The sequence below is a fragment of the Acomys minous genome (assembly GCF_964271855.1).
Source record: "Acomys minous genome assembly, chromosome: 2".
Taxonomy (NCBI): domain Eukaryota; kingdom Metazoa; phylum Chordata; class Mammalia; order Rodentia; family Muridae; genus Acomys; species Acomys minous.
This window is the reverse complement of record NC_140484.1, coordinates 87,511,756-87,650,494: the sequence shown is the minus strand read 5'-3', so window position 1 is coordinate 87,650,494 and position 138,739 is coordinate 87,511,756. Positions and strand designations below refer to the sequence as shown.

General features: G+C 49.9%; 2 protein-coding genes and 2 long non-coding RNA genes across 7 annotated transcripts; 2 read left to right on the top strand and 2 right to left on the bottom strand.

The window, feature by feature from the left end:
• Window positions 1–17,795: 17,795 nt before the first annotated feature.
• Window positions 17,796–76,136, top strand: PTPN5 (protein tyrosine phosphatase non-receptor type 5). Of its 3 annotated transcripts, none has more exons than XM_084801148.1 (14): window positions 17,796–18,161; window positions 39,145–39,222; window positions 61,833–62,026; window positions 62,590–62,694; window positions 62,931–63,014; window positions 63,401–63,642; window positions 64,908–65,097; window positions 67,436–67,520; window positions 70,488–70,567; window positions 70,745–70,882; window positions 71,641–71,751; window positions 74,315–74,475; window positions 74,573–74,686; window positions 75,005–76,136. In XM_084801148.1, exons 1-14 carry the CDS (start codon window positions 18,137–18,139, stop codon window positions 75,096–75,098), a joined length of 1,701 nt encoding a protein of 566 aa, XP_084657274.1. In that variant the 5' UTR covers window positions 17,796–18,136; the 3' UTR covers window positions 75,099–76,136. The 3 variants fall into 3 exon arrangements, with proteins under 3 accessions (XP_084657274.1, XP_084657276.1, XP_084657275.1); XM_084801150.1 differs by lacking the exon at window positions 17,796–18,161 and adding an exon at window positions 18,899–19,176; XM_084801149.1 differs by lacking the exon at window positions 17,796–18,161 and adding an exon at window positions 33,837–33,930.
• On the bottom strand, window positions 50,824–61,505 carry LOC311608610. Its single transcript, XR_014783050.1, has 3 exons — window positions 61,375–61,505; window positions 60,523–60,793; window positions 50,824–51,399 (listed from the first exon to the last, which is right to left on the bottom strand). It is a non-coding gene; the product is annotated as an uncharacterized lncRNA (long non-coding RNA).
• Window positions 76,137–100,114: 23,978 nt separating the features above from the next.
• On the bottom strand, window positions 100,115–104,797 carry TMEM86A (transmembrane protein 86A). The gene is made up of 3 exons (XM_084762232.1): window positions 104,558–104,797; window positions 102,281–102,545; window positions 100,115–101,469 (listed from the first exon to the last, which is right to left on the bottom strand). The coding sequence occupies exons 1-3, from the start codon at window positions 104,576–104,578 to the stop codon at window positions 101,033–101,035; spliced, it is 723 nt and encodes a 240-aa protein (XP_084618358.1). The 5' UTR covers window positions 104,579–104,797; the 3' UTR covers window positions 100,115–101,032.
• Window positions 104,798–105,546: 749 nt separating this feature from the next.
• LOC311586242 lies at window positions 105,547–108,157 on the top strand. Of its 2 annotated transcripts, none has more exons than XR_014775491.1 (3): window positions 105,547–105,639; window positions 105,905–106,066; window positions 107,685–108,157. It is a non-coding gene; the product is annotated as an uncharacterized lncRNA (long non-coding RNA). The 2 variants fall into 2 exon arrangements; XR_014775492.1 differs by lacking the exon at window positions 105,547–105,639 and adding an exon at window positions 105,667–105,783.
• Window positions 108,158–138,739: the final 30,582 nt, after the last annotated feature.

Sequence of the window (138,739 nt, the reverse complement as noted above, 5' to 3'; positions counted from 1 at the left end):
TAAAGTTAGCAGTCTCCACGGCACGTTGTTGTGTTGATGCAAAGCTAACTAATCATCACACAACCTGTAAACAGTAAAGACCAGCATTGAGGTCCCCATCCCTCAAGGTACCATCCCTCAAGGATGGTACCCCGGATACAGGAAATGGCCTCAATTCATCCTGAACAAAACTGACATACACTCTATTTGTTGTAGCTGTTTTTGGTTTGTTTGTTGTTTGTTTGTTTTGTTCTTGTTTTTTGTTTGGTTTGTTTTTTGTTTGTTTTTGTTTTTGTTTTGTTTTGATTTTTGATTTTTCAAGACAGGGCTTCTCACGTAGCCGTGGCTGTCCTGGACTCGCTTTGTAGACACACACTCTTGATAGAATGCTTGTTGCTCCTACCAAGAGTGCCTGCACTAGCATCATCAGCCGCGGGTTCAAAGTCAGGGCCCAAACTAAGATTAGACAAGGTACGCAGGACGTAAATATTAAGTTTAACTTTAAAATTATATCCAAGGTACCATCCTCTCCAGCCCCACCCCTCCAGGAAACATCTGACTCGTCTCCATGAAACCACATGCAGCACCATGTTGGCCCAAGGAGCCTTTGAGCAACTAAAGAAGAAAACACCAGGCACAGTGGGATCCACTAATCAAATCACGTGCCACGCCGTATAGGACGAAGAGCAGCAGTGAGGTCACCTATGTAAGCTGAGGATCCAGGTGCCCTAGAGCCAAGGACCACGGGGACAGAAAGTCCTCCATGAGTAAATCACTTGGCCGGTCGAGAATTAAAAGATGGAATCAGGCACAGCCTTACTCAGCATTATTCTCAGAGGCCCCTTGGCTCCCCACACCTGCACCACTAGACTGCAGGTATCACACTAAAACAGGATGATGCTTACCCAAGAGTTTTCCTGGCCCTGGACAAGATAGTTGCTCCCTGGTACCCTGCTCTCCATCCCAACCATCAAATAAAAGATTCACCGTGTTGCCTGGAGCAACAGACACTCACCATGTGAAGGGATGGTTTTTGCGACAGAGTTGGGACAATGGTGGGAGTGAGTTTATAACTGGATGTCTGGTACTTTCATCCCAACTTTAACGGTAAATGGATAAAATACAGCCAAGACTCTCGGGAATCAGGGTTTCAGCACACTGCCAGACCAGCCAAGACACTGGCTAAAGTGGGAAGCGGCCACAATGGGAGCCAATGACCTCAGGGCCAGCCGCACATGTGGGAGCTGCCGGCCCACCGGGGCCATGGAAAAGCCCGGCAATCCTGTGACAAGATGGAGCGAACCCATCTCAGACATCTCCAGGCTGCTGTGTCAAGTGGGCAATCAAAACTAATGAGGACAATTTACAGCCCAAACTGCAGAGCGCAACCTGGGAGCCTGGTCTAAAGGTTCCCCGGGTGTGTCTGATAATATTAAGCCTGGAAACCGCTGGCTTAGACCACTCTCCTGTACTGAGTGGTTCAGACACGTGACTGTGTGAACTGTGCGAGCACAAAATGAAATTTCGAGATCACTCCCAATGACACAAGTCTAACATCCAGCTAATTACAAACTAATAGCCATTTATTTAATTTTTTTTTTAAAGCTTGCCTATAAATTAATCATAGAATGACTAATCATTACCAGAGGAATTTAATGTGGCCGCTTCTGAAAGTACCACATTTTCTGAATAGGATACGTGCTTTATTGACTATGCTTCATGAGATGCTGATGGCTCTTTCTTTTGTATGTGTGTGTGTGTGTGTGTGTGTGTGTGTGTGTGTGTGTTACTGCATTGATCAGAATAGATAAGGTCATGCGGTGGCAACAAGCACATAAGTCTGTGATTCAATACAGCAAGGTCAGCTACAAAGTCATCTCCCTAAGAGCTGTCATCCAACCCAGCACTGAGCAGGGCAGAAGTTTCCTCCTGAGACCCCCCCCCCACCACACACACACACACACACACACACACACACACACACACACATCTCAACACTAGGCCTAGAGTTCCCCACCGCAGGATCCTCTCTAGAACAATTGTATTATCCCACAGAAGAAGAAGGAGCCACTGAAGACCAAGCCTGCAGTATGCTCAGAATGAGTCCTTAACTGCATATTAGGGAGAACATCAGTGGCTACAATAGCTAAATAAAACGTATAGGATATGTGAAAATAGAAAAGAAAATATATAAACAGACACATGTGCATATATTTGTATACATTGGGCTTTGCTTGTTTCTTTAAATCATTGAGGATGGGAGTTATTTTTGATAATTTAAATTTTTGTTTTACATTTAGTTTGCATCCCTGTGGTAGCTTAGTGCATCATTTTATACCAAGAAAAATGTAAAAATTCTCAATCTCACGCCTTAAAGGTAACTATGTGTATTTTCAATCCAGGTAGGATTCATTGTTTGTGCTTACTTCCTGTGTTTCTTCTGCCCATCAATGTGTTTCTTTGTTCTCTAATGCTTTGGTTCTAATTTCAGGCCAGACATTTCTCTCTGGGTCTCAGTTAGTCCATCTCTAAAATAAAGGCATTAGGAGGAGTTGCCTCTACCATGCCTCTCAGCTAAGGGTGTGCAAGCGCGCAACCCCTGCCGTCGGTGCTCTCTTTCTCCTCTCCCTCCACAACTGCATCCGGGACCATTAGCCTCCCAAAGTCTGCTTCCAGGGCCCAGAGCAGCTCACAGTGCTCAGGCACTCCGATGCTGCCATTCGGAGGCTACAGTTGCTTCCACTGGGATGGATAAGCATCATTACAGCCCTGTGACCCTGGCCAAAAGCATGGAATTCTTGGAATTCTACCTTTGGTTCTAACACAACACTGGAAGTCACTTCCCCTGGTATATTCCAAAAGTTTTAATTTATCATCATCATCATTCAATTTATGTGTTTTCTTGTATGTGTGTATGTATGTGCAAAATGTAAGTGTGTGTGTGTGCGCGCGCGCGCGTGCGTGTATGCACGCTTGCTGCCCACGGAGGCCAGAAGAGGGAATCAGATGCTCTAGAGACTGGAGTTACAGATGACTGTAGACCTCCATGTGGGTACTAGGACTTAAACCTGAGTCCTCTGCAAGAGCAGCAACTACTCTTAACCACTGCACCATCTCCTCAGGCCCAGGATTTTGTTACTTAGGATGGCTTCCGGAATATAGTGATAGACTCAATATTTGCCATTTCGGTAAGTAACCTCACCTCTACTGGCATTTTTTTGGCATGCTTAGGGACTCACCATCTGCCTCTCCAGAAGCAGGGAAGCTATTACCCAATGAGATACTCCCAGACATTGTTTCACCCAGACAGGCATACCTGGAGGACCACGGTGTTAAACTCAATTCAAACTGTTAACACAGCAACTGAGGGGCAGAGAGATGGACAGTCAAGAAAGTAAACAGCTCTGGGAAGAAGAAGTAAGATCCAATGACAACGACAGTCTAAAGTGTAAACTATGCTTTGCTTGACAGAATATTTATGTCCATTTTTAAATTTTAATTAATTTATTCAGATTACATCTCAATTGTCGTCCCCTCACTTGTATCCTGCCATTTCTCCCACCCTCCCTCTTTCACCCTATTCCCCTCCCCTAGGTCTGTGACAGAAGGGGACCTCCTCCCCCACCATATTGTCACAGCCTATCAAGTCTCATCCTGGTAGCCTGCTTCCCCTTCCTCTGAGTGCCACCAGGCCTCCCCACGAAGGGAAAGTGGTCAAATATGGGGCACCAGAGTTCATGTCAGGGTCAGTCCCCGCTCTCCACACAACTGTTGAGAATGTCCTGTCCATTGGCTAGATCTGAGTAGGGGTTCAATGTTTACTGCATGTATTTTCCTTGGTTGGTTCAGTAGTTTGAGCAGAGCCCCGCCCCCCACCCACCCACCCACCCTGGGTCCAGATGCACCACAGCTTAGGCAAAGACAAGATTTTCTGAATTCAGTGACTTCAATGGCTTAGGTTTTCTACACAGAAGCCAGCAGGGGGCGTACTTGCTCCTTAACTCAGAGCGAGCGGCAGAAACTGAGACTGACTGCGCTTGAATAAACATTGAGACAGACATCCTAAGGCACTGTCACTGCCCTTTTTGACAGCACAGAGACTGTTCTAAAAGGTATAGCCCCAAGCAGAAGAGGAACTTGGCAGTAAACTGCACGAAGTGAGAACAGTGTGTACACATCCCTCCTTTGCCGCTGTTAAACTGAAGAGACCCAGAGGCAAGCCTAAGACCGACAAAATAGGAATTACCACGGCAAGCCAGAAGGGCCTTGCTCACCATGAATCAGAGTCCTTCAAAAGCTACCCACTGGCAATACCTTCCTGTCTGTCTTAGTTGGCATTGCTGTTGCTGTGATGAAACATCATGACCAAAGAAATTTGGGGGAGGAAAAGGTTTATTTGGCTTACACTTCCACGGCGCTGTTCATCGCTGAAGGAAGTCAAGACAGAAATTCAAGCAGGGTGTGGTTCGCCTCCTCCTGTAGGGGCTATTGACCACCAGCCCACCAAGGCAAGAGGAGCAAGAAGGCGAGGCATGGGGCTTGGAAGGCACCGAGCGTGACGGACATGGAACATTCCAGGAACTGCTTCAGGGAGCTAGTTCAGCTAGGTCAAGGAGAACAAAGGCGACAGAGTCCAGGGGTGGGGGTGGGGGCTTCTGGGATAGGTGTACATAACTGGTTGAAACCAGGCACTTTACGGATGCTTGTTCTGCATCTGGCAGCACGCTCCTATCATATGGACAGGAACACAGTACCTAATTATCCTACAGCTTCAGGGAGGGGAGAGCTAGCAGGGAGCTGGGTCAAAGGCCACATATCAAACATGGTTGGGGCATCCGTGTCTAAAGACGCTCTCCCGATGGAGTCAACACAGAGAGATGGAGGCCCTGCTGGGGAGAGGGAGTCCTGCCCCATAATGCTGAGCTCAGAGTGGCTGTCCAGACTGGGAGGACTGCAACCTCGAAGAGCAGGGTGAGATCCTGGAGACAGGAGCTGATGCAGAAGCCACGGAGCAGCGCTGCTTTCTGGCTTTCTTGTTGTGGTTTACTCAGCCTTCAGGACAGCACTACACAGTGGGCTGGGCCCTCCCCCTCCCCAAGTCAACCACTAATTTTAAAAATGCCCTACAGTTGTAACTTATACAGGATTTCCCCAACTGAATTTCCCCTCCTTTTTTAAATAACTCTAGGCTGTGTCAAGTTGACATGAAACTATCCAGCACACTCTCTAAGCTCTGGCTTTGTTCTTGTAAATGGTGAGACTAGAAGAAATTGCAAGAATATCAGGCAACACGCATCTATTGCCTCGGAAATTAAAAGTCCCTCCTGGACTGAAATTAAAAGTCCCTCCTGGACTGAAATTAAAAGTCCCTCCTGGACGGGGGAGGCTCCTAAGATTCAGGAAGCTACCTGCAGAGCTCAGGAAATTCATGAAACTTACAAGCCTCAGGAATCAGAGACAGTTGTGTGACGCCCACGGACTCTCCTAAGATTATATAAGCAGTAAACAATGCTGGGCAAAGACTTTCTGTGGAGCTGTCTGCAGGAAGGTATTTGTATCACCTGTGCTCAGCTAAGTAAGCTTTCACTCACATCTCTAAAAATAAACCTCATTGGTCTACCAAGTTAGACATGGGTAAACTGCATCTTTGGCCTATCCTTGGTTCCTTATCCAAGGTGAAAAGAAGTGTATTCACCTCTGCTCAGGAAAAGTCACACAAGGCCTGCGCTTCTGCCCTCTTTGCTTTTGTTGAGGCCCAGAGAAAAACAAGTTGTTTACCCTCAATTAAATGGCACCGTGGTGAAGATCTTTTCCCAGTCTGTAGGCTGTCGCTCTGTTCTGTTGACAGTGTCTCCTGCCTTACAGAAGCTTCTCAGCCTCATGAGGTCCCATTTATGAATTGTTGACCTTAAGGCCTGGGCTGTTGGTGTTCTGTTCAGGAAGTTGTCTCCTGTGCCAATGTGTTCCAGGCTCTTCCTCACTTTTTCTTGACCATGTCCCCTGGAGGGGGGGCTTAGTGGCACTCAGAGGAAGGATAGCAGGTTACCAAGAAGAGACTTGATACCCTATGAGCATATACAGGGGGAGGAGGTCCCCCTCAGTCACAGTCATAGGGGAGGGGAGTAAGGGGAAAATGGGAGGGAGGGAAGAATGGGAGGATACAAGGGATGGGATAACCACTGAGATGTAACAAGAATAAAAAAAAAAGAGTTGCTACTCAAACAATAGAAAAAAATAAATAAAAATGAAAAATAAGTGGCTACAGCACGATGGTTTGGATGGGATGCGAGGTCCCACATAGTATCGGGAGTTTGAGTACTTGATGCTTTTTAAGGAGGCTTATGAGGCGTGGCTTTGTTAGAGAAAGTACGGCACTAGGAGCGGGCCTTGAGAAATTTTGAACTCACGCCATTTCTAGTCCACTCTGTCTGCTTCCTGCTTGTAGTTCAGGGTGTGAGCCGTCAGCTCCTGCTCCAGCCAACATGCCCGGCTGTCTGCTGCCTCCACTCCACCATCGCGGACTCCACCCATTTGGAACCTTACGTGCAAATAAGCTCTTTCCTCTGTATGCTGCCTTGGCCGTGGTATTTTATCACAGCAATGGAAAAGTGACTCATTTGCCATGTCTGGCTATAAATGCAGGAGGTTCTTTCGTTGAGCCTTTGACTGAGTGTGGCATGTGGCCTTTAAAAAAACAACTCACTGGGTCAAGACACAGCTTCAAAGCCCAGCTCTCACAAGCTGAAAGCAGGAAGATCAGAAGTTCAAATCCACGCCCTTTTTCTTAAGATGACGATGACAACGATGACGATGAGGATGATGATGATGACGATGATGATGACGACGATGATGATGATGACGATGATGATTGTCTTAGTACAATCTAAGCTCTTGGTGTCTAAAACTCGGCTTCATAGAAAGGGTTGTTCATTGTCATACCTTTGCTCAAAAAAATGAGAGAAGGGGAGGAGAAAAGGATGGAGGCAGAGGTGAAGGAAGGAGGAAGGAGGGAGGGAGGGGTGGAGTAATAAAGAGACAGAGGGGGTATTGAGGGTATGAATGAAGATTCCCCAGGCCTGGTCCCCAGGCAGCCTCTGCGGCTGCTCTACCTCCCTAGCAACTGAAGCTACACTGCATTGTGTGAAGTGCTCATTTTGTACCAAATCAAAGATGAGGGATGAACTCCCAGGACAAAAGGCATTTTCCTCCCAGGGCTCAGATAAATCAGAATCAAGGACAGGAGAGTCAAGGGTGAGCAATCCCTCAAAACCCATCTGCAGAACAATTAAGCATTGTCAATAGCTCCACTCACTTCTGAAGGGCGGGCTTGGAAAACCTCTGAGCCAGGCAGCCAGGCAGCCAGGCAGGCCCTTGAAAGCTACACGTTCGAGCATTTCACTTTCCCCAGGAAGATTTAGTCCTAAGAGGAAATACAGGAGTCGCAAGTTGAAGGCTTACAGATGCCAGGGAAATGGAGCAAGCTGAGGTAGGTAAGACACGGGTTAAATAGGTCACAGCAGACCAGAACTTTCCCTCTTAAGAACAGCAACAGAGGAAGCATTGATAGGTGATAAACAACATCTGTCCTTAATCATGAGGATACCAATTAGGGCTTTGGCAAACTAGACACGCCCTGCCTCTAAACACCATTTTGCTACCCAGTTTTATTTGGCCACTGTCATAGATGGATGGGAGCATGGCTGTTGCCAAATTTCCTGGGTTTTTTAGTATGAGATGGGGACTGGGGATGTGTCTCAGTTGGTAGAGTGTTTGTTTACCGTACCCAGACATAAGATTGATCCTCATAAACACGCAAGGAGGCGCATGCCTATAATCCCAGAACTAGGCATAGAGGCAGGAAGACCAGAAGCTCAAAGACATCGTTGGCTATCTAGTAAGCTCAACGCCAACCTGGAATACACAAGACACTGTTGCCATATAGAGAGATAAATGCATACATAAGGCGCACACATACACACAGAGAGGGAAGCGGGGAGACTGGGTGGAGGAAGAGAAAGTGGAGAGAGTTAAAATACTCAGATTTTTTTTCTGAGGACAGGGTTTCTCTGTGTAGCCTTGGCTGCCCTGGACTCACTCTGTAGACCAGGCTGGCCTCGAACTCACAGCAATCCTCCTGCCTCTGCCTCCTGAGTGCTAGAATTAAAGGCGTGCGCCACCACACCCAGCTATTTTTAAAATGATGGCAACTAGTTAAGAACAAAACCCTTCTGGGGTCAGGATCCAGCCCCTGGTTTCCCATTTTGCCCTCTGTCCTGGGGCACCATGCGTGGTAAAGAAGGGGGTCTCCCGAAAAGTCCTGAGCTCCGTTTTTCATCTAGATGTCCCTCTACTTTATGACCTCTTTGCTTTGTTTCTCATATAAAATGTGAGGGGGGGAGGAGTGAGAGGAGGAGGAACCTACCAGATTTCATTAGATGGTCTCTGGGTTTCAGAGTCTATACAGAAGGAAATTAGCAAGGCATCATGGGACAATCATGATCCTCTAGAGACCAAGTGTCCAGCTGATGCCTTTCCTAGACACACTCCTATCCCACTGGAATTCTAAACTTGTCCATAAAGAGCACAGATGTCTACTCTTCCTGCCAGCCTTCTCCCCAGCAGATGGTACCACCTCTACCCCAAACTGCACCCTCACCCAACCACAAACCCTGTCAACTCTATTTCCTTTTTGTTATTGTTTTGTTTTGTTTTCTCAAGACAGGGTTTCTCTGTGTGGGCTTGGCTGTCTTGGACTCACTCTGTAGACTAGGCTGGCCTCGAAACTCCCAGCTATCCACCTGCCTCTGCCTCCCTACATGCTGGGATTACAGGCGTGCACCACCGTACCTGGCTATCCAATTCCCTTTTGTCTCTTAGCTCTCTCTATTCACTTCTTTCCATCCAAAGCACTATCCTCTCTCTCTCTCTCTCCTCCCCCTCTCTTTGTTTTCAGCTCTCTCCAGTCCGTTCTTCATAGCATAGCCAGAGTCTCCTTCATAAAACACAGGTGCCTAGCTTAAAACCATGTGGTTATTGGAGGCCTGACCTACAGGAAGGAACTCGTGTCTGTGCTGTAAACCTGCCCAAAAGCTATGACTAGGGAGGTCTTGGGCCTATGGGAGAATCCGCTAGTGATGCTACAGACATTTTGATAATGAATTCATAGCTAACCTGCCTCTGGCTGTTTGTGTTCATTCCCACAGACTGGTGTTACTCTTGGTCTGGTTCGGAGGAGCCTCTTTCAGCCATGGGCATAGGCCAAAACAGAGACTCCTAACTCACCAGAGAGCTGAAAATAAGGGATTGCTGAGTTCTCCACTGCAGAGGAGACATCTACATCACCTACTCCAAAGCCCAGGAATATTTCAGAAGAGGAGTGGAAGATCTGTATGAGCTGGGACTTGGAGAGGAGGGTTATAAAGTGCTGCTGCCATCTGAGCAGGGCAAGTGCTGCCATCTGAACAGGGCAAGGCTGATGCTATTATGAACACTCGGAAGCTATGACACCAGCAAAAGACACGCACGAGAAAAGGAGATGTGAAAGTAGGCAGTTGGCTAAGAAGAAATTAGTTATCAGAGTGGAAGGAGGACAGAGTGATCATAATGGAGCGAACACAATCACTGTAGAAGGTATACCTATAGAAAATGTCAAAATCGTCAGCCTGTGTCTGCCCTCATGGTAAAATCCAAACTCTTTATATGATTTGCTTTGGTGTCTCTGTGGCAGTGCCTGACACAACAAATTAACTAAAGGGGGGGTATTTATTTGGGCTCACAGCTTCAGAGGACTCTTGTCTATCACAATGGACTGTGTGTTCATAGTGCTGGGCGTGCCTCACTCCATGGTGAATCGGGAAGCTGTGAGAGCAACATAGAACCAGGAGCAGGGCTATGCCCTTCAAAGGCCTGCCTCGAGCCACCTACTTCAGGTCCTAAAGAGAAGTAAGTATTTAATCCATAAAGCTGAGGGGTGGGAAGCATACAAACCATTAACACTCTTCTCTTTTTAGATTTTATTTATTTGTTTATGTATACAATGTTCTGCCTGCAGGCCTGAAGAGGGCACCAGATTCCAGTATAGATGGTTGTGAGCCACCATCTGGTTACTGGGGAATTGAACTCAGGACCTTTAGAAGAACAGCCGGCTGAGCCATCTCTCCAGCCCCCCCGCCCCCCGCAACACTCTTTAACCCAAGACCCAGCATGCATGGGCCCTTAACCACTGACCTTTCTTTCTGCCACTCAGGACTCAACATCCCAGGAGAGTAAGTGCTCAGCTGATTGAAATCGGGTTGTGGGCTTACCTGCCCTGGCTTGTGACGGGGCTGGCTTGGGTCCACTTTAAACTCCCATCAGGACTTTACACAAGACCTCTTCCGAAACAGCAGTCTCAGGGGCCTTTGTCCGTTCACCTTTCCGTTCTGATTTGGCATCATCATAGACTGACCTGAAGAACAGAAACTCTAGCTTGTTCACTGATGAGTCTCCAGCACCTTGCATTGCCTGGTCCCCAACAGCCAGTGCACTCAGTGATGAATAAGTCAGTAAATGGACGGACGGATGCTGGAGTCATCCATCACAGACTCTGTCCACAGTGAACCTGCTCTCGCTTTCTGCACCTGTCCTTACAGGTTCTTGTGAGGGGGAAGTGAAGCAAGAGCTGTAAATGTGTTTTCGGACCTATAAAACCTGAGTCTAGAGACATCAGCTGCCTCACTCCTCTGTGCTTCCATCTCCTGGCCTGGTTCCTGCTGCATGGCCTTAAAGGATGAGCTAAGTGAGTTAGCGTATGCAGTGTGCTTCAAACGGCACCTCACACACTGCAGGTATCATCAGATGAGGGTAATGATGACTGAGCTCTACGGCCCACTGGGGTGCAGGGGGTGGCAAGCATTTGCTCATTTTGCATGGAGGAGTTCTCGTGTACAGTTCTGGTAGGACTGTCAGTTGGGGTGGGCCCTTCCCTACACCCAGAGTTCAGTCAACAGGGCACTTACTCTCCTGGAACTGAAAAACAGGGGGGTGGGGGAGTAGACTACTAAGTTCTAATGCATCCTAGCGGATTTTATTAACCCTACAAACCTCTGGAGCTGCCCCCCCTTTCCAGCTTTCCGAGCTAGGTTCTTCAGCCTTCTTCCACCTGTGAACTTCCTCACGACCTTCCGGGGCACTGGCCAGGGACCCAGCACTGCTTCAGACACAGAAACTAGTCACTGCAAGATGTCACACAAAGTATCTCTCTTCCCTGTGCCTCAGTCTTCCCCTTCAAAGTGGAGGAGCCTGGGTAGGGTGCTTGTCCTCAGCCCTGGGTAATTAGCAGAGCCTCTAGGGGCCTTCTTTCTCCATCAAGCCTCACCTCATTCTCACTAGAGTAGCTGTGGGGGCAGAGCCTCTCACTAGAGTAGCTGGGGGAGAGGAGCCTCTCACTAGAGTAGCTGTGGGGGGAGGAGCCTCACTAGAGTAGCTGTGGGGGGGAGGAGCCTCTCACTAGAGTAGCTGTGGGAGAGGAGCCTCTCACTAGAGTAGTTGGGGTGGGGGAGCCTCTCACTAGAGTAGCTGTGGGGAGGAGAAGCCTCTCACTAGAGTAGCTGGGGTGGGGGAACCTCTCACTAGAGTAGCTGTGGGGGAGGAGCCTCTCACTAGAGTAGCTGTGGGGGGAGGAGCCTCTCGCTAGAGTAGCTGTGGGGAGAGGAGCCTCTTACTAGAGTAGCTGTGGGGGGAGGAACCTCTCACTAGAGTAGCTAAGGGGGAGCCTCTCACTAGAGTAGCTGTGGGGGGAGGAGCCTCTCACTCGAGTAGCTGTCTGGGGAGGGTGCCTCAGACTATCTATATGTTTCACAGTTGCCCCAGAAGACTTGAAAACACAGCCATTGAAGAAGCTCTGACCTGGATGGCCGCTGGGGACCCTTTCAAAACTAAGAAGGCTATTTACAGACGCAGTATTTCTATGATGCTACTGCCCTATAGAATCCCACGGTCTGGGTTCATGTCTCATTATTCTCCACATCTAGGAGGGGAAAAAAACTCCCATGTATTAATTATTTTCCTGTTACTGTGATAAAACACAACGGCCAAGGCAACTTACAGATAAAAGTTATTCTGGTTTACAGCTCCAAAGAGAGAGAGGAGGTACACCATGGTGCGAAGGAAGATCAAAGGTCGCCTCGCAACCACAAGCACCAAGCAGAGAACGCAAACCGAAAACCTCAAAGCCTGCCCACAGTGACATACTTCTTCCGGCAAAGCCATACCTCCAAAACCTCCCCCAAACAGGGCTTCCAACTGGGGGCCAAGCACTCAAATACCTGTACCTATGGGGGAGTTTGTTTTTCTATTCTACCCACTACCCTCCAGTAGTTTCCACACAGTAGGATAAAATTCGGATTTTTTTCCCTCACATCCCCATGCACCCTTCTGTCTGCTCCCTTACTGCTCACTCATTCATGGTAGAAAGAGGTCCGCCCTTCACACTCTGAAAGGCTGCTTCCTCTTGCAGCTCAGATGAGAGCTCCTCTTGCTCCGAGCCTCTCCTCTGGATGCCCTAGGAGAGCTGTGCCTCCCCACCTCCAGTCTCCGTCAGCTTGCCTCTTTTCTTTCTTGCCATAGCACATGCCGCAGTGGAATTATCTTGCTATTCGTTGTTTTAACTCGATGCATTGCCAGGGTGTTCCTCCATTGCAAGGTAAGCGCTATGAAAGCAGGGAACCTGGCTGTTCTTTAATGCACACCAGGCCTGAGCAGCAGTAAGGCACTCAGAGTAGCCTTACAATAAAGCCTCTAGTAATTACTACAGTTTTCAAGAAACCCCAAACAATAAACTTGAGACCGGGCTTCAATTCTCACTCACCTGAGCAAGTTTTGATTTTTTTTGTTTTGTTTTGTTTTGTTTTATTGAGTTGGGTCAGGTTTTTTGTATGTTTGATTGATTGTTTCATTTTGTTTTACTTTCTTTTCTGCTTTAGACAGGGTCTCACATAGCCCATATAGCCTAGAACCTGCTATGTAGCCAAGGCTGACCTTGAATATCTGATGCCCCTGCCTCTACTGCTCTACAGGGTGCCTGGCGCTGAGTAAGTATTTCTGATACTACATTCCAAGAATAAGAGTCAAGTAACCTTAGCCTTCCCTGTGAGCTGACAGACTGGTGCCGGCCATTCCCAAAGGCATGACCTAATCTGTAGGGAAGAGGGGCAGGGGGATCACACTACACACGTTTCAACCGTGTACACCACAGCGATCTATCCTCAGCTAAGATTCCCCTCTGAGAGAGCTTGCTAATGGCCTTGGCCATCTTTTTGCCCTTCAGGCTTGCAGCCAGGAAATGTAACTCCAGGAGTGATCGCCTGTCTCTGGCAATCAATTGATTCACACAAAAGCTGTGCTTTTTATTTTTCTGTCTCCACTAACACAATGCCGGACCTAACCCCAAATTCTTAATGTTATAAGACACTATGTTTAGTCTCCTAATAGGAACAATTTTGTTGGTTTTGATATTCAGATTAACACCTAACTTTTATTGTGAGAGCCCATCAAAATCAAGTTCACAAAGTTCGTTCACCTATTTGCCTTGAACAGTGACCTACAATGATAATGATGCTATGGTCATGAGCTACACAAACCCTCAAGGGTCTGTCTGCAGAAAGCACCTGAAGACCTGGTCTCAGGCCTAAGAGCTGGGCCGACCTCTGCTTCAAGCAAAGAAAGGGAAATGGAAAGAAAGCACAAGCTACAAAAGCCTACGTTGTCAATCGGGTATATTGGTCTATTTCTTTCCCAGTGCCACACACTCTACAAAAATTCACTGAGTACCTCATGGATGTTGGACAGCCAAACACCTAGAATACACAAACAGATAGAGATGCTCGCCCACGTGGCTCTTATATTTCAGTGAGAGAAGACAGGCATTAAATAGTGACTTTATTGGGGGCTGGAGAGAGAGCCCGATGGCTAAGGGCATATGCTGCTCTCACAGAGAACCTGAGCTCAGTTCTCAGCACCCCTCTCAGGCAACTCACAAGAGACTCTAACTCAGGCCCTGAGGCATCCAAGAAGGGGATCTGGCCTCTTCAGGTACCAGCACACCCGTGTGCATCCCCACACACAGACAAATGTACATCATGATAAATAATAAAAGTTACAAAATGTGACATTGGCTCTGTCTTAGTTAGGGTTGTAGTGCTGAGAAGAGACACCATGAGCACTGAAACACTTACAAAGGAGAACCCTTCACTGGGGGCTGGCTTGCAGTTTCAGAGGTTTAGTCCATTATCATCATGGTGGAAAGCATAGCAGCCACCAGGCAGACATGGTACTGGAGAAAGAGCTGAGGGTTCTACATCTTGATCCACAGACAACAGAAGGAGACAACTGTGGGACACACTGGATGTAGCTTGAACATATGAGACTTCAAAGCCCGCCCCACGGTGACACAGCTCTTCCAACGAGGCCACGCCTCCTAATGGTGTCACTCCACATGTGCTAAGCATTCAAACACATGAGTCTATTTGGGGAGGGGGCATTCCTATTCAATCCAGAACAGACCCTATAAAAGAAATTACATAGTATATTGTTCATTAATTTATGCACATAGACCATATTATAGAATCTCATAAGAAACGCATACGCCATATGGACTATTACAATATAGTTTATAAACAAGTTTTGCAGTATGTTAGAAGGTAAAATAAACCAAAGTAAAAGAAAAAAAATACAAGTAGACGAGAACATCAGAACAGCCAAAGGGAGCAAGGAGGGTTCAGCAGAGAAAGCAGTTGTGGAAGGTGTGCCTCGCTGAGAGTGTGGTACTTCGGCAAAACCCAAAGAAGCTGCAGCTACACAGTGGCTGTTCTCCTCTCTCTTTAGCTTCCAAGATGAGCAGACCCCAGTCTGAGCCTCACTGCAGCACCTTGGAGGTCCCTGAGGACTGTGCACTCAAGGTCCTTTGTTCCTAGGAGAAGTGCGTTGGCTAAGGGCAAGGCTCCCAGTGCCAAACTATATTCAAACACTGGCTCTCCCCACTTTCAAGGTACTTGGCTTTGTGTGTGGTGTTCTGTTCCTCTGAGCCTCAGTTCCCTGCTTCAAACTGGAGCTATTAATAGTACCTACGTCACGAGGCCCTTTTCAGGATTTGGTGAGATAACACAGGTGAATTCCTCTGCACACAGGAAGAACTCAATAAAAAAAAAACCCAGCTGTAATTACTGAGCCTCGCTCTGGTCTCTCAACATTTACTTACATTTTCCTTGGTCCTGGTTCTCTATCTTTATTGATATTTTAACATTGTTTATGGTTTCTGCTTCTGTGGTAAGCCACCTCGGAGCCTTTGTGGATTAGGGTAGGTTATAAATAAGTAAGTAAATAAATAAAAATCTGGACAGCAGAACATTTACACAGAAGCAAAACATTTCATTACCAACAGACTGAATTGCAACTGAAGCCAAAAGCAAGAAATATTGATTCTGATTCCTAAGACACGATATCCTCTACATTTTCTTCAGCCATCTTTGCCGGCCCTCCCTCCCCACCTCCTTCCTCGCCCCTCTCTTCCTCCTTCCCAACCCTTTTTTCTTCCCTCAGGAAAGTGAATGAGTCACACAATATGACTCAGTAGCCCCCTAAACCCTCCCAGCCTTCTAACAGCTTCAGAACCATGGACCTCATAGAACTGCCCTCCCTCCCCATCAGAAAAGAGATGGGAAACAGATGAGGTCACTTTCCATGTTGACAAAGTTGCAGGAGAGGATGCTGGCTCTGTGAGCTATCAAACATAGGCTAGACTCTCTCTTGTCAACAAGGGACTTGTCAACAAGCTCTGTGGTGACATGAAAGTCCCTGAACCACTCAGTGACACTAATTCTTAATTGGCAGCAACAGTAATGCCCTCAACGTGCTTGTGTCGGTGAAAAGATAGAATTCAGGACAGTGCCGCTTTATTTTCGAAGTCTTCCATGAATGTTGACTGTACCAAAGTAGCCCTCAGAGGGCCACAGAAATCCCAAATCCTATGAAGCTAAAAAGTGGATATGGCAGATACAAGGTGAGATAGAGCCGTACTTGACAGAGACCCAGCAAAAAAAAAAAAAAAAGAGAGAAAATTCACTTGAGGGCTGACTACTTTTTTTTGTACTTTTAACTGTGTGTGTGTGTGTGTGTGTGTGTGTGTGTGTGTCATGGGAGTGCGGGAGTGCAGGTACCTGTGAAAGCTGGAAGACAATGCTGGACCTCTTAAAGCTGGACTAACAGGTGATTGTGAGCACCTCTAGGAACTGGGAACTGAACTCAGATCCTTGCCAAGAGCATTGTGTGCGCTTAACCACAGAGCATCTCTGGGGGGGGGGGGGCTCCTACTACTTTCTAAGGAGTTTCCATTGGTCTTCTTTGCTTCTCTCTTGGAGATGGGCATCACTAGCCACAATGACAGCCAGGAGTGGGCCCTGCACACAGCAAGGGATGCTCAGGAGGCAGCCCTAGCCTCCTCAGGCAGCCCTCAGGAAAGAAAAGAACTAGTCCCCCATCACAGTAACCATGGGTCCAGCTGTGGGATCCCTACGTCCTCTTTCTCTTTCACCACCCCAGTTGGAGCCTTTGCTCTCTATTCTATGAGCTCGGACTCTGTAACTGTCTAGAGCTTCACTTGAAGACCACACCTCTTAACGTGACATTAATTAGGTTATTTGTTCTTTCTGGTTCCCCCCAGATTAGTGGCATATCAAAAATGTCCACCACTCATCAAAGCGGACACAAAGATTAAACAAAGCTGTGCAGCCGCTGGACCGCCGTACAAAGGGCCACCCCATACAGAGTAGCACTCGGTGGGTGCCTGCTAGTCACATCGCTGACACCTGGGGAAGCTCAGCCTGCCAGTCCACCCCAGCGCTGATACACTGGGGGGGGGGGGGGGCGGGGAACAGTAGGTCCTCAAGCACGCCATCCACACTCCCAGTCCGCTAAGAGCTATGTCCTGGTTGCCTGACACTGAGTCCTTCCTCCCCAACCCCATCCTCCCGCCCCACGCCCCACCCCCACCCCCGCCTGGAAAGGAAATTCCTAGAGGTTAAGCAGGAAGTCTAGCTTGTCTCTGTGTGGCCCCTAGCCCCCTGAACAAAAGAAAAAATCTCCATCGCGGCCCAGCTTAGGGCTTTCTGATCAACGCTCCCAACTTTCGGACAGGTTCTGTTGGGCCATCCCGTGCTGGGACGCAGAAAGAACAAAGTTGCTCTCTGAAAGTCTAGCGCGCATGGAGGGGGGAAGACAAGGAAACTCCTTCACCACACACGGAAAGGAATGGGGACTGGACGGCGTGGCTGTGGAAACCCCACTTCAGCTGTCTGTTGGGTGAAACCGAGAGCCGCTGTAGGTAGCCGGATAAAGAAGCAATATTTCACTCTGAAGGTGGCCGGGGAGGCTCCAAGGAGGAGGTGGCACTTGATGTTGAAAACTGGGCAAAACCTGCGGGGAGGGGGTGGCATTCCAGGCTAAAGCACAGTGTGGTCAGTAGCCTAGAGATGGGAAACCGGCACTTTGATGACAGTGGAGAACTCAGGGCAGCAGAGAAGAAACAGCTGGCATAAGAAACCGGAGCACCTCTGGGTACACAAAACGGAGGTTTAACTACCATAGGAAAATGTGGGTAGCAGGCTCTCTATCCTAACTAGGATAATCACCAAATACCTCATGGAAGTAGCACATTAAAGGGGTAAAAAGGTAATTAAAATAAATAAATAAATAAATTTTTAAAAACCACACGGTTGTTCGGAGCAGAGACGATTCAAAGGTCCTGAGGCCTGCGTGGCTGCCATCTTGGTTATAGGCACAGATCGGGAAGGATTGAAAGGCAGGAAGTGAAGTTAGAGTCCTGCTCAGGAAGACCCTCCCAGGCTGTAACCGGCGGCTCTGCTTTCCCTTAGATGCAATGAGCAGCCGCTGTGGGAGTTCTGACAACGGTTAGATGCAGCCTAGTGCTCTGAGAGCTCTGCAAAGAACCAGCTGCAGGTGGCCAAGGACAGAAGACTAGTAAAGAGGCTATGCGGAAATTCAGGCTACAGAGAACAGCGGCTGGAACCGTTCTCTTTAGTAGCCGCGTGCTGCTTCTCATTTTCGCCATGTAAAACGCCTGCGTGTACAGTCCACTGCCTCACGGAGCCTCCAGTGGGGTGAGATGTCAGGAACCAGCCCCGGAGAAGGTAAGATTGAGAATATGCTGTACCTGGTGCTCACATGAAAGCAAAACAGATAGATGGGTGCCTGCCCCGCTGCACAAGTCAGGAGAGCTAACCTCCGTGGAGGGAGAGAGGGAGACAGAAATGTCCACCCGCTCTTGCTCTACGGAGACAGAAAAGGAAGGAGTGGGAAGTCAGGCGCCTCCTCCGAGTCCTGGAACAGGTCCTGAGCACCCAGGCTGGGGGGTGGGGGGGGGGGGCGGGGAGGGGCGCGCTCCGCGGGTGCAGGTGCTAGCATCTGCAGGAAGCGCTACAGCATCCCCTCTGTGCACGAACACCCCCACCCCAGCCCTGACCCCTTTGTCTACCTTGCCTCTATTCTTATCTATCTGTCTGTCCGCCCTGCTCCAGACTCAGTGTGCACGGCCCTAATGGGGTCCCTCTGGCGGTTGCCGTAGTCGCGCAACCCCGACCCGGGGCTCCCGGGAGAAGAAAATCATGAATGAAATGGTTGCGGCGCTCCCACTCCCCCGCCCTCTCAGTCCAGGCAACCTTGGCATGGGGGCGGCGCCTGTGGGGACTCCGCTCAGAGTTGCTGAGGGTGAGGGGGCGCCGGAGATTGCGATCCGTGTTAAGGGTCTGTGGTCCGCCTCCTAGAGCCTTAGGCGATACTGGAGCTCCCCACCCCCAACCCTCCAAGCCCGAGAGCCCTGCGCAATTCCCGGGGAGCGGCGCAAGCCCGTCCGGGGGCGGGGCGGAGCCGGGGCTGGGGGTGCAAAGGAGCCCCTGCAGCTGCTCCCGCGACTCCGCAGCCTAGGCGCATTTGGTGGGGCAATTGGGCAGGGAGTGCGCAAGGGGCGCGGGACTGAGGGCTCCGCGGACAGACCGACAGACGGACGCCCCCGCACACGCAGACGCACAGAGCTCGGCACGGCCCCTGTCACACACAGACAGGGACACACGCAGACACGCACACTCGCGCGCTCTCATCCTCCCGCCAGCCTGCCTGTCCGCCGGCGCCTGGAGCCTGCTCTGGCCGGTAAGTGAGGCGCCTTGGTGGGCGCCTTTGTGTAAAAAGCCGGGAGGCACTAGTACAGGGTCCCCTCAGGGGCGGCAGCGAAACTGACACCTCCTCCAACCCTCCGGATCCAGGAGCCCGCCCCCGCCACGCCCCCCGTAGGGCGCCCCGAGGGCTGGAAGTGGGGGTCCCCAAGCAGGTGTGGGGGCATGGCGCTGGGGGCCACAGAGGAAGCGGCCACCACTCCTCATGCTTTTGCGTGGGTCCAGGGAGGGATCCGGATAGAGAGGTCCTGGTCCGAGCTTCTGTGGCCCAGGCTGGTGTGCAGCTGTCAGCTGCAGCGCCTCTTCGCAGTCTGAACCCCAGAAATGGGAGATGAAGATGGTAACTAGCCAGCTAGTCTCCAAATTGTGCCTTCCCTCGACCCTTTAGCCATCCGCCACCGGGTTCCAAAATAGAATCCCGGCGCATTCCCCTCCTCCGACATACTGCTTTTTTTCCTGGAGGAGGCCCAGGCTCCTGCAAAGCCCAGGTCAGAATCCTCATCAAGGATCAATTTAGAGAGAGAGATAGGATCTTAGGGCCAGAAGAACTCATTTGATCGCTTCATTTTACAGACAGGGAAACTGAGGTCCAATGAGGTGGCATGGCCAAGGTCACCAGGTAGTCAGTGGCAAAGCGTGCATCACACTCTGGAGTGCTTGGTTTTTACATTCATTTTCCTCCCCTACACAATCAAACCCCATCCCCCATGAAGCCCCAGAACCCAGAAATTCACGTGAGTGTGCCAGGTGAATCCTGGCAGTGCTGGCCCTTCCCCCAAACTGAAGCTAAAGATGCCGTTCATTTCCTGCCATCCTTCCCGTTTAAAAAAAAAAAAATGGGAGTGGGTGCTTTAATTTGCCTCATTCAAGCACTCCATGGCTCCGAAGGTGATTTGGAGATTGAAACAGAAAGTAGATTCCTGGGTGTTAATCCAGCTCTTCCAGAAGTTGCTCCCCAGTTGGACCCAGTGATGTGACATTCCAGGCTTCGTCTTCCCACGAAACTTTGGGCTGACCGCATGCCCTCCCAATCAGCCCTTCTGCCCTCCTCCTGAAGCACCCGTCTTTCCTCATCCAACCAGGCCTTTGTAGAGATCTAATCATCATTCCTCTCTGGAGGCCCCCAGATTCCCCGCTGATGCTTCTTCTTGCTGCTGTTTGTTAAGGATGGCCTCTTGGTATTGCTAAGAAGCTGCTGGGAAAGCCTGAGTTACAGCTGCGCTAGGCTCCTTCAAGGGCAGCTGGGTGTCCCCATGCAGAGTGGGTTGTCTGGTGGCCCAAGAGGTGGGCCTCCAGAGCATAGTCACACTTGATGGGCAAAGGATGAAGACAGTCACCTTGGAGAGTTTGGATGGGATAGAGTTCAAGTTCGAGACCAAGTTCAGTCTCTAGGGACGTGAGGTTGTCTCAGCAGCTTCCTTCTTGAGTGAGGTAAGCAGACTAGCATGGAGCAGGGCACAGGTGGCCTCGGAACAGCTCCAGGAGCCACCACTGACATTATAGCCTATGGAGATGCCATCCTCCTCCTAAGAGGCACCGTTTATAGTGGCCTCCTAAGGAACTGTGGCCCTTAGATTTGGGATGTGTCAAAGCTCCCACTCTAAGAGTGGGAGACCTTCGCCCCCAGGTCTCGCTCCTCCTCCTCTTCCTCCTCCTCCTCTTCCTCCTCACTACTGTGCAGTTCAAAAGCTCCATGTAACCTCTGCAGGGCACTTTCTTCTTGAGGAAGGAACATTCTCTGATGGCCAGGGTTTCTGGTCTGCACTATTTGTTGGGGATAGCTGGTGGGAGTGGGTGGGGCGGGATTTATTTATATAACTACACTGGGCCTGGTTTCCTCTCCTTTCACTGAGTGAGAGAATGCTTCCTAACTTAAAGAGATAATGCACATAGGCTACTGAACGCAGTTCCCAGGACAGAGGGAGAACTCAGATGAGCACTGGTGCCTTCTCTTTGAAGATACACACGCTGCTTTCCTACCATCTTCGGATCACTTGAGGATGTGGGATTTTAGATCCTCACCGTTCTCCTCCCTAGAGCCAGTCCTCTTCCCGCTGACCTATGCCTCGACTCAGTGCTCAGCCCATCTGAGGCACCCATGACAAGATCGTGGTGGAACAGCGAGGCTGCTTAGTTAGTTTGCAGGTCTTGTTTTTGGTTTGGGTTTTGGTCTTTAACTTGAGGGATTTAGCAATTAATCTTTACTTGGTTTTACAAGCTTTTCTTATCCTTGGCCACCTGTATTTACTCCGCACAGCACAGCAGTGACCCTGGTAGTGTCATGAACCCCAGTAAGCAGGTGAGGAAGTTAAGACTGAAGGATACAAACATGCAAGACGGCTAAGCCACTGACAGAGTCTGGAAGATGTTGTTAAAATGACGACTACTACTACTTCTTCTTCTTCTTCTTCTTCCTCCTCCTCCTCCTCCTCCTCCTCCTCCTCCTCCTCCTCATCCTTCGTCTTCTTCTTCTCCTTCTCCTTCTCCTTCTCCTTCTCCTTCTTCTTCTTCTTCAGAATCAGGGTGGTACCTTGAAGCTAGGTGGCACCTGAGCTAGATCTGCACAGATGACTTCTGTATTAGAAGACGGGGTGGGGCAGGGACTTTTCCAAGGGGTGGAGAGAGCCAGAGCAGAGGACAGACAGACTCAGGGACTTGGAGCATGGTCAGAAACTAAAAGGCAATCCATCTCCACTGAAGCAAAGAGTTAAAACCAATCCACACGTGACAAGGCTTGGTGGAGGCAGGTGCTGGGGCACAGAGCGCCAAGCCAAAGCGCTGGGCTGTCATTGCTGAGGGAAGGAGAGATGTAATCGATCTTGCTACGTGGACAACAGCCTGGATGAGGACAGCCTGCTGACAGGGAGCTCGAGTAGGAAGAGATGACAGTGGCCTATGGAGAGATACCGAGGGTCTGGACTTGGGGGTGGCTGCAAGAACGGATGGAAAAGGGATCTGGCATCAGCAAGAGGCGTCACTGTTACCAAAGCCTGCAGGTGGCTGCATGTGGGCACCTCAGGGAAGAAGGGGTGAGCGATGCCAGGGCTTTGTGGTTTGAATGGCTGATGTGGCCATTCACAGAAAGAGCCCAGCAGCAGCAGCGGGAAGGAGACTTGAGAGGAGCAGGAGTGACCGACAGGAGCCATGATGACTCCTGACGCAAAAGCTTTGCTTGCCAAGCACCTGATATTGTCAAGAGCCAGTTCATCCATTCATCCTCCGGTGCATAGAAGCATCCGCGTGATGGGCTGGCTTGTTACAGGTTCCAGGGATGCGGTGCCGAGAAAGACAGACTTCCTACGTCAGGAGAGACAGAAAATAAGACCTAAGCAAAGATAAAGTGCTTGAGGTGCGCCTCTGGAGCAGAGTAAAGCAGGAGGAGGAGCAAGGGGGAGGGGGTGAAGGTGGAGGAAGGGATTCTCCTTAAGCAAAAACCGCGGAGCTGATATCCAAACTAAGCCCTGAAGGAAGTGAGAAGGAGACTCCGAGAAAGCAGTACTCTCTAGAAGAGGTTACAAGCGCAAGAGCCCTGGGGTAAGAATAGATGGGTATTCCTAAGCAGCCACATGATGCTGTACGAGATAGGCAAAGGAGAAGTGTGACAAGGAAAAGGGCATAAAGAGGGCAGGGCGCGTGATGCGGCTGCTTATAGGTCTGAGGAATGAGACATGTAATACGCTGGTGTGAATGAGTCCAAGAGGACCCGAGTCCTATTTGTGTAGTCTTGGTGCCTGGCGCAGCAGCCCTAGTGCTGTACAGCGGCTCACTAAACATGGTCATTGAAGGGATGACAGTTGGAGCCGGCCGTTCATACACCAGAATTCACATCTTAGACTTGCATGAGTCAATAAATACATTGTGTCGTAGTAAAGACATAGGGAACTTTGTAGTGTGGGTCCCCATTCACAAAACGTAGAGGACTCGAATGCCTGCGCTGTAAATTGAGTCAAGTATGTGTGTCTTGGGCAGCAAGGTGGCTCAACAGATAAGGCACCTGCCATGCAAGCCCTAACGCCCTTGGTTTGATGCCTGGAATCCGTGTAGAGACGGAAAGAAGGCAATGACTCTGCAAAGTCGGCCTCCGTGCTCTACACACAGATGTGGTGCTCGTGCGCCCACACGCAAACATAAGTGATTTTTTTAAATCTTCACATTTTGTTCCGTCTGGCTCAATAATCAGCACCTCTAATGACTGGGGCTTAGTAGAAAGGCGTACCTGAAATGGTGGCTAAACGATTAACATGGTAACACTTGGGGTCTTGGCTCCTTCCTTCTACCACTAACTTCTCTCCTTCTGCTCATCCCACGTTTCCTCCTGCTTAACTCCTTCATCCTCCGCAGTTTTTCTAACCGACATTCTGAAGACGCTAATTTCTTGCGCAAAGGCATGCATTTGCAGGACAAGGCACTATCATCTCTGGTCAAATGACAGAGTCCCCCCAAAAAAAGAGGCAGAGAGAGCAATAGGACATGGAAATTATTTAAAGGAGTATGAATACTTACGGCACCTAACTTGATATTTACATGAATCTACAACTGTCAAGGGTAAGACTCTAGAAGGTAGCTAGCCATATAAAACACCTGTGCATTGCACTGGACGCGGTATTTATGGATGTTTCTAATTATGTGGGGCCCTGTGCCCAAAACAAAAAAAGAGCTCACTGGAAAACACCCATGCAGCCATATAGATTGACACAACTGTAGGCGTGTGTATCAGTGTTCTGATCCTAAACTTGCCCGTGCCTGAGTGATCTGGGATGAGGTTCCTCCTGTCCCCAAACCTCAGCTTCCCTATCTCTGGGGGGATAGGGTTTGGGTTTCCAGGACATGACAGCATTAAGCCCTCCTATCCTATGTAGTTGACAGTGATGCTCCCTGTGTTCCTCCGATGCTTTGGGCGTGGGGAGGAGGGGGGTGTAAGGCAAACAGGTAACATGTTGGCCTGCTGCCAACAGGAGCTGTTCTCGGGAACAGGGGACCAGCTGAGGGGTTGCACCTTGTGGGGAGCAAGTTGACAGGTAATCTTGGTCTTAGACTCAAAGGCTGAACCTCCTGGTCCAAACTCCATCTGAATCTAGCAGACGTGTTGCCTCTATATCCTGGAACAGAAAGAAAACATGGGACACAAAAGCTGGATCCTGGAGAAAATGGAGAGAGAAAGGGCGCACGGTTGGAGGGGGGAGGAGATTAAGTTCTAGGAATGTTTAAGAAGGCTGCTTAAGCCCCTGCTTTTAGTTCTTTGGGGTATATACATAGAGGCAAAATTGCTGGCTAATATGGCAATTCTATGTTTAACTTTTTGAGATGCTATGGGGTGCTTTTATTTAAAAAAAAAAAAAGGAATTTTGTTCACCCACTATGAAGACCTCCCGTGGAAGTCCTAGGAACGAAGGGTCCAGGAAGAAGCCATTAATTTAAAACAAGTAAACTTTGTGTGAGCTCTGCATGATCTTGGAGGCAATGGAGAAGAAGGAAGGGAACAGAATACAAATGAGCACTGCCTCCATTTCTGAGGAATCATTGTGATCTAAAGGCACTGTGGGTGGAAAAAGAATGCTCTCAAGAGAGATCACAGTGGGTGGAATTCATTCAAGCGTGCAGGTATTTACTGAACTGGGCATCAAGGTGGACGAGGGAGCCTCAGCAATTGGGATGACCTGGAAGACCTTGCCCGTGAATCACTCTGATCTAGTGGCAGGGGGCTGGGGGGGGCAGAAAAGCAGTCTGGCAACAACGGTCCATATCAGCGTGTGCCATGTGACACGCGCAGACTTTCAAACAGAGCTGGTGGTGCAAGCTGGCCAGCCCACTGCTCAGGAGGGTGAAGAAGGAAGACAGTGAGGTCAAGGCCAATCTGGGGAGCCTAGTGAGAGTCTGTTGAAATTTTAAAGAGGCGGGGGCGGACTAGAGATGTAGTTCCCTTGGTACAGTGTTTGTGTGGCGTATAGGAGTTCCCGGGTTCAGTTGCCAGCACTGCTTGAGCTGGGTGTGTAGTGCATGCCACTAACCCTAGCACCTGGGAAATAGAGACAGGAAGATCTGAAGTTCTAGGCCATCCCTTAACAACGTTGTGAGTTCAAGGCCAGCCTGGGATACATGCGAGCCTATCTTTATTAAAGGTTGCTCTCATATAATCTTAAGGCGTATTTGCATGTACAATAGTCTACTGAGTCTTTACAGTCCTGGGAGCATGTATGACTATCACAAAGATACAAGTGTGAGCATGCCTTAAGCATGCTCCTCAAGTGTTGTGTGCCTAGTGTATGGCAGCTTTTAGGTTGGTAGAGCTTCATCTGGAATCAAAGAGTCAATTTCTTCCCATGTCTCAAAGGTAAAAAGATACAGATGTGAAGCACTTCATTAACCTCCAGCTGTTAAAGGCAATAGTTACTCCCAACACTATCATGGCAGGAGAGTTTTATCTTTTCTGGGTCCTCAAGTAAGTAGATCCATGTCATGGCTGGTATTTTGCAATATAGAGTAGTTTCTGAGGTCCATTCATGTGATTGGACCCACACAAATGGGTTCAATGATATTGATTTGGGTAACACCTGCCTTACACTCCTAGGGGGAAAAGTGGCCTTTGGGTTCAGAAGTGTTGTGTCTTGCTGCCCAGCCTCTAGCCAAACTGAGAGGTCCCTCCTTGTCCACTTACCTCCTGCTTCCTCCCATCCTAGACATCTTCCCTGCTGCCTAGGGGACTCCCCTTGTCTTTCGGCTCTCATCCATGCAGCCTCCCAGACTCTACTTACATGTCCCCACAGGATAGCCTCAGGTTTTACTTTGCACGTATCTTGCACTAGATTGCAAGCTAGGAGAGAGCAGAGAGACTGGGACCAGCTTTGTCTCCAGGATGAGCTATGTGGATGTGGATATAGCATCACACCTACTGAGTTTTGTCTTAAGACTGTGTCAGATACAGAGTTTAAGACACGCAGGGGCTTAGTGGTTAAGGGCATTGGCTGCTCTTGCAGAGGGTGCAGGTTTGGTTCCTAGCACCCACATGGTGACTTACAACATTTTCATAGTATCCAGAACCTTCTAATAGTTTCCATAGACACCAGACATGCATGCAGTACACAAGAATACACAGAGACAGACCATTAATGCACATAAAATAAAAGCAAAAAAGACTCTGCGTGTGTGTGTGTGTGTGTGTGTGTGTGTGTGTGTGTGTGTGTGTGTGTAGTGGGGGTTATCTAAGTGGTAGATCCTTGTCTAGTGTCTCCAGATTCAATCCTCAGAACCACAAAAATAAATGATATAAAAATACAAACTTAAGAATCACAATGGAGCCAGGCGTGGTGGCGCACGCCTGTAATCCCAGCACTCGGGGAGGCAGAGGCAGACCCATCTCTGGGAGTTCGAGGCCAGCCTGGTCTACAAAGAGAGTCCAGGACAGCCAAGGCTACACAAAGAAACCACACACACACACACACACACACACACACACACACACACACACACACACACAAATGTGTATAAAAACATTTTTTAAAAAACTAAAATAACTGCAAATATATCCCTGAAGCCGATAAAAGAAAAGTGGTGAAAAGAAGTCTAACTTCTGAGCACAGATGAGAATTATAACCTAGGATTTATGGCCAAGGAAGAGCTGTGTCACCCAGGGAGCCACAGGGAGGAGACCAGCGAGGGAAAGCTGCCTAGAGGAGGTGAACTTCAAAGGGTTTCAGGTATGAGCCTGTGTTGACCGAGGGATGACACGGTGGGGCATAATCCACAGAGACCCTGGTCTGTCCAGTTCTGCTGAATGCGGAGTCTGGACCCCTCCTCTTTCTCTCCTTCTTGTTCACTCCTGCCTTCGTCTTCTCTCACTCCTTCCCTTCCCATCTCCCTCTGAGGTCTGAGCGCACAGGGAAGCACTGAAGGTCCGTCGTGCTGCCTTTCGTCCCTTCTCTGCTGGTCTCCCTGTCGGAGGAAACAGGATTAAGTGCATCCCTTGCTCCTCCTTTGCCTGGGTGGCTCATAGAAGCCACAGTCATGGACAGGAGAGCCAGGGAAGGCCCCTAGCATGAGGGGAGATGGGCTTAATCCCCGGATCCCAGACCAGCAAAGCACTAGAGAAAGAATCCGACCAAAGCTCAGGTTGCATGCCGCAGCCTCATTGGAGAGACCTCCTGGAAGAGGGATGCGCTGGGGTGGGCATCGGACGAAAGGGCAGGAGGCCACAGCTTGGGGAACCTGTCCAAAAAGGAAGGCTAGGAGGCAGAGAGCTCAGAAGCAGGAGAGAGCATGGCAGGGGATAGACCGTCTCATCACGGAAGGGGACTTGGAGAATCTAGTTAGTTTTTTTTTTTAACCTGCTCCTCCCCAGGCTCTGGGTCTGACTCTGAGGATCTGGAAACAAACCAGGGCTCTCCAGAGGGGAGAAAAGAATGTGGCTAGAGAGCCCTTTAGTTTCAGGGACTCCTGGCAGAGAGACCCAGGCAATGGGAGGCTGCCATTGTAGTTGATGGCAACCGCACAAAACAAAGTATGGTCAGGTAAAGCCAGGATTGGTGAAGTCTAAATTCTATTCCAGGAGAAAAGCAGAGAGCCAGGAAAGGGGCATGGCCTCAGTTCTAGAAGGAAGGAACTCTACCGACCAGGGTCCAGGACAGAAAGCCACACAAATAATGCTGAGCGTGGGTTTGCCCTTATCAGAACTGATGGCTGACACTTACGGTATTGTGTGCTGTGTGCTCTTCTAAGGTTTTTTGTTTTGTTTTGTTTTGTTTTGTTTCTTTTTAGGTTTACTTAGCACAGGTATTTCTGTTGGGCCAGTTTGTCAGATTTACCACGTCCAGTTTCCTTATCAGATAAGGAAACTGAGGCACAGAGAAATTGAACAATGCTCTGGGCCTCTTGCAAGGCCGGCAGCAAACCCCCTCATACCCGCAGCTTGAAATCAGCCACAGTCGCGGCATTGACACCATGGAAATTGGCAAAAGCTCCAAAGCAGAGTTTTGTCATTAAAAACTGTTGTCCTGCATGATTTAGGACGCTTTTTGAATCTCCACAGACCTTGTATGGGAGGAAAAGTGCTGTAGTCATTGGAGAACACCGAGAACCTCACACAAAACAGTAACTGTACTCCCCCCTTTTAAAAATCAGTGTGTATCAGTACAAATCAATGGATGTGATTAGACACACGGAAATCCTGTTCAACTTCTGCCAGGCCCCAATCCCCCTCCTCCCTCCGGCTGCTCCTCCTCTCCCCATTTAATCTCACTTCTATTCTCATGTCTTTTTTTTTTTATTTAATTAATTTATTCAGATTGCATCTCAATTGTTATCCCCTCACTTGTATCCTCCCCTCCCTCCCTCCCTCTTTCACCCTATTCCCCTCCCCTAGGTCTGTGACTCCTCCCCCACCATATAATCACAGCCTATCAGGTCTCATCTTGGTAGCCTGCTTATCCTTCCTCTGAGTGCCACCAGGCCTTCCCACCAAGGGGAAGTGGTCAAATAGGGGGCACCAGAGTTCATGTCAGAGTCAGTCCCCTCTCTCCACACAACTGTGGAGAATGTCCTGTCCATTGGCTGGATTTAAATAAGAGTACAATGCTTACTGCATGTATTGTCCTTGGTTGGTGCAGTAGTTTGAGCAGACCCCCACCCATGTCCTTTTTTTTTTTAATGTAGATTCTACCTATTAGAAAATGTGATATTTGTCTAAGCCTGGCTTCTTTTCTTTAGCACGATATTCTCCGGTTCTATCGTTTTCTGGCAATTGACATATATTCATTCTTTACAGCCAAATAAAACTTCATAGTGTGCATACCCCACATTTTCTCTATCCATTCAGCTGCTGAGGGACTTCTAGGCTGATTCGTGCCTGGGTCTTGTGAACCGTGACACCATAGCTTGGGTGTGCAATCTAAGTTGTTTCCTAACTTAGATTCCTTTGGGCAAATACCCAGGAGTGGTAGAGCTAAATGGTATGGAAGCTCTATCTTTAGCTTTTTGAAGAACCTCCATGTTGCTACTGTAGCAGCGGTAGCATCTTTACATTCCCAACAACAAACTCCTCTCCGGAGTTTACTGTTTGGGTTTCTGAAGATAGCCATTCTGATTAGAGTGGGGTAGAGCCATTAGCTGTAATTTTCATTTCTCTGTTGGCTAAGGATGTTAAACACTTTATTATTATTATTATTATTATTATTATTATTATTATTATTATTATTATTATTATTATTATTATTTGGACATTTGTGCAAATACCTTTGAAAACTGTTCAACAGCCAGTATCTTTGGGAGTTTATGGGATCACAGCCTGAACATTGTACATACAGCGCTTGTAAAAACCCTATACAGGAACCAGTGTTCACTCAATCTTCATAATAACCTCCCCAGATCTGAAGTGTGAACCAGGTGAGGACACAGAGCCCTGGGAATCAGGTGTCTTGGCCAAGATCAGGCAGCCAGTTGGGAGCCCTGATTTGCAGAGCCATATCAGGGGCTCATGTTTCCTTTTTTCGTGGTGACTTTAATAGGCCACTTGTAAACACTCCATCTCTAGCCCACCTTGATTCATTTATTTTTTAGAAGTACTTTTTGAACGATTGGATGGATAAAGATTAAGTGTGAGAAGCAGGAAGCCTGTACCTAAGACTATAAACCTAGTGGTTCACATAGAGCCTGGGTCTGGAGTTGAAACAGTGCACAGCCTGCCTCTGCTGTCACAAGTATGAAATTGAAGAAATAACCTTCCCTCCTTCCTAGGCCTACGTGCGCATGTGTAGAAGAAGCATATGTTTTCCTACCTGGGATTAAAGGGAGAAAGGAGAAAGGAGGTGATGTGTTTGGTGTGGGACCCAACACACAGGAAGGCCTAAGCAAAGGGAAGCCATGATGGTCGCACTGTAGGCCTCGGTGCAAGTCTTCCCAGTGTGGCAGGACCCTGCATGTTAATCACAAAATGCAGGATAAGAACAGGAAAGTGGCCACCAGGCTCCCTAAGGGTGTCATCAGGAATTCTTAAGGAGGTGACATTTGAACGGGGTCTTTTAATTAACTTTTTTTTTATTAGCACACAGTAATGGGTTTCATCGTGGTATTTTCATAAATAGACATTGTTGTTTTGTTCTTATGCCTCACTACCCTCTCCTCCCTCCCACCCCTACCTTGCTGGTTCCTTTCTTCTCTCTAAATAGACCCCACTTCTTTTAGTGGGAAAATGAGTGTTTTCCATGCAGACAGATAAAGGGACTTTTCCAGCAGAAAGGAAGACACATTTCCAAGGCATTAGAGATGGAGTGAGAGTCTAAGTAGAGGACGCACCAGCATCCCCACGGGGAGGTGTGATCACACCTTCACGTTGGTGATTGCCTGTTTTCTCCTTGCAAATTAAGCTGTGTACCTGGGGAGGGGGGGAACAGAACGGAATGCTTTCAGAGCCTTCGAAAACACAGGCAGACAGACCACGTGGACCTTTGAGCCCTCGAGACCTTCAGTTGCTCTTTGAGTCGCTGCCTGTTGCACAGTTCATGATCATGTAGGTCCATCCACCCCTGCAGCGGATTCCCACTGACCAGTGATCACAGCCGGACTCAGATCCCACCAACAGCTGGCTCAGCTTGGTGCACCCTCCACACCTGGCCAGCAGCCTTTACCCGGCTTCCCTGGACCATGGCCTGACTTCCCAGGTGTTGTGAGTGTCCGCTGGTAGGGCCATCTGCCTCCCTTAGCCCTGACAGCCACAAAGTTGAAACCTGACCTGTGGGGATAGGCTCATTCGGGGGGGGGGGGGGCAGTGGAGCCTGAGGGGAATACTGTTGTTTCACATTGTTGTTTTGTTTTCATTATAGACTATTAAAATTCAGGTCATATCACACCCGTGACTGTAGCCAAGCGTTCATAAGTTCTGAGCCTGTGAATACACCAGTCCATGTACCGATGGAGCATGGTTGCCGTTAGCACACAGCCCTCACACTGCCTCCTAAGGCAGACTCATGCCTCCCGAGAAACCAGTGGTCACATCCTCTAATCCTTCTGTTTCCAAAGAGGACATTAGGGAGCACGTCTGAGGCCTAGGATTGGGGGAGCAGGTACAGGAGTGGCTCTCTGGCTCCTTCATTGGTTCACACTATGAACCCAGAAGAAACACTCTACCCCTCAAACCGTAGTAATCTTCCTCTGTGAAATACAGACTATCACGTGCTTCCCCATCTGTCTGGGGGTGGGGGGGGGGTTGGCTTTCATGAAGAGCACCCAGTACCTGCTAAAATGTGTCATCTTCCTATCTCTGAATATAGTTAACAGCCAGGGCTAGAACATGGAAGAGGAAGGTTCAGAAGGTGGGCAGTGGGAGCAGATCTGTAACTGGGCAAGTCACTCTCTTCTCTAGAAAATTAAAGTTAACAGTCTGTTCCTACTAGGCCTGTTGGGAGGGCCAGACACCTCACATGTGGACAGTGCCGGGAAGTGTGTCATTGTTAACCCTTGTTCATTCCTGCCTCGGACATGGGGCAGTGGAAGAACAAAACTAATTCTGCCTGCTTCTCTCCCTCCTCTGGGCAACAGCTCCTCCTCCTCCTCTTCCTCTTCCTTTTCAAACTCCTCCTCCCTTCCTCCTGATTTCCATCCACATAAACCTACAATGAGAAACAGAAAAAACAAGACTTCAAAGATCAGGAGTGGCCCAGAGAAAGATTAGGCAGTGTCCACAGAGCCTGAGCCGGGTCCCTATGAGGTTCACGGACCCTCACCCTAAAGATGGAGTCAGGACAAGATGCCTTTAGCCGTAGAAAGGAGTCTCTGCTGTCCCTCCTTGTTGCATCTTCTGCTCAGTCCATGCATGAGAGTCAAAGCCGGCGGAGAGCCTCTGTGTGTCTAGTCTTCCCATCTAACTGCATGCCCCCCGGGGCCCTGAGGCCACAGAGGGAAGAAGGCAGGTAGAGTTCAGGCTGAGCCATTGGACCAAGCCACAGACACCCGCAGGCTTGACAAGACTTCCCCGTTGTCTCCAAGGATGGGTACAGTCCTTGGGTATCTCCTTCCTCCTGAAGCTACACCAGGCAGCTAGGCAACGTGGAGAGCCTTGTGCCCTTTCAGAAGCATGCCCTGGCCCTTTCAGAAGCATGCCCTGGTCCCTTCAGTGAGTTAGCCTCACATCATCTGTACAATTGCCTTCACCACCACCGTTTTTTCTCCTCCATCGCATCTCTGTTGGTCGCTTGTAGAGTTTCTGGGCATCTTCTGTTTTATCAGGTCGTATGATAGATAGCTCCTGGGGAACTGAAGAGTAAGCTAGAACTTAGGGGCCGATGAGATGGCTTAGCAGTGCTTAGATGGTAGCAGGCACTTGCTACCAAGCCTGGTGACCTGAGTTCGATACACGGAGCCCACATGGTAGAAAGAGAAAACAGACCCCATACACAGTGCATTGCACCTGTGCATGCATGGGGTGGGGGTGGCTGTGTCACCTTTCTTGGCCTGAATACAGCTCTCCACATCCTCACAACCCACCTGCTTATCCAGGAGATCTCATTTTAAGAGGCTTCGCCTTCCACAAGACCGTGAAGGACAGCTTCTCACAGAGCATGGCTTTGGGAGCTACAGCCAAACCTGTCTCGGGGTGCCTAGGACATGTCTGCCTGACCTCTCTGGAAGTGAGAGAGAGGGGAAGAAACAGGAGAAGGAAAGCAGCACCAGTACCCACCTCAGCAAATCACCCTGTCCCACACCACCCTCCCTCTGACACTGGCTTTTTTCTTCCCTGAATATGCCCTGCTTTCTCTCAACTCCAAGTGCCCTCCCTCTGCCTGGACACCACTTCCACCCCATAGCCACACACTCCCACGCCTCTGTCAGTATGATGACTCTTCTGCCTTGTTCGGGCCTCGATGGTACCCCAGGACACCCTGAACATTTCCTGTCAGACATAACACCTTCATAGGCATGGGGTTTTTTGTTCGTTCGTTTGTTTGTTTTTTCCTTACCTGCAACTTACAAGAGATGCTTGTAGATCATTGCGTTTCTGTGGTTCACACACAGTAGCTGCAGTAAATACATACTGAAGAAATGGATGGGCCAGCCCCTGTGTTACTTAGACTTACTCGGAAAGTAGAGAGCTGAGTTGCCAAGCCCCATAGCTGAGCCTATCCAGGCCTTTCCATCCTCCCTTCCTTGGGTCTCAGGCCCTTCGTCTGAGTATTCCTCAGCCAGAGAAGACTCAGCTCCTTCTTTGAGATCCAGAACACTCCAAGTTTGTGGTCTGCTCAGATGAGGGCACAGATGGCTGGACAGTGGACAGATGGGCCAGGAGGGAAGGCAGCTTGATGGGATGGAAATAGCATGAACTAGGCATTGGAAGGCCTGGGCGCAGAGCCTGTCTGTTCCCTAAGTTTGCCATAAGCATCATTCTGGGCTCTTTGGCTGGCAACAACAGAAACACTTAGTAACCCAGGCAGCAAAGACGTGATGAGCAACTGAGCTCTGCTTCAGGGTCCTTCCTGTGACAAGGAGCTGACAGGGCATTCGCTGAGGGGACAGGTAACTCCTAACAAGAATTCGGGATCGTGTGAGCTACCTGCAAACATTTGTCCACAGCCCGTGTGGCAGGAGTTACTTCTCTATGCCTCAGTGTCCCGGTCTGGACGTTCTAAAGCTGGACTCTTCTTTCTTTACGTCTACAGTTTGCTTTGTGCTGAGGGAAATTCCTGGCCCTAGACCCAGATGGCACCTTTCCCTCCCTGGATACCCTGGGAATGAAGTTTGAGGGAGCTAGGTGAGTGAGCCCTTGGGTGTGGTCCCTGGAGGGCGCTGAACCTTTTCACCTGCATATTCTGTGGGTTGTGATTCGTTCGCATCATGGGACCAGCCTGATCACCTCCTTTCCATCAGGCCAGCATATCATCCTCCCCCTCTGCATCCTAAACCTGCTGATAACAGACATGGGTGATGTTCTACCTGATCATCTGCCCTACAGTGAGAAGCTCCTAACTAGAGTCAACCTGTCATCTCAGAGACACCAAAGCCACCAACCCTAAGAACCTGACAGTACCCTATGTTTGACCTTTAAAGACCTTTAAAGGCTCAAGAGCTGGACTGCAAGCCCAGAATGCATCACGGTGGGGGCGGGGTTGCTTCCACACCGTTGAAGTGGGTGGGGGGAAGTAGGTACATAAACAGCTAAGAAGCATTGGAGCAAAGTCAGGAACAGGAGAAACATGAGCCAGGTGTGGGGGAGCCTGATTTAATATCTTCCCTTGGAATTAAAAAAAAATGCTCCATGAAAGAAGTGATGGCTGAGAAGAATACAGAGAAGGGTAGGATGTGGCAGAAGTTGAAAAAGAACATTGCAGGTTCAGGAACAGAGCGAACCAAGGCAAGGAAGTAAGAGAGACTCCATTTGGCAAATAGAGATGGGGGATAGGATCTTGAAGAGAGGAGAGTGGAGAGCTTTGCGGTGATGGGAGGCCATGTTGAGAGGGCTGAGGAGGCAGACAGGAAGTCCATGTTAGAGGACAAGCCTATCTGGTTTGTCCCCGCTTCCCAGCCCGAATGGCAAGTCCCTCCAGGCTAAGTTTCCTCCTCCCACCTCCCCATATCACCTAGGAGGGGTGCCTGCTCAGGCTCCTCTGCCTGCCACATCAAATCTGTCACTTTTCTCTTCAAAAACACTGCAGGAAGCCAGCACCTGTTCCAGGGTGCCCCGGTAGCACCCACCCACCTACTCCTAGGCAGAGGATTAGTACAAACAAAAATGCACCCCCCATTGCCCTTGAACAAGCCCCTGCTGGAACTTCCTCCAACTCACAGCAGCAGGTGGTCCAGGCTGGGTCTGTGACTACAGGGTGGCATTATGCCCACCGACATAAAGGGACAGTTAAAGGTAACAGTGATGCTGTCCGGGCTGCAAGAAGCTTGGGGTGTGACCACTTTATTTGCAGATGAGGAACACTCCCAGGACACAGCCAGGAGCTTGTGGGAATAATAGTAGCACTGAATCACAGTCGCACCATTCACAAAAGGCAGGGTCAGTCTACAAGTCCGTCAGCTGAAAGTGGACGAATAGAACGTAGTCTGTCCATACAGTGGGAAATTATAAAAAAAAATAAAAGAGAGAGAGAAAGAGAGAGAGAGAATAAAATATCAGCTGGGTGAACCCTGAAGACATTATGATAAGTCAAAGAAACAAGACCTTAAAGTCTCTCTGTATGATTCTATTTCTGTGAAATATCCAGAACTAGCCATAGAATTAGGAATAAAATCAGAGGTTGCTAGGGGCTTAAGGGGTGGAAGATGGCGTGTGGCTACTTAATGGGGTTTCCTTTGGGGAGGTAAAGCCATGTTGTGACTAGATAGTGGTGGTATTATACGACATGAGTTCATTCAGTGCACAATAATAGGTTTTATCCAGGCACGGCAATGCACACCCACAGTGCCAGTATTCAAGGCACAGGTGGGGAGATCAGAAGTTCAAGACCAACCTGGGCTGCGTAGCGACACTGTCTCTATAAATAAGTAAATAAATAAACAGTGGGTTTTATGCTGTGCAGACTTTACGGCCAGATGCCACCTGCTAAATCCCATGTTCCTTCCTTATACCCATGCTCCTAGCCCTGCCCGGCTCCTGCCGCAGACCTGCCAAGCAGGCTGGCACTAGAAGACTCGCGCCACCCCTCAGTACAAGGAAGCCACACAGCCAAATGCTTGGTTTCCCCATCCAAGAGTCGGGGCTCACAACTTCTGGGAAAAGTCTCACCTGCTTTCCCATTGCAGTCGGTGCCCCAAGTGTAGCATTTGTACTACCCGTGTTCTTCCTGTCTGCCTTCATCTACCTAGAAACACCGTTTAAGAAGTAGTTCCTGCTTTCCTTTGGGAGGACACTCCCTCCTCCCACAGACTTGAATGGAACTCTCTCCCCTGTACAGATGTCAGTTAAAGGAGATGCCACGACACAGTTGTGTTAGCACCGCAGCTCGTTGGTCAGACGGGAAAGGCCCTGGCTCGCTCAGCATTGCATCTCTGGAACTGCCGTAGGTCTTGCTAGCAGGGGTGCTCAGCAAACGCATATTGAAGGCACCCCATCATCTCTGAGGCTCTCTGCTCCTAAGAGCGGCAGTGGGAAGCCACTGAGTGAGCTGCTGCCTGTTGACACGGGCGAGTTTTAGCAGACGTTGCCCAGCTAGCTGCTAGGGGTGGAGGAGGAGAGGGTGGCCCACAACAATCCATTCCGAGCTGCTATTTCTGCTCCTGGTGAGCCAAGAGCAGGTCTTCTCTGTGCTGGGTGAATGGACCATCTTCTTTTTGGAAATCTGGTCAAACAAAGCCCTGCCCCCAGCCTAGGCACACAACTATAAGAAGGGGGGTCGGGGCTAGAATCCACCACAGGGCAAAACCAAATCCTGCTCCGTTTTCCTCCACAGTGGTGGGGTGCTACTCTGGTGGCTTTTCTGACTATGAAATTAGTCATTTTCTAGGAAGCTTATTTATAGAGCCCACCGCATGCATGCAGCCCTGAGCTGTTCTGAGTGTGGCTCGGGTGTGAAAGCAGGTGTGAGTCACATGCGGGTCCTCTTCCAGATGCCTTGGTTACCTTTCCGCCCTCCATCACTGGCCACCGTCTTAGGGTATCCTTCCATCTAGGGGTGCTCTTATTATAGTAAAGCAAGTTCAGGATTGAGAGGCTATTGAGAATGCCCACAGCCCCCACATTTGCGTTCAACTCTCTCTAGTACCCTCCTCTGTGAAATGAGGTCCCTGAGTGCTTTTGACGAGGGTCCCAGGTGCCTTAACAAAGACCCGCCCAAAAGGTGGCTCCAATGACGGCTGCTTGAGGCGTCTGGTGCTTTCAGAAGCACATCGTGGCGACGTTCGTTTATTCCACAGTTCCTTATCTATTGAACCTCCTTCTGTGGACCAGGCACTGAGCTTTGAAGATGCGAGCTAAGTAAAATTACAAGAGTGGTCCTTACCCTCCAGCAGCCTACCTGCCTAATGGCTGACAATGATGCTGATTCAACGATGGCTTTCCAACTGTGTAGAGTGCTAAATAAAAAGGTTCCAGCGAGCAGAGATGTTGTAGTCTCCAGACAGAGAGATAGATGTGGGTACAGAGGCAAATGAAGGAAGGAGCCTGTTCAGAGCAGCCAGGACAAGAGCAGGAGGAGGGCCAGGGAGCAAGGTTGGATAAGAAATAAGGTAGTCAGCTGCACTGAAGGATGCTTGTCTTTGTTCGTAGTGTAATGGGAGGCCATGGAATATTTTTCCAAGGAAGGGTATGTGATGAACTTGAATGTTGACGAGTTGGTTCTAGGACAAGGCTTCCCCATACTCTGTACAGGTTGGTAACTTCAGAACCTATGCAAGTGATAGATTTTGGCACTCTGTTGGGGGATGTTTCGAGGGCCAGCCTGAGTGGATGCCTAAGGTCATTAGGAAAAGAGAACACTTACATACAGGGGTGCCTTGAAGGTTAGTGTCCCTCTGTCTGATGGTCATCTGGTCCATGGCTTCTCTGGGATGCTGCCAGTTAGAGTTTGGAGGTGGGAGGGAGTACAGTGAGACAATGCAAGTTGAAAGTGGAAAATGCCAGAGTGAGAATAATCGACTTTATCTTGACTTTTCTGCCGTTATTATTAAAATTTAGTGGTCCTGAAGTGGGCTGCAGGACCAATGAGAAAGGCCACGTCGCAGGACTAGTGGGCCGAGAGGCTGCTGACTTTCTGGATTTTTTTTAGAAGTTTGTGCTATTACAGTAATGGTTTTCCAGTTGCCAATTCCACAGGCTAACCTGGGGACCTAGTGAGGAAATCCTGGCTCCCTCCCAGTCTTGAAGAATGTGCTCTCCACCAAGAAACAGCACAGAAGGAGCTAAGGCTCTCTGCAGCCCTAGTGCTAAGTACTCAAGCCTTCTTCTCAGAACATGGCCACAGCCATGATGCGGCAACAGCAGCAATACAGATAGCACAGTAAATACGAGGAGATGACGCTCTTATAGGCACAGCCTGTCTTGTGTGTCCAGCCCTCATCCAGCCCACAGAGTCAGGCATGAAGGGGAGCCAGAACCATTGGGGCACACACCTGCATTGCAGGCCACTGCCAGAGCAGGGGATTCTGGGGGCCTCATGGTGTCCTGTTCTCCAAATCTGTTGAGTCTGGAGACACGTCCTGAGGGGTGCAGTTTATTTCCAGCATGCTTTTTCCAGCTCACTGTGTGAAGAAAACTAGACCCTAGGGCAGTCCATTGGGTACCCTGTTGGGCTAGAAAGAGGGTTTTCTGGGAGTCAGATAGATGGTTGCATGGTTTAGAGGGCTTGTTGTTCTTACAGAGAACCAGGGTTCAACTCTCAGCACCCACAACATAGTGACTCACCTGTAACTCTCTATATGCACACCACGACACAAACATGCACATATATATACATCATTATCCATCATTATCATTGTCGCTGTCTTTGACGTCATCATCGTCATCGTCATCATCATCATCACTAACAAAGATATTAGGAGACGGAATAGCACAGAGTGAGAGCATTAGCTTGGAGCTCTCCAGTGTAACTTCACAACCAGCTTTACTCTGATGAGACGTTGGGCAAGTCACATGATCTCCTAAACTTTGTTTGATGAGCCTTGTTTCATGGGGTCATGACGAGGACTCTGTTTCAGAGTCTCTGGAAGGTGAGCTGATTTTTTGTGGTGGTAATGATGCCGATGATGATGATGATGATGTTAATGGTGGTGGTGGTGATGATGAAGATGAAGATGATGATGATGATGATAAACAGAAGGCACCTGCAAAATTCTGTTCCTCCTCTACAGCTTGTTGCCGTGGAGGCTGTTCTTTCCCTTGGGTGTCACCCTGACCTCACTCCCCACATAATGAGGTGGAGATAATCACTGGATACGGAGGGAGACAGATCTTCATCTTGGCTGGAGGCTGGGACTCTTGATCCTGGACCACCAGCTTCTCCTGACAATTTCCCTCCCACTGCAGGAGTGAGAGAGAGAGCCAGGCTGCTGATGACTCCGAGGGAGGGACCCCTGGACATGTGCTGCAGTGAGAGGCTGTCGGGTAAGTGTCCTCAGCACTCCTGTGACCCAAGGACTCAGACTTGAGGAAGAGGGCACCGCTTGACACAGAACTAGAAGCCTACTCGGCTATGAACTTGCTGTCCTAAGGTCTCTGTCTAGATAGACATGTATTTCTCAAACCCCGGGTGTCTCTCTGTCCTAGTTTCAGTTAGGGCAGCTCTGGCTCCTCTGGGAGGAAGAACAGACAGCTGAAGATGTGCTTGAAGGTAGAGAGGAAGCGAGTAGGCTAGGGAGCCTGGCAAGGAGGAGAGCAGCTGACCAGTGACATGCCGGTAAAGGCCTCGGGAGCAATGGTGGAGACACAGGCCAGGTGCTGTGGGCTGCGCTGAGGGTGAGCCGCCTGCCGGTCCTGCAGAGAAACCTGGCTGGGCATCAGAGCCTGCATCTGGAGTCCAGGTGACCACAGATGTGGGAGTCTGCCTGCCTGAACCCCTGCCGTGGCTGTCACCATGGAGACGGCCAGGGCTCTCTGCCCACAGGGTAGCAGCATGGCCCACCAGTTGGAGCCCACATCCCTGGTCAGGATAAATGCATTAAAACGAATAGAGTGGAGAAGAAAATTAACGGGGTTTATTTTTTTTATATGTTTTAGCTATTTTTTTAATAACAAGTGTCCATTGTGGCTATATTAAAAATAAATAAATAAAGGCAAGTAAAACAGATGAAAATTTGCCATACCTTTGTAGCATAGCCCACATTTTCCTCCACCCAAATGTTTGCTTTAAAAATAGCCTTTTGAATTCTAACTCTGAAGCCTCAAACCTGTGGTGCCTGAGAAACCTCGTGATCATACAAGGTAAGCAGCTCTAAGAGGCAGCCTCTGTGTGTGACATTTAAGATTGGCATTGAAGACAAACAGATATGACTCTGAAGCAGCGACTTCAAAACAAGCAAAGACAGCATCCAGGGCCCACCTTCCCACATCTCCCGGAAGCAGCCTCAGCCCTCCATGCAGTTTCCCCCCCTTCTCCAGTAGGGGCGCCATCACGCACCATGACCGCCTGTTTTTGCTAATGGCAGATGGACTCAGCTCATAGGAGGTATCCTGGTGAGGACCAGAGGAGTCAGTTGGAAAGAAAGGATTTTATGAAGGGCTGCAAAAGCTGAGCATGTGAAGGAAGGGCTGCCATGTGCAAGGAGGCAGCAGATCCATCCTGAGTATTTTAGGGTGATGACATAAGCCCAACACATAGGCATGAAAGAAGACCTGGGCCACAGGATGAAGAACTTACTCTCTGACTCTCAGAGTGGTCCAGCCATAGCACGGATGATCCCAGATGGGGGAAGTGAGTGCTCCATCACTGAAGGCATGCAAGGAGTGGAAGACAAGCAATGGAGAGGAAATTTCCACAGTGGGTGGGAGATCTCAGTGACATCAGAGTCTCTTTCAACTATTAAACACTTCTGTGATTCAGATATGAGTCATAGAATTCGGAGATGATTCTACAATCAGAGGTGGCCCCACTGGCTAGAAAATATCCCCAGAAAGTAGGACATAACGTATAGGAACCCAGGGAGGAGCATGGTGTGGGGAAAAGAGCATGGGGCTTGGCATTTGAGTCTGGCTGTGCTATTTACAGGCTATGTGCTTATGGAAGGGTCATCTAACCTTGCTGGACCTGCCTCCGGTCCATCGTCTGAAAACAGAAATAACAGCAACATGAATATTCATCTTCACAGAGGTCCTGGGGAAGTAAATAGATGTGACCACTCATTTGTTCGGCAAGAGCCATTTATTGACCACCACGTCCCAGGTACTGTGTTGGTGCTGGGGATACACTGGTGGATGAAGCATGGTCCCTACCTTAATGAAGGCTCACAGACAAGTTCTGTGCCAGACCAATTCTGGAAAATGGGACAGAGCCACAGCAGAGAGGTTACAGTAAGAAGCACAATGCATTTAATTCTGACTCTCCTCCCCCAGAGCCGGCAAACAATGTCGAATGAAAGCGGAGATTAGTCATCCCCATTGAAGCTGGCACATCGCCTGCCTTATGCAATGCTCAGGAAGTGGGTATCATCTACTGCCCCCATTGTACAGATGACAGGACCAAGGCCCAGGGAAGCTGGGCTTTCTTCCCAAATTCTCTTAACTGGTTGATGTTTGAGAAAAGGAGACTCGGCCCAGCCATTCCTGAACCAATGTCCACCAATGTCCACACCACTATGCTCTTCTACCTCCGTTGTCCCCATACAGTCAGTGGTGTCTGTAGAATGGGGGGGGGGGAGCAGTAAAGGTGTGTCTGTCCCCAGGGAGGAATTAGGCAATATCACTGTGCCTGTTTCCCTCTGTTTCCTACTTCTGGAAAGCCCTGCCTGTCAAGGGCCAGGGAGGTATGTGCCCCTTAGACGCCCATGATGCCAGGCAGATATGGTATCATAATAATTATTTATCTTTTTGTGACCATGAGATCTTGAAAGCAAGGCCTTCTCCATCTCACTTCTGTGTCCTCCATGCCCAGCATTTATTCAGCCATGTCTTCATTTACTCACCATTTACTGAGCACCTAAATGCGACTAACACTGTAGCAGCTTCAGGAGACCCAATAGAAATCTAGACTGAGAAAGCACCTACCCTACGGGACTATATTACATGATAAGGTGGGGATTCAGGCCCAGAGGGATGACTAACCTGTTAAGAGCACTGGCTATTCTTTCAGAAGGTCCAGATTCAGTTCTCAGCACCCACACGGAGACTCACAAATTGTCTGTGCCTCCAGTTCCATGGACACTGCACGACTCATGTAGTGTGCATAGACGTATGCAAGCAAACACCCATGCACATTAAATAAACCAATTTAACGAAAAAGGAGTGAGGTCTCTGGTCCTAGACCTGGCTCAGTCAGTAATCAGTGAGGTAATAATTTTACCTTCCTGTATCTGTTATCTATACAGTGTTGAGATTAATCTTTGTGGGGCTTGAACAGGTGACTCAGCAGCTAAGAACACTGGCTGTTCTTCCAGAGGACCTGGGTTCAATTCCCAGCACCTACATGACAGCTCACAGCTGCCTGTAGCCTCAGTTCCAGGGGACTCAACACCCTCACAAAGACATACATGTAAGAGAAAGAGCAATGCCCATAAAATAATTTTTAAAAAAAAGAAAACATTTTTAAAAATATTAGTCTTTGGCGCCACACAGACTTGCTGGATGGTTCAGTGACTTAATAAAGGTCTGAGATCAGGGACTGACACACAGTAGTGCCACATTCACTATACAAGGGAGACAGGCAACAAATAACAAGTGGGGAATCGTTTAGCAAGCAGGAGAAACAACTGTTGAAAAAAGAAGAAAGCTAAGCAGAGGGAGGTGGGGAAGACCTGGAAGGCGGCTTAGCACTGTGATCGTGTGGGCCCCGGTGTGGAATAGATCACCACAAAGCCTGGCCATCCCGGATCTGCTGACCTAAATGGAAACCTGGCCCTCAAACAAATGAATGTATGGAAGCCAAGAACACGGGCGTGCCGGGCCTCTGGAAGAGCTCGTAGGCACTATGAGCAATTGCATAATGATAATAATGCTATGAGAATACAGCTCTAAGTAGTCTCCTTCCCTCCCTCCCTACTGTCTTCCCTGCTGGGCAAGATACAGGCAGAGTGAGGGCCAGCCATGCCGGGATGACTCATTCATTCCCACACAAACTTCAGAGTGACACGGCCACCGGGACCTGCCTGAGCCAGCATCAGGCAGGTCATATAGACCTCTTAGATAATTCTTCCTGAAGTGAAGATGTTCTTAGGCCATCACCAGCAATCCAAGAAGCCCGCAGCTGCCTTCAGAACGGGTAGGCTGCTCCCACCCTCCAGGGTGACTCCCACGTGTGCTCACGCGCTTGTGTTTGCTCTCGTTTGACACAGCCGCATGCTCACATACACACATGCACAAGCCCACACAGTCACCCAAGCACGTGGCCTGCCTAGAGTCACAGGGCCCTGTGGGGGTGGACACACACCTCCAAAGGACACACACCTGCATGTCGTCTTCCTCTGGCGTGCTCAGCTTGCTCCACTCGGCAGCTTCATCCGCCTTCGTCCACAGTTCAAACTCTCTGGCAACTGAAAGACACGCTGGCTTCTCTCACTGTCTTTAGGTCTCTCCTGGGACTGTGCCCTGATCTCATGAACATGTGCAAAGATCAGAAAGCCCACCCCTTGCCTCTGTGTTCATTCCCTGTCCTTTTCCTGACCCTTAGCCAATTTTGGTTTCAGGAACCACCGTAGGCACGTGGCTGACTTGTCTGCCTTCTCCACTCCGTGTATATGCAGATGATTTTTTTCTTCCCCTCATGCACACACTCCTTTTCATGTGGTCACTCTCTTCTCTTCCACTCCACTTGCATTCTCCTTTCATTTGCTTGCAGTCATCCAAACACATCAGTACATTCAAACCCACACTCCCTGCTCTTTCGTGTGTAGGTGCTCGCATTTGCATGAAAGCAAACAACACCGCTAATGCTGGGGCCTCTGCTCCTTCCCCCCATCTCCAGCACTGGTATTGGCCTGGCCTCAAATCCAACAACTTCCCTAAGGTACACAGGAGGTAGAGAAGAACACTGAAGCCAGGGATGACCACGGCCATGCAATAGACTGACATCATTAAGTCTCCAATGGGCAGACTCGTGGACAGGCTGGCTCCTAAGATTTACAGGACGTGAGGCTAGATCACAAGTGAGGCCTCTAATGGTACAACACCTGCTGTCCAATCTTGTACTTCAAAGGCCCTCCCTTGCATGTATGCATATGGGCACATCACTCTGTATAATCGGTCACGGTTCATGGTTCACCCCAATCAGTGTGTACCCTCAGGAAGATGCTCCTGAGGGGAAAACCTTGCAGGCATCGGGTCATGGTAGAAGGAGATGCGGAAGTCCTCATGATTAGAGGACTGCCTGAGAAGAGGGCAGGGACACCTCTCCTGGACCTTTTGAATTATCGCCCTATAAGAATGGTGTGGCCCATGTCTAAGAATGGCATTGCTCTTGAGACCAAGGTACTCCAGAGAACCCTCATAGCTGACTAGAGTCACGATAGTGCCAGCTTCCCTAAGGGTCAAGTGTGTGATGTTCAGCTGCATTCACACAAGTCTACACTGGAGACCTAGAACTTGTCCTACTTCCTACTGAGCCCTACTTCCATCTTCAGTCTTGTTAACTTCAAGGCAGGACCCAGGCAGCCCAGCGCTGGAGACGATGCTCCGTAAGTGCATTCACCAGTGTTCAGCGCATTATCCTCTGTGGCCAGGGAGGAGGTCTCGGACTAAGCAAGCAGCGGTTGCTTATCTGGGGTGTCACTTTGTGGGGTAAAGGAGGTTGAGGCCTGTACTAATGAAGGCTTGGTTGTCCAAACCCTGCAGTGACCCCCATTGCCCCCCCTCACTGACCAGCGGAAGATCACATAGCCTTCACTTCATGCCACTTAGGAGGCTTTGTGCTAGGAGCCAATGGACCATTGAAGATGTCCTTGGACCAACTTACATTTATGGAATATCCACTCCATCCCAACACTTCCCAAATTAGTGGTACACTTCCAAGCAAGGCAGATGTGCCCCTACTCTCAAACACCAGGAAAGGCTCCCAGGAAGTGGCCCCCCAGGAGCCTCTGTCAAGCATCTCAAGTCAGAGGTAGCTAGCCTCAGAGGAAGAGTACCTCTCCATCACTAAGCCCTGTCCTCACTGAGCAGCCACATCTGGTACCCAGAACTGGCCCCAACCAGCCTGGGAACAGGTCAAGAGCCCAAGCAGACAACCAGAGGGAAAGCAACCCAATGTGGCAGGTGGCCGAGGTGCTGCTCATGCTTGTCCACAAGCACGGCACACATTCTGCACACGTCTTTGTCTTTGTGTGGGGTTGGGGCTGTGTGCAAGCGCTGGGCTGTCTGCCTGGCCCTCGTTCTGCTGGGTTTCACTTCCTTACTAGATGGATGCTTCTGTTTTCATTTAGGACTTCCAATGCATTTAGAGATGTTGTCGGTGAGTGATGATTTGAGTCTTTGGACCGTTATAGAGAAACGAAACACTGTTAGGATATGCAAAGACACTGATGGAGTAACATCTTATAATATCATTGCCTTGGGAATGGGGTCCACTAGTGAGCAATGGGAGAGCTTAGCTATTTATTCCCTGATACCAAGGCAGAAGTGAGAGCAGGAAGCTGTGTAGCTGAGCCTTGAAGTGCTTTGGAGGAGGTAGACAGACAAGCCTGAGTTCACATTTCAGTCCTGCCACTAACTGGCACCATAACACATCATCTGTTTTGACCTCAAAATTCTAGTTTCTAAACTACAGGCATGACATAAGATATAAGGGTCTAATAACTAATAAGTCAATAGATTGAAAATGTTTGTTGCACAGTGCTCAGTAAATGGTAGCTGATAATGATGGTGCTCATTCCAGAAGCTGAGGGGAGGCGGGGGCCGGGGGGCAGGCGGGGCCGAAGCTTTCATTTTCATGAGCCTGCTCCAGACTTCCAGTTCTGGCCAGTCCTTCAGCAGTGTAGCGTAGAGCTCTTCCATGACTCCCCAGGAAAGGCCTGAGATCTTACAAAGCCAACACAGCCTCAAAGCAGAATATCAGCTGCTCGCAAGGTCAGGTGAGAAAGGGGCCAGCATTGGTGGGAGGAGAAGCTCTGCCCCCTTTCCTTCACCGGGTGGACATGGCTGTGATACGCAGGGAGTTACCTGGATGTGCAGAAGACACTGGAAAGAGTCTGGGCAGCTGCTGCCTCCACAGAGGTTGATGCTGAGCCCATTGAGAGAGATGAGAATTTGTCACCTTGCCAAGGCATGTGGGGACAGATGTTCTCCTTTTCCCTTTGCTTTGTCCAATGTCACACCACTCTAGCCCTGTGTGTGTGTGTGTGTGTTTTGGAGGTGTTCAAGACAGGGTTTCTCTGTGTAGCCTTGACTGTCCTTGACTCACTCTGTAGACCAGGCTGGCCTTGGAACTCACATCAATCCACCTGCCTCTGCCTCCCAAGTGCTGGGATTAAAAGTGTACACCACCATGCCTGGCTTCTCAATATATTCTTTACAGCCTTCTTAAAGATGTCCTTTTTGCACCATCCTTTTACTCTGGCTCGTGAATTCTTTCCAGATCTCAGCATCTGTTTTAGTCAGCTATTACTGCCTTATAAACTCTCAGCCTTAGTAACTTAAGACCATCTTACCTCCTCACAAGCTACAGGATCAGGCAGGGATCCTCTGGGTGTTACCTGAGGTCATCCACCGGGCTGTGTTCACCTGGGAAACAATGTCCAAGAAAGCTTATCTTATGTGCCTGGTGCCTCGGTCTCTGCCATGTGGCTTTGCTTAGTCTGGGTCACCTCACAGCGTGGTAGTACGTGGACTTTTTTCCTATAGCAACTGACCTTCAAGACATGACACTCTAAGAGGATGGAAACAGAAGCTTCAGATTTCCTATGCCTCAGAAACTCCAGTATTATTTTGATTTCTTGATCAAAGCTGGCCACAGACTCAGCCCAGATTCAAGTCGAGGGAGAAACATGGCATCTCTTGATGGTACATGTTCAGGAATCTACACGACCCTCATCTACCACAGCATCCTTCATCACCTGCTCTGCTCCTCTTACACTCCTCTCTTTGCTAAATATCAGGTCCCCTCTCCCGTTTCATGCTCCGCTGTTTTTCCAAGCCTTTCCTTATTTCAGGTACTCGCCTCTGAATATCTTAGCGCTTTGGCTCTTCTCTCTTCTTGCAAAGAGCATGGCTGTGTGCAAGCTCATCCCTAACACTTGTAAGGCCATTGTGTGCCATATCAAAATAGTTTAAAGGTGGAAATAGAGCCAATAAGTTTTGAAATGAAATATTTCCTGTCCTTCCACCTAGACAGTATTCATCTGTAAGGAGTTGGAAAGCCAGGTGCATACTTATGAGTTATGCCAGGATAGAATTATGACTCCTTGGCATTCTGCAATAAAATATGAGGTTTGGAGAAAGCCAACACTAGCCTGGCTGGCTCCATCCACTGCAGGGATGCTCACATGCACTGATGTGCCAGAGCACCTCTCACCCACACACCTGAGCTCCAGACACACCTGCTGCAAACAAGAAGTGCACGCAGCAGTGTGTTGCTCACCAGAAAACAAGACAAGAGAACACCATGCTCAGCAAGCAGGCTCAGGCCAGCGCGTCCAGAGAACCTTTGAGTAGAAAGGGGGACATAGATGTCTCCTTGGCTTCGAGGACCCCTCACCTCTGAGAAGGCTACCGAGTCAAAGAGGAAAGCAGAACCCACCAACAATAAGGCCAAACCAAGAGCGGTTTTCCTGGTGTGATGGCAGTGCTGAGCACGTCTGTCCAGGCATTGGGTGGCACTGTTGTAGGTGGACAAGGACAAAGACAAGGACAAGCGCCAGCCCCACTCCAGCCCTCTGGTCACTCTCCTGAGCTGGGAAATGGGGAAGTCAGTTTTCACATTTCAGTTAGGGGGGGCCACCGTGAGCTGCTATGTGCTTGGAGCTTGTAAGCCAGAATCTATGCTCTTTTCCATTGGTTTTCTGCAGGCCTGGATATGAATCTGATCTCTTCCTTTTAAAGCTTGGGGTCCTCCACACATCATTTCACACCTCTAAATGTCTGTCAGCCCCACCCAGGCTGTGGCTGACTGTGGCTGTTAAGAAAGATTGTCTTGTTGGCAAACTCTCATTAACTGTCACCTTGCTTCAAAAAAGGCCATTTCTGGGCCAGCAAGATAGATGGTCAGATAAAGATGCCTGCTGCCAAATCTTATGACCTGAGTTCAATCCCTGGTAGCTACATGGTAGAAAGAGAGGCCCACTCCTGCAGCGTGACCTCTGACTCCCACACACATGCCATGGCAAACATACACTCAAAATAAATACTGAAGTAATTGAAAATATGATTTTTTTTAAAAATACCATTTCTAAGTCACAACAAGGCCCTATAGGATTGTACTTCTTGTGTCCACCCAACCCAGTTCCACCCTCTGCCCACCTGAGCAGCCCGAACCAATGGTCTTAGAAGCCAGAAACAAGGCCCACCATAGCCACACCCAGCCTCTCAGGCCTGCCAACACACAATGTGAGTCCAGCCTGTTGTGGAAGTCTGTTGTCTCAGAAAAGGATAAGGCAACACGTGTTAGGCAAATTTTGTTGGACAAGCTACCAAAAGCTTTACCGCTTAAAACATTTGTTATCTTACTATGCTGTTTTGTTTTGTTTTGTTTTTGTTTGTTTGTTTTGGGGGGTATTATTGTTGTTGTTTTATTTTGTTTGGATTTTTTGTTGTTGTTTTGTTTTGTTTTTGAGACAGGGTTTCTCTGTGTAGCTCTGGCTGTCCTGGAACTCACTCTGTAACCAGGCTGGCCTCGAACTCACGGAGATCCACCTACCTCTGCCTCCCAAGTGCTGGGATTAAAGGCATGTGCCACCACCGCTCTGCCCATCTTATTATGTTTTTAATTCAGGATCTCAGGGATGAATTAAAGGGCTTATGGTTCTGGCTCAGCCTCTCAGAACACCTCAGAATGTTGGCCATTATACAGACATCTCGAAACGTAACTAAGACTGAACATCCACTTTATCTAAGTTCACCCACAAGCTATTAGCATGCCTCACAAGCCCGCAGCCTTTTGGTCTCAACTCCCCTCCATGCCGACCCCTCCATAGTTACCCTATAAGGACGCTGGCTCCCCTGTGGGAATGACTCCAGGGAACATGCCACGCAGGAGAGAGCACCCCAGATGGAAGTCACAGTGTCTATTCACCCTACCTCAGAAGCGCTATGTCTTCACTTCTGCTGTGTGTTTTTGGCCACACAGCCTAACGTAGTTAGTATGTGGGAGAGACTGCACAGGGCTGTAAATGCCAGGGACATTGAGGGTCACCATGGGGGCTAGCTACCATATTGATTAAAAGTTGAATAACTAAATGTGAAAAGCTTTTAATAAAGCCTAATACCTATCACCTTCCAACCAGCTTCATCTTCAACACACCGGGATGTGTCAGTGTGCTTCCTTCGCTGTATCTTTCAATGTTCAACTTCCGAGTTAGGTTCTATGTAGTTGTATATATGAGCTGGTGTGCCATTGCCTTTAAGATCTGAATACAAAATGTCTCATCTTTCAACATAGTTGAATCAGGGTGTGCTGATGAACTGTAGGGGAAAAGTCCACTTACAAAAAGAGACAAATTCCAAAAAGAACATCAAAGTGAAACCAGCATCTTCCTGGGTGCGGTGGGATTGTGGAAGGCTTGGTTTCCTTTGTTCTTTTTTTTTTTGAAAAGGTAGTCTCTCTGCACTTTCTAAAATTATTTGTACACAAAAGGATTGACCATTCCAAAAATGCTAATTCGACGGTAGTTGTACCTGGTGGGGGGCACCCCTACTCCTACTTGCTCTGCTGGCGGACCCCACACCTGGGGTTGGCCCAAGCCCTTGAATCCTAATGAGGGCTAGTTATTCCTATGGAAGCTCTGTAGAGGCAGCTCACCCAAAACACAGAATCCTGTTTCCTTCTAGAAAACCAACAAAATGACTCAGAGGTCACGTTGGTGAGCCCACTCAGAAAAGAGGCGAGTCAACCAAACCCATGAGCCTTTCCTCCTGGGAGGTGTTGGCTCCCAAGCAGGCTCTCTCTTCAGACCTCCAGGCTTTAGGAGGCAGAACAAAGGGCCCAGGCTCCTGTGCTGTCTTTCTGTTTAGACACTGGACCAATTGTTAGTTCAGTAGTTTGATTTCCGGTTTCCTTGGAGGTGAAAAGGGTATCGGGAGTTTTCTGAACAGGGCAGGCTTCTTCACATGAATTTGCTGTGCCTTCCATGCATATTCATGTGTTTAATATCCATTCTTCTTCCTCCCCTTGCTGAACAATGTCAATACTTCATATTCTCTGTGTGTGTGTGTGTGTGTGTGTGTGTGTGTGTGTGTGTGTGTGTCTGTGCGCATGCGTGTATTAAATTGATGGCCCATGACTTACAGTGGTTGGAATTAAAGGGTTTTTTGACTTGAAGGCAAAGTACTAGAAAAAGAACTTAAAATTCCGATCTCCTCCCATGCTAGCAGCATAAAGTATGCTACACCAACAGGACGCTGGGCTCAGCAACAGTGAGCCGAGGCTTCCAGTCAGTCAGGTCACCGGGGTAAATCACCGAGGTGAATCATGGAGGTTCTGCCGGATTGCTATGCTTGCTGGTCAGTAGGTCAGGTGGGATAAATGCATGTCTGCTTAGGGTGTTTTCAACTTGTAGTGAGTTTCTTGGGCAGTTGCTTCAGCCTCAATGAAGCGTTCATGCTTTGTGTTGGATCTGTTTGCTACTTGGTATTGTAAGGGATTCTAAGCTCTACCATGATGCTGTGTGTCGATCCTTAGCTCCTCTTGGATGCAAACGTGTCTCCGAGCATTTGGCCTTTCTTCTCCCCACCCCCCACCCCCCACCCCCAACCCCTGGCAATGGGCATGCAGGCGCATATCTTCCCTCACTTTTCCCATCAATAGCACAGGTAAGAAATATGGCCTTTCGCCTCTCTCACCGTGGTGGCTAGTTTTCTGTCAGCATGACACAGACTAGAGTCATTTGAGAAGAAGAAATTGCAATTGAGAGACTGTCTCCACCATACTCCCTGTGGGCAAGTCTGTAGGGCAGTTTGATCAGTGATTATTGCAGGAGAGGGAGGGGGAGGGGGAAGGGGAGGGTCCCACCCGGGTCCCACCCACTGTGGGTGGCACCACCCGAGGCAGGTGGTCCTAGACTACATAAGAAAATGAAGTGAGCAAGCCATGGGAGCCAGCCAGTGAGCAGCAGGGGCAAGCCAACATCAGTCCTTCAGGATAGCCCCATACAGCGCCTGTGAGACCTGCGTCAGCCTCCGCCTCCAGGTTCCTGCCTTGACTTCCCTCCATAATGCACTGTAAGCTGTAAGATGAAGCCAACCCTCTCCTCTTCATGTAGTGTTCAGTCGTGGTGTTTGTCACAGCAGCAGAAAGCAGGCTAGAACACTCAGAGGCTACGTAGAAATGTCTTTTGAGCTTTGCATCTTGGAGCACACCACTCTGGTTTCAGGCCAGTTGAGCAGAGAACCTGGAAGCAGATGTGGCAGGTGGGGCCTGAGGTGACACACAGGAGCCAGAGCATGCTAGGCCATTCGTACTGCTCACAGCCGGGACTTTTGTTCTTCATCCTAAGATAAAAGCAATAGAAAGCATGCGTTTGGATTTCTGAGGTCATGTCGTTGAAACTGCTAAAGAACTCCAAGCTAGGACTTGGCCTGCCACCACTGTGAGGCTTAGGACCCCAGTTCTTACGGCCACCTCCGTACAGTGCCTGTAAAACCTCTTCGCTGTCTCATCAATGAGAGAGCTAAGCGAGGGAATTTGGGGACAAACCTCAGAGCCAGGGTGTGGTGGGATTACACACCTGTAATCCCAGCACTCAGGAGACAAACCCTGGAGCGTGAGGAGTTCAGAGTCATCCCTCAGCTACATGGTGAGTTCAAGGCCAACCTTAGGCTATATGAGACCCTTTTCTGAAAAATAAAGCACAAAGACTCTTATCCACGGACCTCAGAGAAATAAGAAGGTGAAACAGGAAGCTCTCATACTCCCTCTGTCTTCACGCTTAGTACCCCATCACCCTGGGGTCACTGATGTCTGCTCCTTTGGTTCCTAGCATGGTGCCTGGGGCAGAGAATACACTCACAGGGCCTCACTGACGCTTTTCACCCTCGTAGTTTGGAGCCTCCACTCCTGAGAAGCACGGAGCAGAGCGCTGAGCCTTTGAAAGCAGCTGCAAAGCTTGTTTGCCGTTTCACCGAGAACCGTTCCATTATATGCCCGGCCAAGGCGTGCTTGAGCTGCGTTTTGTTTTGAAAGCCTTGTTAGCATTCTGGATTTAATTAACTGGCAGAGACAAAGCCTTGCTGTTTCCCTCACCCACCCCCAGTCTCTGCCCATTCTACCCGCTGACCCCGGCTCTCAGCCAGCGATCTCGAAGCTCCAGCCCACATTCCAGGTGGGGCGCTCGCTCTCGCTCGTTGTCCTCCAGGAGGCTCAGCTGGCACATGAAAGGAAATCCTTACCACTTCCTGCCTCCCCACCCCACTTGTCGCCCACCTCATCTCTTACCTCTGGCTAACCATCTGTTGAGCATTCACGTTAGGCACTGAGCTAACCATTTGTGCATTTTTGCCTCATGGTATCCTAAAAGTCCTATGAGATAGTGTTTGAACATCTGTTTTCTAGAGGAGGACTAGGTTTGGATTGTCACACGGCCACAGGGTTTATCCAGGGTCACACACTGTAGCAAATGGCAAAGCTGGGCCTCAAGCCTCTATCTGTAGGACTCTAAATCTTTGGACTTCTAGGCTTCCTGCCCAGAAGACAGACTGGGTCTGGCCTTAGCACTACCTTCAAGTTCCCTGAAGGTCTGCCTGCCTTGAGTTTCCAAGCACTGTCCCCCACTGGGCCCCCTTCCAGTGAGCAGACTCTGGTGTTTCTGAGCAGTGGTCAGAGGCATGTGCACCCACCCCAAACTAAGCCTTGGGTACCCTTGACCTCCAAACCCCTCCGACCATCTTGGCCCCAATGCTACTTTAAGGGTCTCCCTGGCCAGAAAAGCGCATCATCTGAGTGTGATTGACAGTATCTAGGGAGGCCTGGCCCCACCCTGCCTTCTTTGTCCTGGAGGAGAGGCAAAAGTAGCACAAGAAGGAGGAGGAGAGGAAGAGGAAGGAGAAGAAGAAGGTGGTCTCAGTTAAGTGGCAGAGCCAGAATGAGATGACAGTGCTGGTGTCAGGCCTCCTAGGTCTGTGTCCTGACCTTTCCATCCAGGGTGATAGCTTTGGGCAGGTCACTTTCTCTTGAACGTCTTTCTGCTTTTGGAACTGTAAAGGAACAGTCCCATTACCTCTGCCATCAGCGCCTGTAAGAGGTCACTCAAGTCTCTCTCTACCAGGCAGCCAAATTTCATACAAAATCCAGCAAACACTGCGTGGGGTTTCCATTCCCCGCCTGGCAATCCTGCACGCGGGATCCCTTCTGCCTGGGATGGGGGCGTCGACCCCACCTATTGATGAAGGGACTGTTGAGGATTTACTCTCGTTCAAACAACCACAGAGAGGTTGTACCCCTTGCCCAAGCCACGGGACTGAAAATGGTGAGCACCTGCATTCTGGCCCAGAATCTTCTGTTTTCTTAGTCTACCCCGTCCTACATGCTGAAGAAGAAGTAGGGGCTGGGGCTGAAGAGATGGCTCACTCCAGAAAGTGCAAAGACCTGAGGATGGGCCCCCTAGAATCCACAAAAACAAAATTTAAAAAGATGGCATCGTGTACTGGTCATCCACCACCACCCACCTGCTGGGAGGCAGAGACAGGAGGTCCCTGCGGCTCACTGGCCAGCCAGTGTGTCCTCGTCAGTGAGACCCTGCCTCCAACAATAGGGTGGACAGCACCTGAGGCACACCAGACGTTGGCCTCTGGCCTCTACACACAATGCACACAGATACAAGGTGCAGGGCTGCCCTCAGCCAGCTTGCTACCCAGGAGAGACGTGGAGAGACGTGCTGCCCCTTGGCACCTGCTGTCCTGCTTCACCTTCTGTGGCTCTCTTGGTCTTGGTGTTCGCTAGCTAGCAGGACTGATGGGGCAGAGAGAGGTGTTCTGGGGAGCCAGGATTCCTGGTGCTTCTAGAACCCCACTGCACCGGCATGCATGAATACACACACACACACACACACACACACACACACACACATACATACCACACACACACACACACACACACGCACACACATATCACATACATACACATACATACCACACACACATACATACACACCACACACAAGTACACACAACATACACACCACATACACACACCACACACATATACACACACACACGCTACACATATACACATATACTATACACCACATACACACTGACACATAGACTACACACATACACACCACACACACACCACACACCACACAGACACCACACACATGCATACACCACACACACACACCACACACATACACACTCACACATAGATTACACACAGACACACACCACACAGACACAACACATACATACACCACACACATGTATACACCACACACATACACACATACACACACACACACTTGAGCAACTCTTTCCTGAGTTGTTGAGAGGGTTGACAGTCATTGCTCATGCAGTTCTGGGAGCTACACCGGCATGTGGGAAACTGTGTCTCCAAAGCTCAGCATGGTGGCTCCCAGGATCCCAAGATTCAGGAAGTAGAAGCAGGAGGGTCAGGAGATCATCCTTGGCTCTGTGAAGAGTTCAGAACCAGCTTGGACGATAAGACATGCTCTCTTACAGGGCCGGAGGGTGTGGGTCTGTTTGCTCAGAGTGCTTAAGGTGGCAGGCAACCCCCTCCAACCCCCCCCAACCCCACCTACCACTGTGTGTTCTACCACTGGCTACCTGTTGACCTTGGGCAAGCCATGTCCCCAAGTTGTCCTTCAGTCTTTTCAGAGAAACTAGCTAGCGGAGCCAGATAGCCTTCCCTGGAATTGTCCCAGGGTTGGGAAGCCTGGCCAGGACTACATGCCGCGCTTAGGTGGGCGTGGTCTCCTGGCAATCATAGGCTTGGCTGGCTGGTCACTCTTGGCCACTCTGAGGAAGAAGAAAAGCTGAATGGGACAGTCTCCCTCCACACATACACAGGAATGGGCTGAGCCAGTGATGGTGAGCTGCCCCTGGGAGCAGGCAGGTGAGTCACTGGGAAGCCTCGCTGGTTCTGGAGCTCCCCAGCACCAGCCCCCAGGCAGAGTTGCTGCGGAACTGCATGGTGCGATGTGAGAGCTGGGGTACAAGAGAGGGATCAGTGTGTCCTCGCATGCTCCAGATGACACCCGAAGGCCATTTGCCTTCACGCTTTACCCAGGATCTCAGATGTTTTGGCCCAGCTTACTGATCCTGCCTCTTCCCCACCCCCACCCCCCGCCCCAATACCACTCAGTATCTCAGGATCCATCTGCCAGCCATGATGTGCTAAGACTGCACTGGCACCCCAGGACAGCTGATAGGGCTTGAGGTCTCCACGTGTTTAGAGCCCCCCTTTTCAGCCTCCAAGCTCTCACCATTCTCCCAACCTGTGCTGCAGATGCCCTCTCCTAAGAAGTCAGTCCTATGGCAAAAAGAAACCATCCTTTAATGCCAGGAAGCCCTGGGTTCAAATCTGAGGTTTGCACGTACTTGGGAAATGTGCTTAACGTCTCTAAGACTGAGTTTCTTCACCTGAGAGGAAAAAAAAAAGCCTTTCACCTCCCCCCCCCTCAAAAGGCAAGCCTGTTAAGAGCCTCATATCAAATCACTTGTAAGCTAGCAGCCTCTGCATGGCCGTTGCATGCGTGGCAAAGCAGCTACCTCCGTACACAAAGCTGCCTCTCCCTGACAAACAGGGGCTAATGATAGCACCTGCCACAGAGATGCCAACGCAATGGCTTTGAGAACAGCACAGCCAGCCTAGTGAGGTGAGGTCGCCTAGTGAGGTGAAAGGCCGGACCGGACAACAGGAAGTGCCATCATCTCCAGAAGAAGAACAAGAGCCAAGAAGACTAATGGGCCAGGACCCCGGCATCTTCACAGGCAGGCCTGCGTGTTCACTGCTAAATTACCAGAGCCTGGCTCTGTGGTTGGCAAAGCGGGCACCCAGCAAGTCCTTACTGAGTGGCAGGGAAGCAAACCGTTGCAGCCCCGAGTGCTTGGCAGGAGAGTAAGCCGTGGGTTCACACACAAATGAGCAGAGGCTAACGTCAGGGCTGAGATCCCAGTGCAGCCTCTGTGTCTGCAGTTTCTTCCACTGTCAGTCAGGGATCCCCAGTACCCACCCCTGGAGATCGGGGCTTCTTATTTGGAGGCCCATGGAACCCCCTCCAGATCATATGCGCAGTATAGCGCGATCTAACCTGATAATTTGTGTCCAGAAAGTAATTTCTTAATTGTAGAAAGATTTTTATCTCTTATTTTATGCATATGCTTGTATAAATATATCAACAATCATGCACGTGGTGCTTGCAGCTGTAATTACACATGGTTGTGAGCCTCCTAATGTAAGTGCTGGGGACTGAACTCTGGTCCTCTGAAAGAGTGGTGAGTTCTCCTAGCCACTGAGCAATCTTCCTGATACCCTGGTTTTTTTTTTTTTTATTTTCATATTGTCATTATTATCATTAGTGGAGGAGGGGGAGAGACATGAGGGGGGTCACACATGCTGTGACCCCTGTGGAGGACAGAGGACAATTTTGTGAAGTTGATTCTCTCCTTTCCACCCGTATACACGTTTCAGGGATCAAACTCAGGTCACCAAGTTGGGTGGCAAGGGCCTTTAACGCACTGAGCCATCTAGCTGGCCCCAGAAAATGATTTTAAACAATGTTCTGCTGTGAAAGATGTCTATCTGCCCATTGCCTGGTACATTTCCTCATTTGGCTCATCAGAACCCCGGAGAGTCTTTTCTTTAAATGCAGAGCCTTGGGCTAGAGTTACGTGGCACGGTTGGCAGAATGCCTGCCTAAAAGGCACAAAGACTGGGCTTGCTCCCCGACACCATATCAAATCAGGTACAGCGTTATGTCTGTCACTCCAGAACTTGAGAGGTAGATAGAGGCAGGAGGACTGGAGGTTCAAGTTTATCCTCAGCTGCATCGTAAGTTTACAACCAGCCCGTAATACATGACACCCTGTCTCAAGAAAAAATAATTGGGGTAAAGCCTCTACCTTTGTCTCTGAGATCTTCATTCAGGGCCCCATCAGCCTGTTTCCCTCTCACCCCCACCATAAACAAGCTGTTGGTCTGCTATCTCCTACATACAAGTGTGGAGCCAGCACCTGAAACTTGAGGAGTCGAAAGACCTGAACTCAGAATTTTCATCTCTTTTTAAGAACATCTTTCTTGGGGCTGGAGAGATGGCTCAGTGGTTAAGAGCACTGCCTGCTCTTCCAGAGGTCCTGAGTTCAATTCCCAGCCACCACATACATAGTGGCTCACTCACAACCATCTCTAATGTGATTTGGTTTGGGTTTGGGTTTTTGGTTTTTTTGAGACAGGGTTTCTCTATGTAGCCTCGGCTTCCCTGGACTAACTGGCTGGCCTCAAACTCACAGTGGTCCGCTTACCTCTGCCTCCCGAGTGCTGGGATTAAAGGCGTGCTCGACCACACCCTGCCTCTAAAGTAATCTGATGCCGTCTTCTGGCATGTAGGTGTCCACACAGATACAGCTGTCATATACATAAAATAAATCTTTCCAAAAAAATTTTTAAATGTCTTTCTTGCTACAAATGTTTAGATAGATAGAAAGATAGATAGATAGATAGATAGATATTGGAATTTAAGATATATAAATAAAATCACCTCTCCTCTCACTTCCCCACCACTTAGAAGGCAGAGGCAAGTGAATCACTGTGAGTTCAAGGCCGTCTAGTGTACATAGAGAGTTCTAGGCCAGTAGGGCTACACAGTGGCACCCTTTCTCAGTAAGTAAATAAAAACTGTTGTTAACACTCCGTATGTGTCAGATCATCACACTACCAGTGTGGGCTTCATCAGGCGTGGTCCATCTTCTCCTATTACCTTTTCTTACATTTTAAGGCCAATAAAATCATACTGCATCACAACTTCATCTTTCATACTCCAAACTTTCTTTCCGTGTTATTAAATATTCATCCGCCGAGTCGCAGCACAATGGCTGCATGATGCCTTGTTGCAGGCAAGTCTCCTGCTTCTGAGCTGGGAGCATATGTAACCCCGAGGGCAAAGCCACAGGAAAAGTGTCACCCATCTTCCCAAAGCACAAAATTGATTCGAAACTTTGGGAGGGAGGAAAAAAAAACATTTCAATATCAAAATGAGTACAGATATGCCTCCATGTGGGTTAGAGAAAGTCTAGAATCTTTAAAAGAAAGCAACAAGGCCCCAATCTGTGAACTTAATGTGTTGTTACCCTCTGAGCTTAGAAACAGAGAACAAAATTCCAGTTCAAGCCCCTGTGCATACATATGCAGAGGAAAGTGCCCAGGGAGGAAACGTGACTGAGGGGCTACAGCTTGAGCTGGACAGAGAAGCCAGTGGCCCTGGCCTGCACCCTCCCACCCCTCCCTGCCTGACATCACTGTCAAATGTGGGGGGGGGGCCTTGCCCCTGAGAAATCACCCTCCTACTAAGGTGGAAGCCAGCTTCCCTTGCAGCAGCTTTTCCTTTCTCTTTGCACCCAGGACCAAACAGAGGTTCGTGGTCACCAGCTGTGCTCACCGTGGTGAGCTGGCCTCCTCCTTCCTTCTTAGGTTCTACCAGCGCATTAATTTGTTCTTGTTTTCCCGGGAAGCTAGGACCCACTCATTCCAAAGCAAGAATTGTATAGAATTGTATAAGCACCGAGCACATCTCCCAGGCAAAGTATATATTATCTCCCCACCCCACCCCCTTATTGAGTAAAGGAGGAGGAGGAAGGAAGAAGAGGAAGAGGAGGAGGAAGGGGAGGAGGAGGCAGGCAGGGTGCTGCACACCTTTAATCCCAGCACTTGAGAAACAGGGCGATCTCTGAGTTTAAGGTCAGCCTGATCTACATAGTGAGTTTCAAGCCAGCCAGAGCTACAACCGTCTTAACCATACAAACAAACAAACAAACAAACAAAAAGAAACAGGGTGGGACATAATCTCATCTGTCCATCAAGCACTCACCCAATCTACCTGTATCAAAATCTACACGTATCAAAATCTACACGCCAACAAACAAACTGATAGCACTTTTTGCCTTCAGGGACTTGTAGGTGAACAGGGACAGTGACGTTCTACAAGTCATTTTACAAACCATAGTGTGCGCCTCAGACTGAATCCACCCCTCCCACTTACCTACCAAACAGGTCACCTTGTGTGTGTGGCGGATGGGAGGGGCTGAGGACGGGACCTCTTGACCACTCTGCCCCTCACCCCCTCACCCCTTTGTGGCAGTACCAGCCTCCTAGGGATGCTGTGAATAACAAGTGAGTTAACGTATGCAGCATTCAGAACAGAGCCATGCCAAGGTACCTTGCCGTGGGCGGTACTATGAAGGGGTGGCATGGGTAATGGGTCGGAACCGAGTTCCGGTGACATTTAATTGACAATTACAAGATGAAAAGGGGTTTCCTAGGTGACATATTAAGAGGTTAAGGAGGGGGCAGGGTGTTGGAGGAATATTCTAGGTGGAATAGGAGAGCACCTGAGGGGCTACCAGGGTGTGGCTGGACCACAGCAGCAAGGAACCATCCTGAGTGCTACTGGTAGCAAAGAGCCTGAGCTCTTGACAAGGCATCTCCAGGACCAGGGTTCACGTGGAACCCTGTGGCCCTAAGTCCCGTGAGAGGCTCGGTAAATGCTCAGTGAATGGCTGAGCACACATACAGCTGTGTTGGCTTCTGTTGTCTGCCACAGCCCCACACGCGTAGTGATGTGTGCACAGCCCCGTCCCCACTGCCCTGCCCAGCTGTGCACATGCATTTTGTCAGGCACTTTCCTTGGGGCGGTATCCTGACCTGAGTTTGGGTGGGAATTCTCCAACATCTGGAACTCAGCAAGGAGGCTGTTTTCCTCCTGGTTTCCCACGCCATACCAGGAGGCTCGGACCTTAGCCAGCATGTTAGAGATGGGGCTCTTTCTGAATAGTCTTGATGGAAAAGCAGGGGCAGGCTCAGGATGGGGCAGAGTCCCTGCTGTGCAGGCACAGACAGAGGCACTCAGAGCAGTGGGTGACAGCCTGTGCTGGCCCTGACAAGGTGTAAGGGGCTCAGAAAAGCAGAGGTGGGCTGGACACATGTCGCAGTTGGTAAAGGGGTAGCCTTGCTTGCACCGAGCCCCTAGGTGTGGTCCCCAGTACCAAGCATGAGGGTACACACCTCTAACTATAGTATTCAAAAGCTCAAGGTCATCCTCAACTACATAGTAAGTCTGAGGTCAACCTGCATTTCATGGCACCCTGCCTCAAAAAGAAAGAAAGGAAGGAAGGAGGGGGGAGGCCAAGAGGATGAGTATGCAAGTCTAACAGCTTGAGTTCAATCCCAGAACGTGCATAGAAAAATCGAATGTGGGGGCTGAAGAGCTGGCTCAGTGGTTAAGAGCACTGTCTGCTCTTCCAAAGGACCCGGGTTCAATTCCCAGCCACCACATGGCAGCTCACAACTGTCTGTAATACCAGTTCCAATGGCAACACCCTCACACTAAAATAAAATTAAATAAATTATAAAAAAGAAAGAAAGAAAAGCTGAATGTGGTATCTCACATGCATATGCCGTCCCAGGATTATTTCTTCTTCCTCTTCCTCTTCCTCTTCCTCTTCCTCTTCTTCTTCTTCTTCTTCATTTTTTGAGACAGGGTTTCTCTGTGTAGCTTTGACTGTCCTGGTGAGTACTTTGTAGATCGAACTCACAGCGATCCACCTGCCTCTGCCTCCCAAGTGCTGGGATTAAAGGCATGCCTCCCAGCATTTCTAAGTGGAGGGAGGAGAAAAAGACAGGAAGGAGAATCTTCTGGGAACACCTGCCACACCGCAGCTGAAACAAGACAGACTACTTCAAAAAGTTACCCTTTTGCCAAGGCACACACACAAAACACCTTAGAACTTCCTCCTAAGAAGAGAAAGACTAGGGTGTGGGGAGAGACGGCTCTGTGCTTAAGAGCACTTGCAGTCCTTCCAGAAGACTCGAGTTTAGTTCCCAGCACCCATGTCAGGCAGCTCACAGCCATCTGTAACTCCAGGTCCAGGGGATCCAATGCCTCTGGCCTCCTTGGGCACCTGCCCTCATGTGCCCACACTCACATTACTTACTTATGTGTAATTAAAAATAATGATTTTTTTCTTAAAAGGGAGGGGCTAACATTGAGCCCAACCTCCATTTCTCAGATGGGGAAACTGAGGTTCAAAGACCAAGTCCCCTAGGTCATACCAGTTGTAGTCAGAGCAGAACTAGACCCCAGATAGATAGCCATTATCTATCCTTGTCATCAAAATGTTCCTCCACAGTGCCCTGACTTCCACCTCACAGTTGGGGTGGGAGGGGTCTCAAGGTGGGGGAGAGGCACAGCCATAGTCACCCCAAGATTTCAGCCTTCCAACCCCACGTGGAGCACATACCACAAAAGACGAAATTCTGGAGAGCAGGAGTGGGTGGGTTGTTCAGGGTCACAGCCTGCTTATGCCATATGCTGTATTCTTTTTTTTTTTTTATCCTTGCTTTTTTTAATTGAGTTTGAGGTAGTTGTTTTTGTTTCCTTAAGAAATGGGAAAGAATGAAGCCGCGTAAATACAACGGTATTAACTCTGAAAACCCCCTGCCATTTTAACTCTCTTACTGCAGAAATAAAAGAGAAATAATTTGTCCACCCACACGTAGCTCTTTCTGACGAAGGTAGGTGAATATTGCTTTGCGAATCGAGGAAGGGCTGCTGGGAGTGGAGCCTCGCTGACTGAGCCCAGATTGAGAGGAAAGCCACAGCAACCCTGAAAGGGGCCAGACCACCATAGTTCGGCAGAGCCCTGTGCTCAGAGGCAGAGGCCAGAGTCACCAAGCCCTCCCGTCCCACCTTCCGCAGGCCTTCCCCAGCCGGTAGAGATGGAAGCACTGGACGAGGCTGAAGGACTCCCCAGCAAGCAGAAAGAGATGCCACCACCCCCGTCACCCTCACCGCCCTCTGAGCCAGCTCAGAAGCTGCCACCTCAAGGCACCGGGAGCCACTCCCTCACCGTCAGAAGCGGCCTGTGCCTCTTTGCTGCCTCTCAATTCCTGGTAAGGATGTCACAGGCCTCGCCCGGGCCTGAAGAGAGGGTGGGTTGAGGGACGGCCTTCTATTTCTCCCCAAGATAGATGCCTGGGGAGAGATGAGGACCTATCTGGTGGCCTCAGTTACTCCCAGTGTCTTCATGACCAGTCTGGAGGGAGGGCTGGTGTCTGAGCTCCAGTCTCAGGAAGTAAGCTCCTCATATCCCGCCAACCCTAATACCCCAGCTCAGAAGACAGAGACCACTGGTCCATGAGCCCCTCGTCCTACAGAGCTCTCTCTGAGGGCCTCCTGTCTAACGAGGCCTTTCTGGGAGACTTCTCTTCTGTGTGTACCGGTGGGGTCTCCCGTGGGAAGGGCTCTGTCTAAGCTGCCTACGATTAGCTTTTCTCCTGAAGAGTGCTGAGGTCTCTCCTCCGGGTATACGCATGGCCCTTCCCTCTGCTGCCCAGTCTGAGAGGTTCGGGAGCTTCCTGGGGGCCCAGGTTCGGGCTGCATGTGAGCCCTACAGGGCAATATAGGGGCAAAGAGCTACAGCTGTATGCTCAGTCTGCTCCCCTGACTGCCCTAGCTCGCCTGTGGGGTGCTCTGGCTCAGTGGCCATGGCCACTCCTGGCTACAGAACACCACAGACCTCATCTCCTCGCTCACGCTGGTGAACCACCTGGAACCTGTGGTGAGTAAACTCTGGGGGGACCCCCCCCTCCAAGGATCGTGGGGTGGAGTGGGTTAAGCTGGGGCTTCCCCTTCCCACCCTCACAACACCCGACTGGGGCATCTGAGTTCAGGAGATGTTCCCAAGAACCCAAAGGCCTTCTGTGTGCATCCCACCCAGACCCAGGATGAAGTAGATAAGAGCACTGCCCTCCTCCAAGCCCTCGTGCACTGACCTCTTTGTCTGATGTTCCCCAGGCCTGGCTGGGTTCCGGGACCTGGGGGATCCCAAGTCTGCTGCTGGTCTCCCTGACTGTGGGCCTGGTCATCATCCCCACCCTGGTAAGGTGTCTGCTTGTCCTCAGCCTCAGTGCCATCCCCTCCCTCCCTCTAAAGCCCCACTTCCCACCAGATCCCCCTGACCCACAGGCAGGATAACCTGGATCCTGAATTGGGCAAAGATGGGCTTGTGGCCCTCAGCCGGCATGCCTCCTGAAAGCAAGAGGCTCCTCCCTAGACCTGGCCGAGCCTGAGAGAAAGGGCCAAGGCAGAAAGAACCCCAGGCTCCACCGAGAAGAATTAAATCCCCAAGGAAACCAGGGATGGAGAAGGGAAAGTGGGGGGTGGGGACCTGACATGTAGGAGCCAGGAGAATGGGGCTGCTCCGAGCAGCATCAGATGGCGCAACCCCTAAGCGGTACTCCATGAGGCTGCGTGCTCCCAACCAGGTGTGGCACCTCCTCAAGGCACCCCCAGAGCCACCCGCCCCGCTGCCCCCAGAGGACAGGCGCCAATCAGTGAGCCGCCAGCCCTCCTTCACCTACTCAGAGTGGATGGAGGAGAAGGTAGAAGATGACTTCCTGGACCTGGACGCGGTGCCCGAGACACCTGTGTTCGACTGCGTGATGGACATCAAGCCCGAGACCGACCCCACCTCGTTGACTGTCAAGTCCATGGGTCTGCAGGAGAGGTGGGAGGGGCAGAGGAGGGGGAGGGGCTCGGGATGGCAAATTCTCAGCCTCTTTTACAGCATAGGCGCCTAACTCCGTGGTATAGCGTACAAACAGGGTTATCCTCACGGCTTAGCGTGTGTAGACGGGTACTTTTCCAGTGACGACTGTTGATCAGGGTACCAAAAAAAATACAGCTCCTTCCCAAACACACACAGTCCCGTTCAGGTGTGCACATAGGCACACTTATGCTTTCCTTGGCTTGAGAAAGTCAGGGCTGGTTTCCTTATATGGGGCTCGTTGATGTCTTGAACTTACCCATGTTCCTCATAACTTTTAACTTGACTAAGGGACAGTTGGTAGTCTTTCCAAAAAACCTCTAGGACAGGGAACCCCGCTTCCCTAGAGTGCCCCCATAATATTTCGTGAGTGTGGTTTGGGAGGTAGTGACTCCGTCGGTTTACAGCTAAGGAAGCCAGCTCACACCTGGTTTGAGTTGCCCACAGAATGTTATAGAAAATACTGGATGAAGACTCAGAAGACCTAGGCAATACTCATAGTGGAAGCCTGGACAGTGCTAGTGCCCTGCTGAAACGCAATGCCCCTTTCTATGTAATGGGGATCCTCGCAGTCCTGGGGTTTTAGACACTGAGCCTGATGGAGTTGGCTGTTGCCAGCAGCCCTTGGCCTCCCTCCTGCCCTAGATGCTGAGGGCGCCGGCCCCTCTCCTAGCTGAGATGCACTTAACCTAGTGACAGTCTCACTCTAGGACTGCGCTGCTAAGGGCTGACACCGTGCTCTTTTGTTGTTATTGTTGTTGTTTTTCAAGACAGGGTTTCTCTGTGTAGCCTTGGCTGTCCTAGACTCGCTTTGTAGACCAAGCTGGCCTCGAACTCACAGCGATCCACCTGCCTCTGCCTCCAAAGTGCTGGGATTAAAGGCATGTGCCATCACCGGCCCAGGCGACACTGTGTCTTGAGTTTGAGCCTCACCTTAGCAGGTGGCTCCCTGGGGGGGGGGACGGGGGGGGGCTTTTTCCTCAACAGAGCCCAAGGGAGGGCCATTAGCGACTGCTTTGGGCTTAAAGCTTTTGGGACAGGGACCCTACACACACACCTGCCCCTCGCACCGCACTGTGGGAGGAGCGGACAGCCTAGGCAGGGCAGTGTGCTGCTTAGGACAGGCTCTTATCACATCCTTCCTCCTGGAGTCCACTCTGCTTTTTGCTGACCACCTCCCTTTCTCTCACGCCTAAGACTAATATCCTCTTGTTTGGCCCTTGCAGGAGGGGCTCCAATGTCTCCTTGACCCTGGACATGTGTACTCCCGGCTGCAACGAGGAGGGTTTCGGCTACCTGGTGTCCCCAAGAGAGGAGTCAGCCCATGAGTACCTGCTCAGCGCATCCCGTGTCCTCCGGGCTGAGGAGCTGCACGAGAAGGCCCTGGACCCCTTCTTGCTGCAGGCAGAGTTCTTTGTGAGTCCCTCGAAGCGGCCACCCACCTTTGCACTCATAATGGTCCAAAACCCGGCCAGTCAGTGCTCCAGAGGGTAGAGACCCATACACGAAATAAACTAACACCCCTTCATTGTCCTCTCCCTCAGCATCCCTAGGCCGTCTCCCTCCCACCTTCCCACCCCCCCACCACCCCCCACCCACCTCTGATACCTGATGTCTTTATCTGGAAAGTCAGACAAATGGCAGGGTCCTTGCAGGAGCTAAGGAGGACAAGAGCACACATCAGGCAGAGAGTGGCACTTCGGGGTCTGTGCTCTGGAAGCCATAGAATGCAGCCTCTTCATGGTGGTCGTGGTGGTGGCGGCGGCGGCGGCAGTGGCAGCGGTGGTGTAGCTCAGTGGTAGAGTGCATGCGTTGCCAAATAGACAAAGCTGGGTTAAGCCCCATAGGAAAGAACACTTCATCTTCTGACTCTCCCGTCTCCCCTCCCTCCTTGCCTACTTCATCAAGGACGTTTATCCCATGCTCCTGGGTCTCTGCTCTTCTCCCCTGGGTTTCGAGCTTAGGCCCTAGCTCCTTTCCCAATAAGTAACAGTCCTGATCTCCTGCCAGGTGCTGAGCCAGGTAAGAGCTCAGCCATAGGAAAGTGTAGCCTGTATCAGTAAGTCTGAAATGAGACAAGAATAAGCCTTTGATTTCTAAGCCTCAGAGATAGCAAACTCCACTGCCATGGAGGTCTTGGCTTTGTTTGCCCCCGTGGTCTGCACCCATAAGTAATAAAAGAACCCCAAGAGGGGGAAGGAACTGAGGCCTCAAAGCCCAATTTCCTGTCTAAGCCACCAGTCAGGTAGCTCACCCGCTGAGCTGCTTGGGCTCCATGCTCCAGGCTCCACCTGCAGAAAACCACAAAGTGATGGGTCCCAGCCTTCTCCTCCAGCTTTGTGTTCCACCCCATCCCAGCAGGAACTGCCCAGGGGCCAGGTGACTGGTGCCTTCCTCCCATCAATCCCACTCAGTGTCTCTAGAAAGCCTTCCTCGGCTCCCGCTCTCAGCTCCCATCAACAGTCCTGCATGTCATTTCCTGCTCAGTCGATACCATAGATTTTTGCATAGAGGAAGGAACACAGCCTGCTCACCCACTCCACGGGCAGTTCTGCACATGTGTATGGTGGGGTTTTTTTTTTATTATTCATTATTTCTTTTGATTCTCACGAGAGGCCTAGAAGGTACCACCATCTGCATTGTGCAAAGACCATAGAGTATATCCAGAAACAGGGAGCAGTATGACCAGATGCCAAAGTGTGCAGACAGATTATAGAGGGGTGTCCATAGGGAGGTATCTCTTAGGAGGCACCCCAGAGGCCATGGGTGGGGGGATGGAGCTGAGGTGAACCTGAGAGTTAGAGACAAATTGGAGGTGCAGGGCTGAAACTAGTAACTCTCAGCAAGTGAGGCGCCATGAACACAGACCCCCATGGGCCTGGGAAGAGGAGGGAGGCACAACTGAGAATGGCAAATCATAGTAAATAAAGCCAAGTTGGGAAGATCACAAGTTCAAGGCCTGCCTGGGCTACATAGTGAGGAAGTTTCTGAGGCTCTGCCTCAAAATTTAAAAAGGGGCGGGGGGGGGGGGGGAGTGGTGGAGAAAGAGCTGGAATATTTGCTCAGTGGTGAGGTTCTTGCCCAGCACGCACAAGGCTCTAGCTTCGGTCTCCAGTGTGGGGGCGGTGGGAGCAACAGGGAAAGGGGCATGAGAAACAGGCCTGGTCCAAAGAGATCTCACAGGCCAGGCTGCCCATGCCACATGCAGCTGTTTAGAAGGGACAAGTGGCCCTTAAAGGATATGAAGCCGACTTCCTCTTTACTGGGCAATCAGAGAGTTCTTAGAGAAAGTGGCCTCAGACAGACAAGATTTGTGGAAGAGATGGGGGCATGGGTCGAGGCTTAGCAAGAAGAAAGCATCACAAACAAAAAATCCAAGGTGAGGGTGACCAGAGGGAGGGACACGTGTCTCCAGAGCTACCTGGCCAGCTCCTGCAAAGAGAGCAGGGAAGGAGGTGGTGACTGGCAAGGTCACTTTTTGTCTTGCTCATTTTCACGTGGCCTTTTATTGAATGGCTATCACAAACCGGGCAGCCCCTTAGTAGACGATTGCTGCGCTGTGGATTTTATGCCCTTGGCATTCGCCAGTAACTATTCTAAATGTGGGTGTGTGCTAACTCACTCAGCAGTCAGCGTTTGTCAGTGAACACACTAACTCAAGAGAGCCCCTGAGCTGGCCGTTGGAGGCAAGCAGCCCCTGAAATCAGAAGACCACCCTGCAGCTGCCCACAGCCCCCGTGTCTTTCTCGTGTAGGAAATCCCCATGAACTTTGTGGATCCTAAAGAATATGACATCCCAGGGCTGGTGCGGAAGAATCGCTACAGGACTATCCTCCCCAGTGAGTACCTGCTGCCCCAGGGTGGGAAGGGCAGTGGGACCTGCCATTTGGGAAATCCTCGGGTCCAGAGCTGGGCCCCCCGGGGACACTGGACAGTCATCAGAGGAGATGGGATGGAGGCCAAGACAGCCACGGAAGGGAAGGGGATGAGAGCAGATTCCATTTCTGGCCCTGGACCCTCGCCCTTCCTGGCCAGTGGCGCTGTAGAAGGCACTGAGAGAAAGGAAGGCTGTGAGGCAGTGAGCAGTGTCTGGTGTATTGGTGTATTTTTTCCCCCATCTTCTGAGTACATATAGTATATTTCAAGAGGACGTTAAAGGCTCAGAGAAGGTAACTGGCTCTTCCACAGTCACACAGCTAGTAAGCAAAGACCTGCTTCACACACCTGGGCTCCTTCTGTGACCCTGGAACCCTTTGTTGACCTGTGTTCCGTATGACCGCCTGTGAGTCAGTCCTCTAGCAGGAAATGAGGCACCGTCATGCTGTAGAGATCTGTCTGTCACACACAGGGTGTGTGCAAGTGAGGTTACACAGAGAGCCCCCCTCCCATAAGGCTTGTCTCCTTTGGAGATGGTTAGACCAAGTGACCTACTGTCTCCATTCCATCCCATGGTGTCATTGTCAGGTCGTTTTCATCAAGGCCTTCTGGGGGGCTAGCTCAGAAGGAGGGGGGTTGACTTACTGAAAGTGAATCCCCCCAAAGCCCACTCCACCCAGTGTGTGGAGTAGTGAGCCCTTAAAACTCAGTTTGCCATCAGCATCTCCAACAGCAATGTAAGAAGATGTCATGACTTATTTTTAACTTTTAAAATATCGACTTGTGGTTGCTATGGCTACACAGTCTCTAGGTAGTTACGTTTAAACAAAGCACCATTTAAGGCCAGGATGCCTTATTTGGGCTGCTCACCTCTCCTCTCAGCTTATCCTCCCTGCTCCTGTTCTTCCTGCAGGCAGGAGCCTGGCTGCCCCCAGAACCTAGAGTTTCTCTGGCCGCCGCCTTGGAATGGCCACTGGGGTTAGCCGTATATGCTATGCGGTCCTGCTGGATCGTCAGCAGGCTCCCAGCTCCTCCAGCCACGCGCTGAACCTCCAGGCCCCCAACACCCGACATAGAAGAGTTGACCCTGAACCTTAGGAGACTGGACGGGGGGTCAGGGGTCAAAGGACATGGGAGGCTCAGCAGAGGCAGCCTCTGGGGTCAGGGATGCCCTGAGACTTATTCCTATTATTCATCACACACATTTCCTGAACCCCACCTGAGGGACTGAGAATTTGGATTCTGCACACAGAGCTTGGTGTCTAGCAAAAAACAAAAGCAACAAACAGCTCTGTGGGCAGTCCCAGGGTGAGCACCGAGTCAGCAGGCTGTGTGAAGATCAAGAGTCAAGGTCACAATGGCTGTCCCAGTCAGCACAGTACCTCAAGCTCCAAAAGAGCGCCAAGTCACTGGGAGACGCTCTCGGGGCCTTCTTGAAGAAAAAGATGGATGGCTCTCTCAGATCCTGCCCCCTCCCTTCGATCCTTACTACCAAATGATTTTTGGGGGGTTCAGTCTTCCATGTTGCCCAGTTCTAATGAGCACCCTTTATATATGGAGCACTGGCATAAATGTCCCTGGGCGAGGTGCCAGGCAAGGCAGCCTGTGACCTTGACATTTCTTACTGGATTGTGGCGGTCATATCCTGATGTGCTTTTTATCCATCTTGCACCTCTCTCAACCACGAGGCACAACAGAAACCTAATCATGTCACCTTCCCCCCTTGAGCACCGTCAGTGTCACCCTGTCTAAGCATGGGAGTGAGACTGTGTGCCATCTGGCTCCTCTGTGTGCCAGCTTCCGTCCCTCATCAGTCTCAACCTTGACCTCCGCCCCTGAACAGACAAAGTGGTTCCTGTTTCTCCTACTAGTCCAATCCCTGAAAGTTTCCACATCTTTTGGGAAGCACGGTCACCCTAGCCCAGTCACTCCAGCCCCAGAGCTCTCAAACCATGCACCACCTGTCTTCCTGCCCGATGCTACGCTCTCTCTCTAAGACCAGGACCTGCATGTCTTGTTGGTCTAGACGGTTCTTCTCGTAAACACAACACCAAGCAGAGCCAGCATGAGCCTGGGGCTGTAGGATGCGATCACGGCCGTCACCACGGCAGCTCTCTGACCAATTGCAAAGCTCTCACATCTGGCCAGAGAGGGCAGTGCCACATCGATCCTTCCAGCCCTGGATAGGTGAAACCGAGATAGTCCGGGCAGAGCTGCCAGCTTTGAGAACTCTCTTCCATCGGCCATGCGGAAACCCTCTCCTACTCGCTCTTACCTCTCCCATACCTGAACCCTTTCTATGCCCTCTCTACAAGAACTGTCCACCCCAGGCCACCTGCCGCTAGCCAGGCTGAGACAGAGACTGGCAGAGGAAGGCTGGAGATAAGAGGCGTATGCCCGTCACCTTCATCGCCCTAACAGCTGTAGATTCTTCTCCTATTGCCTCTATCTGCTGGAAGCTCGTGACAAACAGCAACTGCCTCTAACGTAGCATTCGCCATATGCTATTGGGCTCAGCTTTCTCCTGCTAACTCTTTTTTTTTTAAATATTATTAATTTATTTTGTATGCACACGCATGTAAGCAGATGGGGGGCACACGTGTGGAGGTCTGAGGATAACTTGTTAGATCCGGTTCTGCCCTCCAGCACATGGGTCTCAGGGATCCAACTCAGGTTGTCAGGCTTGGCAGCAAGCATCTTTTTATCCTCTGAGCCTTCTTACCAACCCCTGCTAACTCTTTTTATCTTTATAAGAAAAAGGGAGGCCTCAAGTAATGATTCTCAATGGCATCCCTGCAGTGCCTGTGAGAGCACATGCTGGCTAGGACCCCCAGAGGAAATGTGGGTGCTGTGGTATAGGACAGAGAAGTTGGGCCCTGTCCCAGAAGGCCCAGCTCACAAACTCTCCTGTCCCCCCCCCCAACACACAGATCCTCACAGTAGGGTGTGTCTGACTTCTCCTGACGCTGAAGATCCCCTGAGCTCCTACATCAATGCCAACTACATCCGGGTATGTAGCGCCATCCCATGACCCTCCCAGCCTCAGCTGGGATCTGTCCTCCAGACCTGTCCCCAACTTCGGCTCCTACAAGCCCCAAGAGTAGCCTAAATGTGGGATTGGTCCCCGGGAGTGCTGCCTCTGGCTTTCCCCCCCTCGACCTGACAGGCTGGCCTTTGGTGACTGCAGGGCTACAGCGGGAAGGAGAAGGTGTACATCGCCACACAGGGACCCATCGTCAGCACCGTGGCCGACTTCTGGCGCATGGTGTGGCAGGAGCACACACCCATCATTGTCATGATCACCAATATCGAGGAGATGAATGAGGTAGGGGCCCTGTGCCATTGCTTGTTGCTCCCTGTTTCGTGTCCCCACGTGAAGCATCTCACTTGCGCGCTAATCTTGATGAGGTTCTTGTGAGCCTGCTGTGTACTCAGCTGTCACCCTAAGGCAACGGAAGGTGTTGAGGGTTAAGGTATACACTCAGGGTCCCACAGAGCAGGGCAGAGCCTGGAGGCGTCTTCTCCCTTTCCATCCAATGGTCATGATTTCAACCATGACCTTCTCTTGCCTCCCACTTTGCCACTGCTGTGGAAGTTCCTTGATGAACAGTTCATTCAATTGAATCTCCATTTAAAAAAAAAAAAGTTTTTTCCAGAGCGAGGTTAGAGAGATAGCTCAACTGAAGACCTGAGGGGTTTTTGTTGTTGTTGTTGTTGTTGTTTTCTGTGTTTTGTTTTGTTTTGTTTCTGAGACAGGGTTTCTCTGTGTAGCCTTGGCTATCTTGGACTGCTTTGTAGACCAGGCTAGCCTCGAACTCACGAAGGTCCACCTGCCTCTGCCTCCCAAGTGCTGGGATTAAAGGCATGTGCCACCACGCCCGGCTCATTTTCATTTTTCAAATGGGGAAACTGAGGCCCAGGCATGCGGAGTAGGTCACAGGTTATGAAGCCAAGATTTCAACACAGTCCTCCAAAGCAAAGCCCATTGTCCTTCTGTTCCTGTCTGTTGGCCCCCAAAAGAGCAGCAGGGCATGTGGGAGAAGGACAGGAGTGTGTGACGCAGCCTGATCTTGGTCCTTGCAGAAGTGCACAGAATATTGGCCCGAAGAGCAGGTAGTCCATGATGGCGTGGAGATCACCGTACAGAAAGTCATCCACACAGAGGACTACCGGCTGCGACTCATCTCCCTCAGGGTGAGGCCTGGAGCTAGACAGGGCAGGGCTGTCTGGGAGGCTTAGTTGAGACTCCCAACAGAAAACGGTACTGAAAGGCCTGCTGTACACGATACATAGGCCTGTGGCACTCCCAGGACTTACTGGTAAGACCCTAGGGGCAAGATGGAGCTTCAGCTGCCTTTGCCAGACCTTATCTGCATGTGCCGTCAAGCTCTTCCTGCGCGCTGTCGCACACAACAGCTGTCCTCGACAGCCTCTCCAAGCTAGGACTGGCTGGGTCAGGAGGCCTCACGCGCTTCCAGCACTGTCTTGTAACTGGGGGTTCTTTATGACTTGGAGTGCCTTGCAATGTCCCTTCCACTGGGGTGCTGCACCCAATATGTCTACCACCAGAGGGCAGGCGCTCCTCGCTGCTCTAGGACACACAGTCATAGTTATAGGAAATGGCAGGAGAGGGGAAAACACACAAAATATGAGCAACACAAAACAGCCCAGAAGAGTGGGAGAAGGCATCCTCCCACCGAAAGTTGGGCTTCTTCCAAGATAAGCAGGAGCATTATCTGTTCCTGTGGGGCATTAGAAGGTTCTGGTTTAGAGAGTTGTGTGTTTGTGGAAGGTGGAGTCTCCTCGTGATAGCCCCAAATGATAGAGAAGTTAAGCCAGGCACCAGGAAGTGGATGCCCTATTCAGAAACAGCCTGCAAAGGCCATTGATGCTGACAGCCGCAGGGTGCAGCCACAGAAAGCAGCTCAGTTCCCCTGAGCTGCCCTGTCTCTCACTGTGTGCAGTGCTGGGAAAGATGCCAGGGTGCCTTTAGCCCCCACCCCCACCCCCTCAGAGGACAGTGTCCACATGAGCATCTAACATCAAGACTTCCTGGAAACCCTGAAGGCCAGGGAGTGAGGGGAAGGTACTGTGGTCACTGTCACAGCCGTGTAGCCCAAGGACATGAGAAAACAGCTTCCAAGTAGAAAGAAGCTTGTCTTCTCAGTGCTGAGGGACCAGGTAGGGAAGAGCCAGGGTGGCTTGTGGTTTGAAGGCATTTGCAAGCCCCTGCTCTGGGCGTGGTTCTGGGTTGGGTACTGGGTACTGTCATTAAGAAATCAGCCACAACATGTTTAATATTGGGAAAGAAGTTTGATATGAAAGGGGGAAGGATAGAGAGGGAATGGGTGCCCCCAAAAGGAGAGAAACTGAGAGAGTCAGAGAGAAAGAGCGAGAGAGAAAGCGGGGAGAGGAAAGGTGGTAGTGCGCTACTGAAGAGCATCTGGCACACACCTGGCAGCAGGTGATGATGTCAGAGGTTGCTAAGCAACCTAGAGGCAGGCTAGTGGATCTGCTTGTGAACGAACACTGAAGACACAGCAAATACCAAGGAGCAAATAGCAACTAGTGATAGGCAACAATATAGGAGGGCATGCTGCCAGGGGGCCATGCTCTAGGCGGGGCAAGAGGGTTTCCTGGAAGTGCTGTGTGGGGTCTTGGAGGATTGGTAAGGGGGTGACCAGAAGTGGACAGGTGGGAAAGCTTTCCTAGCATGCAGAAGGAGCAGCTGTGTGTGCAAGCGCACTTGTGTGTGTGTGTGTATGTGTGTGTGTGTGTGTGTGTGTGCCCCCATTTCCTGGATCGTGTCCTCCCAGAACAGAAAGGGTGATGGAGCGAGGAAGCTCCCGGGGGTCTCATCTCATCTAATCTAAGGGTAGGAGTCACACACGTGACGGTGTGCACTCCTGATCCACTATCGGATTCCCACACAGTGGATAGGAGACTTCAGCATATGTAGTTGGGAGACGGGAAGCCACCGCATCCCTTAGTGACCGGTTTCTTGGTTGGGTGTGTGTAGGCTTAGGTTTCCAATACTAGAGATCTGACCAAGGTTCTCTCTCACACTAGACCCGGAGCTCTCTCACTGAGCTACATCCTAGCCCTCTTTATCACTAAGTTTCCCAGGCTGGCTTGGAACTCACTCTGTAGACCGTATAGGCTTTGAGTTTGTCATCTGCCTGCCTCAGGTTCCAAGTAGCTGGGATTACAGGCCTGGACCATCAGGCCCAGCCGGCAAAAGTTCTTAAACACAGTGCAGTGTGTCTGGATTTAGGTTGGGGAGGGACCATTTTGATGCTCTGGGTGTTTGGTGGCCAGGGAGGCGGAAGGTGGGATCATCCCCCTGTGGGATGGTAGTACAGGGAGGAGAGTGACAGCAGATAGTGAGGGCGGTGGCACGGGCAGGCAGAGAAGTCCCTGTGCTCTGGGTCATGTGACTAAAGGGCACCTGGAGCATCTGTCAGGATAAGGAACTTCGGGATGGTAATGAACTGGAGAAGAGGCTCCTTGCCTTTCTCGAATGATTTTAGAGTTTAGACGCCTATGCACACGTGCGCTTGCATACCAAGCTGACTCAGATCTGTCCTGTGCCATGAAGCAATGTGGTAGATGGGGACCTGAGGATCCCTACTCTCTCTGTGTCCCTCCCTTTCCTCCCTTCCCAGCTCCATCTTTGGGTGAATTAGGTCTCAACGCATTTACATGTATCTGGGGGTCGGGTGTGGGGGCTCTCTCTTTCTCTCTCTCTCCTGGGCAGAGAGGGACTGAAGAACGAAGCCTGAAGCATTACTGGTTCACATCCTGGCCTGACCAGAAGACCCCAGACCGGGCACCCCCACTCCTGCACCTGGTACGAGAGGTAGAAGAGGCAGCCCAGCAAGAGGGACCCCATTGTTCCCCAATCATTGTTCACTGCAGGTGGGTTCTCCTGGCCACCACCTAGGGCAGAGCCACCTCCATCCCTGGGTTGCTCTGCCCCTCACTCCATCCATCCATCCATCTCCTTGACGCTCAGTGCAGGGATTGGGAGAACTGGCTGCTTCATCGCCACCAGCATCTGCTGCCAGCAGCTGCGGCGTGAGGGCGTGGTGGACATCCTAAAGACCACGTGCCAGCTCCGTCAGGACAGGTCAGTCCACTGATCAGGGGCGGAGAGGGTGGCAGTGGTACGTGTGCATGAATGAATCAAGGGACAGTTTGACAGTGCAGACACAGTCTGTAAGGCGGATGGGGAGCAGAATCAAACAGGCAGCTCTGTTCTGGAGGAAGCCGGAAGAGAAGCAGCTGGCGGGGAAGGGCAGGGGCTGAAAACAAGGGTGTGTCCCCCGAAAGGAAAGGGCAGAGGGAAAGTCCTGGAAGAGTTGGGTCTCTACAGGATGTGGAACAGTTGGTTCCCCCAGTGTTTGGGGGGGCCCCTCCAGTAGCCCATCACCTCTCTACTGGTTAGGGGTGGTATGATCCAGACTTGCGAGCAATACCAGTTTGTGCACCACGTCATGAGCCTCTATGAGAAGCAGCTGTCCCTCCAGTCCTCAGAGTGACCACGCCCTTCCTCTGAGATCCTCTGGGCACTGCCCAGCTTGAGTCTGGGCCTTCACCCCTACTACCCAAGATCTTGCCTTGGGTCCTGGGCCTGCTCCCTGTCCCTCCCTCTCATTCTACCTTCCCTTCAGTCTGCTCTTTCCCCCTCTGTTGCCCTGGCCTGGTCCCCTACCCCGAGCCTAGCTCTTCCACTATACACACTGCAGAGTTGGGGAGGGCAAAGGGGGGGAGGGAATGCGCCAGGCCAGGCCTGGGGCCCCTGGGCCTGACCCCACACCGTACAGACATGGGGCCTCAGTTTTAACCATGGTTCCCCAGCTACTTGGTCCAAAACGTTTCCGCGACACACCCCAAGCGTCCTATCTCAATGTGTCCTGTCTGTCCATCCATCATTAGCTATCTGTACCAGACACTGTGTCTCCTTAGCCAGGAAAGAAGAACTGAACTGAGCTCTCTCGCCCCTCGACCCCACCCCCACCCCCACCCCCACCCCTACCCCCACCCCACTCCCAGGGCAGATTGTATTTTGCCACCAGGATGCGGGTGGCAGGAATAGAGACAAGGCAGGGGAGCACGTGATATTCACAGAGAGATTCCTGCTAAGAAAGGTTCCCGGGCAAGGGTGGGCATCACCATAGATGACTTCTGAGTGTCTGATGCTCTCAGGAGGCACAGGTGAGAAAGAGGACAGGTGCACCGGGGAACCCCAAAGAGCTGGGCCCTGAGTGGGGGCCCTCCAAGAGTAGGATGGGGACACGACTCCAGACCTGTGAGACATCTTTCTGTGTCACTATGGGAAAGCCCAAATGTCCCGCCGCGTGTCGCCCTGCGTGTGTTCCCTTGTCCACACATGTGTTGAGAGCCCATGAGCAGGGCATGCATGACTCTTCGGCAACATGTGTTATCTTGGAGCCCACGTGTTTTTATTGCTGACTTTAAATATTTATTCCACGGCAAACAGAGACATTTGGTGTCTTTTTATAATTCGCTCGTGGTCATTGAATAGAGCAATAAACAGAGCATTTTGAGCAAAACAAGCCTCCTGGTCTGTCATTTCCTGTTCCCTCCTTGCACCCCAGGCTTTTGTGCCTCTCCTTCCCAGCCCATGTGCATAAAGTTGGCCCTTGTGCTCACTGGCGCCCCCTGTGGAGACTGGGAATATGCATGAAGCTGAATTTGAAAGCCAATGCCCATTAATACCTCGGGATTCTCACTCGCCTTCACCCCAGCCACAGGCACACTGCATCATAGGGAACATCGGAGATGGGTAGGAGGAGCCCCCTGGAAGGCAAAGTAGCCTTCACACCCAGGCCCCTCTCTGGTTGGATACAATGCGCCTTTTCTCCGGAACTCTACCTGAGCTTTAGACACCCTTATTTTTTCCTTATTGCCCGTGGCATCCCCTGCACAGCTGAATCTTTTGAGGCCCTGCTGGCTGGTCAGCAGCCCTGCCCTGGGGTGGCTTCCATATATACAGCTTCAGCCACTCAGTGCTTTATCCCAGGGGCAGAAGACGAGGACAGAGAAGTGTCCCAGGTGGCTTAGGATGTAGTTCCCTGGGGCCCTTTGTGTGTTTAAAGCTTTACAAGGGAATCTGCTGTTTCGCAGCTGCTCTTGGGACCCATGAGGTCCAAGGCGGGGCTGCCAGCTCAGAGATCACCCTCACAGAGCATGAGCCTTTCTGTCCACGTTTCAGACTGAGGAATAGGAAGTAGGAGCTAACGTCAGCCCCCTACCCCACTAGGCCACACAAGCAGAACGAACGGTATTCCCAGGATTTGTTCTAGGTCGCATCCACCAGACTCGGCCATCCAGTGCATCCCTTCCCAGGCCTGGGGAGACGAAGGCCTTCAGCTTTGCTCCCGACCCTGTTAGGCCGAGCATGCTCTTGTGCGTGAGCACGGACAGGTACATACGCCACCCTGACTGAACCCCTCCGCTCAGAGAGGCCCCAGCCTGCAGCAACGAGAAGCAGAACCTCCCAGCATAAGGCGCAGGAAACGTACTCCTGGGCTGGCACCTCAGCTTCCCTCACACCTGGTCCCCAGCATTCCGTCCATTCCTGGATCCAGCTTGCCACCCTCCCTCAACCCCCCACTGTCAAGCCATCAAGCTGAAATACAAGCCTAAGAGAGAGATTCCCCCCCCCCCAGGGTGTACGTGGCATGTAAGGACCTGGTGAAGATGGGGGGGGGGCCCTACTAGAACAAAGATGAAAGAGACTGGCCAGCCTACTGCCAGGACAGAAGCTGAGCCTCTAAGCCAGAGGCACAGCATTCAAGGGTTGGAAGGCACCCTTATTACAGAGGGTAAGGCTGCCTGCCATTTCCCCTGCAAAGAGACGTGAACTGGTACTTCCTGTGCCAGAGGCGGGTATGGAGTAAGGCTGAATACGGAGGGGTCTGGGGAGACCCCAGAGCCAGATGCGATCCAGGTGAAGGTGTATGACGTAGAATCCTGGAGTTAGCCTCACAGCCCCTGCTCTGAAGAAGGCTTTGAGGTTCCTGGAGGCCACTGGACAAAGGCAGAGCTCAAGGAGCGCAAGAGGCCCTGGTTCCGTTCTGGGTGACAAGTTTGGATCGGCCATTTCAACCAGACATGTTGCCTCATAGGCAAAATAGTTTTTTTTTAAAAAAAAAAGACTTATTTGTTATTATGTATACCGTATGTATCTGATCACATTATAGATGGTTGTGAGCCACCATGTGGTTGCTGGGAATTGAACTCAGGACCTCTGGAAGAGCAGTCAATGCTCTTAACCACTGAGCCGTCTGGGTTCTTAAGGTACTACCAGGCAGGTTAGGGAAGAGGCAGGTGCACCCGTTCGCTGAGACACTGGGGCCGTCATCAAGAACAAGGCCAGGCCTTGTAAACCGGTGCACAGAGAGAGCTCTCCAAGGCACAGAGGGAAAACAGGCACCCAACTGTGTGTTTGACAGGCCGCCTGACGCGTACGCTGGGAAGGCCACACACGCAGATCCATGTCTTCATGGAAGAACTCCAGAGGTAACCCCCAGACTGCATTGAGGTCCCCATCTGGGGAGGGGGATGGAGAGGGAGGCTGGGAGATGAAAAGGAGATGTTGATGGCATTTTATGTCTTTAATATATGAGACTACTGGTTCCAAAAAAAAAGTATGAGAAATAAAACCTAAGCCTCTGCTTTGCCATGTGACAAACGGAAGCAGGGCTGTGGGCCCCAGTGCAGCTGTCTCACCATTCCAAAGACACAAGTCCCCAGGACCCCGAAAGAAGAGGGAATCAGCTTCCTTGCAAGGCCCGCCCCAGAATGGCATAGTCAGACATCCCTCCCTGCCTGATTTCATCTCCTCCTGGTGCAATACGCAGAGCTGCCTTCCTCTCCCATGCACCTCTCCAAAGGTAGCCCAGCTCCCTGTGAGCCCTACTCAGCTGGGTAAACTAATCCTGGTACCCTCCCGCCCACAACCCTGGGATTATTTGTGTTGCTGGGTGAGGGCGCAGGCCCACCTGTCCCTGTAACCACTCAGGGAAAGGGCAATGAGGAGCAAAGAAAGCAGAGGCCAGAGAGTAAAGGCCCATTGACCAACTGCTCTCCTCTATGCATTCCCATCTCCCCGTGTGTCCACATGCACACCACATGTGCGCACACGCACACCCTCATGCACACACACACAAACACACACACACACACACACTCACACACACACCTCTGAACCTCCCTCCAACTCCCTAATCTTCAGTGGCCTCATCCTCCCCCTGGTCCACACAGGTGAGTGCCCAAGCCTGCTGTCACCATGACGACCACTCAACACTGGCAGATGGTACAGGACTACGTGTCCATGGAGTTCTCCTGCTCCCCCACCCACGGGAAGACCTTCTCCCCGACAACCAAGATCGTGGGAGGCAAGCGGAGTGGGTGGAGGAGTATGTGGGGGGGGGCCTGGGGAAGGGGGGGTGTCAGGAAAGCTTTTCCTTTTCTGTACCCACTCATGGGTGGCCTCAGTCTTGGCCCTGAGTTGCCCCTTCAGGAACCCCGTATTAGCAGCAACCTCTCCCCGATCTGTGTTTCTAATCCAAGGCGTAAGCTGGATGGCCAACACAGCTCAAATCTCTGAGGAAAGAGACTTTAAAAAAAAAAACAAAACAAAAAAACATGAATCCCACAGATGGCGTGAAGGGTTGATAAACTCTTTAATTGCTTAAGACGTTCAGAGCCTGGGGCAAACGGATTGTGTGACCGTCACTTGTGCAAGAATGGAGACGCCTTATCTACCATTGAGTAATGCGGATCCTGGTTCGCTTTTAAAGTGGCAGACCTGTACTCACTCATCTGAATTAGGTGAAGGGAGGGAGTTGCCGGGTGAGTGGGGTAATGAGGGCAGAGATCAGGTGTGGAGGACCTGGAGAAGGAACAAAAACGGGTGAAGAGGCATCTCTGGGACAGGGGAGGCTTCTGGGAGTCTATTGGGGGTGACCCTAACAGTGGGGTGCATGGAGCCTGAACTCAGCACCTCCTGTAGCCTGGGGGGACTTCGAGCGGAGGGGGGGGGACACCCACCCACCCATTAAACCTTTGACTCAAAATTTGTCTTGCCTACGAGAAGTGTAGGGATAAAGATGGAGGAGAAATTGAGGGAATGTCAATCCGATGACTGGCCCAACCTGAGACTGGGCCCCATGGGAGAGAGCCAACCCCTGGCTAATGATTCTCTGCTATGTTGGCAGACATGAGCCTAGCGTAGCTGTCCTCTGAGAGGCTTCATCCAGCAGCTGATGGAAACAGAGGCAGGGACCCACAGCCAAACAATAGGCCAAGTTTGGGGAGTTTTGAGGAAAAGTAGGAGGAAGAACTGAGGGTGCTGGAAAGGGCAAAGACACCACAAGAGGAGCTACAGAGCAAGCCCACCTGGGCCCACAGGGGCTCACGGAGACTGAACCACCAACCAAAGACCATGCATGGACTGGACCTAGACCCCCCTACACACATGTAGCAGATGTGCAGCTTGATCATCATGTGGGTCCCCTAATAATGGGAATAGGGTCTGTCTCTGACTCCATTGCCTGGCTTTGGATCCCTTTCCCCTAGCTGGGCTGCCTTGTCTGGTCTCAGTGGGAGAAGATGAGTTTAGTCCTGCTGTGACATGAGATGCCTAGGTGGGTTGGTACCCCTTAGGGTCCTCCCCTGCTGTGAGAAGAAGGGGAGGGTAGAATGAGGAAAGAGGATGTGAGGGCAGACTTGGGAAGAGAGGAGGGAGGGGGCAGGCTGTAAAGTGATTAAATAAATAAAAATTGAAAAATAAGAAAAAAAAGTTGAAAGAAAAAGAAAATAATGAGAGACCTGGCCACTGGCAGAGGCAAAACAAGAACATAAACAAAAGCCCTAAGTGTTTGAGTTTTTAATCCTTGGGGGCCAGACTTGAAGGAGAGAGCAGCAAAGGAAAGCTGAGCCGGGGTCTCAGAGCAAGACTATTTTAGCCGTGTCTCTGGTGGAAGCGATTAAAAGATGGCTGGAGGCCAGGGTGTTGTGTATCTTTCCTCACAGCCATTGGGTTGCATCTACCTTCAAGGTCCCAGAAGGGCAGAGTCTCTCTAAGTCCTTCGTGTACAAGGTCATGAGATAAACGCCATACCACGTGGCCAGCGAGAGAGAGCCTTGATGTAAATAAAGCAGGCAGGACTCAAGGCCTGTGGTCTAGACCAGAAATGGCAAAATGGTTTCTAGTCGTGCTTTCTCGGCCCTCGCTGTGAAATAGAACCATCTCGGCGTAGGGGTGGGGCTGGAAAAACTAGCCATGCCCGAGTCTCTCCCCAGACCATTAAATCGGGGAATGTTTTTAAGCTCCTCGGGGATTCTGGTGTGCAGCCAGGGTTGAAAGGACTGACCAGCAGAGTTCAGGCTGGGAAAGGGAAAACGCGAATGTTCGGGGGGGGGGGGGGGAAGAGTGGGGGACACTTGAGAGAACGCCCTTCTAAAGACACAGCTGTGATTTCACCTCCCACTAACGAGCAGTTGAAATCCACATGTGACATCTTTCCTTTCTCATGGACGGCTAACTTTTTGTTTACACATCGTGGAGGTCAAATAAAAGACATCTGCAGGCAAAGTACCGCCTTGGCGCCTGTTTAAAACCTCTAGTCGCTGTTTAAAATCAAGCCGTGAGAGCCTGTTAACGAAATGTTTTCCATCTCAGTCCGGACGAGCGCAGATAACGCGCGAGCATCTACTCCTACTTCGTCCCTCACGTGGTTCGTGACGCGGGGGAGGGGCTTCGTAAGGCAGACCAATCGCTATTCATTGCTAAATAGTCAGCCATGAGGATCTTCTGTAGTTTATACTGCAGTGATAGAGGATAGGCCCTGGGTTCACTCCCCAGCATCATCACAAGAAGAGAAAACAAGTAGGGGCGGGGGGGGGGGGGCGGGAAGGGGTACGCTCTTTCAGTTACGGTGATGTCCATGGACACTCCCTCTGGATTAGCAATGTGTCCTGCCCCTCACCCAGGATTCACTCCTTCCAAGAAAACTAATACTGAACTCACAGGCTGACTGAGAAAATCTAGAACAGAGTTCAGCCCTCCCAGAGAGGAAGAGGCCCAAGCACCTTATACTAGGAAACCAGAACTTCCAGGAAAGAAACAAGAGAGGGAGGGGGCGGGGGAGGGACAAAGAGAGAGAGGGGCGGGAGGGAGAGAAATCCATCCTAAAAAAGTGATTCCCTTTTACACATCTGTGTGAGACTAGAAAGCGGTACTATGAAGGTCCTTGACCACTGAATGATGAAGAGGTGTTAGTGCCCCCTAGTGGCTGAAATTTGACAGGATTTGACGACTATCTCCTCTAACAGGTTTTTCTCAGCCACAGATGACTTCCTGTCCCCTCTAGCCCTCACCGCCCTTGCTTTCCATGCTCCACCCACTCAGGCGACCTTGAGCCCTCAATCTCTGCATGAACTCCCACCTGGAGCCCTTCCTGACCTCTCTTTTGGCTCACAGGAAGTCGTGAAAAGGAAGTTGTCCAGCAGCACAGTGTCATTCTTTGTTTTCGGACCGGAGTTCCAGCACCCCGCCTGGAGAAGTGTCTCTGAGTTCATGAGAAAGCTCATCCTACCGTCTCTCCTGAGGGTGTGCCTCTCCCTGTGCCTCCCCTAGTCCTCTTTCTTTCCAGCCCCTTCCCCAATGTCCCCCCAATACAGAACCTCAGTAATTTGTCCCTTCCTGCTCCAGGCTGGTCCCGGACCTCCAGGAGGAGGCAACGAGTGGCAGTGCTTCCCAACATGCATGCTGTGTCCACCATAGGAAATTAAACAGTGTCCAGAACCCTGGTGCCCCCAAGTCCACCACGTCCTAGAATAGGGATAGGGTTACTAAGATCTTCTATGACAGAATCAACAAGGAACACATGGAGGCTGCCACCCATCACTCACGCAACCCTACTTGCCCCCACCCCACCCGACCCCCCACCCCCAGGCCAGGGCAGCCCATAGGCCTCAGAGAGCCACCATGATGACAATCCAAAAACAGTGGTGGGGAAAAGGGGCACTGCAGGATGGGAAAAGCCTTCAGGGCTGAGATGTTGTTAGAGCAAGGAGGGGGCCCCAAATTATCTTCAGGGCAAGGTGACGACTTGTGCAAAGCCAGAGGACACGGATACAGCCAGACGGATGACAAGTGGATTCCAGCAGACCAAGGCCAAAGGACGCAGGATGTGGATAACTACAGAGTGAGCCCAGAGAGAGGCTCATGACGGATGAGAGAGACCAACCTGGGGCCATAGCGATCCAGTAAGGAACTGGTCATAAGGGAGGGGTGGGGCCCGGACATCCTGGACCCTCAGAAAAAAAAAGCCTTGTCAAGGACCTAGCATCCTTAAGGTATCCAATTTCTGGGTCACTTCCTGAGAACCGCTGCCCAGCTGCAAATTCTGCCTTCCAGAGGTTGAGGGAAGGGAGAGATTGGGTAACTGGAAAACCCTATCATTTCTAAGGCCCTTCCCCATTTCCCACTGTGAAAGGCAAGGCTCTGCCTCCCTCCCCCAAGAGAAGTTGGTTTCTTTTCCCACAGCCCGGTCTTGGGATCTTCTGCCCACACACAAGTTGCCCTGCCCCGCCCCCAGAGTCTCCCCACAGGTCACCCATCGCACAAGCTCTCTGAAAGCCTGGGAGCACCATGCAAGCAAGAACCAAACCAATTTTATTCACTCCTATTTCCTGCAGGGCCCGGGCCAGTGCCTGAGATGAACAAATAAGTTGCATTAAATGAAATGCTCATCTCACTGCGAGACGCAGGAGATCCATGCCCTATAGGAGTTCATAGCCAAGGGAGAGTCTGATGGGGATGCTAATGATGTTGCTGTAGAGCTGGGCAGTACATGCCCATACCCACACTGCTTGCCCAGATTTTTACACATAACCCCAACACTTAGCTCCTCCTCTCCCTTAAGAAAAAAAAAACACACTTCTCTTTTTCTTGTTCCATCTCATAGAAAATCTCTGTGCACCCCACCCCTCCTGCCCTCTAATAGTCAGACTCTGGTCCAACTGGAGCAACTGACCTCAGAGGACTCAGACGACCTCAGGGGCATTGCAAGTAATGAGCACACAGATGCCGTTACATGGTCCCTGCTGGTAGCCGAGGGTGTGCCTTTTTCCTTCTCCTGGCTTTTTCTCCTGAGCTGGCTGTCGGACGATGCCCTCTTTCTGTCCTCAGGCCAAGAAAACGTAGATCACGACACTGTTGAAGAAGATGTGAGGTTGTGGCGGGGTCCACTGGCCAGGATGTGGTCTCCCCCCAACCATCTAAGGGGTCTCAAAGGCTTTGTCACAATGCCCTGAGTTCAAAAACCCACAGAGAGTGGAGGGGTATCTCAAGCTTGGGGCAGAGGGAAACAGTAAGTGACAGTCTTGGTCCCTCCCTGACAATCTCTGGTTCCCCCGACCCACAAAAGAAACGCAAGGTGACATATGAGAAAGAGATGCCTACGAACTGGGCCGAGATACCCAAGAAGGACTTTGCAAAGGTGTGTCTGGAGTGTGGTTTCCCTGAGTTGGCTGCTCAAAAAGCTCAAAGACATAAAGAAGAAAGTGGAAGCTGGGGGGTGTGGTCAGTGCCCAGCAGGATCAGGGACCTGGGACGGGGGTCAGGCTGGGTTTCTCTCTTGCCCTGCAGAACACGCACACGCACACGCACACGCACACGCACACACACACACACACACACACACTCAAAGGCAGGCTGTGTACCACAAATGCGTGGAGAGTACCTGCCACTCTCCTACCTTTACTCAGGTGCATGCATGTGAATTTGGACAGACCTAAGTTCAAATCCCACTTCCCCTCCCTGGCTCCAGTATCTCTCTCTGAGTTTCAGCTTCTACATCGGCAAAAAAAAAAAAAAAGATACTTCTCTCTTACATTTGTTATTTGTTGTTCTGCTGTTGTCATGTATTGGCTCATTCGACAAACTCTTGCTAAACACTGACCATGTAATTATAGAGTCTCTGTCCTGGGTCCAGACACATAATGACTGTTCTAAGAATGGCGGCTCCTTCCCCGTCCCTTCCAATCCTACTCTTCTGTCTTCCAGTTGATTAATTAGTTTGGTGGGGCAGGAGGTGTAACCTAAGGAACTTAGCTCCTCCAGGACTCCAGAGTCCAGATGCCTCAGATCCTTGCAGTTTGTTGACACAGTCCCTCAGGTCATCAGGAATCTAAAGCCACTAGAAAGCACAGCAGCCAAGGTTGACACCACCAAAGTCTTCAGCTGCAAGTACAGCGTGAGGCGGGTGGGCAGCAGTACACGCTAGTTATTGCTAGCATAAACATGAGCAATGCCCGTGCCTACAGCCTGACTGTGGGAGAGAAGTGGGTGAGCGCCATGGCAGCTTGAGAGTGAGACTGTCCCCCACAGGCTCATGTATTTGAATACTTGGTGCCCAGGCAGTAGAACTGTTTGAGAAGGATTAGGAGGTGTGGTCTTATTGGAGGAGGTGTGTCACTGGGGACAGACTTTGAGGTTTAAATGGCCCATACTATTCCCAGTAAGCTCTCTGTGCCTTGTAGTAACGTCTCAAGATGGGAAGTCTCAGCTACTGCCCTAGTGCCATACCCGCCTGCCTGCTGCCACGCTCCCTGCCATTATACGTATGGTCACTAACCCTCTGAAACTGTAAGACCCAAATGAGCGTTTTCTTTTATAAGCAGTATATGGAGACATGTGGATATGAACGTAGGCATGGAGGCCCCAAAAGGCCTGTCAGGGTTCAGGGAGAGGAAAGGCCTTGAACGCTCTCTCCTGGAGACAGGACCGTGGTCTATGCACAAAAGGGCTGCGTGGGGATGGGAGTTAGCATGAAAAGGAAATATGAGACGTAGGGTAGAGATAGTCCTTACGACTATGAACTAGTGTCATGGGACAGTGTAGCATGGTGGTTAAGACGACAGACTCTGGAGCTAAACTACTGGGGTTCCGATCCCAGCTTCTGCTACTTATGCACGTGTGACTTAGAGCAAGTCACCTTACTTCTTTGTCCTTGTTTCTCTGTCTGTAAAATGGGGAATCATAATAGAACCCACCTAGATGAGAATTGACTACTCAGTATGTGAAAAATTAGCTATAATAGTGCCTATCAGATCTCTAATACTGCATATTGGGGTTTGGTTTTTTTTTTTTTTTGGTTTTTTGTTTTTGTTTTTTTTGTTTGTTTGTTTTTGTTTTGTTTTTTTTTTTACCGCTGTTAGTATTACTAGAGGGAAGACTATATAAACATCATAAGGTGGGGACTCCAGAGCAGGAGGTGGCTAGCAAGAAGAATGAAAGGAAGGGGACATTCTCAGCTGTGGGCCACAGAGGTCAATGACCCTTGTGTTTCTGTTCTCCTTTGTGGTCCTGCGTTCCGCTCCAACCCTCCCTCGGGGGTCCAAGCGCCAGTGCACGAAGAGCCAGGAAGAATGCAATGGAACCTGGAAAGGAAGGGGTCCACAGGATTTCCAGTCCAGCTGGGGGTGCAGAGCAGGGCAGGGGGATGAGAAGGCCTTCCCCAAAGATTTTTAGCATTACAGCTCTCTTAGCTCAGAGCTATGCCCCCCGAAACAGCAGCTGGCATGGCATTTAGAGAAGCAGCTTAGGTTTACTCCATGGTGAGCAGGTGCTACATGAACCTTGGGGAGAGGGAAGGGTCTTCGGGGTGAATGTATTTCATTGGCTGTGGCTGTGATGGTGGCGACGATGCTCTGTTTGCACCCAGGTGCCAGTTAAATGGCTACCTTCAAGGTGGAGGGTCACCAGGTTGCAAGTGGCAGGGCTCGCAGGCTCAGAATAGGGAGGGAGCAGTTCTTATTCTTGCCAGTGCCAAGTTTGAGATTTCAGGGGTTTTGAACACGCTCCACCTTGCCAGTTCCATGCCGGTGGTTGCCCTGGGGGCACGGTCCACATGCCCCACACTCCTTCACACACACCCCGGGCCCCCCCCCCGTCCCTGCCCTCCGCTTCAGATCAGCCACTGAAGTTCACGGAAGAAGTGAAACTGGTGATGGTGACAATGCCACGCTGCTGTGCTTGAGCCCCACTTCTCCAAGGAAGTGAGTGACCTTTGTGCGGCAGTTCAACAGGACGGAGCTGGAGAGGGGGACAAACAGCAGATCTCAGACTGGTGGAGGACAGGCTGACTCACACAAAGACGTGAGACTCAGCAAAACCCTGAGTTCTCTGCCCAGGCAGGAACATGCGACAGAAGGCTCATCTCACCAGCTGGGAGTGGTTCCGTGAGAGCAAGCTGGAGGGATGGAAGTCATGTCACAGCAGCCCCCGTATGCTCATCCATCCATCCATCCATCCATCCATCCATCCATCCACCTGATAAGACTCTGTGATGGGTACCAAAAAGAAAAGGTTCCTCTAGCAGAGGAGGCAGGTGCGAAAGTGAAATTGTAATAGCTACTAAGCTGGAGTTGCACACGCTGGGATCATGTTATCAGCTGGGTAATCAAGAACCAAAAACTTACTAGCTTTTATCTGTGTGACTTTCCCCTATGGAGATGTGGATCCACGTCTGTGCACCCCCAGATAAGGCACTGACAATAACCCAAAGACTATCCCACCAAGTATAGTTTGACGGCCCCAGTGAGTTTATTAGCGTTACTTTCACACACGTGAGTTAGGTGTTACAGAAGTGTGGATGTCTCAAAATCAACTGCATCCCCAAAGCCTCACCTCAGCGTGAGTGATAACTCACAAAAGCTTCCTCCCCGAGCTCGCTGCTCAGCGTTCAGTCCCCTCTGCCTGCGGACTGTTTACTGCCAACATCACCAAGGCGCGAGGGGCCTTGCAAACCTCTGTGTTTCCTGAGAGTTGCAAGTTTCCTTAGCTTCGGGTGTCTTATGAGCCTCCATTGCCTCCAGGAAGGGATGCGTCTGTCCAGGAAATAGCTGCATAACAGCTCTACGGTTCTAATGTCATGTATTCCACCAATCTCACATGGCCCCATATTATAACTACCGCAGGGCATTTGTGTGTGACGGTGAGATGCCACACACGTGAGCCCACACCTGGAATCTGTCATGCGCATTCATCACCACTGTGATGGAGGGAGGGACAGCAGCTGTGAGGAGCCAAGGACAGGCAATGCCACAAAGCCCCAAGCTTTGCCCAGAAGAACAGAAGGTAAGTCGGCTTTCAGAGAAGGAAACAGCACTCCCACGCAAAGAAACAACTTGTATAAAAGTCCAGACATTGGAGCTGGGCATGGTGGCGCATGCCTGTAATCCCAGCACTCAGGAGGCAGTCAGGAGGATCGCTGTGAGTTCGAGGCCAGCCTGGTCTACAAAGCAAGTCCAGGACAGCCAAGGGTACACAGAGAGACCCTGTCTCGGAAAAAAAAAATCCAGACATCCGAGAGATGAGGCAGGGAGGGCAATAGGGCCCCTGACTGCAAAACTATAAAAGTTGTCATCCCATTCTACATATTGGCAAACAGAGTGCATGGGCAGATGAGTTGTGTAAGGCCAACAATGCTCCCTCTGCCATGCACTCCCATGGGTCACATGTTGCACAAAATATACAGTGTCTCAAGTTCTTCTGATTTCTAGGGTCAGAACAAGAGGGAGGAACATGCACAATTGCAAGGAAACTGTGTGGAGGTTTGGGAGGAGTCAAAAAAAAATGTTAATCTGTGTACAGGCCTTCCCTTTAGATCTATGAGCCACCTCAAAAAATGCATGTGTAAAAGGAAGGAGCCACTCACGCCTTGATGGCTAAGGATGTGACACTGCCCTCAAAGAAAGAAGAACGACTGATGTCACATAGCTCCAAGCACAGCACGAGCCACAAAGGCAAGCAAGCTGAGGTGCTCATCAATGGTGCACAGAGCAGTGAAGGTGGGGAGTCCACCATAGCGGCCATGCAGGATGGGGACCCCCACTGAACACCGCCCTACTGCACCCTCACCACAGGAGGCACACACCCTCTCCGCAGACCCACACTGACCAACGTGTTTGACCCCAGCATTCCTTCATAACGGACACTGACTTACCCGTCTCCTGGCTCCAGCCCTTTCCCGGACTATAGCCACCTTGTGCCTCCATTCCCAATTCTGGCCACCTCTCACTGTTCATATGCTTATGCCCTCGTCAGCCTCCACCTCCCGGATTCTAAACCAGTTTCCCTAACTTCATCTTTTACTTCCAGATTCTGAGGCAGCCCATCTCCAAAAACCCTAGTTATCCCAGACTTCTTGATCCTGACCATCCTCTATTTACTCCACACTAACCCTTTACCACCTCAGTGAGTCTGCATGTCCCATAGACCAGACCGGTATACAACTAAATATCCCAACTCCACTAACAGCCTATATCTTCACCATTTATTTATTTATTTATTTATTTATTTGGTTTTTCGAGTCAGGGTTTCTCTGTGTAGCCTTGACTATCCTGGACTTACTTTGTAGACCAGGCTGGCCTCGAACTCATAGCGATCCGCCTGCCTCTGCCTCCCAAGTGCTGGGATTAAAGGGATGCGCCGCCACCTCCCGGCTCCACCATTTATTCCTTTCGTCAACAGAGCATGCCTAGTCCCAAAGGTCCATCCTCCACTAATCAACTTCCCATTAACCATCTCCCAATCCTCCTAACTGCTAAGCCTCTGAGCCTTCCTCATCACTCCTCTACCTGCTTGCTGCCCTCTCATCACCTATTGACCTTTGCCAACCTGGTCATTATAAACTGTGACTGGCACAACACTCTTGAATGTTCCCACAACCATGGCATGAACTCTTTCCCCAGAATTCTCTTTCAGACCAACACACTGACCCGGTCGGTCCCTGGCTCTCTTTCTTCTCAGAGCATCTAGCAACTATGAAGAGCGGCACGTCAGACAGGTACTCAGCTGCTGGCAGCCCACCTGAGTTGTATGTAGCACTGAATGACAAAAAGATGGCCGAAGGATAGAAGCAGGCGGGTCTGAGGGAGAGATCAAGAGATGTTGACTTGGCCCTTGCTCACACTCATGCGTGCCCCTCGCCTCCAGATCACAGACTTGCCTTGTATGCAGAGAGTGAAGCAGGGTAAAGGTGTCCATGCTCATCTTCCCCAACGTGGGCACAGAGCATGAAGGAAAACACACATTCTGTGCGAAGGTCACAGAAAATGAAGCCTATGCATCCATCGCAGGTAAGGCCCTCTGAAGGAAGAAAACATCCGAGGATGCTGGGCCAGCCTGTATGTTCCATTGCCACCAGCATCACGCTAAGATGTCATTCCGAGCAAGGCCATTACCCAAAGGGACATGGTACAAGGATGGTATGTAGGTGGCCATGTCCATGGAGCTCAACATCTCCAGCTGTGTGCATAAGGACTGCAGTTCAGTCCTGGTCAAGCTCAAGAATGACCATCATCACACAGCAATTGCCACTGTGCACCTCAATGTGCCATGTAAGGGCACAGGCACGGTGTTGTCTGAGAGCACCAGCTGCCCAGTGATCAGAGCAGGTGTCTGGGACAGAGGCCCTGGACAGAGTTTGAGTTCTGCCTGGGAATGGGTTGGAATGCTGTCTTTGTAACTAGAAGCTAACTGCTAATGCCTTAAGTGGCCTTGGTCAAATAGCCCGCTCTGAGGGTCAGCTTCCCACCAGGGACAGAGTAGGGGTTTTACCCTAGTACCTAATTCTAATGCTTTTCAAGTGCACCGCACACAGCACATCTTCCAGCGGTCACTTGGATGTTGCTGTGAACTAAACAGTAAGAATATGGTTGGAGGTAAGGCGGCGATTACGTGAAAAACAGGTGGGACTGGGGAGTGTCAGGTAGGTTGGTGGCAAAGAACACTGAGGTGGGAAGAAAAACAGAATGAAGTGGGAAGTCAAAGAGTTGGGATAAAGTAAGAATGGAAAGCTGGGGTTTATGCAGGAAGGGGATCTTAGATTGGTTTGAACAAGATGATGAGCTTGCCTTGGGGCTTTCAACATACAACACACACACACACACATACACACACACACACACACACACACACATACACACATACATACACACACATACACACACACATACACACATACATACACACACATACACACACACATACACACATACATACACACACATACACACACACATACACACACACACATACACACACAATACACACACACATACACACACATACACACACACATACACACACACATACACATACACACACACACACATACACACACACACATACACACACACATACACACACACATACACACACACATACACACACACAATACACACACACACACACATACACACACACACACATACACACACACACACATACACACACACACCCACACACACCATGCCTCAAACCTGGGGCATGGGAAGGTTTGATTTTTCACTCCGTTTCACCACCCTTGTGTTCTTGATGCTGGGGACACACAGATGTAGTATACCCAAAAGGGTAAAACTAGTAGACAGATAAGAAATTGTAACCCAAGATAGACAGTAACACTAGAAAGACGGTTACTCTGGAACCTCTGAAAACACAGAGAACTTCTCTGGGAGGGTTGTGGTGTGCGTCACCTAAACAAGGCTTGCCAGCGGCTGCAGAGCGTACTTTTCTAGTTGGGCAGGAGGCTCAGAGAGGCAATGATTAAACTCTCTGAGCACCCCTTAGAAGGAACACTGGGCACAGGAGATTGTTGCCTGTCTCTAGACCATCAGGAGCCTCCTAAGGCCAAGTGTGTTCCTGGAGCTCTTGGGTAACTGGGCACACGAAATGGAAGGCGTGCCTGTGAAACAGGTCACAATAGAATCAAGAGCTATTGGCAAGAAGTCCTGAGTTAAGACAGGAGACATGGGGCTAGAGAGATGGCTCAACGGTTAAGAACACTGGCTGCTCTTCCAGAGGACCCAGATTCAATTGCCAGCGCCCACATGATAGATTACAACTCTTGGTAACTCCGGTTCTAGGGTATTCAAAACCTTTATACAAACATACATGCAGGCAAAATATCAATGCACGTGAAATTAAAAAACCAAAACAGGAGAGATGGATGACAATGTGGCCAACTTTCCCACCAATGTGGAAGCTCACACACTCCGTATTCCGGCAGTCCATCAAGAGGGTGTGAGTGACCCACTTGAGACTGAGGAAGCCGTTGCAGGGAATCCCAAAATCCCATAATAGTTGAGAGACATCGCCTAGTGTTAAGGGGTGCCCCTAGGGGTCACTGAGGGCTGCTGATGGGCAGGGAATACCACAGGCTCGGCCTCTAGCTGTCCTGTAGGACATAGTGAGTGCAGACGTAGGGCAAACAAAAACCAACTCCACTTTCTTCCTTCCAGAGATCACTTTGGAAGCTGCAGGGTGCGCGACACTTAACGTAGGGATAAGCTTGAAGCCACTTTCATTTTTTCCAAAGAAACCCCTTGGCAGTGTCGGTATTTTAAGTCATGATTGCTAGTTAATTGCTTGGCTGCACCCCTCCCAGTGATTTCCAGGTGTCAGGGTCACAACTGAGACCTGTGGCACCAAAATCGCAGGAGTCAGAGGACTGGTATTGCCGCCATCTTACACACCTGCGCCTTAGTAAATGTCCATGCCTGCCCTCTACCCCTAGAAAAGTCAATTAGGATATTTTGAATTAGGGCCCAGATACTAATTGTTAGTGGTGGGTTTCCATGTATTTCCCATTTGATGTTTAACTAGTGTTAACAATCATTAGTTTAAGGTGTTTTAAATAGGAACAGAAATTGACAGGGGTTGGGGAATTACCTATGTGTCCCCCTTTCTAACTTTTTCTCTCTAGTGTGACACATAGAACCCCCTGGCCTTACCAATCAGCGCCAAGTGGTTGATGTGACCATGGAATTGGTGACCATCACATAAAATGTTCCTGCCCAGGAACAGGAGCAGTGCTTGGCTACTTTGTCAGGTGGGGAAAGAAAAGCAACAAAGCTGTAGGTGCCAGCCAACAAGGACCCATTCAGGGCGAGGTCCTAGGGACAACTAGCCAGGCATGGTGGCGCACACCCTTTAATCGTAGCACTCATGAGGCAGAGACAGGTGGATCTCTGTGAGTTCAAGGTCAGGCTCGTCTACAAAGCAAGTCTAGGACAGCCAAGATAACATAGAGAAACCCTGTCTTGAAAAACCTTAAAAAAAAAAAGTTTCTGGGTCAGGAGCGGATAAGACAGAGAAAGTCTTGCTGAGTTGGTATACTCCCACCTCAAGCTCCTTTGTGGATTTTCTTGTTTCGTTTGGTTTGATTTGCTTTTTCAAGATATGGTTTCTCTGTGTAGCCTTGGCTGTCCTGGACTCACTTTGGAGACCAGGCTGGCCTCGAACTCACAGAGATCTGCCTGCCTCTGCCTTCCAGAAGGCTGGAGTTACAGGCATGAGCCACCAGCTGCTCCTTTGAGAGTGTTAAGATCCCATTACCTCCTCTCCCGTGGTCTCCCACTCTTTGGTCTCTTATCCCGTAGATGCCTTCATGACCCTTCATCTTCCCACCTCAGGCACAGAATACACTGTGGATGGAAGACACAGACTATAAATTCCAAGTGCCAGCATGCCAACCAGTTCAGTGGCAGTCAAGGATCCTGTCAGTATGAGGCCAGGCCCAACATATTAGTGGAACCAGCCCCTTTAAGAGAGACTTGCTGGAGAAAAATCTGACAGGAAGGACTACCTGTCTCCACTCTGGCAACTGCCAGCCTCATAGAGCAGCAGGACTCACACTCGAGAGGAAGCCAACAAATAAAGAATGAGCATCTGGGACGGTGAGAAGGCAGGATAGGCAGAGTTTTTCTCAAGCTTTGCGGTCTCCTGTTACATGCATGAGTAGGCATGCTGGGATTGAGTGAGGATGCTCATGGCTGCTTGGCAGGTCTTGAGTCTGGAGTGTGAGGTGGACGTGGCGGAGATGGCTAAATTAAACCTGGGCTTCGCATGTAGATGAGTGGAATGTGTTGGGTGTGTTGAATTTTGAGGATAATGAAAGCCCTGAGTCCGTAAAATAACTAAATTGGCACATCAAAGAGTAATCGTGTGTGTATTAAGGGTTTCGCCATGGAAGCTGTTGCAGAAGGTGCTAGGAACTAGGATTTGGGCATACTAACTGTGGGAACTAGGCGCGGGGTTGGGACAGACGAATTTGGGGACCAACTGGATGTCTGTGCTACCCTAGAACCTCCAGGCGTGGTACGGGGCCTAAACGTGTCTGAGTCCTCTAACTCAGCAGTTCTCAACCTGTGGGTCATGACCCCTTTGGGGGCTGAGTGACTCTTTCAAAGGAATTACCTAGGAAAACACATTATGGTTCATAACAGTAGCAAAATTACAGTTATGATGTATCAGTGAAAGTGATTTTATGGTGGAGGGGTCACCACAACACGTATTAAAGGGCCACAGCATGAAGAAGGCACTTTTTTAACAGAAGCACCTCCCTTGGCTGGTGTGAGCCTGGGGGAGGGACCCACTCTATCTCTGCCTTGAGATGAGAGCCGAAGGCAGCAAGAAGTGGACCAAAGGGCTGGGGAGATGGCTCAGCAGATGAGAGCACTGTCTGCTCTTTCAGAGGTCCTGAGTTCAATTCCCAGCAACCGCATGGTGGCTCACCATGAAAGAGGTCAGGAAAGACTCTGGAGGGGAGGCTTAAAGCTGAAGAGCGGTCCATACCTGTGTGTCTTCCACTCCAGCCGCCCAGTTTGACCTCAGCACCTGCCTAGAGCCACACGGTGGTGGGTGCTGGCACAGCCCTCTGCATGCACGTCGACCTCTCTGAGTTGTCCCTGATTTTGCCCCCCCACACTGTCCCCTGCATAACCGAGTTGGGTGTCGTAGGCACTATTACCTGATTGTCTCTGACTAATTCTGTCACTCACCGGATCCTTCTCACCGGAGCCTGGAAGGAGAATCGTTGATAACAGAGAAGAGCCCTCTTCCAAATACTTGCCCGTGACTGACTGTGCTGTTGCCTGTTATTACCCAGGGCTCACCCTGGCTGTGACCTGGCTGAAAGACAGCATCACTATCAAGGGCTGGGAAACCATCACCAAGGGAAAAAAAATTACTCCCGATTCTCATTGGCAACACTAACTGTTCTGACCCTGGAGAGTGTCAGCCTTCGCTCCAGAATGAGTTTGGAGACACCTCATGATGTCTACCTGCTAGTGGCAGGTACAGGAAGAGGCCTGGGGGTGTGGGGGGCACGGGGCAGGGGGGTTAACGTGGCACTACTGCATGCATGTGGTATGAACAGACAGTGGGCAGGGCATACTTTCCAGGCAAGTACAGGCGCTGGCAGACGTGCCTCCTGCAGCTACCTTTACACACTTTACAGAATGCATCTCCCCATTGCTACTTAGCAACCTACGGGCACAAACTCTGCGGGTGGGTGGAGAGTGAAACCTGCCTTTACACCACAAAGCAAGGCCTTATCAGCCTTTAACTGATAGAAAGGCTTTTCTACCCTCTTATCTCAGAGTTCTGAAGCCCTGGAGACGTTCACCTAAGGCACAGCCCTTGTTTCAGATTCTTGCAGTCCGGCCATATCAGATGAGCTATGAGGCACAAACAGAGCACAACCCGCAGGCAGAGGAGTGGAGATGGGGTGAGGGGCAGGAGGCGCCACTGGAAAGGGATCTACTGCAAACTACAGTGCCTGCCCTCTTAACAGGGGGCGGGAGGCTTTCAGCAGCGGTCTGGACAGAACAGGAACCGTTACTGAGTATTAACTCCAGGGTGGCCACCTTACCCCTTAATCCTCTTAAATGAGCAGCCATCTTGCAAGGTCTTCGTTTTGCAAATGAGGCGACGGGTGTCATAAAAGAGATGTAACTTGCCGAAGGTCACAAGCTATTAAATGGCAAAGTGACACTTCGCAAACAGGTTTTTCCCGACTCCAGGACATCTGCTGCCTACCACCGCTCACAGAAGGAAAGTGTGACGTTCCGTCTTCTAGCAGGCTGGGCATGGGGCTATAGTGAAGGGACAACTCTGTCCCCAGGGTAGCCAACAAACCTCCAGTTCTTCCGCATTTCCCCAGGCCTCCTGCAAGCCTGCAGCTATTTAAAGAGCCCCCCAACACAGTGACTGTGACCCAGAATCCTGATGTCCAGGAGATGTTGATGCCCACTATACTACCTGAAGACGGATGGAAGGAGCCCCCACGCCCACCCCACCCCCACCCCCACCCCCGCCCCACCTGGTTCACTGCAGCTAAACATGTCTTCAGCAACAAGTACACGGTGGCCCAGCAGGAAACGCTACTTCAGAGTGGTGGCTCAAAATGAAATGGGTGACAGCGACCCATCGTACTCCAAGGACACCTGGTGTAGGAACCAGGTCCGACTGGGCTGCCTGCCTGTCTTGCTGTTTCATGTCCTGTTTCTAGCAGCTTCCATGTCTGTGTTTATCTTGGTTAGCTAGTCGTGTTTACTGCTCTGAGAATGCGCCCCTCCCTTCCTTGAGACTTGTCCTCCTGTGTGCAATCACCTCTTGAGGGATTTCACCTGGGAGGGGGATTCCTGTTTTGCTGCCTATAAGAAGGCTCTTTGGAACTCTGGGAAAGGAAGAAGAATAAACCACTGCCATGGCTGCTGCTCTCTTAGCACGAAGGACCCACTGTGTTAGTGTGTGTGTGTGTGTGTGTATGTGTGTGTGTGTGTGGTGTGCACGTGAGTTAAATCCTCAGTCCCTCGCCCTCGACTCGGTACCACAGTGGTGCGGGCGCCACAACCTGGCTTGTCAGTAAGGACCAGTGTGAATGCAGGACTGGGGGTCTCGGTTATGCCAGGAAGCCCCAATGGTCACCAAAGGGTACCCAAGAGTCAAGATCAGAGAACCATGAGATGGGTTATCATTTATGCTATCTGATGAGGGATACAACTATACAGAGATGAAAAGGGAGGTACCTTAGGGGCCAAGATAATAGTGCCGGGAGGAAGATTATAGGGCCAATCTGAAGCCTGTGAGGGACCAGTGGGGGTGCAGGCTGGGATTCTGAGAAGTCTGAAGGGATACAGATAATATCATGAAGCCATAAAGGAGGGTTAAATGGGGCAAAGAGGAGAACTTAAAAGGCTGCGTTGACACGGGGGAAGTTTGGAGGAAGAGCTCCATGCCGGGGATAAAGAGATGAGACTAGCAGCATCCAAGAAGTAGGCACAGGGAAGGTATCCAGACTCCCTTAGACTAGGAAAACATAAAAAAACTGAGGGGGCTGCTTCAGCTACTCAAACCCTGGGGCACCTAGGGGCATCGTGAGCATGCAAGAGTCCTTAACAACTATGCACAGGTCACACCTGTAGTCCCAGCACGGGGGATGGGGTGGGGGCTGCCTAGTGTACACAGCAAGGTCCAGACCAGCCAGGGCTGAAAAGGGAGAAGGTCTCTGTGAAGAGAGGGAGAGGAGGGATGGAACGGAGGAGGGAGGGGGAAAGGGAGCAAAGAAAAGTACACAGCTGAGGCTCCCATGGTTGCTAGCACCTAAGAATATAACCCAGGTCTTCCAGGTTCCATTTAAACAATTCTTTTGAGCTCTAAGATGCTGACGGCTCACAGCTGCCCGTCATCCTACCTATGCAGTGAGAACTTGAGCACCAAGCTCAAGTCCTGTCAGCAAGAAGGACACCATGGACCCCACTTTCTGACCCAACTCCAGCCACTCACTGTGCTCTCTGGCCAGGACTACACCATGCCTGGCACCTTCCTTGGGAACCCATGGCTCATGGTGATTATCTACAGAGGTCATTCAACATTGCTGTCCATCCTAAGTTCTGGTACTACTCTGCCAGCAGCCTATGTACCCCACCACAGGACAGCGGTGAGTACTGCTAAGCAAGGGCCATAGAAGCTGTGTGCTCACTGTCTATGGTGAGAGCACCACCAGGCATGACCTGGAAGGAGGGCACATCACATCCATCCTGTCCAAGGGCGGGGGCCCAAGCCATCAATCACTCTTCAATTGGCTAGTGCTGGCTTTTGTTTTTTGTTTTGTTTTGTTTTAATTTAATCTGCCATCAAGTGGTACAAATATTCTCCCATCTTATCAGTGTCATGTATGTTCCTGGTGCCTCAAGCTGTGGGAGTTCATGGTCCCTTACTAAACAGTGCCAGCATACATTGATGGGCTGAGCCCCACCTTTTTAAAAGATGCCAGTCATCGGGTTTAAACCGGACTGGCCCATCACGATGTATCCAGCAGGGTTCCAGAAGAAATTGGTCCATTTACAAATTCTCTCAAGTGGTTTTGATATGCACCAGCGTTGACAATCACTGGTCTAAGGTAAGGGCAGATGAGAGACCCAAACACAGCAAGACCAAAGGAGCCCACTCCTCTCACACATGCCTGCCAGGCACACTTGTGATGTGCATCCTTGAGATAACTTGACCCTCGCCCAGTCTACAGCCTTCATAGCTACAGGGCTAACAGTGTGACCCAACCTGCCATGTGTGGTTGATCCCTCCAAGCCTCTCCCAATCCCAGCAGGCCAGGCATCCTGTTCCCTCTCTCTCTCTCCAGCATCTTGCTCTCTCACTCCCTTAAACCCTCTATGGTGGTGCCCCTCCATGGTTACGGTCTCCGTGACTACAGATCTTTGTTCAGCAAGAGATGTCTTCCCTTGCCGGGAAACATGGTACCCATTGCACTGTCTCTAAGAAGATAAAGCTTCCAGAATGGCTGCTGGATCATGTACAGAACCAAGCCAGGAGGTCAGCGGCACTGTGGGTGTGGGGAGACAGCTGTTACCCAACCAGAGATCCCTGACTCACTTTAGTTGGTTTTAGGAGTATGGATTAGGGGCCTGATGCCACCACTGCGTAGCCACTTTTCTGAGCCAATTTCCTCACCTACATGATTATGAGGAAGTACCTAACAATTCCTGGAAAATATCAAGGGTGACTAGATGGCAGTGTCTGATCCCACACACAGCTAATCCAGCTAGGGAGACATGGGGACCAGTTCTCAGTACCTAGGTAGCACCTCGAAGTGCAGCAACCTCAGCTCTCTCATGAGCACTAATGAATATTTGCTTTGGTCTTTCAAAGACACCAAATCAAGTCTCAGCATCAATCACTGAGACTCTGCATAAGGCAGAGCATCTCCTGAGAGCTCCATCCCAGAGGTATCAACATCAGCTATGATGGGGGGGAGGGGCTTGTCAGCCAGTCTGCCTTCCTGTACCTGGCTCTGTGTGCTATGAACGTATGGAACAGGAAATTCATGGAGCTCACCCTCTGCTCCCGAGAGCTGAGTGCAATAGGGATAAACATATATGGAACAGACCAGCTCCAAACCTACCCACAGGAAGTCACCTTGGGGCTTTCCTCCCTTCTTCACAGCCACACTCCTTACCCTCACAGTCCCCCTCAGAGCACAGGACAAGCTCTGTTGGCTTCCTCCTCCTCCCCAGTCTGCTCCCTCCCCTTTCTTCTCACCTTGTACGTCTGCATTCAGCATTCTAGAACTTGCTCCCTTAGTATCCAGCCATCCTCCCACGGAAGCCAGAAAGAACTGGCTCTAAACATGTTTTACAGTAGAACACTTCCTTAAAGGATTTTTTTATTGTTGTTGTTTTTGTTTTTTGTTTTTGAGACAGGGTTTCTCTGTGTAGCCTTGGCTGTCCTGGACACGCTTTGTAGACCAGGCTAGCCTTGAACTCACAGTGATCCACCTGCCTCTGCCTCCCGAGTGCTAGGATTAAAGGCGTGCGCCACCATGCCTCGCCCCTTAAAGGATTTTCAACTAGAGGCTTGACACAATAGGCAGTCCCGGAACCCTGCTCCTCCCCATATTTCTTTGCTCAGTCCCCATGAGAGGTCTCAGAGATAGTTTGGGTCTATGTTAACAGCTCACAGTAATACACAGCTCAATAGCAGAGCATAATTTTAGCATGGGAAATGACTTGGGTTTGATCCCCAGGAAAAAAACAAAACAAAAATAGGTTCATTCAACACCCATTGGGTTTGAATCTCCTTTACCGCATCCTCCAAAGGCACAACAAATAGACCGGTGGCACAGTCACCTCTGACTCCTTCTGCTTCAGGCCTAGGGCACTGCCTGTTAAAATCCGAATGCCTCTGCAGTGAAGGTAGAACAATAGTCGGCCAGGGCTTCTAAACTAATCAGCCAATCTAATCCCACTCCTCTCGGAGGCTGCAGGTAGGGCTGGGGCTGGGGCGGTGAGTAATACAGCAGCAGAGGACACTGTAGAGCTAAGGATGACCAAGACAGCTAGACGCCTATACACAGGGGACTATGTCAAGGGCAAATGGCAGACAATGATGAAACACTACCCACCGTCTTGACTATAAACCCCCCCCCCACACACACACACACACACGTGACCAGGGAAATGAGACCCACTGAAACAAGTAACAAGTGTCAGCACAGCCAGTGACCCAGCCTGGTGCCAAGATGTCTGAGCCAAGACGACTCTGACCCAGGCTGTGAGGACAACCAGGGCTCCTGGCACCACGCCTCCACCCCCACCCCCACGTCCAGAACAGGCACGTGCCACACAGGCAGACGAGTTATGAAGCCACCGGCCCTCGGGTTTTCATTTTATTTTTATTTATTCACATGGGCAGCAGAGGATGGAGTTGCCCCATCCTTACTCCCCTTGCATTGACTGTGCCTCGGGTCTTAAGACCCCAAAGGTCATTTGGAACTCACTCCCAGGACAGGAAGAAAGCATTGTTGGTGTGCCAGGGAAGGGCCCCAGCCCTGAGCCAGGTTAAGCACCCCTCAGGAGCCCTCTGAGGCCTACCCCTGTAAGTCTTTTGCAGACAGCAGGACAAAGACATATAGGTGGAGCCTGGCCCCTTCCTTTGGCATGGTACACCCTAGCTCTGGGGACAGAGTCTAAGAGCGATGGTTTTGAGGCCCAAGCTCTGGGCTGGCCTGTGAGGGAAAGCGGGCCGATCTGCAGCCTTGGTTCCCTCCTCAAGCTTGCAGACCAAGAGGTTCCCTCCCCTCCTCCTCACAGATAGGTGTCCACTCACCACTCACAGACTGAGACTGCCGAAGAAGCAAAGGGTAGACAAGGGAAAACAAGGCTCCTCCTCCAACCCGTCCTCCTAACTGGGGAGCCTGGGGAAGGAGCTTTTCAAGGCCTGCTCCTGGGTTGTCTTGGAAGAGAGAAGGTGGGAATGGACGAGCCTGGCATGGCCGTTGGTCCTGGGCATAGGTCACATTCTCACAGCTAGTAAAAAGAGAGGGGTGGAAAAGCACCATGGCCTTCTGGGAGGGCTTTGACAATCCTGACGGGAGGGGTGAGGAGAAGTCTAGTCCTGACTCAGGCAAGGGCCGTGAGGCTGCTCCTAAGCCTGCCAGCTTTGCTGGGCATTCCTTCCTCTTACCCCTTCAAGCCTGCCACTTTCCCAGGAGCTACCCACTGATCCACCTCCAGCACACGCCCCAAGTCTGAGCCCCAGCCCCAGGGGAGAGGTGAGCAGGCCCCAGTCTCTTCAGTTGGCCTTGCTCAGTCTATAGTCTTCCACTGGCTCTCGGCTCTCGACGGCCGACAGGGCGATGAGCATCTGAGCAGCATAGTAGGTGGACATGATGAGTGCCCGCGAGTAGGGCACGGGAAAACAGAACTTGTTGAGAGCGATGGTCAGGTCTGAGATGATGAAAAGCAGTGCCCCGCTGCCAGCCGCCAGCTCCGTCCACCGCCAGGCTGCCCCAACCAGCCGCAGTCCTGCCATAGCTCTCCAGCCCATGAAGCTGATAAGGGCCACGTAGACCCCCACCAGGTAGGTGAAAGCACCTGACAGCCCCGGGTAGAGCAGGGCATAGCACAGGCCTGACAGCACGCCAATCACCAGGCCTGTCCGGAGAGCCAGCGGCCGCATGCCAAAGGCCGAAGCATAGAGGATGTGCGTCACAGCAAACATCAGGAGACCTGGAAGGGAGAGGGGATAAAGAATGCACTCGGGAGGCAGAGGCAGGTGGATCGCTGTGAGTTCGAGGCCAGCCCGGTCTACAAAGTGAGTCCAGGACAGCCAGGATAACAGAGGGGGAAAAAAAAGCTAAAGGAGAGCAGGGTGGTGGTGGCACACACTTTTAATCCCAGCACTTGGGAAGCAGAGGCAGGTGGATTGCTGTGAGTTCGAGGCCAGCCATGTCTACAAAGTGAGTTTAGTACAGCCAGGGCTACACAGAGAGACCCTGTCTCAAAAAACCAAAGTGGAGGAGGGGGGGAGGAGGAGGAAGACGGAGAGGAGGGGGAGGAGGAGAGGGAGGAGGAGGGGAAGAGAAGGGGGAGGAGGAAGAGGAGGGGGAGGAGGAGGGGAAGAGAAGGGGAAGGAGGAAGAGGAGGGGGAGGGGGAGGAGGAGGGGGAGGAAGAGGAGGGGGAGGGGGGAGGAGGGGGAGGGGGAGGGGGAGGAGGCAGAGGAGGGGGAGGGGGAGGGGGAGGGGGAGGGGGAGGTAAAACAAAACATGCTGAAGGCTGGCTTCATGACTTATCAAGGGGACTGGGGATAACCTAGCAGCTTAGCTCTGGAACTGAGAGAGGTGGGACGAGCTGTAGCTTTAAACTCCCCATCTCCCTTAGAGAGCTGGTCCTCCTCCAACAGAAGACCAAAGTCCCCAGCCTCAGAAACCCTCCAGCTCTCTGTTCCCTCTTCCAAAGCCTCGCCCCACCCCCCCCACGCCAGGACCCTCTTTCCTCCAGCCCCAGGCACCCTCCCAGGCAACTCCTCCAACCACTGACCGTGTTCAAAGTAGCCGTGGTCCTGCCAGATGAGGAAGGCATCACCCACAGCAGAGAAGACAAGTCCCACAAAGATGAGGGAGGCACTGGAGTGGGCCAGCAGGAATCTGAAGCCATGGGCCAGAAGAAAGAGCCAGAGGCAGAAGATGGGCAGGCACTTGATAAGGGCGCTGACCCACGAAGGGCTGGACGAGGGCAGCCAGAGCACAAAATACACACAGGTGGCCTTAAAGAAGGGCACCAGTTTGGGTCCCTCACTCTTCACCTGGAGGAGAGACAGAATGAGAGCAACACTCAGAGGCTGGGGGCACAGAAGCCCACGATGGGACCTAAAACCCTAACCCTTTCCCCAAAGCTACTGTGCATGCACTAGCCCTAAGGCACTCAGAACAGGGAGGGCTGACGGAGAAACCTAGCCTGCCAGGCTCCAACCGGCCAGCAAGATGTGAACAAAGCCATTATCACCCGAGGCTCAATTTACGGGGACAGGCAAGGGCTCCACTGTCCTGTCACTCTTGTCCACTCTTGGCCCTGGAACTTGGCCAGAACAGCCACTCACTGGACCAACAGTGCCTATGAGGACATTCCTTTTGGCAGCCTAATGTTGTTCCCTTCCGGCTTTCTTCTCCCTCCCTGTCCTAGAGGGATCCCTTAGCACCTCTCCCTGTCATCCTCAGCGCCCAGCTGTGGAGAACTGGGAGTAATGTCAGGGGGAAACCACAGAAACAAACCAACTGACCAACCAACTCATGATCCCAGCTTTAGAGCCAGGACTCAGGCTTAGAGCCCTGGCAACACCAGGTGAGTGCCAGGAATGTAGGGGAGTCACAGTACCTCCACCCCACAGGCTTTCTGTCCTGTCCAGTCTGCCCACCCCCCTACACACACAAGCTTCCACTTTACCTAAAGGTGGCATCAAGGACAAAGAGAAGTGCTAAGGATGCCGGGAGGTGAAATAGATCTGTGCGGGGAGCAATAAACAGTCCTGGAAATACCACAGATTTCCAGGGCTAGGGAAGGGGGGCGTTGGCCATTTCTTTCCCAGAGAACAAGAACAACTTGAGGCACCAGAGACAGGAAGGGGGTGGGGAGGGCTTCTGGTCCCAGCTTCTGATCCGGCGCCAGCAGACAGGCTGGGAGGAGACGGGGAACCAAGAGGGGGAAGTTGGCGCAGCTGACTGGGTCTCAGCTGGATTAGGGGGAGGGCAGCTAAAGAAAGGTTTTACTCAAGGCCACTGCAGGCACAGTCTGAGCTGGCGGGGGAGGAGATTCCGCAGATGTTGTGTGGTCTCCCCAGCGGTGTGCCTTCCCTTGGGTCGCTAATTCAGGGTTTCTGGGGGTGAATTGGAGCAGTTGGGGCTCCCTATAGACTCACCCTCCACCTAAAGTGCTCCGGCTGTGTGAACAAGCTGTTCCACGGGGGACTCTGAGGACACACTCAGATCCCCAGGTTACCAGATAGACACCTGACACAATTGAGGAAGGGTAGGAAGAAATAGCCAGTGGGTCCAGAGTACAAGCATGCTCTTGTTCTGCCAGAGGTTAGAGATGGGAGCAGAGGTGACACTCCCTTCCCATGGACACTCCGCTATAACCGATAGTGAGAGTGAGGTCATGGCCAAAGGGAGGCCGAGGGGATCCCGGCTCCACCTGTCAGCCCTCAGGAACATCAACTTTGCTCTCCCCTCATTCCCCAGACCCATATTGCCTAGAAGAATCTGGTAATAAATGGTGACATCACGAGTCAGATAAGCTAGCCTTAGAAGGGTAGGGAGACAAGCCAAAGGTTGGAGTTGAAAAGTCTGAGGAGGTCAAGTCTGTAGAGAGCGGTCCAGCTTCACCCAGCGCCTTAACAGCGTTGCTTAGAAAGAGGCGTCGCCTCCTGCGCTTACAATATGAAGAGAAAACCAACTCGAGGCACGATTCCCAGGAGGTCTGGTTCCCCCCACCCTCTCGAATGCTTCTCTGAGGTACCGTCACGCAGAACCCTGCAGCCCGCTGCGTCCCAGTCCCAGGCCAAGACCCGCAAGACCCGCTCCAGACACACATGGATCAACAAAGTCACGCTTCCGAGTCACGTGCACAATGTTTTCCTTCCTCCCGCAGGCAGACGGGGGGCGCGCGGAGGAGGGGCGCTACGGGAGTGAAGAGCAAGGGAGCCGTGACAGCCACCGCTTCCCCGGAGGGGACACCAGCTTCCTCCGCCCCCAGGCGGCCGGGCTTGCCGCTGCCTTGACCCAGGCCCGGGGGCGGGGGCTCGCGCGCTCGCGCACTCACCACAGTGACCGGGGACACCATGGCGGCGGCGGCGGCGACTGCTGGCACCCGCTCCGGGTTGCACCGCCAGGACGCACCCAGGGACAGGTGAGCCGACAACCGAACAAAGCCGGACTGAAGCACAATACCTCCCGCGCGCCGGGCGCTCGGAGTACTGTCTGCGAACCCTACTACGTCACCACAGACCCAGCCAATGAGCGGGCCGGAGCCTCGGGTGGGCGGAGCCGTCTGGGGGCGCCGGCTAGGCTATCTCTGTTTCTGCGCTGAGCAGGAGGTCCACCCCGGGCGGGGGCGGGGCCACGAGGCCACGCCCCCTCGGGAGGCGTGCCAGGGCATCCTGGAACGTGACGGCGACCCCCACACACACAACCCCCAAGGCTGGAAGACAAACACCTTTTGCCCTGGGAGCACCGCGAGATGCATCGTCTCTTACCTCCGGAACAAAAACCAAAGACAGAGAGATGCTTTTCAGCCTTTAAACATACGGTCTAAGGGACGCAATTCCTGTAAGACATGCCTTTGACTGTGTAGTCATGCGCCCCAGTGGATCAACAGACATTCAACCTTCAGCATGGAAGAACTATGTTCCAGGCACACAGTGTACATAGCTATACTGAACCGTAGTTTTTTAAAATTGCATCGTAGAATTGCATTAAGCCCACGTGGACACTCGTGCACTGAACAAATAAAGGTACAGAAAGGGAACCGTCCTTCACCATAGCACAAAAGCCACGGATGAAAGCAAGCCGCAGCCAGTGTGTAGACCCCATACCCGCAGCGGGTAAACAAATTATAGGCACTAGGTTTCCTTAGTCACACGCCCCTCACACCTGGAACAACAGTGACAACACCTACACAAGAGCAAAACAGGAATGGCAGGCAAATCTGAGCATGCTTAAGGACCCGAAGGAGTGTGAACTGACAGCCGGAAATACAATGTAAGTGGTTATGATGCTGGAGTGTGAACTGACTGCCTGAAATACAACATAAATGGTTATAATGCTCGAGTGTGAACTGACTGCCTGAAATACAGTGTAAGTGGTTATGATGCTGGAGTGTGAACTGACCGCCTGAAATACAATGTAAGTGGTTATGATGCTGGAGTGTGAATTAACTGCCTGAAATACAATGTAAGTGGTTATGATGCTGGAGTGTGAATTGACTGCCTGAAATACAATGTAAGTGGTTATAATGCTGGAGTGTGAACTGACTGCCTGAAATACAACGTAAATGGTTATACTGCTGGTTTAGCAGTATGTGTTCAGAATTGGGTGGACTGGCAAGGAGTCTAATGAACTATATTGCAGCTGTTTGCTACTTCCATGCCCTTTGTCTCCTCTGGCCTAGATTTCCTCATCTGTAATGTGAATAGGTGACCTCTAGAGTCCTGCCCAATCCAGACAAGTTGTGTAGGATGAGGAAGAGGAAAGGTTGCTGGTTTCAGGAAATACAAGTCTATCCAGCAGGCCTCGTGGAGATGGAGGTTTCCAAACACGCCTCAAAGACCTGGTATGTGGTCTGTGATACACACAGAGCGTTAGCTGTGGTGTCAGCTGTTGGGAAGGGAAGGGACACTGGCCATTTTCTGAGATGGGGATACAGGGCCCTACGCTGGAACCTAGCCTTGTGCTGGCCAAGGAGAGACACGCGTTGAACGCACGCTCTGATGCGCCGTTCCCACGGCAGTTTTCACTTCTCCTCCAGGACTTCCCCGGGTACCCCTCATCCCAAAGGGAGGAGAGGCACATCCATGGCTGGCTGCTGTTGTTGTTTCAGTTGGGACCTACCTTATCTGAGTGAGGAATGAGAACGGCCATCAGCAAGGCTCTGTCATGTACGCTATGACCAAACGTGAACTGAAAGCAATACGGACTTGGTCCCTCCTTACCTGGGACTCACTGGCGGTGTAATTGGCCAATGCCACTCCATCTTTGGAGCCTCAGTATAAAATCACCTCATACATTCCAGTTTCAGATCAACCCCTCCCATGTCACCCAAGGGAGTACCGAAGTCAGGGCATTTTTGTTTCTCTGGACCCAAGCTTGCCTAATTATAAAGATGGAAATGTGGACCTTTAAGAGGATTTCACTTACTAGAGGGGAGGGGGAGTGTACTTGAGGTCAGAGTTGTCAGGACTCCCTAAAGATGTGTTACAGATGTCTGTGATTTGCCTGAAATAGATACTGGGACCAGAACTTGGGTCCTCTGCAAGAGCAGTATGTGGTTTTACCCACAAGGCCATCTCTCCAGCCCCTGAGAGTAAACTTTATTAGTTGTTCTCAAAAACTGGGGCCAAGCCAGGCATGGTGGTGAACTCCTGGAATCCCAGCACTCTGGGAGGCAGAGGCAAGCAGATCTCTGAGAATTTGAGGCCAGCCTGGTCTACAAAGTGAGTCCAGGACAGCCAGGGCTACACAGAGAAACCCTGTCTTGAAACTTCCCCCTCCAAAAAAAAAAAAAAAAACAAAACAAAAAAAAAAAAACTAGGGCCAACCAAAATTACTTGAGAAGTCTTTTAAAAACATGTCATTGTCCTACCTTAACCCTACTAATTCACCAATTCTCGTGCGTTTCACATACAAATACCCACATATACAAAAAACATAAGGTCTAGAAATGTCATTCACAGGGTACTTCTACCGGTGGGCAAAGTAGTTATATAAATAGGTGACCCACAAAACCGTAGTGTCTCCCCCCCCCATGCTGTCTCTGTCTGGCCTCCTACCCATTCAGAGCTGTTTGTTGTTTTTGCTTCATTGGGTTTTGTTGAGACAAAGTCTCACTGTTTGGCTCTGAATGACCTGGGACTCTTGCATAAACTAGGCTGGCCTTGAACTCATAGAGCTCTTCTGCACCTGCCTCCCAACAGTTAAGGTTAAAGGTGTGTGCCAGCATACCCAGCACGGGCCCATCCTCTGTCCTTCTCTCTGCCCTGGGAGCCCAAGCCCTAGACTTAAGTACAGGGCTCACCACGATTCCTACTTCTAGTTGAATTCAGCTCAGTGTCTGAGGCCTGTCAGGGTGGGAGGGAAACAGACAAGGCCCACTTGACCAGGCGGAGAATCTGGTCTTTCTAGAAGCTGTGCTCCTCCCTGGCTAACTCCAGGCTCTCTTTCTAAAACCTCAGGCCTTTGGCAGTATGCCTCTGGACTAATGGCTGATGATGGTGTTACCGAATCCTTGCCTGACTCTGCCTGCCTGAACTAACAGAGTTTCTGCCCTGCCCTAATCTTATCTTGGAAGACAGAATGCCTGACAGCCAGACGTCCTTCTTCAGGGGCCAACCAACTGGTTGGGTGTAAAATGGATACTACAGGGACCTGCCCATGACCTTCAACTTCCTTACAGTCCTATGACTGTATGCTAAATGACGCCCCTCCACACCATGACAGATGACCAGAAAGAACCATAAAAGGAACAAAAGTAGGAATTCCTGAAAACCCCTATCCATCCCAAGGTGATAAGCCTCTTTCTGTCCTCCACTAGCCCATCCCTCCTTTGTTTCTGTCACTGATGGCTGTGACTTCCTGACACTGGCCATTGGAGCCAGTACTTTGCACACCATCTTCCGTTTCTATTCTTGGCCAAGAATAAACGTCTCCTTCACTGTTCAGTGAGCATTCCGTTTTATTGTGGGCTCCATAACTCCAAGAGGCGAAAGGGAACCAGATATTAGCAGCAGTTTGGTTAATCTGCCCACATCTCTACAGGTAGTAATGGATTCTCATCAGTTAAATAGTGCTGAGCCTTGACGGACACAGACACTAAAGACTTTGCTTTCCCTCCGAGAGAGAACTTACTTTAATTTTATTCCTATAGGTAAAATATTTTTTATTCAGTCTTTAGAATTTTTTTTTCTTCAGTTGTTTAGGGATGGCTGTTTTATGCTTTCTTGATTTTATATTCCAGGTAGCAGGGGTAATGAAAACCAGCACCCCTTCCTCTCTGTACCCAGAATGACTTGTCATCTGGTCCTGCTCACATGGCCCTGTCGTTTTCTCTGTGCCTGCCTGTCTGTAAGAAGGCCATTCACTGACTGACTCTACCAACACATGTATAAAGTGTCCATGTGCACCTGCTATCATTTTAGATACTGGAGTTATAAATACTGAGTAAAAATCAGCCCCTGAGCTCATGGAGTTCACAAGCAGGCGGGTAAACAAACAGGTGATGTGGCAACTGAAGCAATTAAGGCGTGAAGCCAGGTGTGGTGCCACATACCTGTAGTCCCAGATGCTCAGGAAACTGATGTGGGAAGATTCCTAGGGCCCTCAAAGTTCAAGACCATTATGGTCCACGCAGTCGCAAGAAAAAAATGATAATTGAGGTATGTCACAAGAAAACTTCGAGTGACTCACTGTGCCTGTCACAGCAGAAGAAGGTGGGGCTTAATCTAGAAAAATAAGGTAGCCCTCACTGGACAAACAGCAATAGGTGTGACTCTCTTGGAAGACGGAGTCAGACGTGTACAGCACAAGAGGCATGCTGAATCAGGGACAAGCTTGCATCTCTGGGAGAGGGAGGTGGATGGTGTGAGCTGGAGAGTGGCTACAAAGAACGTGGAGAAGGAAGAAAAGGAGCTAGCTCGGGGTGGGGGGGGGATCTTGAAGGTTCTATTAAGGAATCTGGACTTGGCCCAGTAGAGCCACTTGTTTTCTGTTCTTAACTCCTCTGCTTGGTCCAAACTTCCCAGGGCACATCTAACCCCAGCTTTGAGCATCTTCACTCCCATACTCCCATTTCACCTGCAGATCTCGAGAAGAAATAGTAGTGTGACAAGGTCAATATGAAATTATGATAAAAATATGTGAGGGTAGGTCGATAAGGCTGTTGGGGTTGTTTGGAGACCGTGCCTTATTGTGTAGTCCAGGCTGGCCAGGAACTCACTGTAGATTAGCCTGGCTTACAAAGGTCCACCTGCCTCCACTTCCCTAGAGATGAATACGTGTCAGCCAGATGCGGGTGTCTGGAAGACACTAGATACAGATCTAGAGCTCAGACCAGAAGACTGACATCTAGACTTTCCCGAGGCACAGCCAAGTGTCTCTTGACTAAGGTCAAGTGCATAAGTAATAGACATTCTGACAGCTTTATGGATGCCACTAACCAGTGAAGGGTCTTGATAGAGCAGAAAAGAAGCACCAAGCCAAGTTCTGAGGGACAATGACACATAAGGAACACCCCGAAAAGAGACAAACATAGGTAAACATATGCTGACCATGTGTCTGGTAAGCTCTGATATACATCGACACAAGGGCACTCCCGGGCGGGGTGGGGGAGGGGAGGGAGACAGGCACTGCCAGAGAATATGCCCCACCCCCAGAGATCACATGGGGTTTGTGATTTAGTTAACTCCGGCCAGAACAGGTGATGAATGGAGGAACTACTTTTCTTTTGTGATGTGGCAGAAGCTTTAAAGATAGTGAACCATGACCCATCCCAATTCCTAACTATGTTTCATGCCCCCAAGGTCTATGTGAGACTCTGCATTCGCATGCACACACACACACACCACACACACACAGAGTGCTACCCTCTCTGCTTCCAGAAGCCAACCCAGGAGTGACAAATCATCTGAGGACACTCATTCCAGAATGCCTCTGTCATGGAGGTGGGGACATAAGCCCCGGAGTTGACAATGGAACCCATGGTTCAGGGCCAAAGAATCTAGCAGAACTCCTTTCTGGACCCTCACTGAGACTGACCTTTGATACTGTCAGAGATACGATGTGGGGTTAGGAGTGGTCTCATAAAGATGTCCTGGGCTCTGTGGTTAGACTCTGCTTGGGGCTGGCACACCCTGGTTTAAGGCTCTTCATATTCTGGGTGCCCTTGTGAAATGGTTGAGCCTCTCTTAGCTTCTTTTTCTAAATAACGCCAGCCTGGCAGGGCTGATGTGAAAGGAAGTTTGTTGACACATGTACCACATCCAGCTGTCAGAAGATGTTGATATCTCTTGTTTATTGACAAGGGCCTTGATCCGCCAAGTAAACTTTTAAAATCCTTTTTTTTTTTAAAGACTTATTTATTTATTATGTATACACTGTTCTGCATGTATGTCTGCAGGCCAGAGGAGGGCACCAGATCTCATTGTAGATGGCTGTGAGCCACCATGTAGTTGCTGAGAATTGAACTCAGGACCTCTGGAAGAACAGTCAGTGCTCTTAACCTCTGACCCATCTCTCCAGCCCCCAAGTAGACTGTTATAGCTAAAAAATTGTCAAGCCCAAGGGTCTCTTGGGAATGGTCAGTATCAGGGATGCCCCAGGAGGGATCTCTCCCTTCCAGAGGGATATGTGGGATTAGATGACATACAGCACCTAAACTTCCTGTGTGTGTGTGTGTGTGTGTGTGTGTGTGTGTGTGTGTGTGTTACTGAGATGGCTTGTGTGGGGGGTAGGGTAGGAGGGATGGGGAGTAAAGCTGCATATGTCTGTGCATGTGTGTGTGTCTGTGTGTGTGTGTGTGCTGCTGCTGCTGAGATGGCTTGTGGGGGGATGGGGAGTAAAGCTGTGTGTGTGTGTGTGTGTGTGTGTGTGTGTGTGTGTGTGTGTGTGTGCTGCTGCTGAGATGGCTTGTGGGGGGATGGGGAGTAAAGCTGCGTGTGTGTGTGTGTGTGTGTGTGTGTGTGTGTGTGTGTGTGTGTGCGCGCACATATACCATAACACACATGGAGAGGTTAGGGGTGAAGTTCAAGAAGTTAATTCTTTCCTCTCTTCCTCTGTGATTCCATCATGTGAGTCCTGAGCACTGAACTCAGGTCTTCAGGCTTGGCAGCAAGCAGCTTTACTCCCCCGCTCCTACCCTCCCACCCACCCCCCACATACAAGCCATCTCAGCAGCACCCCCAGATCCCATGTTGTCATCCCAGTACCCTCAATATGACACACCCCTTAGATCCCATAGCATCTGGGCTCGCTTTAGGGTTGTCCCCTCCCCAGTGCTGGAAAGCTGGGAGGATAAAGAAAGCAGTCTCTCAGGAGCTGAATAATAGCCTTGGGGGGGGGGGGATGCCCACAAGATCCCACTCGCTAAGCCCTGGGACTGAATTAGTAATTATCCACCACCACCCCACCACCTTCTCCTCCCCCTCCTCATCCCCCCAGGCCTCTATCCACCCCCCCACCCACCCCCACCCCTCCACCCCCACCCCCATCAGCCTATGAGGGCCACTCTTAGGATAACAGGGAATACCAAGGGCGCAGTTCCTTCCAAATATTCTCTCTTGAACAGACCACTTCTCTGGCTCGCGCACACACACACACACACACCTGCTCCTTCTGGGGGATGCATGAACGGCACTCACTGACCGCTTACACCAGGCCAGGCTGCATCTGAGCTGCAGACACCAACACAACAGAGCTAGCTCCCCTGTGGTTATGGAGCTGGGAAGCCAACATGGTAACTTCTCTCTCCTCAGATCTTCCAAGAGCCCGAAAAGCAGACAGGGACAGTGAAGGCTGGCCTGGGCCTTTAAGGAGACTGCTGTGACAATGAGGCTGGGGGAAGCTGGACAAAGGTCAGGAAGGTTATTTATATTATCCCAGCCCAGCTTCCGGTCTCCCATCCGGAGGACCACATGCTTTAGAAATATCTCAGGCTCCTGCATTACAATAGGGTTGACACTCCAAAGGAGGAAAGGCCAAAATTCTGACCAAAAGCTCCAGAAGAAGGTCAAAATTAATTCAAGTGGAGGCTTCGGCCCTGTCTCCTCCCACTCTATACTCCAGAATTGAAAATTCAGCTCCCTCCCCCCCCCCCCCGCCCCTTTTTAAAGCTTTACAATGAAGTTTATTTTGGAAGGCTGTGTCTAATTCTTCCCCTGCTCTACTTTTTCTTTTGACTTTTTGAGATTTTTTTTTATTAATTTATTCAGATTACATCGCAATTGTTATCATCTCACTTGTGTCCTCCCATTCCTCCCTCCCTCCTGCTTTCACCCTTTTCCCCTGCTCTATGTCTGTGACCGAGGGGGACCTCCTCTCCCACTGTATGGTCTAGGCTATCAAGTCTCATCTTGGTAGCCTGCTTATCCTCTCTCTGAGTGCCACCAGGCCTCCCCACCAAGGGGATGTGGTCAAATATGGAGCACCAGAGTTCATGTCAGAGTCAGTCCCAGCTCTCCACACAACTGTGGAGAATGTCCTGTCCATTGACTATATCTGAGTAGGGGTTCAATGTTTACTGCACATATTGTCCTTGGCTGGTGCTATAGTTTGAGCAGGACCTCTGGGCCCAGATCCTCCTATCATGATATTCTTCTTGAGAGTTCTAGGACCCTCTGGATCCTTTTATTTCCCCATTCTCCCATACTTCTCTCACCTAGAGTCCCAATAGGATGTCCTCACATCTATCCCAATCTCCTGGTAAGTGAAGACTTTCATGGGGCATGCCTTTTGCATTAGTGCCCAATTATAAGTGAGTGTATATCATGTGAGTCTTTCCGGTTCTGTGTTAACTCACTCAGTATGATCGTTTCTAGTTCCACATTTGCCCACAAATTTTGGGATTTCCTTGTTTTTAATAGCTGAGTAGTATTCCATAGTGTAAATGTACTAGTTTCTTTATCCATTCTTCGACAGAGGGACATTTAGGATGTTTCCAGGTTCTGGCTATTATGAATAAGGATGCTATGAATATGGTTGGGCATATAAGCTTGTTGTGTGGTGGAGCATCTTCTGGGTATATTCCAAGGAGTGGAATAGCTGGGTCTTGAGGAAGCTCTATTCCCACAGTTTTCTGAGAAAGTGCCAGATAGATTTCCAAAGTGGTTATACAAGTTTGCATTCCCATCAGCAATGAAGGAGTGTTTCTCTTTCTCCACATCCTCACCAGCATGTAGTGTCACTTGAGTTTTTGATCTTAGCCATTCTGATGGGTGTAAGATGGAATCTCAGAGTCGCTTTGATTTGCATTTCTCTGATGACTAAAGACGTTGAGCATTTCTTTAAGTGTTTCTCAGCCATTCGATATTCTTCTATTGAAAATTCTGTTTAGTTCTGAGCCCCATTTCTTATTTGGGTTATTGGGTTTGGTGGTGTTTAATTTCTTGAGTTCTTCATATATTTTGGATATTATATCATTGTCAGCTGTAGGGTTGGTGACAAACTACAACCAAAACTACATGGGAAATAGATAACTACACCATCGCAAAAATCATAACCACACAAGCACTCTACTGCAACCAACATCAAAATCAAGGGACTTAGCAGTCACTGGTCACTAATGTCTCTCAACATAAATAGTCTCAATTCTCCAATAAAAAGACACAGATTAACTGAATGGATGCATAAACAAGATCCAACATTCTTCTGCATTCAAGAAACACATCTCAGAAACAAGAATAGACATTATCTCAGGGTAAAAGACTTGAAAAAAAATATTCCAAGCAAACGGTCAAAAGAAGCAATCTGGTGTAGCCATTTTAATATCTAATAAAATAGACTTTCAACCAAAATTAATCAAAAGGGATGAGGAAGGACACTTCATACTCATCAAACGTAAAATCAACCAAGATGACATCACAACTGGACACACATAAGAGAGGCATTGATTACTTCAGATGTGGGGAAGCAGTCCCATGCCGTAGGGACAGCATCAGAGACCAGAAGGCTTAGATTTCCAGCTCCAGCAACTCCTCCTGGAAAGGTGACTAACTCTGGCCTCAGTTTCCTTTGAAATGAGGAGGCAAATAGTTTCATTGTACAGGAAGGAGAGCAGTACCTAAGGCATCAAAATATGCAATTTCTGGTTTATAATTTGTGCTTTTCTTCTGTTAAGGGAGCTGAAATCCAGGATGGGCTTCTGTCTGCCTGGAATAATATGAGGATGATCTTCTGAAGAACAGGAGGGAACTTCTTAACTGTTGGACACATCAGAAAAGCGGGGGGGGGGGGGGGGGAGGGACAGGGGGACTTTTCAACTGGACACATCAGAAGAGCAGGGGGGAACTTCTCAGCAGCTGGACACATCAGAAGCACTGGGAAGCTCGTTAAACACATGGGTGCCCACACTTTACCCACAAGCCTCTGATTCAAGGGCTTTAGGGTGGAGCTCTGACGTCTGCACTTTAACAAGTTCCCTCAAGTTATTTGTGTGCACCTGCAGCTTGAGGGCATTCATCCAGCAGGCATGTACAGCAGCCGGGCAAATTCAATGAACTCTGACGAAAACAGGTGCCTCATACAGGGCCTGCTGACACAGTGAGAACTGTATCAATGGCTGCCCCCCCCCCCCCCCCCGCCAAAAAATAGCCCTTAAGAAGATGTACCACTTAGGGACAACAGACATAAATCTATAGATAAACTGCAAGCAAAAGAAAGGGTGGGCTCGCATGGGGCTGTGGTTGCCTGCGCAAGACCCACACAAGACCAAGTCAGACAACACTCTAGCACGGATAAGGGCAGGGTTCATGAGCCACTAACCCTGACTCAGGAACTATAGACAGACAAAGGCTTGGAACAAGAAAAAGTCAGTCTTCTTAAAGGGTGTGAAGGGTGTGGCTCCTGTGGCTGGCACCACACTCAGGCAGCACAAATTGGAATCAATGCATTACTTAAAAAAAAAAAAAGAGGCCAGTGCAGTTGAGGAAGTAGGAGAGGTGGGGGAGGATCTAGAAGGAGTTAGGAAAAGGAGTGGGAGTAAATATGAACAAAATACATTGCATGAAATGTTCAAATAATTAATAAAAATTCTTTTTTAAAAAAAAAATGCTTGTGGCCGGGCGTGGTGGTGCATGCCTTTAATCCCAGCACTCGGGAGACAGAGGCAGGTGGATCGCTGTGAGTTCGAGGCCAGCCTGGCCTACAAAGCGAGTCCAGGACAGCCAAGGCTACATACACAGAGAGACCCTGTCTCAAAAAACAAAAAACAAAAAAAAAAAGGTGCTTGCATGGAGTGGAGAGATGGCTCAGAGGTTAAAAGCATGACTGTTCTTCCAGAGATCCTGAGTTCAATTTCCTGCAACCACATGGTGGCTCACATATGCCCTCTTCTGGCCTGCAAGCATACATGCAGGCACAGGACTGTGTACATAATAATAAATTAATAAGTAAATATTTTTTAAAAGATGCTTGCAGAGGGAAGATATGAGAAAAGGTTTTCTAGGGGGAAAGAATGTCTGACACTTAAAGGATAAGGCTTACCAGCCTCCATTGTAGATGTATGCTAAGAGTTGTAGGTATGTCTCCATCTTAGGGTACCAGGGAAATGGTAGAAAGGACCAGATTGCAACAGATCTACTCAGACACCAAGCTTCAAGCTGGAGTGAAGTCCACAGGATGGCGCAGTCCAGTGTGCAGGCAAAGACGCTGTGGCTGGAGAAATCCATCTGGTGTAATGTCCGTAGCTTGTGGCGGCATCATCTCCAGAGCTTGTTTAAGTGGTCCCTTCCCATGAGGGAATTGGGATCCTCATTGCTGTAATGAAACACAGTGACCAAAAGCATCTTAGGGAGGAAAGGGTTTGTTTGGCTTTCACTTCCACGGTGCTGTTCTTCATGGAAAGAGGTCAGGACAGGAACTCAAACAGAGCAGGGACCTAGAGGCAGGAGCTGATGCAGAGGCCATGGAGAAGTGCTGCTTGGCCCTCCCCATCAATCACTAATTAAGGAAATGACCTACAGCCAGGTCTTATGGAGACATTTTCTCAACTTAGGTTCCCTTCTTTCAGACGACTCTCGCTTGCGTCAAGTTACCATATAACTAGCCATGACATGGAGTTAAAGATATAGCTTCTCCAAAAAATGCCAAATGGGCATCTTTTTTTTTTTCCACTTTGTAGACCAGGCTGGCCTCAAACTCACAGTGATCCACCTGCCTCTGCCTCCTGAGTGCTGGGGAACAGGCATCTTGACTGTTTCCAGTTGAAATCAACTAGAAACTATAGCTACAGAGCCATTTGCCCTGTCTCTCCCTGTGTGCAACAAGCCATAAAGATTCTTTTAGGAGGAAAGTCCTCTCATTCCAAGAGGCCTTTGGTCATCAGAGACTGGTAACTGGGGCCTCAGTGAGACAGAATAAACAAATGCTTTAAAATTACTTTTATTTCCCGTTAGTCTTAACACCCTCTTGTACCTCGTTTGCTGGAAACATCCTCAGAACTTACTGCCCAAGCCCAGATATCTGTGCGTCCTATCATTTCTTTGCAAATTTATAATTGTTTGTTTTAAAGCTATAAGGTCCCTTGGTCATTTACTAAGGCTCCACTGGGACAAAGATCTCCATGAACTTGTAAAAATTAATTTTAAAAAAAATATTTTTTTTGCTATCTGGAATTGTTGACTCACACTTTTAATCCCAGCACTTGGAGGCAGAGGCAGACAGATCACTGTGAGTTGGAGTGCAAACTGGTCTACATAGAGAGTTCTAGAACAGCCAGGGCTACATAGGAAGACCCTGCCTTTTTTTTTAGGTTTGGTTTGGTTTCTGGAGACAGAGTTTCTCTGTGTAGCCTTGGCTGTCCTGGAACTCATTTCGTAGACCAAGTTGGCCTTAGGGGGCAGAATTAAAAATTGCTGGAGACTTAAGAGCACTTACTGCTTTGCCAGAGGAGGACCTGAGTTTAGTGCCCAGCCATGTGGCTCACAACCACCTCTAACTCTAATCCGCCCCTTCTGGCCTCTTCCCAACTCTCACTGCTCTCTCTGTCCTGTTTCTGCCTGTGTCGATCTCTCTCTGTGTCTATCCCTGTCTCTTTGTCTCTCCATCTCTCTCTCTCTCTCTCTCTCTCTCTCTCTCTCTCTCTCTCTCTCTCTCTCTCCATCTCTCTCTCTCTCCATCTCTCTCTCTCTCTCTCTCTCTCTCTCTCTCTCTCTCTCACACACACACACACACACACACACACACACACACACACACTAGACAAACAGAAGCACTTACGTGAATAAAAAGTTCTTTGTTGCATCTTTTTCCGAATGAATACCATTCTGAGCAACCAGGCCATTGGCTTTCCAGAAAACGTCAGCTCCACTCTGAAAGGACACGCAGTTATCATGAAGGGTCGCAGAAGAACGTCCATCCCATTGATGGAGAGCTGAGTCTCCATGGGAAAGAAAGAAGACAAGCATCCAGGCTGACACGTGGCAGAAAAACAGAAAGGAACTGGCCACTGTGTGTGTGTGAACTGTCTGTGCTCAAGTACAGAGCATGATGAGGTAAATGTGGAGCGCTGCACACTTTCCCGTCAACATGGTTAGTTAGGCAGGGGAAAAAAATGGTCTCTGAATTGTGTCAACTGAAATCTGAAGTTTTGGGGGTGAAAAACACATCCACAGAATTCCGATAAGGACCAGTGTTTCTTATTCTGTCTCTCAAATTAATCCTTTAAAAATTACCGTTAACTTGTTTCAAATTCAAAGTCTTGGATCCAACGAGGCACAACAGTTAAAGCAAGGATGTATGAACTTTTTTGGCATCCGTGTCTCTGAAAAAGGAACTGTGTAGCAGGTCAGTGAGACCCAAGTCAGCCCTGCCCAGAAACAAGCCCCCGGCTTATGTGAACAACCAGGGATGTGTTTTAGGATAATAAAAGAATTCTATTGATTGAAGAGACGTCTCTTACTAACCAGGACCAATATCGAGAAAGATGGCTCTTGTTGCTTATCCCTGTACTCGAAGTGGAGGCAGGAGCATCATGCTCTCAAAGTCACCAGCAACTGCATAGGAAGTTCTAAGCCAGTCTGAGCTCAGGACTCTCCCCGCCTACCCAATCTCTCTCTCTCTCTCTCTCTCTCTCTCTCTCTCTCTCTCTCTCTCTCTCTCTCTCTCTCTCTCTCTCTCTCTCCTTGTTTGTTTGTTTTTTTGTTTTGTTTTGTTTTTAGACAGAATTTCACTGTGTACCCATGGCTGTCTATAAACCAGGCTGGCCTCGAACTTACAGAGATCTGCCTGCCTCTGCCTCTCAAGTACTGGGATTAAAGGTGTGTGCCACCACCACCTAGCAAAATCCTGTCTCAAAAACGAAAATAAAACGAAGCAGGGCATGGTAGAGCACCATTAATCCCAGCAGAGGCAGAGGCAGGCAGATTTCCATGAGTTCGAGGCCAGCCCAGTCTACAAAGAGAGTCCAGGACAGCCAAGACTACACAAAGAAACCCTTGAAAAACCAAAAATAAATAAATAATAAAATAAGATCAAGTCAGGTGTGGTGGTGCCAGGCCAGCCAGGCCTACATAGTGAGCTCTAGGCTAGCTAGGGCTACATAGTGAGACCCTGTCTCAAAAGGGAAACAAATAAAATAAAATCAGTTCTGTAGTCATTGAGTGTCAAACTGTCTTCTAAAAGTTTATGCTTATTCCCAGGATTAGTAAAATGTCAGCTTTAGTCAGAGCAGCAAGCCAACTCACCCAGAGATTAACTGGTCCAGTACTAAGACTAAGTAACATTGATGTTCAGCCTTAAATTGGACATCTTGTTTCACCCCCTCCAAGGCATTGTAAATACTGAGGAAAAGGGGGGGGGGGAGAAAGAGGTAAGAGCCAAAAGGAGTAGACTGTTCTAGAATATTGTCTGCATCTGTCTTTCATGGATGATATAGCCTTTGTGCTCTTGGTCTCTAAGCAGCAGCAATAACCTGTGTAAGACTAGGACCATCAATACTCTGTCATTGAGTGGTAAGGGTCTCACAAGGCTCCGCCCCTTCCTGTGGATCTATAGGCAATCAAGGGAGGGAAAGATGCTGTGTTCAAGGAGTAGCCACTGGTGAACTGCCCATGCTCCCATATGATACCCTAGTTAAACACATCTGTTCCAGCACTCAGGAGGCAGAGGCTGGCGGATCGCTCTGAGTTCGAGGCCAGCCTGGTCTACAAAGCGAGTCCAGGACAGCCAAGGCTACACAGAGAAACCCTGTCTCAAAACACAAAACAACAACAACAACAAAAACCACATCAGGTCAACAAACAGGAATAAAAGGCATAAAAACAAAAGGATTAGCTGGGAAAAGGAAGGGAGTTAGTGGGAGAGAGACAAAAAAGGGGTGATAAGGGGAAATCATGCTGAAAATGCATTATAGACATAGATGAAACTGTCAAAATGAATTTCACTATCATGTATAATTAACATATGTTTATATAAAATTTTTAAAGAGCTAAGAAGCTGAGAAGGGGTGGCCCTCCACTGCAGTAGAAGTATCTCTGGGAAACAGTTTTCCCTCTGGAGTTATTAATTCTGATTGTGAATGTAACACATTTACCATGAAAACTCTAGAAAATAGGAAAAGTATAAATAATATAATAGGGACTGCCTATAATGCCACAGTCTAGTCAGAGCCACAGTTGGGACGATTCAGCATATTTCTTCCAATGGTTTTACACCTGTATATCAGGCTTCCCCCACCCCCCACCCCGAGACAGGGTTTCTCTGTGTAACCTTGACTGTTCTGGACTTGCTTTGTAGACCAGGCTGGCCTCAAACTCACAGAGATCCGCCCGCCTCTGCCTCCAAGGTCCTGGGATTAAAGGAGTGCGCCATCACACCTGGCCTCTATATCAGGCCTTAAAATGTAAATTTATGATATCTTACTTAATCTACCCATATCAGGGAATATGAAATTTTCTATTATTAAACGGCAACAATAAACACCACATAACCACTCCGCACCCTACACCCCACACCCCTGCTATCCCCTACCCCTCTACCTCATACCCCACACCCCACACCCCTGCTACCCCCTCCACACCCCACACCTCCACACCCCACACCCCCACACCCCCACTACCCCCACTACCCCCTCCACACCGCATAAGCTGACCTCAAATTTGCCATCCGCCTGCCTCGTCTGCCTCAGGACTGGAATTACAGGCATGCGCCACTATGCCTGGCTTTTTTGTTGTTGTTCTGTTTCCTTAGGACAGATCTTTGGAAGTAAGATGAATAGGAAATCATTATATTTGTGAATCATAAATTACTCTCCATATAAACTGCCAAATTACTCTGCAAAAATTGTTTATGTTTTTGTGACAACTTTGAAGAAACTTAATTCATCTGATTAATGACTGTCTGAAAGCTTTACTTAAGCATAATTATTTTTTTCCGAGACAGGGTTTCTCTGTGTAGCCTCGGCTGTCCTGGACTAACTTTGTAAACCAGCCTGGCCTCGAACTTACAGCGATCTGCCCACCTCTGCCTCCCGAGTGCTGGGATTAAAGGTGTGAGCCACCACCACCCGGCTTACTTAAGCATAATTTAAGGATATTTTTTAATTTTGTATGTGTGCATGTGAGTCACCAGCTTGTGTTCTGGGAATGGAACTCAGGCCCTCTGCAAAAGCAGCACGTGCTCTTAAGTGCTAGCCAATCTCTCCAGCCACATTAAACATTTTAAAATCACAGTCGAGGGCTGGAGAGATGGCTCAGCGATTAAGAGCCTAGCTGCTCTTCCCAAGAACCTGGGTTCAATTCCCAGCACCCACAAGGCAGCTCACAACTCTCCGTAACGCCTGTTCCAGGGGAGTCCGACACCCTCACACAGACAAACATGCCACACATGCAAGCAAAAATTCACTAATGCACATAAAATAAAAATAAATAAGCCATTATTTAAAGTTTCAAAAAAAAAATCACATTCCCCTTTCAATTAATTTTCTACAAGCTCTATTTCCTGTAGCAAATATTTCCTATTGTTTGTAACATGCCAGACAGCATGCTGTTTACTTTGCTTACATTTTCCCTTTGAATTCTCATGCTACTTTTATGACCTAGGGAGCATTAGTACCTTCGTTTTACAGACGGGGGAACTGGAGCCTTGCGGAAGCCAGCTAAGAGACTTGCCCTCAGTCACAAAGAGGAAACGGAAAGTCAGAAGCACCAAATAATTCTTTAATCTGCCCTTTTCAGAAGCTGTATCTGTCACCAGAGGCCACAAGCCTTGGTTCCTCATTTAATGAGGAACTGTGAAAAAGCTAGCCAGTGCATCCTGAACAAATAAGGGAAAGAACGGAGAATTTTCACAGGTCAGTTACCACTAAGCCCATCAAACTTGAGACTGGAGAGATGTAGAAGACTGATGTCCGGTCCATGCAAGGTCCTTGGTTGGTGCTTCAGTCTCCACAGGCCCTCTGGGGCCTGGTTAGTTGGCTCTGTTGGTCTTCCTGCGGAGTTCCTGTCCCCCCCAGCTCCTTTTATCCTCCCCCCCTTTTATCCACCAGACTCCCTCTGCTTCGCCCAATGTTTGCCTGTGAGTCTCAGCATCTGTTTGGAACCGCTGCTGAGCGGAGCCTCTCAGAGGACAGCTACGTTAGGCTCCCAGCTGTGAGCAGAGCAGAGTACCATTCACAGTGACAGACCCTCCTCTTCAGGACCCCCGCCATGCTGCACAGGGCAGCTGTCTCTATGGAGCTCCTCTCCAAACGCTTGAGGGGAAAGTTCTCTCTCCCTTTACGGCTCCTTCATGCCTCCTCTGATACAACGCACTGTCCCTCCTAATGTTCTCCTACCTCAGGGTCCAACCATGCCACACATGCACACACACACACACACACACACACACACACACACACACACACACACGGCTTGTGGAGACTGAAACATCAACCAAGGACTTTGCATGGAGAAGACCTAGGCCCCATTAACAGATGTAGCAAATGGGCAGCTCAGGCTTCTTGTGGGTCCCCCCCAGTAAGGGGAGCAGGGGCTGTCTCTGACATGGACTCTGTTGCCTGCCCTTTGATCACTTCCCCCCATGGGGGCTGCCTGGTCAGGCCCCAGGAGAAGTTCACTTATGAGACGTGATGAGCCATTCACATCAACCTTGCTGTATCAGGAAACTTCAGAATCAGCATGCTGCGACACTTCACACTGACACGGCCACTCTGCATGATCTCTCAAAGTTCAGAAAGCCACAATTGCAGCCATGGCCCCAGCCCAGAAGAACTCCAAAACAACTTTAGAGGCCCAGAAGCCTGGAAATCCAGAGGCTCATGAGGCTGGAGTCCCAAGCAAGCATGCTGGCTCAGCAAGTCAACTACCGCTGTGGGAGCACCCAGGGCAGTTAAACGCATGCAACCTTCCCTCTTCCTTTTTTCTCATTTGTGCTAGAGGTATGAATTTATCACCACAAACTAGTAAATAATGCATCATCATCATCATCATCATCATCATCATCATCATCATCATCACTGCTACAGTGCCAATTGTCAGAAAGGCTGCCTGGGCTTAATTATGGATAAATTTTAAATGTCATTTTTTACAGCAAGTTTCCAAATTTTCCAAATTTTAAATGGGAAATGCTGGGGCAAACGGCCAAGTAGTTCAATTACTTGGTACATTTGGGAGTGCATTTTTTTAAAAAAAGACATAAAATGGTTCTTTCAGCTGGGTGGCAGGTGTGGCACTTGCCTACAACTCCAGTTCTTGGAAAATGAAGGCAGGTCATCCACAACTACGTAGCAAATCTGAGAGCAGCCTGGGCTACACTGTGGTGGCGCACGCCTTTAATCCCAGCACTTGGGAGGCAGAGGCAGGAGGATCACTGTGAGTTCAAGGCCAGCCTGGTCTACAAAGTGAGTCCAGGACAGCCAAGGCTATCACAGAGAGACCTTGTCTCAAAGAAAAACGAAAAACAAAAAAACTGGATTATAATATGCTCACATATACTTTATATATTCTCTTCTACAATTTATATGTAGAATAGCATCATTTCGGGTCTTTTTGGGGAAAAATGGTTTTCTTTCATGTAAAAATATATTTTGAAATTTGCACAGGGTAACGCGCGGTGAACATTTGAAAAAGTGTTATTGTTCAGAAAGCTTTCAACACGTGGTGCTTTATTCCTTATCTCTGTGTTTATTGTCTATTACTCTCAAATTTAGCAACTTAAAGATAGGCATTTCCCCCCCCCCCCACTAAGGACCAAACCAGAAGTGGCTTGGCACAGGTGGTTCTGGCTCAGGGTCATGTGAGGTTCTTGTAGTCAACCAGTCAGTGAGCTGGGGCCCTGGGCTGTTGTGCCAGGGCTGAACATGGGTGGACACCTGGTTTCTCTCTTTTTTTTTTTTAATTTATTTATTTATCAATTCATTTATATTACATCTCAATGGTTATCCCATCTCTTCTATCATCCCATTCCTCCCTCCCTCCCACTTTCACCCTACTCCCCTCCCCTATGACTGTGACTGAGGGGGACCTCCTCCCCCTGTATATGATCATAAGATATAAAGTCTCTTCTTGGTAGCCTGCTATCCTTCCTCTGAGAGCCACCGGACTTCCCCATCAAGGGGACATGGTCAAATATGGGGCACCAGAATTCATGTGAAAGTCAGTCGCCACTCTCCACTCGTCTGTAGAGAATGACCTGTCCCTTGGCTACATCTGGGTAAGGGTTCAATGTTCACTGCACGTACTGCCCTCGGTTGGTGCCATAGTTTGGGACACCTGGTTTCTAAGATCACTCCCACGGGGAATGGCAAGCAGTAGTTGCTAACTGGGCAGAAACCTCGATTCTTCCAGGAGCCCCTCCACAGTCCCCACACAGCACAGTGAAGCACGTTCCCCTGAGCAAAGGCCAAAAGGACAGCGCGCCAAAGCCACGGTCACTTACCACCGGGTCTGAGCTGTGATAGGCCACCTGTGCTGCTGGTCACACAGACCACTCCCGTGCAGTATGGTGCAAAGCTACCCAAGGACTTCCACTCCGGAAGCAGGAGCCATTTGGAGGCCATCTTGGAAACTACTTACTACACACCGCTTGTTGTTAATCTTGTTTAAATTCAGGTTTGTGGCCCCAACCCAGGGCCTTCTCATTTGGGAGAACTGCAGTAGCCACCCAAAACAGATGGGTGAGTTATCCAGCAGATGATTAAAGGGTAAGTTCAGAGGAAGGTCAGCAAATCGAGGAAACAGAAAAACTTAGGGAAATAGTTTAGATTTGTTTTTTTGTGTTTTTTTTTTTTTAATATTGAAATCATTACCCTGGAAAATTCAAGCGTTTTTCTGCCTTCTATATCACTTGAGGGTTGTTTGTTTGTTTGTTTTTGAGGTAGAGTTTCACCACTTGGCCCTGCCAGGCTGGCCTGGAACTCACAGAGATCCAGCTGCGTCTGTTTCCTGATTGTTGGCCTGAGAGATGTGCGCCACCCATTCTACTGCTCTTGGTTTGTTTTTGTTTTGTTTTGTTGTTGTTGTTGTTGTTGTTGTTGTTGTTGTTGTTGTTGTTGTTGTTGTTAGCTGGCTGGTTGGTTGCCTAGCTGGCTGGTTGGCTTGTTGGTTGGTTAGTTGTTTGGCTGGCTGGTTAGTTGTTTGGTTGGTTGGTTAGTTGGTTGTTTGTTTAGTTGGTTGTTTGCCTGGCTTGTTGGTTGGTTAGTTAGTTAGCTGGTTGGTTGATTAGTTGGTTGAATGATTGGTTGGGTGAGTGGGTGGGTAGGTGGGTGGGTGGGTGGGTGGATAGATAGTTGCTTTTTGAGAGATGATCTCACTTTGAAACAGGCCTTGGCTGTCCTGGAACTCACTATGTAGACCAGGTTGGCCTCAAGTTCAGAGATCTACTACCTCTGCCAGTTTCCTCAGTGCTGGAATTGAAGGTGTGCACCACCATACCCACACAGTCTTAGTATACTGTTTTAGAATAGCCTCTGTTTGGGCTGGAGAGGTGGCTCAGTGGTTAAGAGCACTGGCTGCTCTTCCAGAGGTCTTGATTCCTAGCACCCATGGTGGCTCACAAGCGTGTATAACTGTAGCCCCATGGGACCCTATGCTGTCCTCTGGTATATAGACATACACACAGACATAACACCCATGCAAAGAAATCTTTTTTTTTTTCTTCTGGGTTTTCAAGACAGGGCTTCTCTGTGTTGCCCTGGCTGTCCTGAAACTCTCTCTCTCTCTCTGTAGACCAGGCTGGCCTTGAACTCACAGTGATCTTACTAACCACTAACTCCAATTCCAGGGGATCCAGTGTCGCTGGCCTCCAAAGACACCAGACACACATGCAGTGTCCTTAGGCAGGCAAAGAGCTCAGACACATAAAATGAAAGTAGATCTTGTTTTAAATTAACACATAAAAGCTTCCATCCACTGTGAAAGGTATCCTAAATACCCACTGGCATATGTTCTATGAATTTGTATGTGTCTCAACTTTGTCTGCCTCTTGTGCGCGCTCTCTCTCTCTCTCTCTCTCTCTCTCTCTCTCTCTAACACACACACACACACACACACACACACACACACACACACACAAACTATGTGTAGTGGTCTACAGCTTGCACCTTGCTTTTTCAATTACCAAAATACCTTTTTATTAAAGATTTATTATTTATTATGTATACAATGTTTCACCTTCCTGTATACCTGCATGCCAGAAGGGGCCACCAGATCTCAGTATAGATGGTTGTGAGCCACCATGTGGTTGCTGGGAATTAAACTCAGGACGTTTGGAAGAGCAGCCAGTGCTCTTAAGCTCTGAGCCACCTCTCCAGACTCCAAAATATCTTAAAATGCTATCCTCATTAACATATAGATCTACCAACTGAGAATAAAACTAAAGTCCAAGAAAATAGCATTTATTCGGGGGCTACCTGAATCCTGGGAAGCATCAATTCGGGCAGCCTTGCAAGTGTGCTCAGAGGTCTTAGAAAGGGGCATCCCTGCTTACGACTTTGGGCGTCACAGAACCGAGACCAGTTCTGGGGAAAGTGAGTTCGGCTTGTAAAATGGGGGCTGAGTGGGCGTGGTGGCGCACGCCTTTAATCCCAGCACTTGGGAGGCAGAAGCAGCGGATCGCTGTGAGTTCGAGGCCAGCCTGGACTACAAAGTGAGTTCAGGACAGTCAAGACTACACGGAGAAACCCTGTCTCGAAAAACAAAAAAACAAAACAAAAAGACGGGGGGGGGGGGGGGTTAAGCTGGCCATGGTGGCTGGCACACGCCTTTAATCCCAGCACTCGGGAGGCAGAGGCAGGCGGATTGATGTAAACTCAAGGCCAGCCTGGTCTGCAGGCAAGATCAGTGAACAGCAATGAACGCTTCAGGAAATGCCGGCTTGCTGAGCCCACAGGTCAGCTTGAGTGTGCGTGGGAGGGTAAATTGAGCTCAAAGGTTTAGCTAAGGAGGTGGCCGCGCTTTAACAATGCCCTCCTGACTCCACGTTAAAAGCCCTGAGCCAGCGCTGCCCCGTTTCCACTGCTGCATTCCTTGCCAAGTCTGCATCACTCTTTAAATCACTGCAGGGTTCTATAATTATAATTCTGCCGTAGAGTGCGTCATCGTGTATTCAACCAGTTGCCCTTGGGTGGGTGATTAAGCTGTGTGCTTTGTTTTTGTCTGCTACAAACTACAGTGAATATCTGTATGCCTCTGAGTATAAAGAAGAGAAAAAACTGCTGGGTAAAAAGGGTTGGGCTTCATTAATTTCCCTAGTTGAAGGATAATATATATATATATATCTCCAACTCCTTAACACAGGCATGGCTGTTTTTCTGGAAACCTCAGTTCACAGACCCTTGAAATAGAATTCTCAGATCAATTACAGGCTACCTTGTTAAATCTGGATTTCAGGTAAGTGACTTCCTTTAAAAAAAAAAAAAAAAACTATCAAGTACAACCCAAGTAAAAAGTTTCTTGCTGTTCATCCAAATTTTAAATTTACGTGAGTCCCGCATTTTGATTTGCCAATTTCAGCAACGCTACTTAGAAATCAAGGGCGTGGTTCCAGCAGGAGATGTGTGTGTGTGTGTGTGTGTGTGTGTGTGTGTGTGTGTGTGTGTGTGTGTGAGTGCCTTGGGTGTGATTCATCAGGACACTATGGTCCAGCTTGTCTCTCACTGACCTGGGACTAGCTGATTTGGCTAAGCCAGTAAGCCTCAGGGATCTGTCTGTCCCATGCTAGAATCAGCCACCGTGCCTGTCTCTTTTTAAAAACATGTTCTTATTCTTTGGGAATCTCGCACATGCATATAATACACTTTAACCACACTTACCCACCCCACTCCTCTCTGTAACTTCCCCTCCCCCACCTCCCTATCCACTCTTCTTTTTATTTTACCTACAGCTCATGCTGCCCAGGCACTCCTGAATCTGAGGCCATAGTCAACCTGCCAGGAGCCATATCCTGAAAGAAAACTGACTTTTCCTTCCCTGGAGGCTGTCAACTGTCAAGAACTCTTCAGCCTAGGGGTGGGGACCCCAAACCCTTCCCCCACCACATGCTGGAGTGTTAACTGACATGATTGCGTGCAGACAGTCACAATCTCATGAGTGCCGCTGCCCTGTCATGTCCAGAAGACACTGTTTCCCTCGGGCTCTTACCGTCTTTCCACCCCCTTTTCCATGATGTGTGTGTGTGTGTGTGTGTGTGTGTGTGTGTGTGTGTGTGTGTAGCTGGGGGGAGTGTTATAGCGGTGGTTCGTCGTTCCACACTTACTCACTGCGCTTTGAACACTGTGAGTGTCGGCTTTAGCTACCATCTGCTCATGCCTGCCTTTTGAAGCAAAGTTCCAGGGACTGGATTTAGGTCCGCACACTTGCAGAGCAAGCTCTTCACTGACTGAGCCAGCTAGCTCCCCAGACCAGGTCTGATATCAGTCCAAAGACAAAGCTCCCGTGTCAACTCACAGCGCAGGGCCTCACACTCCCAACACTGTGATTAATCTTGCTTGATATTTTAACTTCTGCCAACCTGAGATAGAAAATAATTCATTGTGCTTTCACTTTCCTATACTAGTAATGAGTGGGAAAGGCATCTTTTCATACTTACGTCACATGTACGTTGTCTTTCTGTGAGTTGTCAATGTCCTTCACTGCATGGATTTGAGGTTGTTTAACTTTTTTTGTTTTGTTTTGTTTTTTGTTTTTTTCAAGATAGGGTTTCTCTGTGTAACCTTGGCTGTCCTGGATTCGCTTTGTAGACCAGGCTGGCCTCGAACTCACAGTGATCCACCTGCCTCTGCCTCCCGAGTGCTGGGATTAAAGGTGTGCGCCACCACGCCAGGCTGTTTAACTTTTTTAATTACATGCATTTATTTTTTCGTGTGTGTGTGTGTGTGTGTGTGTGTGTGTGTGTGTGTGTACATGCGCACACGCCCACATGCATACACGAGTATGGGGTCAGAAAACAACTTGTAGGAGACAATTCTCTCTTTCTAGGAACGAACTTAGGAAATTATACACTTGGCAGCAAGCATCCTTAACCAATGAACCATCTCACCAGGCCAGGATGGTGCAGAGATTCTACACTGGATCTGGAGGAGCCCCTTGTGCTGTTCAGTGCTCTACCGCCACCCAGTGGTAAGGCAAGGAGATGCCACAGGCCCTCTCTGAGGCTCTCATTTCCTGCTGGAATCACACCCTTGATTTCTAAGTAGGGTTGCTGAAATTGGCAAATCAAAATGTAGGACACGCATAAATTTAAATTTTGAATGAACACAAGTAACTTTTTACTTGGGCTATACTTAATGTGTTTTTTTATTTTTTTATTTTTTTTTTAAATTAAGTTTACATTATTTTATTTTTTTTTAAAGATTCCTTTATTTATTATGTATACAATACCCTGCCTGCAAGCCAGAAGAGGACACCAGATCTCATTAGAGATGGTTGTGAGCCACCATGTGGTTGCTGGGAATTGAACTCATGACCTTTGGAAAGAGCAGTCGGTGCTCTTAACCTCTGAGCCATCTCTCCAGCCCCAATGTGGTTTTTTAAAAAGAAGGAATCTGCTTACCTGAAATCCAGATTTAACTAGGTAGCCTGTAATTGATCTGAGAATTCTATTTCAAGGGCTCTGTGAACTGAGATTTCCAGAAAGCCAGCCATGCCTGTGTTAAAGACTCTATAAGGCTGATTGGCAGATTAGACCATGCTGGCTGGAGAGCTTGGCTGTTGTGAATCTGGAGCCAGAATTAACTTGAGCTGTCCCTGATCCCCTTCATAGTCACTTATTGGCTATTTCCGTGTCTGAAAAACATCTTTTCCACTATAAGGTAAAACTTTATCATAGACTAACTTAGCAGGCCACTAACTTCCACTAGCCCAAAAGCTAAGAATGTCACCAGCTGGCGTCTGAAACCTATAGGATTCCCTCTAAAGACCAGGCTGGCCTCAAACTCACAGAGTTCACTTTGTGCCTGTGCCCCTCCCCACCCCCCAAGCACAGGGATTAAAGGTGTGCCCCACCACACCTGGCATTCTGTGACTTTCTTACATCCCATAACTGCAAAGACTCCGTGAAGCCATTTCCATAATGGAACATGCCATTTGGAACAAGCAGAATCTGCAGCTGTGCCATGGTCACTCAGGCTTGCTCAGGAATGGATGACCTCAGCCAGGCAAGAATCTGAAAAAAGACCCCTGGTCAAGAGCACGGACTCTCCGGCCTGGCTGGAGACCTTGGGTTCCAGATGGGCTGGTTTAGTTGGCTTGGCTAAGGGGCTAGCCCTAGGAAGGAGGCTTACCTTTCCTTTTCTTCTCTTTTCTAAGCATGCTTTCCTCAACACCTTGAGCTCCCCACACCTCAACATTTTGGCCTGTTACTCTCTCTCTAAAGCCTCCCTGCCTGCTATGTGGCTGCATGTCCACCGTGTATCTGACCTCTCTGCTAGGTTAAATGACATGGATTTTTTTTTTCATCCTTTCCTTCATTTTCCTCCCCCAGATAACTACTGGACTTTATAGCTTTGCCTGCCTTGGGTTTATTTTAAACTATAATAAAAAGCATCCTGAAGTTTTCATTTGCGTCTACTCCTAAAATCTTTTTTTTAAGATTTTTATTTATTTTTATTTTTTGGTATGGGTGTTTTGCCTGCATGTATGTCTGTGCACCACTGTGTATGCCTGGTGCCCCAGGAGACCAGAAAAGGGGGGGGGGGTCAGATCCCCTGGAACTATAGTTTTAAATGGTTGTGAATGCAGGCACAGACCTGTAATCCCAGCACTTGGGAGGCAGAGGCAGGCAGATCACTGTGAGTCTGAGGCTAGCCTGGTCTACAAAGGGAGTCCAGGATAGCCAAGGCTACACAGAGAGACCCTGTCTTGAAAAAAATTATAAATAAATAAATCCATAAATAAATGGTTGTGAGCCACTATGTGGGTGCTAGGGATTGAACCAAGGTCCTCTGGGAGAACAAGAGCCAGTGCTCTGGAGGAACACCCATACCAAAAAATAAAAATAAATAAATAAATAAATCCCAAGCCGTCATATCTCTACAGCATCCATTTTCCAATTCTTTTAATAATGAGACTACAAACCCAAAGGAGAAAACCCCCCTGCCCCCCTCCCAACATCCCTGCATCAGAATAATGTCTATCCTTTGTGGCTTCAGTTTCCAGGGGGAACGCTCATGGCTCACCTCGTGGTGTGGGCCCAGAAGGTACCATGTGTGGGTAAACTATGGCTGCAGAGCTGGGGGATCAGAGCACGGTTCTAGGAGCAAGGAGACAAGCATAGGCAGCTTGGCTTTTGTTGTTTGTTGGTGGGCCTTGGTTTTCAGTATCTCTCACTAACCTGACTAAGCCAATGGGCCAGGGAGCCCCCGGGGGTTCTTTCCGCCTGGTCTAACTGCCCCAGCAGGTGCTTAACTTTTTGCAGTGGGCTCTAGGGTTTAAACATGTGGAACAAGCAAGCACTTTACCAACTGAACCATGGGAAGTTGTTTTAACACAAAACGGAGGAGGCGTGTGCGGCTCATGGTAGAGCACTTACACACACCTGGAGTTCCATCACTAGCAAGAGAGAGAAAAATCTCATCCTGGGAGAGGCCTGGCCACAGGAGACAGGTGACAATGTGAAGCAGCTTCTCCAAGCCACTACACTCCTTCCATCCCATCATTCTATCTCCTCCTCAACTCCCGTCCTGCACACAGGAGCACTAAGGTGACAGGTATATGCCTCTGCTTCCAGCTTTTCACATGCGTCCTGGGAGTCAAATGCGGATCATCAGACCTGCAAGGAAAGCACTCCTGAGTCATCCCCCTGCCTCAAACCACCTCTTCTAGAAGATCCGTAGCAACACATAACAATCACATGCTAGGAACTGTTAAATACAGTGGAGGCGGGGCACAATAGTTGATCCATGTGAGTTCCTCCAGAAGGGTGCAACTTATTAGGAAAACGAGCCCCCAGGCCCTGATGGGCCTTGACTGATGTGGAAGGAATTGGGGTAAAGAAGGGAAAAAGAGCCATAGGGAACCCAATAAAGTAGTTTAAAAATAGCACCAACAGTGTACCACACTGGGTGTAGCCTGAGCACGTAAGACCTCAAAGCCTGCCCCGCAGTGACACACTTCCTCCAACAAGTCCACACTTTCTCCAACAACAAGTCCACACCTCCTAATAGTGCCATTGCCCATGGCAGTCAAACACACGAGTGGGGAGGGGGGGCATTCCTATTCAACCACCACACAGCCTGAGACTGTTCGCCTACAGTGACCTCCTCCTGACACTTACCCCTCCGTCCTGTGCTCTAAATAAGAAACACCCTGAGATTCTGGACTGGACTGCAGCTAGGTGACACTTTATCAGAGCCACACACACACAAACTGACCCTAGCTTTTCTGCACATGTCTGTGTATCCGCCTTTACTTAATTCCCTTGCCACCCCTAGTCAGGGTTCCAGGACCCAAGACTTGAAGCCTCAAGGGATGCAGTGACACCCTCTGTGCCAGAGAGAGTGTGGCAGGGAGGATTCAGGATAGCCTTTTAAAAGCCGTGTCCTTCCAAACAACCCACGTGCCAGCCAACAGGGAGTAAACTGTGATGTATCCATTCAGTCACTAAGCAGCAGTGAGAATAAAATATTGCCCGCAGACCTCACAGACATGACAGTGAGTGAACACAGCAACGAAGGTAAATGCTATGTGGGCCCCTTTACATGAGATCCAAGAGCAAGGCGGACTGATCTGCGCTGTGACGTAGCGCTGTCCCTTGGGAGACAGGTCATGAGCAGAGCAAAGGATACAGGGGCACCCTCAACGTCCTGGCTTGATTGACCCTCCGCAGTATATATCGTCTTTGTGAAGAATGATGGGGGTGTTTGTTTGTGCTTGGCTCAGTTCTTACTATGTTTGTGAAAATCCAATTTTTTAAAATTACATAGGAGCCGGAGAGATGGCGAGATGCTCAGTGGTTAAGACTGCTTACTGCTCTTGCAGGGGACCCAAGTTCACCTCCTAGCAGCCGTGTTGTGAGGTAGGTTAAGGTAGAAAAGACCAACTATTAGATATTGGTTTTTTTTTTTTTAGTGATTTTCCTAAAGCATTGTTTGCACTGCCTATTGCCACCTAGCACAGAAGGGCCTGGAAAAGGAGCTGAAACAATGGTCTGTTGCCCTTGACAACCTGCCAATTGCCACGTGTGCCTCTGTAAAATCTCTCTGCTTGCCCAGACCACGTTGTGTTTCTAGAGTATAGAATAGAAATGCAGACTGGACCCAGATGGAAACCTCTCAGGATCTGTCAGGGCCTCAGCCCACCAGTGACATCATCTCCTCTGGTCCACTCCCACAGTGACATCATCTCCTCTGGTCCACTCCCGCCAGTGACATCTCCTCTGGTCCACTCCCACCAGTGACATCTCCTCTGGTCCACTCCCACCAGTGACATCTCCTCTGGTCCACTCCCACCAGTGACATCTCCTCTGGTTCACTCCCACCAGTGACATCTCCTCCAGTCCACTCCCACCAGTGACATCATCTCCTCTGGTCCACTCCCACCAGTGACATCTCCTCTGGTCCACTCCCACCAGTGACATCTCCTCCAGTCCACTCCCACCAGTGACATCATCTCCTCTGGTCCACAGTCACCAGTGACATCTACTCTCCTCCACTCCCACCAGTGACAACATCTCCTCTCATCCACTCTCACTGGTGTCAAGGTGCTTAATCTGGAAAGGTTCCTGCAACCAATGGGCAGCTCACAACTGCTGTGACTCAAGCTCCAGAGGACCCAGCATCCTCTAGCTTCTGAGGGCACCTGCACACATGTGCACATGCCCACACAGAGATACGCACACCTACACATGACTAACAAAAATATCTAGGCTTTGAAGGGACCAGCCCCCCATCCTTAAGGACCCCCATTAAGGCCAAAGTCTGGGAAAATGTAAAAGCTGGCCTACCCAGTCCTCCCTTAAGGACCCCCCCCCCATTGAGGCCAAAGTCTGTAAATCTTATCAGCTTGGAGAGTCCAGTTTGTCCCAAAGACAGCCTGCTTGTGCTGAGAGTCCAGTTTGACTCAAGGACAGCGAGTTCATGTTACAGCTTATGTTTAAAATTTTCACTTTCCCAGGAATGTACTTACCCCTCCCAACTAAGAAAGTTCCTAATGCCCCTGTGACTGTTTCAACCAATCACATACTGTAAAACTCATTTCTTTGTCTAAAAGCTATAAAAGGCCCATGCCTCTGCATCTCAGAGTCTGCAGCTTGAAAGAGCTTGGCAGACCCCGACTCATCGGCTCAATAAATTCCTATGCGTTTGCATCGACAGCAGACTCCGTCTCTCAGTAAAGACTCTGGGAATAGACTGGAGATCTCTCTCAAGGTCTCAGCCTTTCAGCAGGATGATGCACAATGTTAGTTCCAGCACTCTGGAGTCAAAGGCAGGCAGATCTCTCTGAGTTCAAGGCCAGCCAGGTCAGCCAGAGAAAGGATTATCTTATCATAAAAGATAGCTGCCACGAAACTGGGGGTGTAGCTCAGTTGGTACAATGCCTCCCTAGCATTTATGACAGCCTGAGTTCAACTTCCAGCACCCACATGGTAGCTCACAACCATCTGTAACTCCTATTCTAGGGGACCTGATATCCTCCGCTGGCCTCCACGGGGACCAGGTATGCACTGACGCACAGACGTGCATGAAGGCAAAACACCCATACACATAAAAAAAAAATTAAAAAATACAGTTGTCGTTTTGAGGTAGATCTGACGTAAATCTATCTTAGTATATTTCTACACATACATGAACATTTAAACAATGAGCCCATGCCTTTTTTCCCACTTACCAGTATATACATTTTGTTGTTGTTGTTGTTGTTGTTGTTGTTTTTCAAGACAGGGTTTCTCTGTGTAGCCTTGGCTGTCCTGGACTCACTTTGTAGAGGAGGCTGGCCTCGAACTCACAGAGACTACCTCTGGCTCCAGAATGCTGGGACTAAAGGCATGTGCCACCACGCCTGGCTACAGATATACATTTTAAACACTCACATGGTTAAAAAAAAAAAAAGGAATGGAGATTCTTAAAACACTTAAAGTACCACCATGTGAGTGTTTAAAATGTCTGGTACTCTTTTTTTGGGGGGGGAGAGGGGTTGTGAGCCTAGCCTTTAACATCTGAGCCATCTCTCTAGTCCCCCAGTACCTCTACTGGGCAGTACAACAGAGCTGGCTCTGGTGAGAGAGGGGGTGCCATTGGTGCACAGGTCCTGAGGGTGTGAACTCCGGAGAGCTGGCCCTGCCTATCCCTCACCTGTGCAGTGTGGGAGAGCTGGCCACCGATGGTGTGAGTTCAGGAAGAGCTGCTGGACTGACCAACTCAGCCACCCCCCCAGGCCTAGATCCAGGGCTTTGAGTTGACCCACCCCAACGTCCACCCCATCAATGAACTGCTAGAGTGCATGAAGGGGTTGGTCCTCCGGAACCAAAGCTCCAGGTTCTCTATGATACAGGGCAACAACCCAATAGCTGAAAGAAGGTCAGGCGAGGATCCAGTATTGATAGTGCAGCGGAGCCCAGATACCTCTAACCAGACCAACGACTCCTTGCAATGAACGTTTGCTAGTAAAGCTGGGTCCAAAGGATATGCTGTGACACACCAAGACACACTGCAGCTTCCACGACAAGAGTTTGTTGGGGGTTTTTTGTTTGTTATTTGTTTTTGTTTTTGTTTTTATTGGAGACAGGGTTTCTCTGTGTAGTCATGGCTGTCCTGGACTCACTTTGTAGACCAGGCTGGCCTCGAACTCACAGCGATCCACCTGCCTCTGCCTCCTAAGTGCTGGGATTAAAGGCGTGCACCACCACTGCCCAGCTATGACAAGATCGTTTCTTTGTTTTCTTTGGGGGTGTTGCAAGGGTGGAGGGCAAATATGGAGGGAGGGGGAGATGAGTGGGACTGGGGGGCATGATGTGAAATTTACAAAGCATCAATAAAAAGGTTTTTTTTTAAAGAATGTCCTTTACATATATACATACCTTAATTAGTTGAATCACACTGCAGCAGCTAAACATGTAAATCAGCTCTCCCTTTCTGCCAGTACCAGTGTCTGGCTGGTGGCCCAGGCCTTTAATCCCAGAACTGGGGAGGCAGAGGCAGGCGTGTGCCACCACGCCGGGCCAGTTATCAATTTATTTCCTCAGCTCCAGTTTTACCTGTTGTTGTTGTTGTTGTTGTTGCTGTTGTTACTGCTCTATGGAAAAGTGTTCTGGGCCCTTTAAGCTATGTTTCCTTTGCAGTGATGACGTTCTGTCATTAGAGGGCATCAAAGAAACATGGACTGAACCTGTACCTGCCGCCCTAGATCCCCGTGCGCCCCCATCCCCGACAGATTCCCCAGTCGGCATGACCCTAGGGGCTCCTGGCTCCCACAGGGTGGGGCAGCCCGCAGAGCTCGCGGCAGCCTCCTCCCACACTCACCCTCAGGCAGCTCTGTAGGAAGGACAACAGTGAGAATGCCCCAAGCTTCCCAGGCAGATTTCCAGCCAGTTCCATCCATCTCTTCAGTGACCCCTAGTCCCATCACCTCCACAAGGTCTGGATCTCAGCTGTGGGGACAGGGAATTCTTCCTCACACGCCGCTTCAGAGGGCTAGTGGTGACCTTCTGTACTCCTTAGAACCTTCCACACTTCATCTGGGTGACAGTTCAGCCCTGAGATGCTTTCTGTGCCTGCACAAATTCCCCGGGGCCGCCGCCCAGCCCCCAGGTAAAACGGCAGACCTGTTAGAGAATGCCTTTAATCTCATCCTCGGTTCAGCAGACAGGACTTTCTGTAGGACTCTCTGACCAAACAAATAGCCTGCCTTAACCAGGAGAGACACCGGTCGCAATCAATGGGGAGACCCTGTCGCAAAAAACCAAGTTGGTAGCACTGTTGGGTTCGGGGAGGAAGCTGAGAAAACTCACTTCAGAGACGAAGTTTTAAAATGCAAAGTTTTATTTTCTGCGAGCGCGCAGGGAGATAGGGATCTGAGTCCCCAAGGGAAAGCTGTATTGCCTATTCAAAGGGAAACAGCAAAGGGGGGAGAGGGCGGGGCTTTGGTGAGTGGCAGAGTCATCTAATCAAAATTTAACATTATGGGTTAAGCAAGGGAGTAGCTGTTGGAGTATCTGGGACTGGTCCAGGAGGCCTGGCCTCAAGCTCCTCCTTAATTATTCCCCTAAACATTCGGCTGGATCCTAGGTCCTTAATTCATCCTTCTAGACATTAGGTCAGGAGCTTAAGGTGAAGAGGGAACAAAGGAGCGGTCGTCTGTCTGTAGTTAGTGAGGGCTTGGCAGGCAATATATTTTTACAATTTAGGCTCCTTGGTTAGGATAACAGCAAGTTTTACATTCTTTTAACCAGTTAACGGACAATTAGGAAAATGTTTCAAGGGGCCGGGTGGCGCTGGCTCTGCAAGCTTGGGAATGTGAACTCAAATCTGCTAGCAAAATGGAGGAGCAAGATTTAAGAGTTGCTTTCCAGAAGGCGGGGCTCTGGCAGTGCCCTCCTGAAGAACGACCCCTGAAGGGGCACACCCACAGACACACAAGAAGGAATTTTAAGGAATTCTCTTTACTTCTTACACCCCAATCCCTCATCAAAGACACTATACTTCAACTTCTTTCACATAAACTTCCCCTTTGTTAAGGGTTCGGGAATAGCCAGCTGTGCCCCGACCACTCCCACACCAGACTCAGATTGGCGCAAGTGGGGCTGGGGAGATGGCTCAGAGGCGAAGAGCACTGGCTGTTCTCCCAAAGGTCCTGAGTTCCATTCCTAGCAACCACATGGTGGCTCACAACCATCTGTAATAAGATCTGGTGCCCCATGCAGGTGTACATGTAGAAAGAGCACTGTATATATAATAATAAATAAATTTTGAAAAAATCATTTAAGAAAAAAAATTGATGGAAGTGGTTTTTCCTTTGGTTTGGTTTGGTTTTTGGAAACAGGGTTTCTCTGCGTAGCCCTGGCTGGCCTGGAACTCGCTCTGTAGACCAGGCTGACCTGGAACTCATAGATATCCACCTGCCTCTGCCTTCCAAGTGCTGGGATTAAAGGCGTGCGCCACCCCTGCCCTGCAGATCGATGGAAGTTTATTGATCACAACCCCATTCAGACAGGTCTGTCTGCACACCTTCAAGTTCCTTTTCTCTCCTTACAAAAGACATAAACTCCAGCAGCGGCTCACCTGACATGTGTCCCATTGCTGCCTACTTACCACATATGAGATAGACTCAGTCTTCCGGATTTGGTCAACCACTTTTTAAAGACTTGTACTGTTGGTTTCTCTCTCTCCCCCCCCCCCCTCTCTCTCTCTCTCTCTCTCTCTCTCTCTCATGCTCTTTCCTCTTTGTGGAGACTTAGGATGGGAAACTTCTTTAAGCAGCAATTCTAAGATAGTTTCTGACGTCACCAATCTTCTATTTCTTCCGGGTCATCAGGGCTGAGGCTAAGATGGACTTAGGATCAATCATTAACACCTTACTGCTGCTAACGGCATGTTCTTGGGGCTGAGTAGATGGCTCAGCCCCTGAGAGCACTGGCTGTCCATCCACAGGACGAATGAAGCTTTGGTTTCCAGCACCGAAAGACAGCTCACTACAGTCTGTAAGCCCAGTCACGGGGGATCAGACACTCTCTTCCGGCCTGCACTCGTATCTATCTTGTGCTTAGCATACACATTGGCAAGACGTGTACGCACCTAAGCGAAATCAATTTTAATTAAAAGAAACCATATATGGGAAGAACCCCTATTTGACAGCAGGGAATCACATGTTTGTGTCTTTTCTCCATTTGCATTATCTGGTGCCCTAGGGAGATCAGAAGAATGCATCAGATGTCCTGGACCTGGAAATTCAGGTAGTTCTGAGCCACCTGATGTGGAAGCTAGGCGCCTAACTTGGGTACGAAAGAAGAACAGGGGGCTGGAGAGATGGCTCAGTGGACTAGAGCACTGTCTGTTCTTCCAGAGGTCATGAGTTCAAGTCCCAGCAGCCACATGGTGCCTCACGACCATCTATACTGGGATCTGATGCCGTCTTCTGGCCTGCAGGTGTCCATG

Excerpts from the sequence above, each read along its gene's own strand:
- PTPN5 (XM_084801148.1), top strand. The coding sequence starts at position 18,137 with ATGTCAGGAACCAGCCCCGGAGAAG. Across the intron at positions 62,027-62,589 it reads TTGCTGCCTCTCAATTCCTG|CTCGCCTGTGGGGTGCTCTG; the intron begins GTAAGGATGTCA and ends TGACTGCCCTAG. Across the intron at positions 65,098-67,435 it reads TGCTGCAGGCAGAGTTCTTT|GAAATCCCCATGAACTTTGT; the intron begins GTGAGTCCCTCG and ends TTTCTCGTGTAG.
- TMEM86A (XM_084762232.1), bottom strand. The coding sequence starts at position 104,578 with ATGGTGTCCCCGGTCACTGTG. Across the intron at positions 102,546-104,557 it reads TGGTGTCCCCGGTCACTGTG|GTGAAGAGTGAGGGACCCAA; the intron begins GTGAGTGCGCGA and ends TCTCTCCTCCAG. Across the intron at positions 101,470-102,280 it reads CCACGGCTACTTTGAACACG|GTCTCCTGATGTTTGCTGTG; the intron begins GTCAGTGGTTGG and ends TCTCCCTTCCAG.